The sequence below is a fragment of the Archocentrus centrarchus genome, chromosome 17 (genome assembly GCF_007364275.1).
Source record: "Archocentrus centrarchus isolate MPI-CPG fArcCen1 chromosome 17, fArcCen1, whole genome shotgun sequence".
NCBI lineage: Eukaryota > Metazoa > Chordata > Actinopteri > Cichliformes > Cichlidae > Archocentrus > Archocentrus centrarchus.
In genome coordinates, this window is record NC_044362.1 from 22796804 (window position 1) to 22912378 (window position 115575).

At 39.5% G+C, this 115575-nt stretch overlaps 6 protein-coding genes across 10 annotated transcripts in view; 4 read left to right on the forward strand and 2 right to left on the reverse strand.

The window, feature by feature from the left end:
* The window catches only part of adcyap1b (adenylate cyclase activating polypeptide 1b), a 3405-nt gene extending 1282 nt beyond the window's left edge, over positions 1-2123 (reverse strand). Inside the window, exons 1-3 of one of the 2 annotated variants that reach the window (XM_030752764.1) lie at positions 1839-2123; positions 1302-1406; positions 211-345 (exon numbers count right to left, since the gene is read on the reverse strand). In XM_030752764.1, coding sequence (XP_030608624.1) covers positions 211-345; positions 1302-1405 — 239 coding nt within the window. In that variant the 5' untranslated portion in view covers position 1406; positions 1839-2123. The remainder of the gene's footprint in view (positions 1-210; positions 346-1301; positions 1407-1838) is intronic. The other variant, XM_030752763.1, reaches the window with a different exon arrangement.
* A 4688-nt stretch (positions 2124-6811) lies between these two features.
* Positions 6812-43615, forward strand: yes1 (YES proto-oncogene 1, Src family tyrosine kinase). The gene is given in 13 exon segments (XM_030751107.1): positions 6812-7177; positions 19901-20191; positions 21192-21291; positions 23828-23926; positions 26865-26902; positions 26905-26967; positions 28443-28592; positions 29877-30032; positions 32177-32356; positions 35306-35382; positions 36285-36438; positions 37091-37222; positions 41617-43615. Coding segments are annotated over 12 exon segments (1641 nt in total). The 5' UTR covers positions 6812-7177; positions 19901-19908; the 3' UTR covers positions 41826-43615.
* Positions 43616-43688: 73 nt separating this feature from the next.
* On the reverse strand, positions 43689-50391 carry clul1 (clusterin-like 1 (retinal)). 3 transcript variants are annotated; one of them, XM_030751111.1, is made up of 9 exons: positions 50274-50391; positions 47401-47536; positions 47001-47149; positions 46744-46914; positions 45425-45860; positions 44981-45103; positions 44679-44893; positions 44109-44287; positions 43689-43911 (listed from the first exon to the last, which is right to left on the reverse strand). In XM_030751111.1, exons 2-9 carry the CDS (start codon positions 47501-47503, stop codon positions 43896-43898), a joined length of 1392 nt encoding a protein of 463 aa, XP_030606971.1. In that variant the 5' UTR covers positions 47504-47536; positions 50274-50391; the 3' UTR covers positions 43689-43895. The 3 variants fall into 3 exon arrangements, with proteins under 3 accessions (XP_030606971.1, XP_030606970.1, XP_030606972.1); XM_030751110.1 differs by having other exon boundaries at positions 46989-47149; XM_030751112.1 differs by lacking the exon at positions 43689-43911 and having other exon boundaries at positions 44105-44287.
* A 5124-nt stretch (positions 50392-55515) lies between these two features.
* Positions 55516-83771, forward strand: colec12 (collectin sub-family member 12). 2 transcript variants are annotated; one of them, XM_030751103.1, is made up of 10 exons: positions 55516-55978; positions 58727-58777; positions 75076-75198; positions 79301-79387; positions 79469-80512; positions 80945-81505; positions 81656-81798; positions 81926-82035; positions 82120-82262; positions 82810-83771. In XM_030751103.1, the coding sequence occupies exons 1-10, from the start codon at positions 55972-55974 to the stop codon at positions 82827-82829; spliced, it is 2289 nt and encodes a 762-aa protein (XP_030606963.1). In that variant the 5' UTR covers positions 55516-55971; the 3' UTR covers positions 82830-83771. The 2 variants fall into 2 exon arrangements, with proteins under 2 accessions (XP_030606963.1, XP_030606964.1); XM_030751104.1 differs by lacking the exons at positions 55516-55978; positions 58727-58777; positions 75076-75198 and adding an exon at positions 76783-76801.
* Positions 83772-85242: 1471 nt separating this feature from the next.
* stam (signal transducing adaptor molecule (SH3 domain and ITAM motif) 1) lies at positions 85243-95374 on the forward strand. The gene is made up of 14 exons (XM_030751108.1): positions 85243-85590; positions 87837-87921; positions 88100-88175; positions 88372-88467; positions 88593-88739; positions 89106-89196; positions 89479-89674; positions 90014-90108; positions 91303-91391; positions 91596-91683; positions 91804-91858; positions 92025-92178; positions 92292-92413; positions 93112-95374. The coding sequence occupies exons 1-14, from the start codon at positions 85551-85553 to the stop codon at positions 93341-93343; spliced, it is 1566 nt and encodes a 521-aa protein (XP_030606968.1). The 5' UTR covers positions 85243-85550; the 3' UTR covers positions 93344-95374.
* A 4048-nt stretch (positions 95375-99422) lies between these two features.
* On the forward strand, positions 99423-103383 carry tmem236 (transmembrane protein 236). Its single transcript, XM_030751113.1, has 4 exons — positions 99423-99778; positions 100372-100444; positions 101538-101661; positions 102564-103383. The coding sequence occupies exons 1-4, from the start codon at positions 99525-99527 to the stop codon at positions 103190-103192; spliced, it is 1080 nt and encodes a 359-aa protein (XP_030606973.1). The 5' UTR covers positions 99423-99524; the 3' UTR covers positions 103193-103383.
* Positions 103384-115575: the final 12192 nt, after the last annotated feature.

Below are 115575 nucleotides of genomic sequence, written 5' to 3' on the forward strand. Positions count from 1 at the left end.
AACCGTTTCTTTTCTTTTCTTTTTTTTAATCTTGATCATCAACAGCAGGGAATTAACATTTTAGGCTACTCGGTATGAAAATAACACAGGACAAATAACATGAGAAACTCTGGGGAAAATAAAGCAAGCAAACATTATAGCAAACAGCAACAAAGTCATTAAATTGGAATCCAGTCCAAGGCTTTGGCTGTGATACGAAGGCGCATTTACCTCTTCTCTTGTGGGTAGTATAGAGTGTACGCGTCGTCGTTTAAAGATGGTGGGCTTCGTATAGCAATCTGATCGCTATCAAAACCCATGTCGGATAACGAATTCCCATCCTCATCGAAGGCATCGTTTTCAAGTCTGCAAAAGCAAGAACATTCATCACAATTTTGATCAATGCACATGTGGGACGCAAGAGTGAAAGGATGCCAAATGTCTGCATCTACCTTTAAAAACAGTGGGAGGCTAAATGCAACGGAAAAGCATGAAAACGAAAAGAAAAAACGGAGCCTTTTATGAGTAAAAAAATAGATAAATAAAACCAGAAAACGAGTAATTTAAATTTTGTGGAAAAGTATGACTTAAATCTATTAAATACGCGCTGCTTTCTTTCTTTAAATAATTTTTCTTTCTGTAAAATCTGGGGTTTTTTTCTAATTCCAACTTGATGCTGCCAGCTCCAGACTTATTAATTATTTAAAACTCGAAACAATGGGTGTGAAAATGATCACATTTAGTGTAGGTGTGGAGCCAAAAAAAATTTTTTTAGAGAATTCAGAAAATACCAGTAAAATAAATTAATAAATAATTGAATCAACGAGAGCCACGCCCAAATGATGGATATGTTTTTCCTGAAGAAAAAAAAAAAAAAAGAAGACTAAATCTTAAATGGATAAAGCTCTCCTATTCGTTTCGCCTCGCCTCTCCTGGTGACGCCAGTCCACCGTCATCCCGAGGGCTATCCATTGCATCGACTGCATTCTCATTTTTAATAAGGGGAGTTCCATGAACCGTCCCACTGGACAGATACTCCTGTGCAATTTCAATACTCATTCCACACTAGACTTGCATTCGATTGTTTAAATGTCTGCATTTCCTTCTATTATTATGCTTAACTCTAAGATTTTAAAACTGCGCTCAGAGTTTGCGCGCCATGACGCACATTTATTGGAAATAAAGTGCACAAATTTAAATCTCTTTTGGATAAATCGCAACAAATAATAGCAGCATAAAGCGGAAATTTGGTGCTGAGAAGCATTTTAAATGAAAGCTGAACAGAAAAGACAACAATAGCTAGCGATAAACCAAAAACCTACCTAATCTTAGGGTAACTTAGTCCGATAGGTGTGCAGAAGACGCTGTAGTGCATAAAGATCCCGTAGATGAGCAAGATTAAAGTCGCTTTACTCGAACTGGCCATGCTGTTAGAAGATGAAAAACAGACACATTAAACAGAGCAGTAACTTGACAATAATACAAGTTTTTTTCTTTTTTCTTTTTCTGTTCTATCAAAATCACAAGGTGGTGCTACTTTATCACTACAAACTAAAAAGATGGATCGAATATAAACTTGTTTGAATGAACAGGATTAAAATAGCGTCCACTGGCTTTTACCAAAAACAAAAAAGGGGGGATGGGGGGTATTTTCTGTTTCATTCACCTCATCTTGTAAAAGTTTAACTGCGGTATAGACACAAATCCTCTCTGTTCAGCGCCAAAGTAGCTAAAAAATTTTTTAAAAAGATGCAGAGCTCCACTCAGTTCAAAAAAAGAGAACGATTTCCATTACTTTATCTTGCTCTGGAGCATGAATTTCTCCGAGTTGTAAGACAGTCCGCAGAAAAAGCACATACCTATAGCAGGAAAGCAGAGAGAATGCTGTGTTGTAGGTTGTGATCCGGGCGCGGCTGAGGCAGTGCGTGTGTGTGTGTGAGTGTGTGTGTGTGAGTGAGTGAGTGAGTGAGAAAGAAAGAGAGACGGTATCTTTCTCACGGCACTTCTTTCCTGGCTGAAGCGCCTCCGTCGTCTCCTTATGTTCCCCTCAGCGCAGCCTATCTTACTTTTATGCACAATTAATAGGACTCAACCAGTCGCCAAGGCAAACAAAAAACTCGGTGGGAAAGTGCGCTGTCTGTTCGTCTACATATCGTTGCTCTAAACTTTTGTCCTGTGCTGTGATTGCCTTGGATTTTTATCCATGTATCGCAAGCCTTGCCCCCCTCCTCCTCCTCGTCCTCCCCCTCCTCCCTCCAATAAGTCACATTAAGGATGCTATAGACGTCATCAAGTCTTCCTCCCGGAATATAATAGTACAGTTCCTTCCTCATCGATGCATCCGTCAGACTCACCCCCACCTCCCTCCGAAGATGGAAGTTTACTTTCAAACTTTCTTCTTTTTTTTAAAAAAAAGAGAGTGAGAAAGAGAGAGACAGAGAGAGAGAGACGCTTGTGAATGCATACATGAAATCACGAAGTTTTGATGTGACGGCCGGTACAAACCAGTTCGTCCACGCCATAGCCAAGATTGCACGATTTTTTTTTTTTTTAAATCTCACGTCACCAATAGGTTAATTACGCTTCAGTGATTAAGCCTGATCTGGGAAGTGGTGATGGTGGTTTCATATGACTTGATGGTTTTGATGGAAGGTGATCAGGCTTCCGATGACCAAGTTCAAGGCCCCTGGGGAGTTAGGAGCTGTCCAGTACTGAAATGACTCGTCTCAAATTGCGGCTTTCAGACTTTACATTCACTTTTTGTTCTAATCATTTACAATAATTGCTCACTGGATATCAAGGGGTGGCTTTAATGGCCGTGCAATAAGAACGCTAAGGTCTAAACCTAACCTCTGGATTGTTGAAATAAACGAGGCACATAATCTGATTTGAACAAGGGCTGGTGACGCAGGATGCTGGTTCACTCTACGTGGCCTAATAAACGATTCCTATTTTTCCAGCATTGTTCTCAAATGATCTATATTATTAGAATGTGCTGACTGATATGTTTAAAAAAAAACGTGAAAAACCTTGTAACAGTAGCCTGTTATGTGTAGGGTTAGGGTATGTATATAACTTCTTGTGTAAATAACTAAGAAAAAGTCGGGTCAAATTATTTCCACCCATAGGGGAGTGATGACGCCTAATTTTGAGCTCACGGGGAGTAAGTTGAACCTTTCTATAGCTGCAGCTTCTCAGCAATATGCGCTTCATTATTTGCTAATGCCGCAGTCAGATGATTAGAGTAAACTTGGCATTCATTTTACTGCATACATGAGACTTTTCATTTTAGGGAGTGGACGCCTGTCTAGCAAACTAAATATTTTTCGCGAGGACTCGTAATATTCACCGAATGGGGGTCAGGAGCTGATTTCGGTTTAACTCTGTACTCCCCCACCCGAAATAGATCTATAGCTCACCAACCAACTGAAGAGTTTGCCAAAGAGGAGAGACAAAGACATTCACGTCAGTGTTTTGTTTACTCTGACGCAATATGACGAAGAGAGCCAGTCACTGCAGGAGGGGGGCTATCCAGAACTTCTTCTTGATTCATATGAAGAGCACAACTTAAAGCACATATGTTTCAACTGGAGCAGACTTCTAATATTAAGCCGAGTACAGCAGGTAGAGATGTAGTTCGATAGCCTGAGCAAACGGCGCCATCAAGAGGACAGAGGAGAAATACGCCGAGCCAGTATGCCGAAGTTTAGTCATCATCAGCAAGGCACGGGGGGGGGGGGGGGGGGGGGGGTGACTGGAGTAAATTCTCACACAAATAATTAATCTTCATACGGTGTTAGTTAGTGAAAGAGCTCAACTGAAAGCACCATTTAGAGTTCATGTGATTTCATGTGATAACATCATAACTGTGATGACAGTTTTGCATGTTAAAATGCAGACAAATGACACAGCGACTCCTGCGTGAAACAGTTGGGCTTAAATCTCATTGGACCCAGTGAAGGTGTCATTATGAAGGTTCATAAAGGTCATTTTCCCTACATGGTTGACCCATTAATTCAAGTATCTGCAGGCTCTTGCAGCCTCTTTTTCAAAAATATAATCTGTAAGTCATAATCAGCTGCTAAACATCTCCCATCAGAACAAGAAACAAAGACGACCATGGAAAAAGACTACATACTTATTCAGCGGATTTTCTGCAGGTGATTCTGTCTGAGTTGCCATGTATGAAAGATCTAAAGTGCCCAAATTACAAAAAAGATCAAGAAAAAAAGGAATACATTATACAGGCTTGAGACAGATTTCCTTTCAGTCCATGTTTACGTATGATGATGATAATGACATGAGAAATATTTTTATCCTTTCATTACAGCAGTTGAAATGATGATTTAATCATTTAATCATCATCATAATATCATCCCAATTGCAAAAACGTGGGATTCTGTGAAAATTTTAAATAAAAACAGAATTCACTGATTTGCAAAACTCATATTTTATTCACAACAGAACATAGAAAAAAGAACAAATGTTGAAACTGAGACACTGTAGTCTTTCATTAAAAAAATAGCTAATTTTGAATTTGATTGCAACACAGCTCAAAAAAGTTGTAACAAGGCCAAGTTTACCACTGTGTAGTATCCTGTCTTCTTTTAACAACATAGGACATACAGGATTCTAGATGCTTAGCAGTTAACATGTTCTATTGTGAATAAAATGTGTGTTTATGAGATTTGTAAATCATTGCATTCTGTTTTTATTTACATTTTACACAGCATCCCAACTTTTTTGGAATTGGGGTTGTGATACTACTACTGTTGCTGCTACTACTACTACTACTGCTACTGATACTACTACTAATAATCATAATAAAATAAGAAGAAGAAGAAGAAAGATTTCATATCATTCCTTGTGGCAGCAGAGCTGACTCAGTCTGTTAGAGAAGGTGCTCCACTGCCTGTCCAGTAAATGGTGTAGGGTGATCAGGATTATCTTTGATGGATAACAGTTTGTTGTTCAGTGACCTCCTCTCCACCACAGCTTCAAACGTCCTAATCAGTTCATTCAGTCTGTTGCTGCCACCAACTCAGATGCTGCTCCCCCATAGAAGAAGAAGGTTTTCTTAAGGACATTTTCAATCTCTATAAAGCTTGCAAGTTCTTGCAACCAACGTGTGGGTCTATTGTGGAGGGCTGCACCAATAAGCTTATAAAGAGATAAAATTGATACTAAACTGAACTCAGTACTGCACAGTAGACTCAGTAGTCCCAGTTTCTCATGTGGCCCCTTGGGAAAATTAATTGCACACTGCTGCCCTGAATGGATCTGAAATAATTTATCCAAAGTCTTTGAACAACAGTAGCCTGTATTTCCACCCCAATAACTGGCTCACATGATGCTTGAGCATGGATGTTCATTGTAGATATAACAGAAAAATAAAATCTTATGTAACTTCGGAGGGTAGCCTATAATGAAATGTCATATAATTAAATCTGACCGATTTTGATTGAGTAAAAGAAACATGGTAATGAACTAGCGAGTGAATCTTGAGTTTTGGGTAGCCCTTGGAAGTACCTAGATATCTAACAATGGAAAATATAGCGCTGCATTACTGCAAATGCTCTTTAATATAGTGACCATGCGCATTTAAGGATTCCTTGCTCATATACGTGTGAAGTGTGCAGAGGGACCACTTTTTAGATGAAAGCCTCTGGAGGAAACTTGCTGTGGCGCCTGCGCAATGTGTACTTAGAGTCAGTAGGGGTCAGCAAATCACTTCAGAATTGATTCAGAATCTCACACTCTTTTGGAATCGTTGTGTCTGAAGTCAGTTTTTGGTTAAGGTGTTAAAGATGGAAGCCCAACCTCTGCCTACCCCCCCCTCCTTTTTTTTTTTTTTTTTTTAAGAAATAAAAGCCTAGCGCCTCCATTTCAGTTTGGGAATATTATGGGACCAATAAATATTTTAAAAAGTGTTTTATACACCATGTTTTTCCAGTCTGTGCTGCAGACAGCCTCGGCTGTATTCGTGTAAAGACACCTTTTTTAAGTGTTTGTAAAACCCAGAGGGCGCTAAATGCCTGCGTAATATGAATAAGGTTCAAAGGTTAAACGGCACCATGGGACGGCGCTTTATTTTTATAGCCAAACTCTACATGTTTTTAAAAAAATAAAAAAGCGTTGGAGTGGATGACTGGAAACGCTTTAGCTGTTCGGGCAGATGGTGGGCTTTCTCCTTAGTCTGAACCAAGGATGTCGGCCATATTGGGCACACGGGAAAACCGTTCAATAGGACACGATGACTCCTTCACGTGCTATCGGAGATAATAGAACCTGCCTGAATGAATCGATATAGGCTGGATAAAAGAAGAATATTTACATTTCCTAAAACACCCAGCTACTCAAGATATTATGTTTGACTTGTAAAAATGCTATTTTTGGACTAAAACTTTAAATTACTCAAAACAAAAAGGTGGCGGCCCATTTTTTTTTTTTTTTTATCCTGCTGCATTACAAAATATCCTCTCCAGTTATCCTCAGTGTGGCTACTTGTTGCGCTCCTGTGAGTTATGCCATTGCAAGTTAAAAAATCTTTGGGTTTTGTACAGTTCGGCAAAAAGAAGGAGCAAATTGGTGATACATTTTAAAAAAAACACAGGCCTAACATGCAAAAAAATAATGAGAAGATTAATAATAACAAAATAAGCATCTTCAAACCTAATGTATAGAACAGCAGCAAACACTAAAGACTTGCTATTATTTATAGTAATATTCTATGTCGTACTGGCTCTCAAACTGGAGGTCTGGGTTGAGCAGCGTTTGAAGTTAGGATTTGCCGATGTTCGAGTCTAATCTGAGTTCCTGAAGGCATCATGATTCCTTCTTTGGCCTCGTCTATGCCTCGGTCCTAGTCCGGCTATTGTGTGTCTTTCGGGGCAACCCTGACCTATTAGCAGGCGGTAATTTCTGATATTTTAAACTGTTTTGCTTAGCGGCTCCACCGCCATATCAAGCAGTCTTTGTCAGCTGGCGGCGTGTCCTCGCTTTAAAGGGGTAAAAAGGATCCCAGTGAAGGACTCTGTGCTGGTGAAGTAGTTAATCGGTATGGGACAGACGGAAGACTGAGATTCCACGTTTGTGTCGCCCGTTTCCACTTAAGGTTGTCGACGTGAAATTGAAAACGCTGGGGGGGAAGCTTGCAGGACGCATGTAGCCGACGCACCACACTGCTACTGCTTTTGAGGTAAGAAACGCTCGCCAACAAGCCACATTTTATGTTATAAGTAGACTGAGCAGGGCCTTGTTGTGTTTGTGACACTTGGAGAAAGTTGGGAACGGACCAGAGGAGTTTCTTCGCTGTGTTACATCGTAGTAAAGGCTTTTTCATTATTAGCCTTCAGTTAAAACCCGAATTTAAGGATTAGTTAACTGTATTGGGAAAAACAGCTGTTTGGAAAGGCTCCAAAACCATCCTGGGACAAGGCTAGAGCAGCATTGTATTCATGATAAAAATTAATATTTAAAAGACATTCATTTAAAACACTTTAAAATCTATAAAGCTGTGTTTCAATTTTATATTTTGGTTCCTTTCATATAAGTTTTATCACCTATCCTTTTCTCTGCCTCACCCACTCTCCCTCTCCACACACACATCAGTTGCTTTAGGCCTCAGTTGTGATAGGCCTTTAATGCAAGGCACTCATTAGATTTTTCTAAATGACAGCATGTAATTATTTTTCCCCCTTCAATTCTGCTCTTGCATGCTTTTATTGTGATAGTGCATCTCTACTCCTCAGATTTATTCACTTGTGTGTAAGAAATGCAGGCATGCTGCTGTGTTAGATTGTGTACCTATCCTAACTTACTGCCCCTGACTCTGCATGTGTCTGTTGGTGTGCTTAATTACCCTGGTGCCACCGTAATCCGTCTGTTAGTACAGCTCCAGTTGGCTGGACAGTTGTGTCTCCTACACACACACACACACACACACACACACAAATATATATCTATATACACACACAGCTGGAATGGAGAGGACAGTTGGTAGAGGAGTGAAGAGCGCTAACAGGTGGTGCTGGCTGGGGTCCAGTAGCTTGAATTTTAACTGGATTGAAGGATCCCTGCATACTCTTTGAGTGTCCTCATGGCACGAATGAGACTCCACACCGTCATTAGAGTTTGCTGATTAGAAGCCTCCAGTTTTTTTTTGTTTTGTTTTGTTTTGGGTTTTTTTGTGCCACTAGTGGAAGGGCGAAAGCCGTAAGGCTACTCCACACATGTTGGCAATCTAAACAAATGTTTGTATTTTTGGGGGGGGGGGGGGTCACCGTGGGCACTGGGAACAAGAAGAGCTCTTCTTTTTAATAGCTTGAAGATAGCTCTTTCTCTTTCCCAGCCTCACTCTAGCCTTTGACGGGCCCAGCAGGTGGCCTTGCTGGCATGAATGGATTCGGAAGGAAGTTCATCTCTCAGCCCCCCCAACAGTCCCCTCCTCTCGGTGTGATTGGCAGAGATGGCAGGCTGCCCTGAAGATAAGACTGAGCTGTGCCTCAGAGAGTGTGCCAGGGCAATTACTGCGTTATGCTTTAGTAATGATTTTTCAGGCCCCAGTATCTTCTCATCGTTCAGTGATTGTGGCGAGTGTTAAAACCCAAGGAGATTAACTTTCAGTCTTATGCAATGGTTTTATCTTTATTAGAATGGGTGGTTTGATTGTAGAAGTAATGTGCTGCTGTTTACTTGTTGCATATTGCACATGCTCAGTAGTAACCTGACAGGCCTCTTTTATAGTGCTGAAAAGATCAATGGAAAACAAATTAGCAAGGGCGTAGTGATTGATAAACTAAGGACAGGAATGTATAAAGCAAGAAAACCAAGTGTTTTAAACCTTTCGTGTGTGTGTGTGGGGGGGGGGGGGGGGGGGGGGGGGGGAGTGTCTCTTATTTACACCTGTAAATCAAAAACCTTTTGATTTTTGTTTTCTGTGTCCAGAAAATTAAAAAAAAAGGTCATGTTTAAGAATTTCCATGTATTTGTATTATAGGGCCGATACACTACCTGGATCAAATTGTCATTAAGAAAAGGATATTTTCATCTACTTTTGGATATAGACCTGTTTCTCTCTGTAACTTTACCTACTCTAATAATCTGACCCTCCATGCTAACTAGTTGTAAAAACTATTGTGAGACTCAAATCTTCCATCTCATCTTAATAAACAGTAATACCTTTGTATTAAAAAGAAAAACAGGAGTCCTTCCTGAGTTATAGTCGATTTGTTTTTTTAATCGAGATCTCCATTAGCATCAGTCCAACATCCACAACACATAAATATAAAACAAGCAGGTTCTTCTTATGCAGATAACAATGAGTTTCATAGAGAGAACATAAAGACTACCTTATAACAGGACATTAAAAAAAAAACCCCAAAACAATAATCAAGAAGAGTAATTCACATTTGCATTAGACATTGATACAGTAAATAACCATTCTAATTAACATCACTGCATGCCCCATTTACATTCTTATACTTTAGTTTCAGTGTCAGGGTTATAAGTTTGCACTCATATTCAAAGCACATTTACATCCTGTCTCCAGCCGCTGTCTTCATTGTCCAAACAACAATTGCAGTTCTATTGATTTTGATAATACTGCTATAACAAATAAACTGTTCTTTAGTACTTTAGTAATATAACCTGCCAACAGGTTTCCTCTATCATATCTGCAAATGACTGTTTTATGACTGTATTTGATTTAACTTTTGGCAATATAAACCTATTTTCTGTTGCAAATTGTATTTGATAAGTATGTTGACTTTGATATAATACATTCAGCATTCTTGTCATGAGTATATTTTTGATTAAAGTTAATAGAGTATAGGCTTATCTCTAACAGTTAGCCAGCCCAGATTACCATGCAGATCATTTACATTAGTTATGTAGGAGCATTGCAATACACTGCGTCCAGCTTTATTTTGAGCTACTTGTAACTTCTTTATTTCCTTTGTTGAAGCACTGGACAAGATCACACTGCAATAATCAAGCTTTGGCAGAACTAATGGATTTAGAACCTGTTTTATAACCTCTGATGTTATTGATTTTTAAACCTCTCCTAACTGCTGATAAGCCTCCACCAATTTTACTTACAATATTAGCAATATGTTTAGACCATGTTTAATTTCTACTGTTATATCTAATACCTAGTTTTACCAAGTATACCTAGTTTTGTTCCCTGCACTTGTTCAAGAGGAATATTATTAACACTCAGTCTGAGTAGTTGTTCTGTTTTTGGACCATTTCTTTTCTGTATCACCATATACTTTGTTTTGGTAACATTTAACACCGGTTTATCTGTCACCCACTTCTAGCCCCTTCAACTCTTCATTAAGTGTTTAATTTAACTTATCAATTGAGGTTTACATATGTAAACTATTGACTCATCAGCATACATAGCAATGTGAGCCTTTTTTAATACAGGAAGATCATTAAAAAGAAATTGAAAATAATAATGGTCCCAAACAGCTACCTTGAGGTACTCCACACTTTACATGTCTTATCTTTGACAGACGGCCATTAAAATAAACAGTCTGGCTATGATTTGTCAGATAGCGTTCTAACAATTTCAGTGATGTCCCAGAGAAAACATAATTTGCCATTTTATTTAGTAGCAGTGATTTGTGGTTGCAAATTTCCAAACTATGGCAACAAACCTATGTGCTGCAGTTTACAGTTTGCACACTATCTTTGTGAGGACAGGCTTACGGATGAAACTACTCCTGTTTGTACACAGCACCTTACAGACTTTCACATTTGCATGAGTGTTCTAATCGGGATAACTCCTGCCAGTCAAGGAAAAGAATTTCAACACCAAAGCCTATTGTCTTGAAGAAAATGTTGTTCATAGAGCAGAGAGCCAGGTGGAAGTTATGTCATAACTGAAATTAGTTTTCTCACCTGGAAGCAGTACATGTGCTACCATGGCAAGATAATGTCAAGATTGATCCCGACATTTAAAACTACCATCTGAGCCTTTCAGTGGCAAAAAAAGCATTTTTAGTCTGACATGGACAGTTGTCCATTGGGATTACATTGGAGTCATTTCACAGTTGCCTATTATAGCATTCTCAGTCAATACCAATGCAAACTCTTTTTATTCCCATTCAAACCCAAGCACACTGGAACAAGTTAGAAGAAATCAAGTTTATCAGATGTTGACAAGCCCATAAGCTACCAGAGTACTTTGTCTTTATTAAGACTTTATTAAACTTTATTAAGACTTTCACTGATAACCTTCTGCACTTGAGCATTTTAATTATTTTGGCCAACAGACACATTTTGCTAAAATAAGACAATACCCTCGCTATTTGATAACTCTTCAAAATAAAGTCTTACACTGAAAAATACATCCTCTGTTGAGCTACGGTATTTGGTATACACCCAGCAAGCCCAGTTTGCGTCACAGAAATGTCCCAAGTGACTGCAAAGTTTGCAGAAGGCAGTAGTGTAAGGGTCAAAGTCTTTTCCAATGTTGCATCATTTTGCAGAACATATTGCATAAATATCACATTTATACAGAGCTGTACTCAACCATTTTTTAAGAGCAGACACACTGGAATTTGTATAATTTTTAAAAATAACCTCAAATAATTGGACACAGCTTGTTCATTAAGATTGGGTTTGGTTTTCTTTTCATTTGACTGATCTGAGATTTAACATAATATTTTCTCTTCTGTTTTTGCTTACTTAGTCTGCTTACAATTTTTGCTTGATATCTGCGCCAGTTTCTCCACATTTTCTACTGAGAGGGATGCTAGTTCTTCTTGCAGTACCTTAAAGCTCTTTGAAATTGTTATACTGACTGGATAACTATGTGGTAGTCCGCTGACTCACATCACTATACAAAGTGAAAGGCTAACAGTTTGGAAAGGTAACATGTAGTGCTGTTTTTTTCTTTTTAATGTTGTTGTATTCCAGTCACAGCAAAAAGGCTTACTGCCTGTAGTGCAGCTGCATTGTTGTATTTGCCCCTGTGGGAAGCAGCAGCCCATGTCTCCTTAATCTGCATCAGCATCATTGGTAGTCTGGCACGTAGGCTCGCATGTCACATGTCCTTGGATAGAGTCTAGTGCTTGCATTTTTTGAGAACATACCATAGCTTGGGAGTAAAGTTATTCATGAATATGTGTGAGAGTATATGGATGAATATGTTTTCTTGTATTATTCCATGCAGTGGTTGTTTTATTTCGGTAAATGGCCTGTCTGATCTGAAGGAAGATCAATAAAGTTTAGTGAATGTGAAGGTTTATGTAAATATAAAAAATTTCACGCAGTTTAATGGTATTGCCCTAAATATGAGTACGAATGAGTATCGCCACTCAGACTACTATACTGCATAAGTGCTGGTGTACGAATAGATGATGTCAAAACTAGAAGCAAAGAAAATCTTTCTTTTTTTTTTTTTTTCCAAAGTTTTCTCCACAAATGTGGGAGTGGCGCAGTGGGTAGGTGCTGGCTGGTTGCCGGTTTGAGCCCCTGTCTCTGCGCTGCGTTGTGTCCTTGGGCAAGACACTTAAACCACATTGCCTAACGGTAGCACCGGTCTCTGGCTGCATGGCCGCAGATGCTCGTCTCTGGATGAGTGATCTGGAACGATCATTTCGTTGTGTGCCTTGTGCACACAATGACAATGAGTTGAATCGAACAAAGTCTAATCTTTTTTTTTTGGATATCTCTGAGCGTCCGTACTGTCACTGAAGTGGTGGGTAAACAACAATTGAAAGGTGCACAACCAGTGAGAACACCACCAAAGCATGGCTTGCACCAGAGGATGTGCCGCCACTTTTGGCATGTGCCGTTGTTTGTGAGAGCCACAGCAGCGGGTTATTTTCAGACAAATGACAGGTGAGACCACCACAGCTATCTGACATAACCAGCACTGACACCTGTCAAAATATTAAGTGTCTGGATGGACTCTATAGAAGAAGCTACTTTCCAAGGTTCTAGCCAGTGGTTAATCACCTGGCGCTGTGCCATGCTGAGGTCGTCTTGCACCGGGCTGAGAATTTCACCAGTTCGCTCTCAGAAATCTTCACTACCGCTTATCTATCGCTGCAGTTAGCAAGCGGGCGTGCCGTCACTGATACCAGACTGATCTGTTTTGTCTCACTAGATCGCTGCACTATAGTAATATTTCACCACAATTTGCAATTTACCACCGGCATGCACTGCTTCCATCTTGATTGTGAAGTCAGGGTTGGTAGGGTTTCTCTGACTTTCCAAGTTGGAAATAGAACTTAAGGGATTGTTCTAGTTGAAAGTTCCAGTATGGAACTCAGGATTTCTGACTTCCCACTAGATACTGTTAGCTTCTGTGTTAGCCCTCTTGCTAGCTGCTGCTATTGTGTGGCAAAGTAAAGGCAGCACAACATAGAATTGAATGACTAGATCGGCCTGTAAAGCTGCACAATGTGGCTGATATCTAATCTAAGTTTTGGAGTCAGGATCAGACTGATAACTGATCTGCATGTCAAGTCAGTGCCTCCCTAGTTTTGACAAAATGTCATTGTCAAGTTAAATCCATATATATCTCTAAATTTATACATTTCTGAGAAACTATGCAAATAAAAGTTTCTTTATGAGTTGAGAAAATACTGCCATTTCCTAACCAAAATAAACCTATTACTGCTCACTCCAAAAAGTGAGTGATTTAACCATGTATGGGTTCCACAGGATAATAGCAAAGTGGTAACATGCGATCGACATTATGCATCCTAAATCAGATCATGACCCACATCGGTATATGAGCTTGAGGCACCATTTACTGTGCCCCTTTGGAGCCACTAGAAGAATGGCAGATTTCTTTCAGCTAATCTCATTGTGCATATAACAGCCTCATTTAGGAAGCCATCTGAGAGAGGATACAATAATCTGCCTATAATTCGATTTGCTGTGAAGGCGATTTAAGCTGTCATTACTTTTGGTAGATTTGTCACACTAGAGAAAACACTGGTGGTAATATTTGTCTTTCCTACAATTGTTGTTACACCCCCCCCCCCCCCCCCCCCCCCCACACACACACACACAAAACTGCAATTGATGTGTAGTACAGTAAGGCTGCTGTAATGATACCATTTTCTATTCATGACAGCTACTTGTAAATGTGTCTATGAAGCCATCTGTTTGTTTTGAATATTTAATTGGACCACTTTGATTGATGGCTGGGTTTTGAGCTCCACTGTAAGAATAACTCTGCACCCTGATAAGCATTTGTGCTGCCTGATGTTGTATGCATGTGTATAGGATCGTAAAGTTGGGGGGTGGGGAGTTGTGAGTGTGATGTGCTATGTGGGGGAGCACCACAAGATCCTTTCCCTTTGTCCATAACAAAAGGTGGATAGGGCAGACAAAAGAGAAAGCCAGAGGGAGAGGTGAGGATTTCTTCCTTTCTCAGAGCATTTTCCAGTTTTGGGTCTTAAAAAAATGGGGGGGGGGGGGGGGGGGGGGGGACTTGCTGTGTTTCCCCTCCCAAAAGAACTTAACCAGAACAGAAATAACTGAGATTGTTTTAAAAAAAAGATGATTTTGGGGCATATTATGGTATGAACAATAGAAAAATAGCCCCAGCTCTTAAGCAGTAATCTTCCATGTGTTTTTAAGTTGTTCCTGAAGTTTATTATTTGATAAATTACTTCTGTGTTATTTCTAGATTTTGCTTCAGGCCGCTTCTTCAGATCCAAAGCTGCTGAGCCTGTTTGACATGCCAGATCATGTGGGCTTGTTCAGGCTTGTGATCTATTCATGACTGTCTTAGAAAACAAATCATATGAAAACATAATGGTATAAATAATAAAGGTTGTTCAGAAGAAAAAGTCATACTTCTGTCTAGATGATTTAACTAATCCAAATTAAGGCAAACTGAGTCGGGCTTCATCTTTCCAATTATTGATCCTAGCTTCATCTTAAAGCACATATTCCACCTACATTCAGTTTCATCTTGATTAGTGGCTGGTTGTTGTATTGTTTTTGGCCTGGCTATAGTTCAGACCTGTCACCCATTTAAAATATTTAGAATGTTATGAAATGAAAGGGGGCTCTGAACTGTAAATGTTCACCTCTGCTTACTTTTCCCAAAACGTTGGTGGCATCAAAATAATTTGTTCTGTAAAATTTTCCAAAATATCCACTAGGGTTTTCTTAAACCCTAATTGGTATCTTCAGATTGCTTGTTTTGTAAACCAACAATAGAGAACTCACAAGATAAGAGCAGCTGGAACTGAGAACTGTAACTCTTAAACATTTAATCAGCCCCCATTACAGGTGCAATTTTTTGTGATTATTTTCTGTCGGATCCTCTAATTGTTAGCTTACTATCAACACAGTAGTTATTGTGCATTTGCATTATGCATGGAAATATGAAAACATATGCTTCACATAAGTATACATAAGTATACTATTATCCTAGTAACTTAGTAAGCAAATTCTAGAGTTTCATTAACCTGAAGAATATCATTTTATACCACAGCATATTTAGTTTTCCAAAACAGTTTTCTGTTGCATTTCATAATAACTGACTATAACCAATTACCAGAAGTAGTGCTGCCATGCCCACACAGCTCACATGCTGTTGTCACCAGCTGATTATCTTGTCTGTGCAAACAGACTTCTCTTAGCTACACCTCCTTCTTGGCAGGATATCTGAATTCTGAACAGCAGACTAGTTAGCTGACTTGTGATTTGGTCTAATGCATTTTATTATAATGGTCATATTTACCTCCATCAAGCAGATTATGCGTTTGGTTTCTTACTGCCATTGTTTGTATTGCCAACATATGGGTGCAAAGGGAATGATATATGGGGATTCTAAATGTTGCTTTACTTTGGACCTCTGACCTCTTCTCCAAGGTCAAATAAGGTCAAACATTCGTAAAATGTGTTTTATCTTTAAACCTATGCTTAAAATTCTACTGCCTTTGTTTGTATTGGCGACATTTAGGAAATGATACTGGTGTATGGGGATTCTTAAATATCACATTATAGTTTGCATCTAAATATCATGTCATGTTTGAACTCTGACCTCACTTTTACATTTCACATCTGCCTTTCTTTCAAGCTGTCTCCAAAATGCATTATCATTAAAAACTTATTCATGTCCAGTCATTTACAAATCAATACCCATTATCCATTACCTACTCCTACATGTTTGTCTAATCAAAGTAAATATCCGCCATGCTACCCTTAATTTTTACTGCACTACAGACTGCTCAAAGTACGTTTAAAAAGAACAATGAAAACAAAATGAATATATGCAAAATACAGTACTATTATCTTAAAGGTAAAGACGTCCCAGAGAGTGAACTGCCCTGGTGGAGGTTTGTGCTCTTGTTGTGCTTTTTGTTGTTCTTCTATTGTTATTGCTTGAGGCACATAAATGGTATTTAACTGTAAAGGATAATCATAAATGTTAAACTAGCGATTGGCTGTCGGATTACCCAGAGAATAAAAATACATCAGCGACTGACGTTAAGACTTTTCATTGTCACTTTAGAGATCACTTTGCTGTTCAGTACTTTCTGCTTTTTTAATTTCAGTGTCATTTACAATAATCTCCCTCTGTCCTCATCTTTAATTTTGGTTTCAGGCTCAGTATTGGCTTTCAGTCAGTGCTGTTTATTTGCTCTGAGAAAGTCAATGCACCGTCCATTTCATATAAATGGATTGATATGATTGTTGACACTCGGGGGGAGTGTTGTAACACAGCAATTCGCAGTCTGAGGCCATGCTTGGTATAAAGGCTATATTATTTTATTTTGGTTCCAGTTTGATGAAACAAATTGAGCATCTGCTGTCTTTGGCTTATTTTGGTGTTGTTTGTTGGTGCTGTTGACCTTTAGCTGGATTTTAAGTAGAAAAGCTCAAAGGGTTAACAGCACTCATGCTGTAGGTCTCTACAGTGTAGGTTTTGATTTTGTTGTTGATGTCATCGCTGCCTTGCTGCTTGCGTGTTGTGATTGTGATCAGACTTTTTTTGTGCTCCTTTGGTGCTATTCCCAACAGTCGGCATGTTTTCAGTCTTTTATTTACTTTTGTGATGCAGAGCTGCAGTGCACTACACACAGAGGGAGAAATGTGCGGTCGCTGTGTTAGGGCTCATTTATTCACAGAGAACAACAGACGGGCCGAACAGGGGATTTGCGGTGCAGTTTCTTTGTTGGCTGTTTTGTTACTTAATGGGAGGTGACTACTGAACAGTGTTTCTTTAGCTTCAAGGCCACTTAACCTTGGAGCCAAAGCACAGAGCTGCCAAAGCTGCAGCCTAACCTCTTAGCATAGAAGAATAAATTCACCTTTATGCCAAACAGGTCAGCCACTCACATATTAAGTGCTATAATCCTAAGCCATCTTCATAACAAAGATACTGGTTCAAAATAGAACATGAAAAAGAGGATTTTTTTTAAACTATGTACTTATATAACCCTTAATTAGTCTTAAATTGTGTGGTTTTTTTTTCCACTCACATAGATGCTGAAATTTAACCAGGGTTTTGAGAGGCTGCAATTTTCAAATTACACGATTCACACTTTTAATTATAGCTTGCACAGCTAATGCCTTAACAAGCTGAAAAAAAGTTCATTTAAAATTTAGTCAACCAGTTGTGTTCCTCGGAAATTTAGTCAACTGTAGCTAATTAACTGAAACGCTGCAAGCTTGCAAAAGTTTCTTTAGTCAGAAGTACCACTTTGCTCCATTTTAATGACTGAAGAATTCTTTGTGAAGTTGCGTGAAAGAACAATCTGCACACAGTTATCAGATTTCAAGTCTTTTCAAAGCGTGTCATGTGGTCGGAAATACAAAGATAGCTTTGCAATAGAAAATAGTTGGAAATCTTCACATCTAAGACTAATTTTTGCTTCAGAAATGGAATAAACAACGAATCCGTTATCTTAATGTTATGTGTGATAATCAAACTATTAAAATATTTACAACCCGTGTAGCTGTAGGCCACACACTGATGAAAAAGTTCACCCATGTGATTTAAGCCAACCAAAAACATACATAAGATACAAAAACATTGAACCTTAATTCAACATTTGAACACACAGAGTTATTTATTTTTCTTTAACTCGTTATTCAAACGTCAAAAGTAAAATTAGTGACTAAAAATAGGGATTCTTTGATTCATCTTTTTCCGTTTCCCACCCAATACCAGTACACTGACGTTTGGGCATCTGCTGTTACAATACTGGTTTCAAAGTGATGAACTCTATTCCTCACTGTAGGGAAGTGACTGTGAGTCATTCTTTTATGGTGTACACTGAACCAACATCCTTCTAGCTTCTCCCATATATAAAGTCTCTCTGACCGAGCATAATGAGAGCAAGAGAGACAGAGAGAGCTGATCTTTTCAGTTATGCCAACTCACTTTGACCACAGTTTACAGCTAAATAAAAAAGATACATGCAGTGGAATACCTCCTAACTGCTGCTGTTTTTCTGTTTGTGGTATATTCCTAACCAAAATATTAATTTTATTAGAATGTATTTCCAATTTAATTCAAAACACAAATTTTTTTTTTCCACATGAAAGGTTAACTTCAGCAAGTGGATAATTTAAGTTCATTGGTAGATAGAGTGAAGCTTAAACGAGATCTCTTCTTTTTAGGCTGATGTGCACACCTCAGTTATTCTGTTACAAATAGCAGTGTGACTCGTCACTGACAGGCACTTGAAACTATATTGTAACATTTTAACAAATGCCAGGATATGAGTCAGTGAAACTGGAGCAGTCTTGGAGTTGAACGTCCATCTGCTGTGCAGTGTCAGCTTGTTTTGCTCTGTCAACACACACACGATGGGAACACACACAAATAAGTTGACACAGAAGCCAAAGGTGAGGAAAAATGAGTAAACAGAGCGGGCAGTGTAGGAGATGTCAGCTCGTGACAATACACACAAATGCGCACACTTGTGCATCTGTTTGTGACCGCACACTCTGTTAACTTAAGCCCCGATCATACGCCGTGCAGACTGCCAACATGCATTTCGTTCATTTTGTGTTAGCATCCAGTTTACTTTCCTGGTGCAGGTGTAGTTGGTATGCTCGCACCGAGTACAGTCATTGCAATTTTAAATTTTGGAGATATGTTTTTACTGATTCTGAAGTCATGAGCCAAAATATTACTTTTTGTGTCTCCCATAATGTGACTCCATAAACAGATATAGGTCCCCACAGCTTGAGTAATCCCTTGGCCACACACACACACACACACACACACACACACACACACACACACACACACACACACACACACACACACACACACACACACACTCCCTCTCTGTGTCTAATGTATTAGTAAGCCTGGGAGGGAAGGGCACCAGCTCTGCCAAAGGGCTTTTTCTCTCTTTCAAATCTGTGTCAGTATAGTGTGAACACAGGGGAGAGTTGCCAATAGGCTGTTACCGTTTCTTGCTGCGCTGCCTTGAGAGGTTTTGCCGGGACTTGTAAAGTCATGTGAGGTCACTCATTGTTTTCTGTGTACTAGAATCAGGCCTCTAAAAAAACCCTCCAAAATGCTTCAGGCTAATATGAACAACATAGCAGTTTCTGTTTATTTGTGTCATTCAAGTTAACGTTGAGCCCTCGTGAAAGCTTATTAACAAGTCAACATTTGTGTTTAGAATAAATTTATATCCAGTTCTTGTATCCAACTAGATAAGATGGCCTCCTATGTCTCAGATATTTCTAGCAGATTTTTTACTGTCATTCTTTTTGCCTCATTTGGACACATTATTGGAAATGATGTAATTTTCATTTTATAACTCCTAGTTAAACAGCACTGTATTTGCAGTTTGCAGTTGCTCTACATAGGTGACAAAAACATCTTTCAACCAAAGCATCTTGCTTGGGCTAATGTCTCCATAATCCTGTGATTTCACTGTGTAATCTTCCTCTTCCCTCCTCTTCTTCGCAGGCTTGACGATGGGTTGTGTCAGGAGTAAAGAGGACAAGGGCCCGGCTCTGAAATACCGACCAGAAAACTCAAATGCTGCTCCGGCCAGCTCACTCCTGGGCCACTATGGGCCTGAACCCACCCTGATGGGTCATTCACCTGCTATGAATTCTCACAACAACAGCTATAACAGTCACGCTGCTAACCTCACACCCTTTGGTGGGACGTCTTCAGTCATGACGCCCTTTGGTGGAGCCTCCTCCTCCTTTACTTCAGTGGCCGTGAGCAGCCCTTTTCCCAGTGTCATCTCAGGTAGGTTTGTGATCATTAGGAAGCTATAAATGTGCTTGATTTATTTGCAAAGCCAAATGTCCATTTTTCAGATTTTCATTCTTTTGTATGATGCAAAAAATGTCATAGAAGTTTAGAATAAACTCAGCTGAATATTTGTTATGCAGAGGGCATTATAAGCAGCAGATGTTATGCAAATGAGACATTTGAAACAAAACATCAAGGCTGAACAGAAACCTAAAATAGGTCTGCATTATGGGAAGCAATGCAGCTGGCATGGCCTCTCCTGAGCCAAAGAAAAACAATAACATGGACTAGATTGAGTAGCTTCAGTCAATGCAAATTGCATATTGATAGTTTTTATTTCCAACACTAGTTTGACTCACAATGACTATATAATTAATGATGTGTCAGTAATGAAAATGACTCTTGGTCAACTTATAGGTAAATTATGCAGGAAATCTACCCAACAAAGCATAATGTTTCCTCCTAAAGCATGCACACATCCCACAGTCCCTCTCAGGTGCTTTCAGGGAAGGTAATCTGGCCTGAGGGGCTGCTGTGGGTCTGCTCCTGCTCATTTAATTTTCTCCCCAAGATAAACATATCAGAGTCCAGTTGTCTCTCTGCTCTCTGTCACTTATCAATTCGATTTAATATGGATAAAAATTAAATGACCTCAGTTTGATTTGAAGTGATACCACTGAGTTTGAGAACCCTAGTAAGGAGTATTCTGCTTCCATGATAAATAAATCAGAGCTGAGAGAGCCATTTGTATATTTAGTCCAACCTCTGGGGGTATAGGAAGTGGAATATTTCTAAGGAAAATTAATTATTAAACACCTGTGTTCTGTGATATTTGTACCTTTTATATTGATCTGTAAATTAAGACGGTAACAAAAAATTTTAAAAATAAGCATGTTGTTGTTTTCAGGTGCATGGTGATTTTATTTGTTTGACTTGATTAAAGAAATCAGCCAGTGTAAACGCACACCTAGTGTTTGATTTGTCTTGCTTTTAGGTGGCGTAACATTTTTTGTAGCATTGTATGACTACGAAGCGAGGACAGCAGATGATCTGTCTTTCAAAAAAGGGGATCGCTTTCAGATTATCAACAACACGTGAGTACATTTGCGCTTTACACTGACAAACTGCTAGGCGGATTTGTGTGTGTGTGTGTGTTTAATCCTTCAATGTATTCAGGTCTGATATTAAGGCTGAGATCTGTCTGGGTTAATGGGTCCTTCTAATGGGCCATCTGTTTACTGTCCATTGCTTTTCTCTTGCCAAAGAAAAACATGCAGTTAAATTTATTATATTGTCAAAAAAAATTCTGATGATATACCTGAAGGTCAAGTTCATTAGAATATTGAAGAACAATTAACTTTATTAAACCATTGCTCTTTTCCTTATATTAAATGAACATTCCTGTTTGTATGTTTTGTTTTTTATTAGTAAACTTTAGTTGTTGCAGGAATTAATTGTTTAGTCTTCATAATCCTTAATTGTGATCAACTTAAACTTATTTATTTTGTAGATTAACCAAAGTCTTTGTTTCCATAATTACATTTTAGTCATATTTATCATAATACCATGGAGGGATATAAATTTTCACTTGCTACCTGCTGCAGCAGCTTTACCTTTTCCCCCACATGTGCTCAGGTGTGAAAATAGGCAGAGCGCCAAGTGCTTTGTTCTTCTCATTTATCATGCACCACATCCCATCCTACCACTGTCTGTATTCATATTGCTTTTGCAGTGATGAAAATGCCATCTGCTTTTAGAGAAGAGGTGGGAAGAGCACAGACTGGCTAAAGGTTTTCAGACAGAATCTCTCTACATATCAGTTCCTCCACTCTTAATTTAAGCTCCATGTTAAACATCCCAATAATTGTGGTTTCATAGTTTAGCGTAATTCGTAGTTTAGCCTTCTGGAAAACTTAAGACTTTTCTCCTACTGGTTTTAGTGATTTTTAAACAATAGAAGCTGTGGAAATAGACCATTTTTATACCAGTGACTCTCCTCAAAAAGCAGTTCATTCAGACCACTTTAGTTAGGACTCACATGCTACTTTCCCACTGCCAAGGAGCCGGTTTGCGTGCCAGTGCTCGTGCTGTTCCCAATAAACCGGCAAAATGCTTAAGAACGAGCCCACGTTCCCACTGCGTTTCTGTGAACTGCTCCTTTACGTTATGAGTGTGGGCGGGTCCTCGTCTGGCCACGCAAGCCGAAGTGCACAAACGTGGGAGAACACGCTCCCCTTTCTTGTGCTGCAAATATGTTTTACGCTCCAAACCAAACTGCTGTAGCATCTGTGTGCAGCACAGAGGGAAACACTGACAGCGATTAGAGCAAGACAAGTACGCACTTTGTGTCCTTTTATCTGTGATATGAACTGATACAAAGCAGCAGGTTCAGCGTTAGAGCCCAACCTAATTCAGAGCCGTGAAAATCGCACATGTAATATGTAGAACATGTAATATGTAGAACATGTAATATGGTAGAAAACTTGATGTTGAGATGGCAGAGTCACGCCCTTCTGCCGCTTTCATCATGCATTCTTGGTTCGAGACCAGATAGTTTGCGGGGCCGCAGTTGAACCCGTTTTTCGTCCGAGTTTCGACCAAGTGCTTCCGCAGTGGAAAACCCGCCTAACGGTTCAAATAAAGAGGCTACACAGGCCTAGAAACTGGTTCTAAACCCTCCGGTTGGCCACTAGGGAAACTTGTTAGGTGGTCATGAAACTTGAAAAAGTGCCACCCAAAGTAAAATGATGACCGTGTGCCTTTTAAGTAAAATGTATTCCTTACTGCTGCAACCAACACATTTAATAAGGGGCAACTTTTACTTTGAAGGCAATAGCCTCCGTTTCTTGCTTGTGTCGCACGTTTCACAGTTTCACCACCACTTGACGAGTAGCTTTGAGTGTTTGTCGGTGTCTTCCATGAATACTACTACCAACTTACCGCCAGCAACCACCAGTAACCAGGTCAGGAATACACTTTTCAACCAGTGGCTGCCAGATAGTTGCTGATTGGTCTCTAGGCCTGTATGACTGGGGCCTTACACACTGCATTAAAAGGATGACCTGGGTTGGGGGTGGGTTGCAAATGTGGTTGCATCAGTAACAGTAGGAAGTACTGGGCTATTTAAATAGTGTTTCCTGATGTGGGCTGACATTGAGATTAGCTCTTATCATCTGATTGTAGGTTGAACTTGACTTTCTGTTTTTTAGCTAAAGGCTTAATTTGTGGCCCTGTTATCACGTTACAAATCTTTATCAGTTGTTTGCAGTTCAACCAAAGATTTTTCATTCTAAACTTTTCAGTTTGATTTATTTTAAATATTTTTTCATCATCAATAGAAATTAGATTATTGAGACTTTTACACAAGTGTTTTATATAAGTGTTATTTAGGTTCACCTGATTAAATGGAGTTCAGTGTCTGAACTCCACCCACAGTTTGATGACTTAGACTGCTGACGTAGTTGGATGATGCATAATCCTACATTGTCGCGCTCTTGTTTTTTGTTTGTTTTTTTCCTTCTTTGTATACTTTCATACTAACCATCTTCCTTTTGGAGTAGGAGTAGTTTTCAGTCATAATTTTGTGTTTGTATTATGTGTTTCTGATTTCTAATTTACTTCTCTTTTCAGGGAAGGCGATTGGTGGGAGGCTCGCTCCATCAACACTGGACAGAAAGGTTATATCCCCAGTAACTATGTGGCTCCAGCAGACTCCATACAGGCTGAAGAGTAAGGATTCACATTATTACTTTTCTGAGCATAGCGTCTTTCCTTGTCTCCGTCAGCCACCAACCTTTATATCCTCTTCCACTTCTATTTTTTTTTTCTTCCTCTTGTTATTTTCCTGTTCCTCACCCACCTCAGTTTTCCTCTGATTAAGACAAAATTATGCTGTTGGGTGGACACGCAATGTGACAAACCCATCATGTACACATGGCAGAGAATCTAAACAATGGAGCCATGTTTTGTTGCAGAGAGCCAGTAGCATTCTCTTTGCTTTTCTTCTTGTGTGACAAAAACGTTCAGGGACTTTTACAGAGTTGTGGCCTAGTTTCACTTTTGGCTGATGGCCATTTTTTTTTTTTTTTTATTGATGCTTGATGTTTAAGCTACTCATTTAAAGAAGAAACAAAAAACAACACTGGGTAAACCTAACTAACTTTGCCTTTAACCTAAAAAATAAGTTACTGTGACTGAGTTTGCAGGATTTAAGTCTGTGAAGGGAAACGGTTCATCTTGTTTCTGTGACTGAACTTATTAGGATTTCCTTAGTAGGCTTTTCAAAGAAGAAAATTTAAAAACAAATCATTTACAGCTGGAAGATGATGGTATATTTATCCATGGTGTTGAAAGCTGGATGGAGCTTTTACATACAGTCATATGAAAATGAGTTTACACAGGAAAAAATAATGTACACTTACAGCTTCCTCAATTAAGAAGGTTAAATAACAGCCAGGTGCTGCTAATAAAATGCACCTGATTGAATGATCATCAGCAAGTGGAAGCACCTCTATAAAAACAGGTTTTGGCAGTTTGCTGGTCTGGAGCATTCGGGTGTGTGTTAACATAATATCAAGGAAAAAAAGACATCAGTGCAGTGAACTTAGAGAAGCAGTTGTTGCTGCCTATCAATCTGGGAAGGGTTATAAGCACATCACTCTTCAGTTAAAAAGAATATTTGAAAGTGGAAAACACTCAAGAAATCTGCTAATCTTCCCAGGAGTGGATGTCCCTGCAAATTCCCCCTGTGTAATGCTCAGAGAAAAAAACATCTCAGACTCTTCAGGCTTCAGTTAGCATGTTAAAAGTTGAAGTTCAATTAAAAAAAAGACTGAACAAGTACGACTTGTTTGGAAGGGGTGCCAGAAGAAAGCCTGTTCTTTCTAAAAAGAACATAGCAGCATTTCTTTTGAACAAATCAAAAGACTCAGAACAGTGTCCTTTGCATAGACCAAATTGAGATATGTGGCTATTATGCACAACTCCACGTCTGGTGAAAACAAAGCACAGCATATCAGCAAAAACACCTCATACCATCTGTGATGATTTGAGCTTGTTTTGCCGTTACAGGACCTGAGGGGTTTACTACAAAGCAAGATTAACTTCCCTTTGCACTAAATTCCAAGCATCCTTCAGCATCAACTTCTTGTCTTATTTGCAAAAGTGTTGCTTTTTACTATTATATTTTTTAATGGTCTTTTTAGATTTTTACCACCATTTTATCATCATCATCTGATAACCTCTCTGACTGGAGTAGGGGTCATTTTGTAGGGAAGAAGACTCACATGACATGTGAAACGCACCTTTTTTGTGAGCATGCACAGAGCCTGAAAATTGAAATTGGGTCATGCAACAGAACAATGATCCTAAGCACAGCAGAAAATCTACACCAGTCACTGAAATAGAAAAGAATCAAGGTGTTGCAATGGCCAGGTCAAAGTCCAGACCTCAGCTTAACTGAAATGCTGTAGTGGGACCCTAAGGTGCCGTTTACACGAAGCCATTTTCACTGGAAACGGTGTCGTTTTGATGCGTTTCAGCCTTTCGTTTACACCATGGCGTTTCAGAAACGATCCGCGTTTACACGAGGACATGTGAAACGATGAAAACGATGTAGTTCCCATGCCAGGCCACAAGTTGGCGTTGGTTTTCTCTTTGCAGTTTGTTTACGCAAGACGCGCATGCGTGGAGTGACACAGTAGGTAGTGCGGCAAATTGTTCATTACTTAAAAAACGGCCAATGTGAGAGGTTTTGTGTGGACCGATGATGAGGTTGGATCGCTGCTGCACACAACGCTGAATTACAAAACGGTAAAAACACAGGAAGAGCATAAGAAGCACTCGTGAATCCGCGAGTACTGTTTATCAGTTTGCGCGTGCGCGAAAACTGGCCGTCGCAACCATAGTGCGCATGTGCGAGTCGAGCGTTTTCAAATCACCCCGGTTTCAAGTGTTTACACGAAACGCAAGCCGGTGCGTTTCTGAAACGCTCCACTCTGGACCCCGTTTCTGAAACACATCGTTTTCACTCTGTTGTCGTGTAAACAGAAGGGCGAAACGCATCAAAACGACACCGTTGTCGTGTAAACGCAAGGCCGAAACGCATCAAAACGACACCGTTTCAAAATGAAAACGGTCTCGTGTAAACGGCACCTAAGAGAGCTGTGCATAAACAAGTGGCTGCAAATGAATGAACTAAAGCAATGCTGTGAAGAAGAGGAGGCTATAATTGAGAGAGTCATACAGAAAACAATTCCTTGAAGTTATTCCTGTTAAAGGCAGTTCTATAACCCACTGAACTGTGGGATGTGCTTAGTTTTTCACAGGACTACAAAATTCTGTGAATGTTTTTTTCTTTCTTTCTTTTCCACACGACTGTATATTGGAACATGCGAAATACAGAATGCCTGAAGCAGAGTTAATATCAAGTGATTATTATTTTACTTATTTGCCTCTGTCTCATTTTCAGTGCAATAACATTAAATCCACATATAAATACCTGTCGACAGATTTACTGATATCAAATTTGTTTAATTTCCAAGAGATTTAACTTGCCACTGTCATATCACTAAAAGCATATTCCTCCTATATGAAGGAGAAAATCTTAATATACAGTAGATCACAGTGAGCCCTCCTCCTTACTATTTAACTTACTTTCTTTTGACAGATGGTACTTTGGTAAAATGGGCCGCAAAGATGCTGAACGTCATTATTGGTTCCAGGAAACCAGCGGGGCACTTTCTTGGTACGAGAGAGTGAGACAACAAAAGGTAGGATGATTATTCGGGGGTAATCTATATTTATTAGGGGTGTGCGATATTGACAAAAAATAATATATCAATATTTTCTGTAATTTTCTCTAATGATAATAAACGATATTTTGCATTATTTATAAATGTGTTCATACAAGAAGTGCAAGCTGGTAAAATATAAGACTTAAATCAGAGTTTTTAGCCCTACTAACCGCTCAATCTATTTGCTGGAATTTTTCACGTGGGTGGGGTGTCAGCTTCACGGAGCTCTTCAAGCTTATTATCCATAGACATATATTATCCGAGGCTCCAAAACAGGTGAGCTCCGAGAACGTCGCTGGGTTATGACGCAGTGATTGCAACATACCTGCTTTAACTAAAGGATATTAACATAAATCCTTTAATTATTTTCCTCTTTATTCCGCTAGTCGTGGTTTGTTTTGGACGGCGGTTTCCCGTAACTTTTCATATTCCTCTTACTCGCTGATGATGGAGCAGGTTAGTTGTCGAGCTATCCGTTTTCTTACAAAGTCTGCAAACTGCAAACCACCTCCTCGCCTAGGAATTAAGGCGGTAAACTGCGAGGCTGGCGATGTCTGAATTTCCTCCCCTAGCGCAGTGTTCACTCGTGTGTTGTTCAGGCAGCTATGCTAGCGCGCAATACGAGCGCTCTCAATGCGCACGCGCAGCAGCCTATACTAAAGCATAAAGTAGTGAACGCGTGGAGCCGAGGCGTTTTTTTGTTTTTTTCCTAATTAGCAAACTCAGTAATGTCAGCTCGCACATCATCAATTACGATATTATAGTAGACGATATATATCGCACACCCCATATATATATATATATATATATATATATATATATATATATATATATATATATATATATATATATATATAATGATATGCAATTTTTAAAAGCTGTTTTCATGTTTGTAAGGGCTGCAGATGTGTACATACAGCATGACACCACCCTCTGATTTTAAAACCTGCACTAACACTAAAAAACACAGTTTAAAAGTCCTGTTCAGTGACTGGAATGAGCCTAGCATTTTTAAATATCGGATGCTATTGACATCCTTTTGAAGCCTGCCTCAAGTGGCCATTTGATGAATTGCAATTTTTGTCATTTCTGTGTTTTATTTTGGAACAAAATATTTGTCTTTGGGTGCTATTGTAGGTTAAGAGTTCACCTGGGTTTTGAGACATGCAAGCAGTGTGGCCATATGACTGGCTGTAATGCTCTGTCCACCAGTATCTCAACCATTTGTTATTTACCGTAAAATTTAGTCATAGGCTCCAGAAGATGAATCTTATAGGTTTTGATGTTCTCTTGAATTTTTCTCTAGTATCATCATGAGGTTTTTGGGCTCATCTGAGAATGTGACTGTAGATTTTATTTGTTGTCAGTTTATTTGTTCTCATGTTAATCAGTATATTGGACAGTTTATTTTTCTGAGAAATGCATCAAGTTCATTTCTGTGGATTTTAAAGGTGCCTATTCCCTGTCCATCCGGGACTGGGATGACGTAAAGGGAGACAACGTCAAACACTACAAGATCCGCAAATTGGACAGCGGTGGTTATTACATCACAACAAGAGCCCAGTTTGAGTCACTACAGAAGCTGGTGAAACACTACACAGGTATGCAGCTCATCCACTGCACACTCATGTCTTATTTTCATGTAGGTAGCATTTAAACAAATTGTTGTTTACAACTGGACAGATCATCTGGCTGGGAAAAGTCTTTTTTTCCTCCTTCTTTCAGATGCATATTTTATGAAATTTGGTGGTACAATTTGGACAGATGTGATGTAAAAGTCACTTGGACTGTAGAGACTTATTATTTTGAAAGGTTTTAGCATTGCAGGTTGTCCCTGCCTCCTTCACATAGCGTGTAGGCCAGCAGATTCAGTGCTCGCAGTGGGAAATGTATTATTCAGCTGCAGATATGTGTTGAATATGTATGTGTGTTACAGAGGCTTCTTTGCTATGGTGATTCTGAACCAGTTGCGAGCAGTGCTTTCACTGACATGGTCACAGCTCAGTAATGACAAGGTTCCAAAGAAAAAGTGTAACCAACTGGGACTTAAGCCAGAAGATGCCATGAATACAATGTTTCATTTAAAAAAAAAAAAGTTTTTCAACCGAAATCCACACAGTATTGATAAATAGGGAGTCATTCTAAAGATCTCCTGTGGTCTTTTAAAAGAAAGCATCTGCAACACATGGTGTGTAAACATGTGCAGTACACACTGTTTTTGAGAAGTGTGCAAAATACTGTTAAATTTGTAAAGATCTATAAAAGAAAGGATGTTTGTTATTTCTGGTCTTGTTTACATGCTTTTCCACATAACTGATAGAAATCACTTGCTGCTGCTGGTGGGTGGGTGGGTGTTTTTGTTTTCCTTTTTTGTTTTCCCTGTTTTAGTAACTGCTAGGCTCAAAGCTCCGCAGTCCTTCATATCCCTCTAAGTGTAGCCTTTGATCTCCAGACAGAAAATCAGTAACAAGTGAGAAAATCTTCACTGCATCTTAACTATTCAGTGGTTCCACTCTTTCCTGTCTTTTCCCCTTTTTTAGGCACAGAATTCAAACAGGGCATAATATAGTGAGTGTTGCTGCACTAAAAATAAAACATGGGTCATTTTATCATGGTGAAAGCACCTGAAAATCAGATTGTCTCTGGAGGGCACTTTGGAAATAAATCGTTACTCTTAGTATCAGGTATCTGTGTGTGTGTGTGTGTGTGTGTGTGTGTGTGTGTGTGTGTGTGTGTGTGTGTGTGTGTGTGTGTGTGTGTGTGTGTGTGTGTGTGCATGCACGCACGTGTGTGTGTGTGGGGTGTTCCTACCTGCTGACCACTCCAGATCAAAGCTCATTCATTTTCTTTTCTCCCTCTGTTTTTATGTATTTCTTCCTATGTAGAACATGCCGATGGTCTGTGCTACAGGCTGACAACTGTGTGTCCCACAGTAAAGCCACAAACTCAGGGACTAGCCAAGGATGCCTGGGAAATCCCACGAGAGTCACTCCGGCTGGAGGTCAAACTGGGGCAGGGCTGCTTTGGAGAAGTTTGGATGGGTAAGAAGCAACTAGTGCCATACTCAAGCACACAGTATGAATGATACTGTTTATTGAATCGACCCTGCAGGCACAGAACCCACTGCTTCCATGCCATTTTGGGTCAGCAGCGACATTATAATAAAAAGACGTGTCACTCTTTAAGATGGTGGAAGGAGGACAACTTCCAAGGGAAAAAGCTTTTGAAACCCTTATTTTGGGGCAAAGTCATCAAACCTTTTGATTAATGACGTGTTTTGATGTTTTTTGGGGGTTTTTTTTAAATCAGATTTGACTGATTCTATTTCATCATTTGAATTAAAGTCAGTTTAGATAATGTTTAACCCCAAATGCCCAAAAATAAGTGCCTAGAGGCATTTCAAGACACTGCTGGGTGGCAGTGCTTGCTTCTAGAAGGACTATAGTAAACAGTAAAACTACTAGCAGTAGAACAGAAGTACCCTGACTGTGAAGTGGAGCTAGATCATTTTCTTGCCCAGGAGCAGCAACTTTTTGTTTTTGTGTGTACACAAAGTAAATACACAAGATGCTGTCTCGTGTCTGTCTGGATCCATTTCTGCTCTACCAGAGCAAGATAACATTTGGAGCTATAAAACAGATGCTGCTTTTTACTTTAGAGAAAGTTAAAAACTAGCGTGAGCGATTCAACTTTTGTTCAAACCAGATTAAAACAAAGAGGATTTTTTTTTCATGCAAAAGTACTCCTGACAGTTCCTACATAAATAGATTTGTAGTTGAATAGTTGCTAGAACTATGTCAGAAATATTTTCGGGCATAGTTCTAGCAGGAACTGGTGTTCCTGCTAGAAATAGGAACTTTGCTTAGAACGCTGTTTCCAAAGAATTGTTGTTACAGGAGGAGGTGGTGCAGCACAGTTGTAAACATGACCCTGATGAGCTGCTGTGTTTCAAAAACTTGTTTAAAATTTGGATATGTTGTCTGTTTTCCTTTCAATTGAATGTAGGGTTTGAATGATTTGCACATCACTGCATTCTGTTTTCTTTCCATTAATATTAATGAAATTATTAACAGGGTTGTAGATGGCATCTGTTGAGGGATACACTGGGATTGGCCCACGGCTTCCAACAACTGTGCATCCAAGCAGTAATTCCGATGTTAACATCTTGTAGACACAAATCCCCCCTGTAGTACTGGCGTTTGACACAAACACTTATGAATTTGTAAAGAATATAAACAACTTTGTGGACACAAACTTACAGCCATTAGGGCTTACAAACATAAAGTAAATGCCCACTGTGCAAAATTTATGTGTGTAAATTTAATGAGAAAAAGAATTATACTGGTTTATATTAGTATTTCAAGTTGAGTGGGACTAACGTCAGAAGATGGCTTGTCTTGCTGCCCAACCAGCACACAGCACACTGATGTCAGTTCTGATTACTGACTGCTGTAGGTTTTCATCCACACACACAGAGCTCAGTAATCACAGGTCACTTCCTACGCTTCTTTTCATTGGCCCGCATATGAGACGGGGGGGCCTCTAAGCAAACACGACTCTCTTTCATCGCTGAGTCTTTAATTAAGCCTGCCCTGCAGCAAGCCTCGACCTGCAAGCTTCCACTGAGCAATCCCAGGAATCCCTGTCTGTCTCTCAGTGCTCCGTCTCGTGATGTTTTTCTGCTCAGCTGCAACGTTTTACTGGAAACTTGTTTCTGCTCATGCATTTTATTTTTTAGATGTTCTTTAAGCACTCATCACCTCACGTTATTACTTATAGATACTGCAATTGTCCTACTATGCCCTTCAGCTTGTGTGCATGCGTGCAGTTTGTTTGCTATGATTCATTCGTGAAGATCAGCCCTCTGACGGAAGCAGTAGATCTCCTGCCTCAGCTCATTGTATATAAGCAGAGCATGAGTAAGTGGCTCTCAACCAGGAAGTGGTTGAGATTATTTGAGCTGCCATGTTCTCTCCATACATGGGAATACAGCCAGAAATTTTCAAGACAGCTGATTTTCAGATTGACTTTTTAATTACTTAAAAAGGTTTGAAAAATGTGGCTTTTAGTTTTTAATAAACTGGAAGTGTCTTGTATTTTCTCTGTAGTACCTTTTTAAGCTGCAAAATGACCTTCTGAAAATGTAAATGAATGATCATTTGTTTCTTGTTTCATCTATATTCAGGCACATGGAACGGTACAACCAAGGTGGCAATCAAGACCCTGAAGCCGGGCACCATGTCTCCAGAGGCTTTCCTGCAAGAGGCTCAGATTATGAAGAAGCTGAGACATGACAAACTGGTACCTCTCTATGCTGTGGTGTCTGAGGAGCCCATATACATTGTTACCGAGTTTATGGGCAAAGGTAAGAACTGTTCAAATTCCCAAACCAGAACTTATAAAGATAAACGCAAAGGAAATTCAATTAAATTTATTTGTATAGCCCAATATCACATGTGGAGGTTCGCAGGGCTTCACAGGCATAAAAACATATGAAAGCATAAAAAGGGGGAAATTAAAAAAAAGGTTGTTTATGTATTAAAAAAGATATTTAAACAAACAACTTATCAGAAGTCCATACATAAACACATGAAAAAGTATAAATAGTCCATCCAGCCATCCATCCTATATTTAAAAACAAAACCCATAAAACACATAGAAATATGAAAAAAAAAACAAACTTGGAAGGAGAAGGTCATTATGATACTGATGAAGAAAACTACACTTTGTATCTGCTAGATTAATGAATGGGGCTGAACTCACTAGTAGGTACAGCTGTACAGTAGTATTATTAGTATTAAGTGGAAACACTAGTTAAATCCCAGATTAAAAAGGTATGTTTTTATAAGTTTCTTGAAATTATTGGTACAGGTTGCTTCCTTAATATTTTGATGTAGTCTGTTCCAGAGTTTGGGGACATAAACTGCTAAAGCTGCATCCCCATTTTTTTCCTCTGTGAGGAGTATTGAGTAGCTAATTTGGCAAGGGACGATCTGAGATGGTGAGTTGGGATGCAAAGTGTAAATGTCAGACAGGTGAGATGGTCCAAGACCATTTAAGATTTTATAAATTAGTATTTTAAAATCAATTTTGTAGGATACTGGAAGTCAGTTTAGTTTGCTAAGACTGAGCTGGTTTACTTGCTGTTACTGGTTTCCATTAATAACCTTGCATCAGAATTCTCAATAAGCTGCAGCTTATTGATGTTTTAGAAAGTCCAACAAAAAGGGAATTGCAGTAATTCAGTCTGTTGGAAATAATGCATGAACATTTATTTATTTTTAGGGCCAATTCAAAGAATTTCCTTTTTGTCTTCATTAAATTTTAAAAGTTTGCAGTCATCCATGTGTTAAACACAGTCCTAAAGAATTCAGTACATCATTTCAGAAACACAGAAACACATAGCTGTGTATCATCTGCATGGATATGCTAACAAATGTTAAGCTGTCTGACGTTTCCAAGTGGCAGCATGCTTACGGACAAAAATAACAGACCGAGACAACTGCCCTGTGGAACACCACAGGAAAAGTCATGAATGTTTGATACCTGATCTCCACAGGTGATTAAAAATTTCCTATCAGTAATATATGATCTAAACCATTAAAGAACATTATCAAACAATTATGATGTGACTGAAATGCAGACTTTCAGCTTTAATTCAGAGGTCTTTTTTTCCCATTAAATGCATTAACTGTTTAGGAATTACAGCCATTTTTGTACATATTCTCCCATTTTTCAGAGGCTCAAAAGTAATTGGACAGACAAACATCATTTTAAATATAAGGATTGTTTTTAATATTTGAATGGCAATCTTTTGCAGTCAGTTACTGCCTGCAGTCTAGAACCCATGGGCATATCATCAAGTCCCTGATTTCCTCCCTTGAGATTAATTTTTTTTTTTACTGCAGCCCCTTTCATTTGCTGCTTGTTTCTCTTCCTTGAAAAACTCTTGGGTTGCTTTTGCAGTATTTTTGGGTGATTATCCATTTGCACTGTAAAGCACTATCCAGTCACTTTTGAAACATTTAGCTGAATCAGAATAGAGATCAAAGCCCTGTATCCTGCTACTTCTATCAGCAGTTGCATCATCAGTAAAGACTAGTGACCTGGTTCAACTGGCAGCGATAGACACCCATAGACACCATTTGCAGTGACATTTCTTTGGGGCTTGTATTTAAGATTACACTGAAAAACAAAATAGAACCACTTTGAATCAACTTCATATATTACGCCTGCTTCATTTGTCATGTAATAACAGCAGAGCAAGCCGCACCTGGTTATGAAACTGTTCATCAGTCAGTCCAATTACTTTTCCAATAATTTCTGAAAACGAAGACTGTGTATAAAAAATGGCTGTAATTCCTAAACAGTTAGTGCACAGATTTTGCCCTTCAAGCATCTATTGATTGATTGATTGATTGATTGATTGATTGATTGTACGCTACCACAGTGGATTTGAAAATCAGAGGCAAAGCTACAAAAATTGTGTCCAACAAATTATGGCCCTAGCTGTATGTTCATGACGAGTTTGTTTGAATGACTACAACTTTGTGATAATTAAATTTTTTTTTTTCCAAAGGCAACCCCTACTCCCAAGAGTGAGGCAGGAAGTCCAGATATCTTGGAAAAGAAAATATTGATAGACAAACTTGGAAGATTTTCTTTTTCAAGGAATAAATGCAGAAATCTTAAAAATTGAAGTCCACTTATAATGATCATAATAAGTGTCTGTTTTTCCATAAGTGTTTCTGTGAAAGATCTTCAGTTACCCTTTAACCTCAGAATACTAAATGCAAATGTTTTCAGAGCTCATATAATGTTATTCTTTACCTCAAAGCTCTTTTCAGAGCTGTTCCAATCAATAGCCACTGATGTCATTCTGATTGATTTGTTTAGCAGATCATATGTATGTAAAACAAGAGCAGCAATGTTTTTTTTTCCTTTCTTTTCTAAAATCTCAACTTGTTAACTAGTACAGAAGTTTAATCACCATTGCCAAATATTTATAGTAACATAATAAATATCTAATTTCTTAATCTGAGCACACTAAACACACAAAACCCTTCCAGTCAATAACTTGCTCATCCCTGCACCACAGTATCCCCAGCAGTGCAGCAGCCTTGAAAAACACATCACAGTTCATTTGAAGACGTCATGTGCAGGTTTTAACAGTCATGGTGCCTCCTGGTTATTTCTGCTTTGTGATACTGAACTGTTGTGTCAGCGGCTGCTGCATTTATTTTTGTGTTGTCTTCATACACAGTGCAGACAGATGTATTGATTCTCTTGACAGCAGTCTTCTAAACTCTGGCAGGTAGTTTACTGGACTTTCTGAAGGAGGGAGATGGGAAGTATCTGAAGCTTCCCCAGCTAGTGGACATGGCTTCACAGGTAGGATGAAAACTCACTGTTTAAATGCCAACACAGGTGCAGCAGCTCCCTGTGTCTGTTCCCTGCCCAGCTGCTCTTTTTAATTCTGACTGAGGGGAGAGATTATCATACATCAGCAATGCAGCAAAGAAAGCTCCGTGTGGGCATGGTTCCAAATGTGTGTGTAGGTGTGTATGAGTCAAATATTCACGCCCTGCGAATAAGGGTTTCAGTTTGTTCTCCATCTGGTTGGAATAATTTATTTAATATCTACCTTTCCCCTCTCTGCCTCATTCTCTGTCACAATGTGCGTCTCCTCTCTGCCCCCACCCCCCCACCCCCCACCCACACACACACACACACAAATACACACCACCACCCCCTACCACCCCCCACACAGCTCTACACCACTGTGTGTGCCTCCCCTCATTCTCCACCACTTAAACGCTGCTCACCAGAGGCCATTTAAGCTTGCTGGTTCAGTCACCTGCTGCGATCTGCTCTTAATTTGCCTCTTCACACATACGGGCTCCCCTCTCCACTCATCAGAGTAGTAATTTTTTTTTTTGGTGGCGGCGGGGGGGGGGGGGGGGTAGACTGAAACAGGCTGAAACCCAGAGAGGCCACAGAAGGAGTTGAGAGCAAGTGTGAGAAGGTCTTGAATGGCTGTGTTTAAGATGTTTGTGCAGATGTCGTTACTGTTATTGTCACAGATGCAGAGTTTCTTGTTCAGATTTTTATTTCTGTGTTATAGGTTGCTTTAAAATCTGGTCCATACCTACATTTGGTTATTTTACCTAAAACTGAATGGCATCATTTGTGATAAGTTTTTCTTTTTTCTTTTTTTTTTATGATTGCACTTTTACTTCCTGACACTGTTTGAAAAATGCCATTATGCTCTGTCCAATCCAATCCCATCCCAGATTGCAGACGGCATGGCCTTCATTGAGAGGATGAACTACATCCACAGGGACCTGAGAGCTGCCAACATCCTGGTGGCAGATAACCTGGTCTGCAAGATCGCCGACTTTGGCCTGGCTCGTCTCATCGAGGACAACGAGTACACTGCCAGACAAGGTGTGTGACAGGAAGTGGATGCAGTTGGACACACTTGTCTGCACTGACTATAAATAGAGAACATGTTTATTCTGAGCTCTTAATGCCCATCCTGAACCATCAGTTTAGTTATGACTGCATGTTACTGGATTTAGAGCTTAAAAGAGAGAGAGAGTTGTTACAGCTTCTTACTTATCAAAATTTCTTCTAGTAGTGGATTGATGGTTGGGCAAGAAAGCAACCTGAAGGTGTTATTGTATATTTGGGAGTTTTTAAAAAATATTTAATGGAAATTTATGAAACATATAAACAATATAATAACCATTAATAAAAATGCTATTTGCAGCCCCACTACCACAATTTAGACCTTTTTTAGGGACTAAAAATTTATGAACAGTTACTTTGTTTAATTTGGCCACAAATACTCATATTTAGAGCTGAAAGGATGGTTCAGCAATCAGTTATTAAAATTAAACTTTTCTAATCAGTTGACTGATTTGGCATCCTGATGTGCAGATATGCTGCTTTTTCACAGTTTCTAACATTTTAAAAGTTTAAACCATTAATTTATGAACTGAGGAAATTGTCAGCAGATTGATCACTGATTAAAAATAGTCATTTTTACCTTTTTTTATGATTGACTGTTCTCGCTCTTTCCTTTTCTTATTCCCAGGTGCTAAATTCCCCATCAAGTGGACAGCACCTGAAGCTGCCTTATATGGACGCTTTACTATTAAATCAGACGTCTGGTCGTTTGGTATCCTGCTGACTGAACTTGTGACCAAGGGCAGAGTACCATACCCAGGTAAGTGCAGCACATGCAGATATATATAATGTACTTCTTTACATGTTTTATTCATTTTAATTTTATTGTAAATCTTTTCTCCCTAAGTTCTTTGCTTTAAAGCTGAATTGAGTGCTCATAATGGTTTCCCCAGGAAATCAGAAACCAGTTTTGTGTCGTGAGTGCTCCAACACGCTGTTCTCATCCTCAGTCAGCTAGAGCTTTTTTTTTTTACCCTGCTAATCAGTAATAGAAATACGTGTGTGTGTGTGTGTGTGTGTGTGTGTGTGTGTGTGTGTGTGTGTGTGTGTGTGTGTGTGATGTGAGTCAGCTCAGGTGTTTAGTGACTTGTCAGTCATGGGGAAAGTACCCTTTCATTTTTGATCCAACTTCTTATCACAGTCTCCCACCTCCTTTCTGCCCCCTGCTGTGGGAGATCAGGACTGCAATGCGTGTGCTGTTAAGTGTGCTTAACCGACACTGATCACAGAGCATGCCATATGGAAGACTTAGCCATCTCTTGTAGAGGTCCATCTGGCTCCAGTGGCCTTCTTGGGTTCAGTGCAAATTATTCCTCTAATTATTTCACCCCATATCTGCAGATTCAAGATGCTGAAGCCACTTGTTTGGCTTCTTTTTAAAACTGTAATGTGTCTGTAATGTGTGTGTGTATGGTTTTACTGTTCTTACTTGAATCCCTTGCTTGACAGTGCAGGTGTTTGGAGGCAGGTATGCCAAGTGTCTGCATTGTAATGTATCATTCCTTTTCTATTTTAGCTCGATGGTGTGTGTATATATAGATTTCTATAAACATACCTGTGATAGACATGTTATTATAGCTGAGGTTTTCACATGCAAGATATAAAAATCATGCTACTACATCAGCATCTGACATATTGCTGTCACCACATCCTGGTCTCAGCAGTTGCTCGGGGCTTTTCCTCTCCTCTCCAACTGTGAGATAATCTGATCCCCACTCTCCCACAGAGAGATGGAGGGGGGAGGACGTGGTTATGCTGTGACCATGCCACTGACTCTGTGTCATAACCTCTTTTAGCTGCAGTTGAGCTCCCCATGGAGCTGTTTCTGTGCTGTGTCACAGAGTTCATGATCTCTGTCTTCCTGTGTTGGGAAGGAATCCACGACACTGGTGCTCTATTAGGGACGTGGAGATAGAGCCGTTCATTTAAGAAGAAGAAGAAGAAGAAGAAACAGCCTTTATTGTCCCACAGATTGGAAATTTGGGTGTAACAGCAGCCGCAGTTATTATAAATATAAGTAAAAATATAATAATTCACACTATTAAGAAAAGAATATAAATATATATAAAATCAACAAACAAGATTAACCTTAATACTACTAATAATAACACTATATACAATGTACATGATGTGCCTGTGTGTTGAACCTTAACAGGCCGGACTATTTACAGTATATTATATATTATCCTACATTGTGTAGGTTATTGTGGTTTTTGTTGGGAGCAGTGATGATTATAAAGTCTTACAGCTGCTGGGAGGAAGGATCTACGATAACGCTCCTTTGTGCATTTAGGATGCAGCAGTCTGTCACTGAAGGAGCTCTCCAGCTCAGCAACAGTTTCATGCATGGGATGGGAGACCTTGTCCATCAGTGATGTTATTTTGGTCAGAGTCCTTCTGTCTCCCACCACCTGCATTTAGCCGATTTTTTTGTTTTTTTTTTTTTTTTTGGGTTCAAATTTTGAGTAAGAAACTGGATTAGTGTAGCCAGACATCCCTGTGAGAACACTGGAATACCTGTATTGATCCCAGTTTATTTCTGCTAACAGTGTTGTCTCCCTGTATGTGTTTTAAAATTGACTCAGTCTAACAGGAAATAATGAGTGAACTTCCAACTAGGTCGCTGAGGTTTGTAAGATCTTTTTTCCTAACCACAGTGGCCTGCGTGGGCATATAATCCTGCTGTCAGCTGCATGATGGCAGCGTTTTCTACAGTCTCAGGCTGCACACTGAGTTATTTCCTAATCAAAAGTTGTACCAGTTTTCTTGACCAGAAAACTTTGGAAGAGTCCCTCTGTTTTCTCATATCTTAAATAATCTACACTCACCCACAGAGAGGAGTAGTTAGATTGATGTGAAAGTCAGCATCTATTGGTTGATTTTTTTTTTTTTTTTTTTTTTTTTTTGGAGGAGTCATTATTCATTTATATTGCTTTTATTAAATTTCAATAGCTAAAGCTCCTTTTTTGTGTTATTATTATCACACACTTTGCTGCATCTCAGTGGATTTTAAAATTAGTTTTCACTGCTGGTCTAATGTAATCTGTTGGTTATTAAACCACAATAAGAGCAAATAAAAAAAAAAAAAAAATCTCATCTTAGTTAGATTACTTGGTTGAAAGCATCACAAAGTAGCTGGTCTAGCTATTGTACAGTACTGTGGAAAAGTCTTGGACCAGGCCTCATTTCTTTATATTTTGCTAGGAAAATGGGTGCAGCATTTCATTGAAATGAGTGTGCAAACATTCATGGAAATACAGTATATAAGACAAAATATTCGTGTAATTTCTTTAAGTAGTCTTCAGAAATTGTTCTCCAGGCTTCTTGGAGGACATTCAAAGCTCTTCTTTGGATGTTGGCTGCTTTTTGCTCCATTCTCTGTCAAGATGATCCCACACTGCTTCAATAACGTTGAGGTCCGACCTCTGTGGAGGCCAATCCATGACTGAATATACATTGTGTGTTTTTCTATCCAGGTCTGTTTTTACTGCACTGGCAGTGTGTTTGGGATCATTGTCATGCTGAAAAATGAAGCTGCTGCCTATCAGATGCTTTCCAGTATTGGAAAACCACGACAGAGCCTCCACTGTGTTTTACAGATGGCTGTAGACACTCAGCGTTTGCCTCTCTTCTGACCTCTTCCGCACATATTGATGATGATTTGAACCAAAAATTTTAATTGGGTTCATTACTCCATAAGACCTGTTGCCACTGATTTTTTTTTTTTTTCTCCAGTGCATTTCTTGCGTAATCTGGAATATCTCAGCCTTTGCTCGATGTTTCCCTTCCTTAAGAATGGCTTCTTTAAGGTCACCCTTTCAATGAGACATTCCTAATGAGACTTCAGTGAATGGTAGATGGATTAAATGAGTGGGGCATATACATGTGTCAGGTCTTTGCTGGATTTTCCCCCCTATTTTTTAAGAACATGACTTTCAGATACTGTCCATCTGCTTTAGATGTTCAGTTTTCTCAGGTATGTTTAAGGACACACATGCTGAGATATGCCAAGTTTTCAGCTAATAACTCTTTGGGAGTCACTTTGTTGGTGCAAAAATACTATTTTATGCCTGTCAAACTGTTATTTGTTTATTTATTTTGCTTGTTTGGTTTGTTTTGTTTTGTTTTGTTTTTTGTAGATTCAGCTAAAGAAATGGGGACAAATGATGCGTTTTTATGGCAGTCTGCTTATAATAAATATCCTCCATCCATCCATCCATCCATTCGCTTCCGCTTATCCTGTTCAGGGTCGCGGGGGGGCTGGAGCCTATCCCAGCTGTCATAGGGCGAGAGGCAGGGTACACCCTGAACAGGTCGCCAGCCTGTCACAGGGCCAACACAGAAAGACGAACAACCTTTCACACTCACATTCATACTCTCATTCACACCTATGGGCAATTTAGAGTAGCCAATTAACCTAACCCCAGTAAGTGCATGTCTTTGGGAGGTGGGAGGAAACCGGAGTACCCGGAGGAAACCCACGCAAGCACGGGGAGAACATGCAAACTCCACACAGAGAGAGGGAGAGGCCTGGGCCAAGGTGGAATCGAACCCAGGGGACTGGAGAGAAAATGGGTAAAAGAGCAGCCAATGTCCAAAGAAAAACGTTGAAAAACCTTCAGAAAGCCTGAAGAACTATTGCTCAAGACCACTTAAAAAGATAGTCTGACTCCTTGGAAGCAAGAGATAAAGAAATGAAGGATGACTCATTGCACAGTAATACCTCAAATACACACACCTGTACTTGAAATTATTACAGACAGGTAATAGACAGATTAAAATAGACAGAATAAAATAATTACCTTTCGATATCCTTAGTTGTCACATGTTTGGGATCATTTAAATGTGGACATACTAAAATAAAAATAAATTAAAGAACATGAGCTTTAGAGTTATGAAATGAAACCACACATGTATGGAAGTTTGTTCCCATCCTTGAGAGTGAATAGCTTTGCTCGGCACATGGAGTAGATGGTGCAATCCCTCCCTTTTTGTGTGTCTGCAGTGTGAATTTTTCTCACCATAAGGTCATTGCCCTACTTGGGTGAAATAAATGAATTGATGTATGAGGGAACTTTGTAATGCATTTTGGATAACCCCACTATATAGTGGCTGTCCATTTATATTACATTTCTCTGTATTTCTTTTTCCAAGGCATGGTGAATCGAGAGGTACTTGAGCAGGTAGAGCGAGGTTACCGCATGCCCTGCCCACAGGGTTGCCCCGAGTCACTCCACGAGATGATGAAACAGTGCTGGAAGAAGGAGCCGGATGAAAGGCCGACCTTCGAGTATATCCAGTCCTTTTTAGAAGACTACTTCACAGCTACAGAGCCACAGTACCAGCCAGGAGACAACCTCTAGTTGGGGGGGGATTTGGGGGAGAACTCTGGCATATCGGGGTACATCAGTGGAGATCAACACTCGGGAATACAAATAAGTTCAATAAGGCTGCAAATGCTTTGCTGAAGCTGCAGAAAAATAATTTTTTACAAAGTTTTCTATAGGAAACTGGCATACCTGACGCTGGCTTTTGGAAGTGGAGGTCTGTCCCTTGTGTACCTGGGGACCAAATATGTGGGGAACTGTCTAAGCGTGCAGATCAGTGCCGGCAGGTTAAGCTCTGAGAACTTGAATCACAATAATGCATATAGGCTGGCCACAACACTGTGATCCAAATTTTTTAAATTAATGGTTACTTGCATATGCATTTTTTTTTTTTAATAAACTTTTTTAATGAGAAGTTCCCCCCCCCTCCTCCACCCCCCCCCCTTTTTTTTTTATTTTTCAACAAAAGTCTTTGATATTGGAGTGAGATCTTTTATATGTATATGAGTTTGGTATGAAAATGTAGGTTGATAATAACAGACAGGTGACAAATTAAAGGAGGAGGAAAAAATACTGCATTTGAGAGTCGACATTTGCAGTGATTAAGTGGGCACAAAAAAGGCCAAGGATATTTTTTTCCCTTTAATTTATCAGCCATATGTATGTGTTCAGTGACCAATAACTGTGTGAAATGTTAAGTATGTGCTCTGACTGTAAAGCTTCGGCGTATTATGAGGTGGAGTAAATGAAAAAAGGTGGTACTGTACGAATGCAAGAATGTACTACGAGATCAGCGCAGATGTACATACAGTATGTATAAAAATGTATTTGAGCAGGTGTGATGAGGTGGATGATTTGGGAGTAAGAAGTGTTTTGTATGATTCTTTTTTAACACAGTCGCTTGAATCAGAACTTTTCTTTTTCTTTTCTCTCCCTCCCCCCATTTAATCGGGGACTTGAAATCATAAAGAGGTATTTTGATAATTTACGAGTGCAAACAGTTTTTCCTGATTAACATTTTATAACAAAGATTAGACATTTCAGCTGTGAAATTTGATTAAGTTTGAGTTCATTTTTGTATCAGATTTGCTTCTTGTCTATTTTCCTCTGATTGCTATAAAAGATCCTCACAGATTTCTCTTCATGTTGCACACATCTGGTTCAGGGGTCAACACACATGGGACTGTGCGTGAATCTACACTGTCCTTATTTCTGTTTTTGCTTGAGAGAAGTTTTATCCAAAGAGACAACCTCAATCAAGTATTCTCATAGTTTTTAAATGCAGCTTTGCAAAACCGTGTGGTGGTGTTTAATGAAGCACCTCAAATGGTATTTGCATGTGAACAGGTACCCCACTGCGATTTTCATGTTTCATTTCCCAGTGGTACAGATATATCACTTCACGTGTGAGTTAACTAGAACCAGACAGACAAAGCAAACACCTTGCACACGCTGTGTTCCAGACAGGGCTTTAGTGCTTTTACAGATCAAAATCTAATAAATTCTTAGAAGGGCTTCCACTCTCTGTCCAGCTGTGTGTGTGTGCCTGTGTGCGTGCGTGTGTGTGTGTGTGTGTGTGTGTGTGTGTGTGAGAGAGAGAGAGATGGGAAATTTGGGGCAATTCAGTATGAAAGCTATAAAGATGTGAACTTTTTTCTTTTTTTGTTGGTAATTTTTCTGTTCACTAAAAGAACGTGATTGTTCTTGGAAAACAAACAAAAAAAAACATGGGGACTTGAACTAGTTGGGACATGAATAATGAAATTAATGAGATAAGTTACTAATATGATTTTTGTACAGGGGAAAAACTAAATAAAAGGTTTACTCAAAGGTTACCTTTTACTTTTTTGTGTTCTTGACAAGTGATCCTCACGAAGAGTCTGACACAAGACACCAAGATGTTTTCTTATGCTCTGTAATTATTATTTTTTATTTATTCACACCATTTGACCGCAGGCGAGAAGCACGTTTTCTTCTTCACTTTTAATGAATACAAGGATTGCTGACTGTTCTATTGTAGATTTCAATAAGATGATGCCTACGATACAAACACAGTCGAGCTGTGTTTGCAGAGGAAGTGCTGAAGAAGTAGAAGACACCGCAGTATTATTCATCTTCAAACCTGCAAAGAAGGAGAACATGCATTATCTCTGTAAATAATCTCCAAAATCATAGTAAAATTGATGAATTGCGTATTTCGCAAAGATTCAAGCACACATTTGCTCTAGTCCCTCTCTCTAATGACAAAGTGTGCCAATGTGTGCTCTGAAGGACAAATACTAAAAGTGGTTCAAGGGGTTTAATTATTCTGGCTCTCACCTGACCATCTCTTTGTACTTCTCCAGAGCCTCCTGGGCCACATACTGGATGAAGGCAGGATCCTGCAGCTCCAGCTCACTGGGAACAGTGAGGATAAGTGGAGGAGAGTTTAGGATGTTTACCTCCACCTTGGTCTCATGAGCAGCCTCGTTCTGTTCGCCATGGCTCTCTGGTGCCACCTGGAGAGTGGAAGAAGTGATTTAACATCAAGCACTGCCATGCAGTGGCATATATAATAAAGCCTAATCTACTTTTAAGATTAGGCTTAAAACTTTTCTTTTTGATGAAGCTTAGGGCTGGATCAGGTGACTGAGCCATCGCTTAATTAAGCTGCTGGGGACTTCCCATGATGCACTGAGCATTTCTTCTTCACTTCAACTCTTTCCAGTTTGTGTGTTTATACACGACTACTGTATTTAATCTTTAGTAATTATTCAACTTTACTATAGTTTGCCTTTTGTCGCTCTATGCTCGCTTCTCTTTTTCCTCACCTTCAATGGTTTAACTCTCCACATTAATTTTATTGCATCTGTTTCCCTCTTTATAACCCTTTCCCTCATTCCTCCTCACCTTAGTGATGCGGAAAATGTTTTGTGGAGTGCTGCTGTTGCTCACAGCCTCAGCCACCCAACTGAATTCAGCTGCCATGTTGCTGAGCCAGTTGACTGTTTCATCAGTGTGGTGCTGGACTATAGACAAGATCTCATCATACTGCTCTTTGGAGATATCCACTAGCTGGGAAACTTCATCCAGCTCCACATGCAGCTCTCGAACACTGGGACACTCTGGAGCCAAGAAGAAGAAGATGAGATTTTTATGTTTCAAAACATCAGCTCAAAGAAGTGTCACACCTGAGGGTGGTGGTTGCTCACCTGTGAGCAGAGCTCCTTGGCAGGCTTCACACTGGTTCTGTAGCTGCCAGCATTCTGATGTCTGTCTGCGAAGGGATCTGCACAACTTCCTGTTCTGCAGGAAGCGAGGAAGACTTTGTCTCTCTGCAACAGAAAAATCTCTGGTTAGGTTTTTTTTTTTTCCTTCATTTACTGACATGGTATTTAGTTGTTTGTTCTTATATCTAAATAAACAAATATCTACAATGTACTGACTTTACAAATATGAAAATATATTAAGAAATTTTTTGCATTAAAATTAAAATGACTTCAACCCAGTAGCTCCCAACCATGTGAAACTGGGACCAAGGAATCTGCAACCAATCCAGTACCTAAATTCATATATGCAACCAGAGAAATCTGCACCTGTAGTCTTTATATCATATTTTTAACCACACTGCCACAAGCTGCTCAGCTTAGTACTACCTTTCTTCTTCTCCTCCTCCATTGTCTTGTGGATATCATCAAGCACCTGGGTGACCACAGCTCCAAACTCCTCCACCACACTCTTGCCAAAGTCAAAGAAGGATTCCAGTACTTCTTCTAGTCCCACACCCTGCAAGAAGCCTGAATCCTGGGCAGGGTCATAGGGATCAGAGGTGGTTGCTTCTGTCAGGACACCAGTGTCGTTCAGGAAGGCTCTTTGAAGGGCTTTGTCCAGCCTGTTGCTCAGCTTAGACACCAGGGTGACGCTACGGTTCACCAGCGTGCCCACTTTATTGATCAGTCGGTTGAAGGAATCCTCAATTTGGGTAACCTCTGAGTCTGTGTTGTTGTCCTGGTTTACCAGGATGTCCCCTGCTTCCAAACTGGGTTCACGGGGGCCAAAGCGCCTGGAAACTCTTTTAAAAAAGTTTTCCACCTACAAAATCGAAATGATGGAAGTAAATTTTACTGCATTTTATTGTTGGCTACAGTTGTGATTTATAGGATAAGGGTCACTGGATGATTCAAATAAAACATCCTTTTTAGTCTAACTAAAGCAGGATGTTTCAGTTCATTGGGTATCAAGTACCCTTGTTAATATATGGAGGACCAAAACTGCTGAAATGACAAATGCATAAATAAATAATACCAATGTATAAATGATTTTTTTATAGTATTGGCAGGAGTCCTGTACCTATAGATGTAACAGGTTACAAGCTGTGTCATATGTACCACCAGCTATAGGATGAGACATCTGTCACCTTGTATACATCATTGATATTTATGTTTTTGTCTCAGTGTGTTTTTTTTTTTTTTTTAATTAAGGAAATGTAAAAAAGAACACAGAAATAATGTGGGGAAATAACTGGGGAGAAATGCAAAGGGAAATCAATTTAAAAAGTAAATTTATAAATTAAAAAAATAAAATTGGGAAATAATTAATTGAGGGAATTAATTCAAGAGAAAAAATATGTGGTCATTAATCCAAATGGTAATAACAATGTAACTAAGAAAATATTCAAAATTATTAATTACTAATGCCTAAGATTTTTTTTAATGTTATTTTTCTTGTTTAATGGTTCATTGTTTTTTAATTCATGTCTTTATTTGTACACTTTTTTAAATTTAATATTTTTATTTGTATCTATTTAATTTTAGCCCTCCATATTGTGGCACTGACACTGCTAAAGCATCCAGGTGATTTGAGTTAACATTAATTAATGTGAGGTAGTGAAAGTACAACAGTCAAACCTTTTAATTTTGTAACATTTTATTTCTAGCACCATTATTTGAAGGTCGGGTCATGAAAGTGTGAATACCTTAGTATGGAAAGTAGAAAAGCCCCTGCGGCAGGTGGAGGTATAGAAGGTTTTACAAGCATCCTCCAGACAAGGTCTGCACTCCTCCCACTCAGACTGCAGCGACTCCTTGCATTGCTCCTCTGCCTCTTGCAGCTTCTCAGTCACCTCCTTGGCTAGTTCAGCTGCCCCCTGGTGGCGGAAACATGAATCTTTACTATATTTACATCATTTACATGAATCTTTCTGTTTTGTAGGAAAGATACCATGGGTCTTGCCTTCTTCTTGTCGCTACTGTGTCTCAGAGAACTCATCAGGTGTTTGTGCTTCTCATCATTCCTCCACATCACTTCCTTCATCTGCTTCACCCCGTACAGAGCTCTCCTCACCTCCTCATCCACAATTTTCTCACCATCCAGTGACAACTCTGAGAAAGAGAAGAGGAGAGAAATCTGGGTAAGACCTAGCCTAAATACATTATTAAACTTTAAAAGTCTAAAAGTGTGAACAGTAAGCAAATCTCCCAAAATAATCTATTCTTTCAAAGTTAGCTGCAACAATCTCTTAACAAAAGACTTAATGAAATAAATTTGTGTAAAAGTCTGTTGTATCTATAAAAACTGCAAATGTAGGGCACTACAGTCACCACTTGGAAGAGTTTCTGCTCTACTAACTCACGCTTTAAGGCGTCCTCTGAGATGTCTTTGGCATGGTCTGCCGGAGCAGAGTTGAGGACACCCAGTGTCACCAACAGAAGTGTTAAACCCAGCAGGAGCTTCATTCTGGAGCTCAGTCACTGTGACTAATGAAGAGTCTGAAAGGATATACCAAGAGTGGTGCAGGGGTTATGAATGAAACTGACTGACACAGCCTCACATTTAGATTTAACCACAAGTAGGTCTAACCTTTACACAAACACTTTTCAAAAGCCCAAATTAATGATTGTTATTCAATTTTTTTTTTTTTACAAAGTTGAGTAAGCAAATATATTTTTAAAAAGTCTATAACCCAAAATGTTATGTTTATTAATATATAGCCCAGTCACCTGTGAATCTTTAGTTGTGAGATGTAATATGCAAGTATCTGCTGATGTAAATGTAACATATGAATAGAATAGAATGCCTTTATTTGTCATTATATAGAATGTACAATGAGGTTGGAGAGACACAATTTCTAAAATATAAAATACAACTTCTAAAAATATACAGAAAATAAAATAGAATGTATAAAAATATTTAGACTGCAAAAAATAAAATAAGTATATACATATAATAATGAAGATGGTGAGTATTGCCCTGGTGAATGAATGTTGGATATTGCACATTATAAGAGTGATAGATATTGTTCAGTATGAAGAATATAATATTGCACAGAGATGTGGGTATTGCACAGTTAGAGTGGGTGAGTGTGTGAGTTCAGGGTGGTGATTGCTCTGGCGAAGAAACTGTTCTTGAGTCTGTTTGTTCTGGCTTTGATGCACCTGTAGCGCCTGCCAGAGGGCAGCAGGTCAAACAGGTCAAAGTCAGGGTGTGAGCTGCTCTGGATGATGTTTTTGTCTCTGCTGATGCAGCGGGAGGTGTAGATGTCCATCAGGGAGGGGAGAGGGCAGCCAACGATTCTTTGTGCTGTCTTGACTACCCTCTGAAGCCTCCCCCTGTCGGCCTCAGTGCAGCTGCCGTACATACTGTGATACAGTACGTCAGCAGGCTCTCAATGGATGAGCAGTAGAAAGTCAGCAGCAGGTTTGAGACCAAGTTGTCCTCAGGAAGTGAAGTTGCTGCTGAGCCTTCTTGATAACAGCTCAGGGATGAATAGACTTTAGGTCTCAAGACTGGAGCAATGATGTCCCATACAGAGTTATTGTAGTTTTGTATTTTCTAATTAGTTTTTGATTTTTGCTTTGCTTTGACTTTTTTTTTTATTCTATTTAAATTCAGTTTCTTTCCAGATTGGGTTTGCTTGTTTCAGTTTAGTTTTTATTTGAAAATGTTTCATTTTAGTTGAGTTTTATTATTTTTGGTGTTAGTTTTAGTCTTTGTAAGTATTATTGTATTTAGGTCATATGCTGAAGGCAAGATTTAGGAAAATCAGCAGAGGTATTAAAAAGTGCATAACTTTTTGAAATCAGTTGACTCACAATCTTGTAGACATTCAAAGTCTCAATAAACATGTCCATCAAACCCTCATCAGGCACGCTGTGATAATACATTTTTTAGGCTATTTCTTTTGTATTTTTATTTTATTTTAGTTAGTTTGCCATTGTTCACATGATCATTTCACTTAGTTTATTTTTTTAAGCCTAGTTCTTATTATTATTTTAGTTAAATTTAGGAGTTTCTGCTCAAATCTAATAATGACTCATTCATGCATACATACACAAATCCATCTTCATGTTCAGAAAAAAATGGGTGCTATCTAGTCTGATCCACAAAGTTGACAGGATTTAAGTCTGAGCATGAATTATCATCAACATGGTCATAGGAAGTCTGCCACTTGGTGGTGCTACACATCTGCTGGGAGCTACAAAATCCTCTCTCCCTCATTCCTGGACATCAGACATATGGGAGGTTTCTTAGTTGATTTTAGTTTGTTAACCTACTGGAAGACTTCTTTTATTTAATGATTACATTCCACCAATAATGTCCTGTGCAGCACAGTGATCAATATTCTGCACTGCATTAAAAACAGCTGTAACTTATACTGTTTAGACTAAAGGTGTAGTCTACTATAATATGTATATACACACACTCCATGACTAGGCATTGTCCTTTATCGTTTGTATCCTTTTATTCATTTGGCTGGCTGAGTTGTGTTTTTGCTTTAAGCCACACCAGTGTAAGGTCAGCAGCAGGGGGTGATCACCAAGCAAAATGCATCACAGGGTCAAATTCACCTCAAAACTCTTACAAACTGTGTTTCCATCTGGGACATCTGCTGTACCAGGAGGTAACAAAAATGTACAAAAAAAGGAAACCTTGGAAAAAAAAATGCTGTAATCATTTTGTGTTTATTTGCCAGTTTGGTAACAGTTAAATCATCATCCTGACTTTTCTAGAGTCTTGCACCCCAATTTTAAGCCATGTGAGTTACACAATTCAGCATTCAACAGGGATTTACAGTAAATAGGGATGTACTTTTTTCATTTTGGATTGAAACTGCCGATAAAGGCTTCTCTATTATATTTTAGAGTCTCAATTTTTTTTCTTTAAATATGTTTAAAATAATATAACTGTAGCCCTAACATGTACTGCTGACATGTCCATGGTGTGCCTCACCTCTTGCCCTGTAAGAGCTGGGATAGGGTCCAGCAGCCCTGACCTTTATAAATGCTTAAAAAAAAAATGGATGATACAACTGTAGCTGAGCTATCACACCTCAGAAAATCTAGGATATCATTTTCAAAAGACAAACTAGCGAAAAAAAAACAATGTTTGAAATATTAACATAACATTAAGAAATATAATAGCTTACTGAAGCTTAATATAAAATGCAAACCAGACTAATTAAACAACAAACATAACAACAGAGCGATTACAAGTCACACAACTCACCAGCAGAAGACCGAAGGTGCTCCTCTGCCAGCAGAAATAAACAAAGTGGTTGGCATGGGCAGGAGTCAACAGGTTATCTTGACCTGACCAGATCTATTTGTAGTCTTTCCACTTCAGCTTTATCCTATTACTGTCTTTGCTTGAGGTTGATGCGCGTTAATCCAGCACCCGTCACGCTGACAGAGAGGCTTGTTTTCTACAATAGATTGCTGAGTCATATCAACCATACAGTTGACTTGCAGGAACATTAATTTATTTGATGTAACAGGGTTTCAGCACGTGTCAAACAAGACTAATCCATCAGAGGCCAAAAGTCTTGTATGTGTACATAAGATCAATAATCATTAGATCAAGAGACAGAAAGGTTCAGATGAAGTTTACTCTGTGGTTGCCTTTTATGTGAGGTGCAGATAAGTTGCTCCTGAAGCACAGGTAAAAAAAATACACACAAATCTTTACTTTGAAGTGATACTTCAGTCTGTTATATATCATGTGAACAGATGTCAATCCAGCCTGTTTGTTAGTAAAGGGGAACAGTCCTCTCTACAGAACACTGTTTCCATGAAACGTTTTCACTCCTGGTGAAATGTGAGGGACTCTTTCACTGCTGCCCCCATCGCTCTCAAAAATGTGCCCTCTTTGCATGGTGTGACCCAGATAATAGAGTCCTTACGGATAATAATCGAAAACAGCCAGCGCTTCAGCCTCACTGACACCTTCAGCACCTGGTTCCTATAACACTGCAGGGAGAAATTGTTCTTCCCATGTCTTCAATGGCTGATCAAGACATAAAACAGTTCAATGTAAAAAATGGCTCTTGGTTGTTTAAGATTACAAGCATGCAAGTACTCATCAAGGAATATACATAAAATATACATAAAGAGAATTTAAAATCAAAAAGAAAAAAAAATCAACAGCCATAGGTGAGATGTTTTCATTTGTAAATTGCATCATGGGTGTTGCCTTTTAGCAAGTTACAGGATTAACTAACAGCAGACTGAAGACTACATGAGTGACTGTGTGTAACTGTGTGTGGACAAAATAATTAATTTGTTAATTATTTAATGGCACTCATCGGACATTTTATTAGGTGCAAACTGTTTAACTGTTTGTTAATGCAAATATCTAATTGGTCAAGCACATGGCAGAAACACAATGCATTTAGGCATGTAGACATGGTCATAGTGACTTGCTGAAGTTCAAACTGAGCATCAGAATTGGGAAGAAAGTAATGTATGTGTCTTTCAGTGTAGCCTCCTTGCTGGTGCCAGACAGGCTGGTCTGAGTACTTCAGAAACTGCTGATATGCTGGGATTTCCTCACACAGCCATCTCTAGGGTTTACAGAGAATGGTCCAAAATATGACACCCAGCAGTTCTCTGCGTGAAAATGCCTTGTTGATGGCAGAGATCAAAGGAGAATGGCCAGACTGCTTTGAGCTGATAGGAAGGCAACAAAATCTCAAATTCAATTCAGTTCACTTTTATTTATATAGCGCCAAATCACAGCAACAGTCACCTCAAGGTGTTTTATATTGTAAGGTAAAGACTGTACAATAATAGTAAGAAAACCTTAACAATAAGATGAAACCCCACCCCCCCACCCCCCATGAGCAAGCACTTGGCAACAGTGGGAAGGAAAAACTCCCTCTTAACAGGAAGAAACCTCCGGCAGAACCAGGCTCAGGGAGGGGCGACCATCTGTCACAATTGGTTGCGGGTAAGGGGAGGGAGACAGGACAAAAGACACGCTGTGGAAAAGAGCCAGAGATTAATAATTCATGATTAAATGCAGAGTGGTGTACAAATACATAAAAAGTGAAAATGGGTGAGTGAAAAAGAAGCATTCTGTGCATCATGGGAACCCCAGAGCAGCTTAAGTAAGCCTACTAGCACAACTAAGGAAGGGTTCAGGGTTACCTGATCCAGTAACTGTGTAAGTAAAGTTTTAATTCTAATCTTAAAAATAGAGAGGGTGTCTGTCTCCTGAATCCAAACTGGGAACTGATTCCACAGAAGATTTGCCTGAAAACTGAAGGCTCTGCCTCCCATTCTATTCTTAAATACCCTAGGAACCACAGTCAGCACTCTGAGAGTGATGTCCTCTATTGGGGTGATATGGTACTATGAGGTCTTTAAGATGAGATGGGGCCTGATTATTCAAGACCTTGTATATGAGGAGAAGGATTTTAAATTCAGTTCTGCAGATGATCAGTTAGCTGTTTTACAACTACTCTTTCAAGATTAATAGACATGTTGATCGTTTGGAGGAATTAATAATTGAAGTTAATTCAGAAAGATCTATTGGAGAGAAACAGTCTAAATAAATGTCAGTAGTACTGAAAGTAGCTGTACATAATGATACATCTGTGAGATGGTTATCAATCACTTTGTCTCTAATGGTTAAAATTTAATGTGTGAAGAAATTCATGAAGTCGTTAGTAGTTAAGTTTGAAGGAATACTTTGTTAGCCTGGTTACAGCGCTGAAAAGAAACCTGGTGTTGTTCTTAGGACTTTTTAACAGAGCAACAAACTCTTTTTCCAGACTAAATTAAAGTCTTCTAAATTAGTGAGACATCATTTCCTCTCCAGTTTATGGGTTATCTGGTTTAAGGCAGATGTCTGTGAGTTATACAAGGGAGTCAAGCACTTCTGAATTGAGGCTTTCTTTTTCAGAGGAGCTACAGCATTCAGAGTCGTACATTGTGAGGATGTATCCCTATTAACAAGATAACTGACCTCTGTGGGAGTGTAGGTAGCTGCTCTGCACTGTGTTGGCACATGCCATTGAATAACATAATAATAATAATTATGTCCTTAGACTTAGTCACAGCACTTTCAGAAAGACTTCTACTTTAATAATAAAATACTGAAAAAATGTTGCCTGTCTGGTGAGTCTCGATTTCTGCTGCAGCATTCAGCTGGTAGGGTCAGAATTTGGTGTTAACAACATGAAAGCATGGATCCATCCTGCCTTATATCACTGGGTCAGGCTGCTGCTGGTGGTGTAATGGAGATATTATCTCTGCACACTTTAGGACCTCTTTGTACCAATTGTTTAAACACCACAGCAAACCTGAGTATTGTCTGCTACAATATTCAGGTATGCTGTGGTGTACCCATCTTATGATGCCTACTTCCAGCAGGATAATGCACTGTGCCACAAAGCTCAGATCATCTCAAACTGGTTTCTTGAACATGACAATGAGTTCACTGTACTCAGATGGCCTCCACAGTCACCAGATCTCAATCCAATAGAGCATCTTTGGGATGTGGTGGAATAAATCTGTAGCATCTGTGTGATGCTACCATGTCAACATGCACCAAATTCTCTGAGGAATGTTTCCAGAACCTTGTTGAATCTATGCCATGAATAATGAAGGCAGTTGAAGGTAAAGAGGAGTCCACAACAGTGTGCCAAAAAGTGATCATCTGCCAAAAAAAAAAAAAAGATTGCCAGTATTTAAACTGTAAATGACTTGTTGACATGTCTTTCATGAATGATATGAAGCCATTTTGAGCCAGAAAGAGCACAACGAGATAGAACCTGCAATTCCTTTAAAAAGCATCACTGAGATTACAAATCTCTTTGTCATCAGAGAAGTGGTGAAGAGGGCAGCCGAAATTGCAACAAATATAACATAACAGCTCTGTAAAGATATTTTAACTGTCAAAATGTGGTAAATTCTCTCTGCGTCTTGACAATTCTCAAACTTCTCCTTCCTCCCAGGTTAAGAGCTTTGGTGTTGTTTTTCAATAGCACCTTCAATTTTGAAACACATACAACTAACAGTATTGCTATTCTTGTACATGCTCTGGTTACATCCCGTAGTGATTATTGAAACTCTATTCTCTCTGGCTTACCACACAAACTTTTTCATAGACTTCAGCTGGTCCAAAATGCAGCTGCTCGTGTCATTACCAGAACCCCTTCCACAGAACATATTGCTCCTGTCCTTCAAGAGCTTCACTGGCTTCCTGTAAAATGCCACATTAAGATTCTGCTTCTTTCAAGTCTCTCCACAATCTCGCACCTCCATATCTCTCTGATCTTCTGCACATTGCCACTCCTTCCTGTACTCAGAGACCCTCCTCCTCTGTTAGTCTCGTTATACCATCTGCTCGCCTCACCACCATGGGCGTTAGAGCTTTCATCTGAGTGGGCCCTCATCTTTGGAGTGCTCTACTGCACCAGATTTGCACCATTAATTCTCTCCCTATCGTTAAAGCCAGTCTTAAAACACATCTTTTTAATTTTGCCTATTCTGTTTGATTTTGATTTTATGGTGTCTTGACTTTTAATTCAATGGTGTCTTCCAACTTTTATTTTATCCAGACTGTGACTTTGTAATTTAATTGCTTGCAAGGTGTCCTTGGGTGTCTTGAATGGCGCCTATAAAGAAAAATGTATTATTATTTTTATTATTACTAAAAAGGACTGGACTGATAAGAATGTAGAACACAGAATGATACAAAGATGCAGAGTCATAACAATACTTGCAAAACAGGCATAACCCCTTCATAAATTCTGTTGATTACAGTCTTTTTACCAAAATAAACAGGGCTATTAGATATTAAAAAACAAATACAAACATTGGGAGTCACTTTTGATACGACACCTGTACTAGCAAGGTGTACCTAATAAAATATCCGTGAGTGTATTTATGTATTTGCTAAATTTGTTCCTTTTTCATTTTATTCGAGAAGTAACACATCACTTCTCGAATAAACTAATTTACTCTTGGATACCAAACGAGAATAAATTGAAGAGTGAACATGTTGTACTCACATCCTTAAATGAATACAGCGCTCTCCATATCTCACTGGTATTAACTTTGCTATACTTTCCTCTAAGTGACCAAAAGTGTGACTGCTGCAGTTTCTCAACTTGTTTAATTGCACATATGCGAACTAAATTTTTGAACTCTTTTTTTTTAATGAAATCAAAATAAAACTATAATATGGAAAATCTGAAAATAATTTAGAAGCCCTCCATTTTGTACATTTTTTTTTGCCACACTGAGTTCTTCTTCAGTCACTCGCAGCTTTTCAGAAAAAAAAAAGTTAATCCCTAACGGAGACAAGAAAATTTGAAATGGCTATAATTCAGAATCATTTCCCCATATCCACACTGAGGAAATCACAGTCAATCCCACAATGGCAGCTGTGCGCAAAGGTGTAAACACATAATACGCACCCTGAACGACCACGGCTGCAGACGTTTCGCACAGATGTGAGGAACACGTGGTTTCTCCAAGCAGCAACTTCCTCTCACGTATGGATTCCTTCACTTTTGAGTTTCTCCTGTTACTGCTGCGGGTGCCACTGCAGCGCTCAGCTGAAGTCGGATACACCCTCAATTCAGCATCCCTTCAAACTACCATATACATATATTCTTTTTGCTGCGTGCTTTTTAACTTCTTCCTCCACTCCCTACTTTTAGCAAAGTGCACTCCTTTTTTGATGCAGCACTCAAGTTACCTGCGCTGAAGGAGGTCCAGCTTAAAGAGCTGCGGATGGAACTTTGGAATCTTATTATTATAATTTTTAATAGCTCATCACACGCTAAGGATACTGGGAAATCCACAGATTCAAGGTGCCGTGGCGCTTAACGGGAGGTTTCGGGCAAATGCCACTGCGATGCTGTGGACTTGACTTCAAATAGCAGATTCACAACGGTAGAGTCCTGTAAACCACAATGAAAGGTAGGCTCAGTGTGAGGGGAAAAAGTTTTGAAATGATAGAAAATATCTGAATGGAATAATTTGATATACTTTCTGTTCATCTCACATTCCTCTCCCTCTTTCTTTGTCACACTTTTCCTGCGCTCTCTCCCTCAGTCTGGGACATGAGGAATGCGTAGGCTACAACTGGCGTCTAACATCTGGAATCAATTAAGTCACTCTGTTTGGGATTGTTTTGCATCTGTCCACTGCTGCACATCAAACACTAAGCCATGTTAAGAGAACTATTCAAAACATACTGAAAATGTGTCGATTTATCCAGAAGGTGGCTTAGTTTTGTTTTGTTTTTTTTGAGTTTTTCATTATTTTCTGCTGATTTCTTTTCATTTATATGCTGCGCTTGTTTGGGCTTGTAAAATCAAAAGAAGATATTGAGCCGCACTTTACTGGCGTACATGAAAAATTTTGCTCTGGTGGGTAATACACGCGCGCACACGCGCCAACTGTCCTGCACTTTAAATCAATCACTTGTTGCCCTTCAATATACAAGAAAAAAAGAGTAGGATCGTGGTGGTCAGTGTGTGACAGTTCATACTTTATAAACCAAGGTTTAGATGAAGATGCCCCAGATGTGATTCTCATGTGTTGCCCTGGTGTTTCGGACTAAATTAAGATCAGTCTTTAAGATCCATACTTGATAGGTCAAGCAAGCTGTTCCCTTCTTACAAAGAAGAAACACTGCATGGCTGCTTCCCTCTTGTGGTCTCTCTTAGAGATCTTCGAATAATGAGCACAGTTTTGATCAGCTCTGCCGACAGGATTTCACATTGTTTCCGTCCAACAGAATGATGGTCATCACCCTTATACTTTCCATTTGCTTCCATTCAGGAGCACTGTATATAAAAATCTTATATGTTATTAGTTATGTAATTTTTTTTTTTTACAAATTAAAAAACAAAACAAAACAAACAAACAAAAATGTTAGTTCTTTAGAGACATTGCACATAATAGACAACGAGAGATCTTATACAACCAGAGATTTTAAAGGAATAAATATCATAGTATATATTCACACTGTAAATGAATATGTATTGTCACTGCTTCCATTAAATTTTAATATAAATGTAAAGGGAAGTCTTGATACAGAAGATGATGGCATGCAAATATATATATATATATTATAGAAGGCAAACACTAACAGGCTCTGAACTGCTGCAGGATGCGAGTATTAAGACGCCTGACTGATATATCGGAGGGGGCCGATATTAACAATCTGTTACTATAAGAAGAGATGGAAGAAACACCCATGTTATTAGTGTTGATGTTGTATAGTTTGTCCACCAGAGGGCACTCTGCAACTTCCCTCTTGGCAACACGCTTTTGTAACACCACAAACACAACAATCAAAAGATCCAAGCAGAGTCAGGCAGAGTGGGAGCAAGTAATCTGCAATTTATTGTGACTATAAAACAATATTCTTTTTAAACTGCATTGTTGTATACAGTTTAAAAGACTCAAGTACTTTCACATAAAAAATGTTAGAGAACCCTGATAATGTTTCATGTGTTTGAAAGAAAAAAATATTGGCGAATATATCAGTTTTTTAATAACCAAATATCAGCATCGGTCTTAAAAATCCTGTATTGGTCGGGTTTTGCATGCAGGAACAGCTTTATATCAGAGTGAAGCAGGACTTAGCCTTCCAGAATGGACAAAATCATAGTCACTAAAATGCAGTATTATGTAACTATTAGGCTCACAAGTATCTACTGCTGGGATGTTGAGCAATCCTTCTTAAGCATCCTGGCCTCATACAGGAGTACACATCCCCAAATCCAAATAACACTCACTTTGACTTGCATATCTTTTTTTCAGATCAGCCCTTTGGGTAAAATTCCATTTCTCCAAAATGACTTTTCAGTGGCTCGGGACAGTAATATAACTATTATAATGGGATGCTTTCATGTTGCTTGGAAACATAAACAGGAAAGAGGTCATTGGGGGTATTAGGGAAACACAAATTCCTCTTGTAAGATTGGTTTTGTATGTTTTAAAACAGTTTAGACTGTTTTGGTCACCTCCTAACTCCATCTGCTCTCTATCCATGGGGTCTGCTAAAAGGTCACAGTGATTTATTTGAGTACTGGATCTTGGAGAGAGGCAACATCGCATCAGACATTTTGCAGCTAAAGAAACCCTGACTGACATTCATTCCTCTAGTCTTCAGACATCTATCATCCCTTTTGAGGTTATATAGATGAAAAATAGTTTTTCTTTTTTTTCTCCTAAGATCATCAGGACATGTTGTGTTTTGTTATTTTCACAGGTTAAAGTCCATCAGAGCACATTCCCACAGACGGAAGAACGATCTCACAGTTATTTCGAGATAGTCTCACTTAAATAGGTTGGATACATTGTTAAGATGTTAAGGACAGCATGGTAAATGGATTCAGTGGGCAATAAATTTAGACTTCAGTTTTTTTATAATTTCAGTACAACAAGCTGTGAGATGGACATAGTTTTTAATATTGCATCCTGTACATAGGAGTAATTGGATTAAAATATCTTGGAAAAGTGCGTTCTTGACTAAACTGTAATTTGTACAGAAAACACAAACTAATCTTACTTGTTTAGGCTTTCAGTAGCGTTTCACTGTCTTCACCAACAGATACAGTTTACTGTATTTTCAGCTGGATTTCGTCTGGTATTGCTTTTTGGTTTCTTTCTGTTTAGTTTCCTTTTAATTTTATTTTTGTGTTCTCCCTCCAGACGACTTTGCTGATGAGGAGGAGGTGCAGTCCTTTGGTTATAAGAGGTTTGGTAAGTATAACATGACTTGACTTTCTGCTGTGGCCACCTTCTCTGGTTCATATTTCTTATGATACATCAGTGATTTTATAAGTTGTTTTTTTTGTCTTGGCTGTATGCCATCTACAGTAATCCCCGAGGTTAAATGTAGGCTGCACCTCATTTTCCAGAAAGGCACTTATTTTTGGCTGCAGTGTTCATTTTTATTTCTTGTTATAATGGTAAAGGATTACATTGGAGAGAGAAACCACAGCATCCTGGGTGTTCCTGACCAGTTGATAACTTTGCAATGTTTTCAGCATCAGTGTACTTTAGTGAAACCCAGAGCTATATAAAAACAGTCCAGGTGTCCTTTTTCTTTGTATGTATTTTATCTTTTCCAGACAGGATCACTGTCTTACCCACTCATCACGCAATAACTATGATATCCCCAGAACAGATGTTGGTAATACGTGTGAAGCATATTAAAAAATGTTACATTAGCATGTTCACTGAGTTCAAGTGGATGTTATTATATAAGTGACAGCCATTTACACCAAGCCAGATTTTGTAAAATTATACAAAACACACTTTTGAAAATTATGAGTAATCTTAAGGCACTATATCAGACTTTCTTTAGAGAGGAGGTAGGTACAGAGGAGGCCCAGAATACTTCACCCAAGATGCACCCAGGAGGTATCCTAGTCAGATGCCCAAACCACCTCAATTGGCTCCGGTGTGGAGGAGCACCGGCTCTCCTCCTCGCCCTCCTCGCCCTATCTCTTAGGGAGAGGCCAGCCACCCTTCGAAAGAAGCTCATTTCCACCACTTGTATCTGTGATCTCATTCGTTTGGTCACTACCCAGAGCTCATCACCATAGGTGAGGGTGGGGACATAGATTGACTGGTAAATTGACAGCTTCGCTTTTATGCTCAGCTCTCTCTTCACCACAGCAGACCGGTGCCGTGTCTGCATCACTGCAGATGTAGCCCCAATCCAGGGTCATTCCATCTCAAATCCACAAATTTTCTGCTCAACCATCTCCAATTTAAAAAAAAATGGTCCAAAGTATGAACACATATATAATGAGTGCTACACACTCACCTGTTCATGTGAATGGGTGAGTGTGTCCAGACCTTTGACTGGTACCATATGTACTTATCCAACTCTTACAAGAAGAGGACAGTTTGCATTTCTTTGCTTCCAAACCAAACATCATTCTTGTTTTGAATGTGCTTTTGTGTCACTCAGACAATAGTTACATAGCACATTATTTATTTAGACCATCTGAACTTTCTACTCTGTAAACAGCTGTGCAGGATCACATAAGCGATAACAAACACTCTACCAAAATTTTTCATTATGAAGTAGCCCCTAGACTTGAAATCTATCAAACAGTCCATAGAAACTAGTCAGATAATAACATTGCCATCTGTTATATGCTCCTTGGCATAGATTCCATATGAGAAACACAATCCCTCCCTCCCCAACAATATTATTTTTGAGACCTGTCTTACATGTTGCTCCCAAACTTTCAAAAGATTTTCATTTGGCATATCATTTTCATATTTTTTTTTATAGTAAAACTAATCATTAAAGTCCTCAGTCTTATAGGGAAGCATCTGCACTTGTTGTTTCTCCAGTCAAGACATAGTTTGATGTTTCAACATAAACACTTGTGCACTGAGATTTACAAGAGCAGACCAATATCACGCTCATGTCTTTGTGTAAAATATGGAGCTGGAGCCAATTAGCCTAGCTTAGCACGAAGACTGGAAGCTGAGAAAAACATGTGGCCTGTGCAGTTTATACATCCACCCTGTATTTCAGTGGAATGTGTCCAACACTGTACCTACACTTGTGCTTTAGCAGAGGGTGGTGACTCATTTTGACATTTACTTTTCACAAGAGGTCTGTTTTCCCACTGAGAGTATGTCCAAACCTGAGAAGCTGCTGAGCTGCTTCCTGTGTCCGTACTGGAGGTTTATTCATTGCCAACCTGTACTCTGAAAAAGAGAGTGAAACAGAGGTGTAGTATGGGTTTCAGTTGTGGTCTGTGCTGTGTCAGCAATGTGCCAAGGAGAGGGGGTAGGGTGGGGGTGGGGGTGAAAAAATCTATTTAAACTGCTCTTTTTTGTAGCATCTCTCAGTGCCCAGTGGTTGTAGTTGCATTTTTTATTTTTGTCTAATTCAAGAGGAAAACGTTGCCTACAGATTTTTTTTTTTCTAATGAGTCACATTCATTGCCTGACTTATTTTGGGAAGCAAATGGTTTTAATTTACGGTGACTTTATTACAAGAAAAGAATGCTTTCTAAATGCCTCCTTATTACTTAAACCCCCCAGGACATGCATGCATGCAGTTTATGTTGTGTTGTCCCAATGAAAGAATATTTGCTTGTGTTTTCAATAAAGACCAAGAGCCTTGGGAGGAAAGAGAGTGAAAACAATTACCCAAAAAGCAAACAAAAAAAAAACCAGGGTAACAAATAGACAAACAAAAAGAAAAACTTTTGTTTTGTCGTTTTTTTTTGTTTTTTTTTTAATCTTATTTCTGACCTGAAAAATCTGTAAGAATAATCTCTGACTAATCACAAGATGATGGGTCAATCCTGGATGGACCAATGATAGTCTGGCAGGAATGGACACAGCTGATATGGTCCATGTGGGGGCCGGTGTAAACCATCCACAGGGATTTCTCCTCAGGACATGAAAGAGGGACAGGCACAAGGTAGTTGCAGGTCAGCTGAACAGACCCTTAAGCTCAGGAGATTAAATTCAACCAAGTGCTGGAATAATTTCTCAGAAATTTTAATGCATATTGATATGATAGCATCACACAGTTGCTGCACAGTTGTCTGTTGCACATCCATGATTCAAATCTACAGTTCCACCACATCACAAAGGTGCTCTACTGGATTGAGATCCAGTGACTGGAGGCCATTTGAGGATAGTGAACTCATTGTTATCTTCAAGAAGGCAGTTTGAGATGATTTGAGCTTTGGGAGATGATGTGTTATCCTGCTGAAAGCACCCATGAGAAGATGGGTGTACTGTGGTCATAAGGGGATGGACATACTCAGGTAGGTTGAGGGCAAAGTGCGCCAAAAAATATCCCAGACAGCATTACACTCTGTGTGTGTGTGTGTGTGTGTGTGTGTGTGTGTGTGTGTGTGTGTGTGTGTGTGTGTGTGTGTGTGTGTGTGTGTGTGTGTGTGTGTGTTACCACTTACTGTAAACCAGACATTAAAAGCAGATTTGTTTGCCGTACATCTGCCAACGTTGGCCAGTGATTCTCATATTGTTGCAGTACTGGCAGGCAATGCAGTATTTCTTCACACATTTGTCTTGATCGACTGGCATCAAAAATATATTTTATAAAGAACTTAGTTTTTTTCTGGGATGTGTGTGAGTTTAGCTGGTTATTATGTGCCTCAGAGGGTTGCTTTTCACGTACATGTAGGATTCACAGAGGAATAGTATATGTAAGTTGATGCCAAAATATTTGGCCCATTCTATATAAAGGTAAACCTCCACCCTGGGCCTCTTGAGTGTTTAAGTAGTAGTAGTAGCTTCAGTTTACCATAAACCGTTTCATCCTTGGGGTTTGAATCCAAATTTGTGAAAAGGAAGGGCAGGTGTGAAAGCTAAAGTGGTGGATGAGATGAGTGCATCTGACTTTCATGCAGTAGCAGAGTTAGTCATTTCTTGCAGACCAACAGATAATGATTTTTTTTTTTTAGCCCTGCCATAATTTCAGCTGTCTATCCTGAACCGCTAGTCTAACCAAACCTTAACCGTATCTTAATCATTCCTTTGTTTCTGTCCCCAGATGAACCCTCCAGCAGAGCATGATTCAGAATGCACATATAACTAAATATAAGAGGTTGAGAGAAATTTAGAGGTACATTTGCCAGAAGCAGTAGTGGGGCCCTGCTCAACATTTTTACACAGATAGTAGGAGTGCAAACTTAGTATAACCTGCTTTGTATCAGATATAGGTCTCAGCCATGCACAGCTGGATGTTATGTAGTGCATATGAGTTTAGAGTGATTTCTACTTCTGTCTTTACTCCAACAAGGCAACATTTATTTTCGATTTTGGAGATCACAACATGTTTCAGCTGCCTCATCTTTCATCTTATACACAGTAATAGCACACATCATTCAGTATAGACATTGTCACATAGATATTAACTCAATAATACAATAACTCAAAATGTCAGTGAAAAAGGATCTCCAATTTAACACATAATATTTCTAAAGTTGCAGCAGAGCTTCTGTCAGTAAGTAGTTTTATATATAGCCATAGTTGTTTTGACTGAAATTGGCCTAACCACCTCATCCCTCATCCACAAGGGATGTGTTGGTCAATTTTAACAAGATGTTATTATGTCTGATAGGGTGTCTTCTCTCACATAATGGATGTTTGTCAAGCTCTACATTCACAGCAGCTTTTGGCTCCAGAATAACACAGACAATATTGGAAGTGTCTGACTCCACTTTCTGCTGACAGTCTCAGACAGGCTGGGTGAAGAATTTCTGCATATGTCTCAGCATCAGTTTTACACTTAATGGAAGTCTTCTGGCCTCAGGGATGGCCAACATAAATTTTGCTGTTTCCTCTCTTTGAAAAACTGCAGAAAGCTTTCCTGAAACTGTATATTTGTCTTTGTGTTGCTGTGAATCACAACGCTGCTCGCTGGTTGACTCTCAGACCTGGCTTAGGTGCTTTTGTTGCTCTGGCTGTGTTTACACTGGCCCCAAACCAGCACAGAGCTCAGTATTTTTTTTTCTTGTTTATGCTTTAATAAGTTTGTGGGCTTAAAAATGTCTACATTTTATCCAAAACAGCTCTCATGTGTTTTAAATGACTATGTCAAGTATGTGCTTGTGTATTCACATCTGTGCATCTGCTACAAAGGAAAATATCAAAACTACTCAGTCAGCCTGAGCGTGCTTACAGCGTCATTATGCAGGACTGACTACACATAGTTCAGAACAATAGGTAAGTGTTAGTTCGCCCACATTCCTGTAAATCACATCAAGTTATGGTCAGTAGATTGTTTTGATTTTCATTTAGCCAAGATTGGAGACACTAACTCACTGAATTAATTGCCTTTCTGGGGCTTAAAGTCTAAAAGAAACTTTCTAAACATAAGCAGAAGAGGATGGATGGATGGATGGATGGATGGATGGATGGATAAAACTGGGCCTCCTCATTCACCTAAATTCAGTGTATCTCGTAGAAGAAACATGTAAGTAATATAAGTAAAAATAAGGTGTTTGTTCACCTGATTTAGTCTTTTGCTCCTTTCATTGTACCTGAATGATGGATGTGAATAAGACTTGTAGCAAAGTCCTGACAGTTGTGAGATCCCTCTCTAGCTCCCCTACAGAGTGTCCAGAGACACTGTGGAAAAACAAAAGGGTTAACATATCTCTTGTCATTTCCCTGAAGCCTTCATTACTCATTATGTTTATTGGACACATATCTTTGGCTAAATGCTTTGGCTATTTCAGTGTCTTTGTGAGCTGGATAGATATGCCAGCGTGCTGTACAGACTCGCTTTGATGGATGTTTGAATTGATGCTGGATGATTCGTGTTAGCAGCCATTGCACTGTTTTTCTTGGCCTTTGTTCCACTGCAGTTAGTGGTGTGATTTCAGGCAGTTGTATTATTTAGTCATGCTGCTTTGTAGTGCAGACACCACTTTACAGTACTCTTTGCATATCTTTCCCTAACTCTCTTCCAAACAGCAGACTATGATCTTCTAGGAGCAATCTCTTTGCCTTCAGGTGTACCAGACATTTGATTTTTGTTTTGACAGTCTATTATCTGTTGTCTTTTTTTCATTTAGACTACATCTAAGAAACTTGGAAAGTGTGCAGTGCATGGAACCACTGTGATTGGCGCATGCAGGTGCATGGTCAGGCAGTGATTGAGGGAGTGCTTGATTTGCTTTTGCTTTGTGTTCTAGCATGCATTTTTAAAATCAGTCGATCAGGTTCATTGAATTGTGGGAAGCCAAAATCATGATTGAGATTAAAATTTGATTAACTGTGCAGCCCTGTGTCAAACTTTGTGCCGAGGTTCTTTTAATTTTTTTTATTTGATGCATCTGACATTAAAAAAAATAAATAAATAAAAGCTGCTAATGTACTTCTGAAACCTGTGGACCAGACTAATAGGCGTACTGTTTCTGGAAAGGAATGTTACTGCAATGAATTTAGATCTTAATCATTCTTCATTAATTAATGGTGCTATTTTACATCAGTGACAAAAACACAAAATACCAGCTGATGTGCTTGGTTGCATTTTCAAACTGACTAATCAGCCATCAAAGAGCCCATGACACATGTGAATGACTGAGAGGTCTGTATTCTGTGCCTTTGTGGCTACATATCAAAATCTCATTAGATACAATAAAAACTGTCTGCATGATAGGACTAGTGAGAAGTGTTGGCATCCTCCAATAAAAAGTTAGTTTAATAATATATTACATAACTCCTCTACCACTTTGATAAAACTGCAGTGGTCTAAACAGGTAGTCAGATACCATCTTCACTGTGGTCAGCGTCTTTCCCCACGAGTAAAGCCAGACTTGGCTGGACAGCTGGCTCGGTCCACGCTTTGTGGTTTCATTGGCTCTGCTTGGTGATGAAGCTTGAAAGAAAGTGCTTTGTGGTGATGGGATTGAGTGCAGCACCACCTCAGAGAGACATAGGCTTATGAACCTCAGGCTGGCCGATGATTGTAGCTGATTCAGTAAGTGCTTCCACGCTGGGCCACCCAGCCGGCGTGACCACACAAAAATCCAGCCGCACAGATGTTGTGTGGAGTTAATACCAGTACTCAACTCAATATCCGAGCAGCGGGTTTGGACTAAAATGGGAGCGTAATGAAAGATTCTTAACCTTCGTGACAAAATATGTCTTAGTTTATTTGAGGTCATGTTTTTGTGGTGAATTTGAGATTTGTAACTGAACTCGGTGAATGTCTTCCAAGCCACACATAGTTCTCCATGAGGCTTCACTGTGGGAGTCATTATAAAAACTATTTTCCCGGAATAACATGGTTACAATTAAAGAAATGTTTGATATTGATCAAACTTATGTAATCTGCATTTTACAAATAGAGCACAGACTGCTTTTCTCTTACCAGAGAAAATTGTGCAGTTCTTAGAAATAAGGAGATCAAAGATATGGCACAATGCTTCATGGAGGTTTCAATCCAAAATTTAAAGAAAAGGTTCTTGCTTTACTAGAGTCTAGTGAAGCACTTTGAAGGGTGGGGTGGGGGGGGGGCTCGCCGGAGAGGCCAATTCTTGTTTCTTGCAATAACAATGTTTCATGTATTGGCAGAATATATCAAGTACTGACACCACAGAATACACTGGAACAAAAAATTAGCTAACAAGCATCTCTCAAATTGCACGTAGTTATTTTGTTGGTTGTTTTGTTGGTATTGTAACCCATATTGGTACAAATCAGTGTTCTGATTCACAAAGTAGTTAAAAAAAAAAGTAAGAATCTTTTTCTGCAAACATAGCAGTGCACCAGCACAGGGGGCAGGGGGACATGCATTATGCATTTTAACAAGTCATAAGTGAGAGCCTAAAGAACTGATACCATGTGCCAAGAGTGACATGTTCAAAATGAAGATCAGTGACCGACCACCTCTTTCCCGTGTGTCTGACTTTCCCATGGCCCTGTTTTACTTGACATTAGCTCATTCCAACATGCCGACAATGGAACATGATCAGGAGGGGGCAGGGGGTCTCTTGTTCTGCTCTCAGGCCAACAAAGTTTGTTTATGGGTTCTGTGTGGTTCTTTTTTTTTTGTTTGTTTGTTTTTTTAAATTCATGCATGTCTGTTTTACCAGCTGGCTGGGGCCTTCCTGTGTGGGGTTTGCATGTTCTCCATGTCTGTGTGGTTCTCTCCAGGTACTCTGGCTATCTCCCACAGTCCAAAGACATGCACGTTAGGTTAGTTGGTGATTTAATTTGGCTGTAGGTGTGAATGTGAGCATGAGTGGTTGTCTGTGTCTATGTTAGAACCTGTGATAGATTGGTGACTTGTCTGGCCCAGGCTCCAGCCCAGCCACAACCCTGAATAGCATAGGTGGAAGAAAATGGATGGGTGAATACACTGTTTCAGAAAAAACTGTGTAATGCAAAGTTTTCACCCCTTGAAAACTTTGTATTATTCATTAGCAGATATTCATTAGCAGATAGTTCATGTAAGTAACAACAGCCTAGTATTTAACATGCCTCTTGCTAGATCTTTAGTCACAAGTTCATTTTAGCTGTTGTAAGAGATATTTGTATTAATTTGTCTAATAATAATAATTTATCTGGATGAATAAACAACTCCATGTTGTATATTCATAACATATTTATTTTGAGTGTTCCTTCTGCACAAGAAAACAAGTGTGTGCAAGGTAGTGGACCTACCTTGCACACTATATTTTAAAACGCAGCCAACAGTTGTCATTTGGCAGCAGATGTGACTGGAAGATATATCTCCTCAGTCTCATCATAAACTGTACGATGAGATGGATTTAAATGGAAACTGCTGACTAGAACACAAAGACTTTCTTGGTATTCAGTTCTGCGACACAGAGTATCCCCAATACAGTGGCCCAGCTTTGTTTATGAGGCACACATGGATGCTTAAATGTATGTCTCTAAGGAATTGCAATATATGACCCATTTGTCATAGTCTGTCTTCCTTTAACAGTGTACAGATGAGATGACAAAACTGGGGTTAATCAACTCCATCTTGGATCTGTGTCTGTCTTTAATAGGCCAGCTAACAGGTCAACGTGTCAAGCACGAATAAAGTCTCAAAAAGTTAGTAATAATATGGATGAATGATAGTGGTGGTGGTTATTATTGTTTTTTATTTATGTTTTTTTTTTTTTGGTCAAATGAAATGCCCCAGATTACACATGCTGAAAACGTGAAAGTAACATGAATTAGATCAGCTGGCAGTCTCTTTGTGATGTAATACTTGGATTTTATTTTCTTTGCAATAAATCTCACCAGCTAAAACTAAAACTGGAAAGAGAAGGCCCCTATTGTGTAAGACTTGAAGGTTGAAGGCATTCTGAAGAGGATGTGTTCGAGACACTCGACCATATCGTATATCCGAGCACAGTGTTTGTGTTATGGTCGCCGGCCAAAACCTCCCGAGTACCACGCTCAGCTTTTTCAGCTTAAGGCAATGTGTGTGTATGTGTGTGTAACATGGGCATGTCATCCTATTCAGACATGGAGTTATCCATATATTATTTTCTTTCCAACGACATACAGTTCTCTCAAACTGTAAACATCTGAGCTCCTTACACATCAAGTAAAGGAAGTGAATACCACTGGGAAGGTTTCTTATAAAAACACCCAAACTAGCCTACTGCAACAAAGGTAAAATTTTAGCCACTTGCTTGGCACGAAGGGATGATGTATCAAATGTTTGCATGCATCCTTTGATTTGGCTCCACTGTAACGAGGTCCAGATGTGTTAGAGGACCCGAGGGCCATAAACCTGTTAGCAGGTTTATGACACTTTAAAGTAAAAAAAACAAACAAAAAAACATAGAGCCCTGGCATGCTAAGCTAGCTCAGCAATTCAAAGAACCTAATGCCTTAGTAATTTGTCTCAGTGGTAGCTTCCCCTGTTGAACAGTGCTTACTTGTTAACATTCCTGTTGGCGACATTTAGCTGCAGCAGCCAGAGGGGGACATCGGGACCTCAGTGCACCTTGCAAAACTTGTTCAGAGTTTAACATGGTCTTAACAGTGGACTCAGAACCACGCCTCATTTTTTCGAACTCAAGTTGCACTTGGCGAGATAGAAGTGTAGTTTGCTTTGATGTATTCAGTCTACCGCTTTGCCCTGTGCTGAAATAGCTCAGCATTTATTGGATGGATTGCTGCATCCTTGTTGGTCCACTGTGTTACATTTGTTTGGTAAACTGCTTGTTTTTTGTGTATCTACTTGGTTTGTTGAAGCAATCTCTAAACCAGATTGTAAAAAGCCAGGTCCAAGAATGATTATGGAAATAAATAACAAACTGGAACTGGAACCACAAATACTGTAACTGAAGTTATGACAATTTATAAATCCACAGTTTACAGTTGTAGATGAATAGATATACAGTTACCATTTAAAAGAGAAATATTTGCATTCCCTGAGGAAATATGAACAAGAATACAGTATTGACAGCATTAGAGTTCCTGTGGTAGCCATCCAGCTACTATGTATGACATAGTATTAACATCCTGCACAAACTCTTCACACAAAAAGACTCTAGCCTGTACAGGCTTTCTTTGTGTTGCTATTGAAATTTCCACTGCTAGGCAGGAGGGAGACAGGGCTTGCAAGTAAGTCTAATTTCAGATACAAGGAACCAGGAAATTTTTTCTTTGACTGGCTCAGAGTCCAGATGAAATACAGCTGTTTCATGGATGCCACACTGGAATGCCTCATCTTTCAATGCCTATTTTCTCCCTGTCAAATAATCCCCTGCCTCTCTCTTTTTTCCACTTTCATGACACCAATAAAGTATTTGACAAAGACAAAACTGATCCACAACTGAGCATAACTCCTCTTAATTATCACTGAAAACATCAAAATCACTTACAGGTCAAGTTAATCAACATCATTGATCTTGTCATTACAATGCTATGACAGTGATCTGCTAGGAAACCTTGGATCCTGGCATTCATGTGGGTGCTACTTCGATTAAGCCCCCAACCACCCTCATGGCAATGGGACTCCCAAATGACGGCAGTATCCCCCAGCAGGGGGCACCTCCAACCAAAGAAAATAAAAATAAAAAATAAATACTAAAACAGCTCACAACATTGACCTGGCCTCCATACTTTCCAGATCCTAGATCCCAGATCTCCAGGTGGGAAAAGGATAAACCAGAAAAAGCTCTACTCATAGAGACCCTACAAAGTACAGGATGTACAGGATCTACTGCCAATGCCCCGGTGTACCAAAGGAATTAATCTGATGGGTCAGAGCTATTTTGACATTCTATACAAGCAGGGCTGAAAAAACAGAATGGAAGTGTAAAAAAAAGCAGTCTATCCAATGGGCATTTGAGGCTAAAGTTGTCCTTCGCAGAGAAAATTCTGTGGGGAAGTGTAGAGCTTAGCAATGTTTATGCTACCAGTTACAATTCTAACATGCTGATGTTTAATGGGGTGCTGTTAACTGTGTGCACAGCATGTTATCATTTAAACATTAACAGTAAACTCTGAGTGTACCCCCCTGGTCAGTGGGAATGTCATTAGTTTTGTATCCAGTCAGTCATAATGCGAAGTTCAGGTAAAAAAAACTATTAAAAATCACCTAACCAAAGGTCATGGCAATCCATTCAGTAGTGTCAGGGAACGCAAACCACAAATGTGAACCGTAGACTTTTACGGGAAGAGTCATTCATCCTCTGGACACAGTGAATCCCTGCAGCACATTCCCTGGTAATTCATCCATCTTGACCTAGAGACAGAAGCAGTGTCATCCCTGCAAGAGCTAGCATTTGTTCTCAAGATTACAATAAGCAGTGTTCAATGTTTCTGGAAATATATTTCTTTTTGTCTTCATTCAAAAGCCCAAATGATAAAAAAAAAAACAGGCTCAAACTGCAGGCACACGGTTATCATTTGACAGCAATAAAATGTCAGATGCAGTATCCTCTACCATACCGCTGCTCTTTCTTGCCTTCTCTGACATTTATTTGCCTCGTGGGGATTATGTGGCTCAAGTCCAGCCTGCTGATTGGGAACTTTCTGGCTGCTGTCCTGCTTCTCAACTCTCAACAGACCTCAACAGTCCTCTGCGATCTGCACCAGGCTTTTGGTTTAACAGTGTGTTTTAATTCAGCCCATGACGTGTACATATCTTCATATTTATGTTTCAAATCACAATGGTATTATGTATATAAAACACAATACACGAGGTACAGTGCAGAAAAAGTACATACAGAGAAATTTGTGTCTTTTATGCTGCAACAGACTGGCGACGTGTCCAGGTTTACCCCGCATCTCACCTTATGGCATCTGGCTAGGCTCCAGCCCCCCACCTCCCACCCCACCCCCTGTGACCTTGAATTAGATAAGCAGAAGAAAGTGGATGGATGGCTTCTTTTGATTTTCTCATATCAGACTCAAGCACTCAGATTTTCATGTCTTTTGGATCAGTGGCCGGTGGTCTCAGGGTCTCGTTTCTGCTTTGCCAGTAAAAAAAGACTCCATGTGACGTATTTGATTATCACTTTGCTGTACTGTACGTTGATTATCATCATTAAAATGGACAGTGCAAGGTTATTGCTGGAGAGTGACTGTTCTTTAACTTGTTTACCTTTACATATTTGAACGTCACCTGTGTGACAAAACAATCAAAAGTGTCTGATGAATGGTTACAGAAACCATGTAGGTTTATTTTCTCTCTGGGTTCGCTGTAAACGAATGCTTTAGATACCTTGGAAGTGTTACTGTGGACCACATCACACAAAATTGTTGTTTATGCAAAATCATTTAGAGGTTAGCAAAAAGAAAGAAAAAAAAAACTGCAATGACAAGCAGAGGGAAAATGTTACAGCCCTGGAACGAGTCATCAGCTGCTCTGCCCAGAAAGAATTTCCATGTTAGTTCAGTGGAAGCGTCACTGTGGGGAGAACATGGTAGTTACGGTTTTAACCCAGGTTATACACAGTATGTGCTGAATTGTAGTCATGCTAACTATAGGAACTAAAAAGTCTGCACAAAGACTAAATTTAGGCATCTGTTGCAACAATTAAAACACTCTTTTGTACCTTTGGTTAAAATTTTGAAGCCACAGAAATTTTTTTTTATTATTCTGTGGAAGAAACCTGAAGGGGAAAAAGGTTTTTGCTGCAAAAGCTTATTTGAAAGTCATTACCACACTTGCCTTGCTTTTGACCCAGAACCTGCAGACATTCCGCTGCTTGTTTACATGGTGTGATGTTGTACTTTAAACAGCATGTATTCAGGGCCAGTGGGGGGGTTCTCTGACGGAGCTCTCCACACTCACTCCCATCATGAGGCTGTCGGTACGCATAAGGACAACAGTGGCCGGCATATCCGTGTCTAGCTCCACAGTGGGGCCCCTTAGAGTTTGTCAGACATAATGTTTGCACAGATGTCTGGGTCCAAAGCAGAAAGGCCAAACCCTCAGTACCCCTTTGGTGGTCCTGGCCCACCCCTGACTTTGAAAGATAGAACCTCCTTTGGCTACAGATTCTCTCCCATCATGGTTGACATGACTTAACGGGACAGATCGAGGCCTCTGATGCTGTTTGAAGGAGAAAGTCATGTGACAATGTCAGCCCAGCTGTGCAGTGTTTCCACCAGTGGAAACAGCTGACATACCCATAATGCCAACGGGCACATTTTGACCAGAGGACTGACCCAGAAGCATTACCAACATAGTACACTTGTAGTCATAGGACTCTAGTTAAGCTTGTAAAAAACTAAGTGCCCCCCATGATGCACTAGCTTGTAAAATGACCTTTGGCAACAATAACTTGAAGTAATCATTTCTGTATGACTTTATCAGTCTCTTATATTGCTGTGAAGGAATTCTGGCCCACTCTTCTTTACAGTGTTGCTTCAGTTCATTGAGGTTTGCAGGCATTTGTTTATGCACAGCTCTCTTAAGGTCCCGCCACAGCATTTCAGTCAGGTTGAGGTCTGGACTTTGACAGGACTATTTCAGAACCTTGTGCTTGGGATTTTTGTCCTGTTGCATAACCCAGTTTCGGCCAACCTTTAGCTGTCGGGCAGATGGCCTCACATGTGACTCTAGAATACTTACTAATATGACTCATATGAAGAACTGTAACACTGTAATACTGCTAACATAGGAAAAGTACACCAACGTGTACACAACTGAGGATTAAATCTGCAATACCGCACTGTAAACAAATCTGGAAAACAGGCATACTTGTTCTTTTTTTAAACAGCTTATACTATACTTTGCATTTCCCAAATAAATATTTAAAATTGTCAGCCTCTCCAATCCGCTGATCAAATGTTCCACGCTCTTATTTTAAATCCAGAGGCGATGATGCTTTTGAGGTTGTAGTGCCTAAACTTTGGAACAGCCTTCCTCAGCCTGTCAGGCTGGTTGAATCTGTGGTTTATTTCAAACGACTGCTGTAAGCTCATTTTTATAGGTTAGCTTTGCCTTAATCTTTCTCCCATTATTTTTTGGCTGTAGTTCACGTCTAATGTGCGTATGAAAGTGTGTATGTTGCAATGAATGTGAGACCATATGTTTGACTGTGTACCTGTATGCTGGAGCATGTATACTTATCTTTAATGTGTGGTTTTAGTCAAACTGTTTTATAACTGTGTGTTTTAAAAAGTGCTATACAAATAACATTATTATTATTATTAGAATGCTTTGATATACAGAGGAGTTCATGGTTGACTCAATGACAGCAAGTAGCCCAGGTCCTGTGGCTGCAAAGCAAGCCCACATCATCATCCCTTCACCACTCTGTTTGACAGTTGGTATGAGGTGTTTGTGCCGATATTCTGTGTTTGTTTTTCACCAAACATGGCAAAGTGTTTGGACTTTATGTCCGAACACTTTGGTCTCTTCGGTCTAAAGGACATTGTTCCAGAAGTCTTGCGGTTTTTTTCAGATGCAAGTTTGCAAACCTAAGCCGTGCTGCCATGTTCTTTTTAGAGAGAAGAGGTTTTCTCCTGCCAACCCTTCCAAACAAATTGTGCTTGTTCAGTCTTCCTCTAATTGCGCTGTCATGAACTTTAACATGCGAACCGAGACCTGCAGAGTCTGAGATGTAGCTTTTAGTTTTTCGCCATTTCTCTGAGTATCACACAGTCTGACCTTAGGGGGGATTTACTGGGATGTCCACTCCTGGGAAGATTGTGGCATTGTGTTAACACACACACCTGAATGCATCAGACCAGCAAACTGCCAAAACATCTGCTTTTAATGATGTGGTCACACTTGCTGATAATGAAGTATATCTGATTAGCACCATCTGGCTGCTACTTAGTCTCTTAATTCTTACGGAAGCAGTAATGGTATTCTCAGATTTTCACAGGACTACTGAAAACGCTAAAAACGGGCTTTTTCACATGACTGTAATGTTTCAATCTTAGATTCAAAGGAAAAGCAAAAACAATAATTTTATTAACTTGAAGAAGCTTTATATATGTGATCCTGACTCAGAAGCTCAATTTGAATGCCAGCATTTTCTAAACAATATCATTATTGCTGGATTCTCTATACCAATACGGTCATTTTTTCATCGCTCTTTAGTGCAGGACACCTTTTAAAGACATCTTAAATATTGCTGTATTACAAATTATTATGATAATTATGTTGTATTGTATTAAAGAAACACAAGCAGTCAGGCCATTAGGCAGGTTGTAAATAAACTGTGATGTTAGCTACAGTATACCTGAAGTTTGAACCGTAAGGCCTTTATCCACACTGCTGCTGTGATGGAAAATTTTAAGATCCTGTGCTTTTCTGTGTTAAGCTGACCTGGCTGAATGGAAGGCTCCATAGCATCATATTTTGTCTCCATATACTCTTTTTAATACAAGATATACTCAACTGTTATCTTTTACAAGTTATCTTATACTCAACTGTTCAAGTTATCTTTTACATGGAATGTTCTGACTGTATTCTGTGGCCATGGCGGGTAGATACCAGGTTTCTATAAATGACTGTCTGCTTGTTATTATTCTCAGTCAAATGTCCTGCAGACTGCCAAACTTACTTTGTCAGTTCTAATAAAGTCAAACAACTATCCTGCCTACAGTGTTTGGCATTATATCACTTGGTGTTTGTGATTTTTAAGAAGCAGAGGTAAACATCTGTGACATGAATGACCAAAACTCTTAATGTCCCAATGTTTTAGGTTGGATGCCGGTGACACAGAAGGGGAATAGTAGTGTTTTGTTTTGGTTCCTCAGTCATATGGATAACACATGTGCAGTGTTTTCAAAGTTTCAGAGTGAGTCTTCTTGCCAGTTAATGACGCCAAATGTTTCCAATTGATGCTTGACTGGAGAAAAGCACAGCATGTGCCACCACAGACACGCAGGTCTAAACTTAGTTATGACGTAAAAAAGAAAGAATCCGTGTGGTTTCGCTTTTTATATGAAAACATTTGTTTTTTTTATTATCTTCCTTCTTTAGCTGTATGAGTTTCTGCTGCTATTGTAACTCCTACCTGGGCCATTCTCCTTGCTTAAAGCCAATCTACTGCATACTGTTCACTGGTTTGTGACACAGACCCTGTTGTGTGTTACAGGAATTCAGGAGGGTACAGAGTGCACCAAGTGTAAAAATGACTGGGCATTGAGGGCGGCGATTGCACTCCTCTATGTGCTCTGTGCCCTGCTCGCTATAGCGGTGGCTGTCCTTGGATACAAAGGTAAGTGGTAACTTCAAGTTAAAGTTAAAATGCTTGCATGAACAACACCGTAGTTATTAGATGGACTGCAAGTCTTGGCATCCATAACAGCTCACCTGACAGCCTTGAAATCACTACCAAAACTGGTCACAGTGCAGCAGCAGATGGTGATATTATTTTTTCCAGGTCCAGGTTAGACCTTTTCTTACGAGCCCAGAGATATTAATATGCAAGAAAATGAATATGCTTTAAAAGAAAATACAAAATTTGATGTAAATATTTGATTATGAAATTGTGTTCTTCACTTCCCATCCCTGAACTAGCATTATTGAATATCCTTGCCATTCCTTAATTCTACATGTGAATTAAGCTCCTATCTCATGTGTCGCATGATGACATTACTTGTACTATCAAAGGGCATTTCAATAAGACATGATTGAGTGTGTAAGAGAGAATGGCAGGTAAACAGTGAGATTTAAAGTATGCAGAGTGGAGACTGATTGGTTTGAAGAACGTGGGCACAAAGATGATTAGACTAGTGTAATGACGTCAGCTTTGAGTTTGACGGCAGAGGAAAGCAAAAGTGATGAGGAGAATAAACTAGCAGCCAAATACCCAGGAAAGCAGACAGAGGAGTGAATAGTGTATAGATCTTCCTTATTGAAGTTACGCATAAGCTGCATAACAATTGCCCCTCTTTGCCTTTGATGTATAAATCTGTATTGTGCTCCTATTGGTGTATTTGCTGGCTGAGTATGATAAGATTCATAGAAAGTGAGAGCTCAAGAGCACGAGTCTAATTCTGTATAATTTTCTCTCTCTTCCTGCAAGCTGGATTCTTTATTTCTTTTTGTTCTAGCTAGTAGAAGGAAAACAGTGGTGTGGTGTTTAGCATTGTTGCTTCACAGCAAGAAGGTTCTAGGTTTGAATCCACCTTGGCCCGGACCTTTCTGTGTGGAGTTTTCACATTCTGCTGTGTTTGCGTTGGTTTTCTCCGGGTACTTTGGTTTCCTCCCACAGTCCAAAGATATGCACTTACTGAGATTAGGTTAATTGGTCATTCTAAATTGCCCATAGGTGTGAGTGTGAATGGTTAGCCCTGCGACAGGCTGGTGACCTGTCCAGGGTTTACCCCACCCCTCACCCTATGACAGCTGGGATAGGCTACACGCCCCCCGTGACCCTGAAAAGGATAAGCAGAAGAAAATGGATGGATGGATAGAAAGTCCACGAAGGATGATAAGCCCATCTTTAGGAAAAACAAAAGTATGATGTCTGATGTTGGTATAATTACTGGTGTTTTTTTGTTGTTGATTTTTCCTTTGTTTTCTCCTTCCCTACCGTCCAACTTCCATGATCCCCCAGGCTCTCTGCCTTTGTCTTTATCTCTGATGCCTGATAAATTTCAGATGGTTGTATCGCGAACAGTAAAGTCATAGACTTTGAGTGGGGAGTGGTGGCCTAGGGGAGAAGAAGAGGGTTCATCACTGAGAGGACCCTGGTTCAAATCCTCGGGCTGGCATCACTGTGGGTCCCTGAGCAAGCCCACCCCCCCAGGTTGCTCCCCAGGCGCCGCTTGGCTGCCCCCTGCTCCGTGCTGTGCTGTGTGTACTACATACTCCATGTGTGTGATGGGTTAAATGCAGAGAATGAATCTCACTGCGTGTATATGTATGTGACAAATAAAGCTCTTTCTTCTTCTTCTTCTTCTTAAGATTAACCACTCTGTTGACAGAAACCATTGTTTAATGTCCACCGTGTTTGACATCTTTAGCCACAGCTCGGAATGGGAAACAGACTGTGTGACATTGTCCTTACGGCAAGCATTTTGCTGTTTCTCCCTGTTTGAACTGGGGAAACTACATTAAACAGAAACAGAAAGGAATTCCAATCATTTCAGGCGCCATCAGTATGGAATGCATTTTGTGCCTTACACATCTGTGGTCCAAAGCACTCATAGAAAACATGCCAAAATATCCTTGAGTGAAATATTGCTGTAGTCTTACCTGCTCCACAGGCAACACACAGGACATTTGCCTAATGGGGAAAGACTTAATTCAAACTACTCCACAAGTTAAGTTTAGATTTAAATCAGAATTAAGTACTGTCAGGTTTATTTTAGGTTTCCAGCTTTAGGTCTGTGTTAGTCAAGCCCAAGTAAGTTTGATGGCTTGGCTCTAATGTCTACCAGGTGACCATGCAGCAACTATCCCAGCTTAACAGCCCAAAGCAGATTTTGTGGCATGGTTGCAATTTGTTGTCTCATGAACCACAGGCTGACTCACAAATTGCTGCAAGTGTCCAAAATACTTTGAGTTTGCAAGAAACCAACATGAACTGAATTCTACTTTTTTTTTTCCTACGCACTTCATAGCGGATATTCTTCAAATGAATGCTTTCATTTCTGTTAAAGCTTTGTTTATTGAATGCTGCTCCTGCAGCATTCATCAGCGTTAATCTCAGTTTGGGTAACTGCCTACATTTTTGTTCATAACTTGTCACAAGAGGCAGCCACTAAGACTTAAGTTAACAACCTTATGTAACTCATAATGCTTTTCCAATACAGGAATGTGAGATGAATGGAAAGATTAAAGGGTGAAAGCAGGTATGTTCAAGATTAGTGGGAAGTTTTGCAGGTGTTTCTATTTTATTCTACATTTGTCACTTTTATCAAATGAGATGAAGTGTTTCTGTGATTCTCCCAAAAGAAAAGCACATGATTATTTTAGAGAAAATAAGGCAGATTTAAAGGAGATTCAAGCTTCATACGCCAGTTCTCATTAGTTACCCAACAGCTCTTTGAAATAATTTTTGTTTGTCCCAAGTACATGTTTTTGTCACTCCTGGAATGATAACAGTGAACGCTTCGGGTGTTTTCCAGTTCAGTTTTTAGACGCCCCCACACTGAGAGAAAAACAAACCATGGAAGAGAGGAGACTCTTCCAGCAGATGTAAGGAGAAAGAGAGCAGAGCCAGCGTCAGAGTGCGCTGGTGTGGTATTGATTATGTGTTCGGCACTGTTTACTCTAATGAAGTGGAATTTGTGAATGTCCACTGAGGATGGAGATTTGTATCAATCAACGGATACACAGTTGCCTGGATCCAAAAATGTTAGGAAAGTTTTTCACTCCATTCAACACCATGTGCCCATCATTGATGTTCTTACTGTCCAGTTATTCATTGCAGAGGTATGAATGCAACAGTGCCCTCTGCTGTTAAGAAACCCCTCTGCAGAATAAGTTTATGTACAGCTATTTAGAGCAGAAGTGGGAAGCTACAAAGTACAAATAGTTTGTTAGTACTTAAGTAGCATTTTCAGGTGTCTGTACTTTACTTGAGTATTTATTTTTCTGACAACTTTAAAATTTTTTCTCCCTACATTTAAAAACAAATATCTGTACTTTTTACTCCTTACATTTTCAAAATAGGCTCATTACTTTAGGTTTAATGCAAGGGAGGGAAGTTTTTATTTCTCATCACTGTGTGCCTTCAAACATCAAACCAATTTGAGCCTAAATGGAGGGAAAAATAGCACATGTGGAATGGAAATTAGCCAAGATAACTCGTGAAATACTGGGTTACATCTTGTTGAATTCAGTGGTCTAAATCCACAAAGAGCAGTAAACCTCAGAGCAGCAACAGCTGATCACAGCCTACACACAAAGAAAATTTACTGGAGTTCACAACAGAAATTATTGGGATTCTTTTCCTTCATGCTGAGCCACTACAACCAATCTTGGGGTTCCCCCGCCTGCCACATCCCACTTTAACCCGTAACTGTACTAACTTTTCTGTTTAAGTGTGGAACCAAAGTCCGAAGTTTATATTCCCATGAATTAATATTATTTCATTATTATTAATATAGAACAGTGTTCAGTTAGCTTTGCACAAAAATAGCTGGTAGAAATGTACTTCAGTGAACTACTTTTTTGCTTTCTTACTTTGAGTACATTCAAGAGCCTGTACTTTCTCACTTTACTTGAGTAAAGAAGTTCAATCAGTACTTCAACCTTTACCAAAGTATTTTTTAACACAGGTGTCTGTAATTCTACTTGAGTAAAAAATGTACACGTTTGCCACCTCCAATTGACAATAAAGAAAAATCTCTTTCCTTTTTTCTTAGTGGTTGAGAAAATGGACAATGTGACAGTGGGCATGCAGAATTATGGAGGCAAGATCAATGCTGTTGAGACAGACTTAAAGAAACTTGGTAAGTCTCAGTAACACAAGACAATATCATACTTTATTTATATGCTTTTTTTACAGATATTTTTGTGTGTCCATTTTTCAGATGATCAGGCTGGAGCGTTGTCAATTAATGCCACCAGTGAAATTAAGACTTTTAAGTCAGATCTGGAAGCACTACAGAATCAGCTTCAGCACATTGACCACAGGGCAAGGAGTAACAGTGACAGGCTGCAGGAACTTCAGAAAACAGGACATGGCACGGAAAATGAACATGTCTCACTGCAGAGTTTTATGGAAAACAATGCTGCTTTACTCCGTGGGATCAAACAGACCTTGACCTCCTACAGTGGAATGATCGACGGCCTTGAGGCAGACACCGCACGGCTCCAGTCTGAGATGCAGAGCCAGGTCAAAGTACAGAGCCAGACAGAGATTGCTGTCAGTGCACTGAACATCACGCAGGCCCAGCAGCGCAATCTGCTCAGCACACTGCAGAAGACAATTGAAGATGCAGGGCAGGAAGTTCAGAAACTGAAAAATGACTATCAGATTCTCCAGCAAACAGCCAGACAAACACGGGCTGACACAGAATGGCTAAAAGAAAAGGTTCAGAACCTTCAAGTTTTGGCAGCCAACAACTCAGCCTTGACCAGGTCCAATGAAGAGGCACTGAATGACTTGGGAGCTCAGCTCAGCAATTTAGCCAGCCAAATTCAGAACACCTCAACTCTCACTGAGGGGCATGACCAGAGCTTGCGTGAGATGATGGACCACCAGAGAGACCATGATAATGTCACCTCATTTAAGTTTGACGAAATGGAAGCACGATTAGACAGACATGAGAGTGAAATGGACCGTGTGACTGGAAACGTTAGCTTTGCCGCACAGATTCTTGGTGTCATCAGCTCTGAGCTGAATGGCCTGAGGTCCTGTGCTGAGACCGTAATGCGACACTCAGACCTTTTACTGGGACTCAATGGAAGTGTGACACAGGCCAGTGCAGACAATAGAGAGCTACGCACCCAGCAGGATGAGCTAGTAGCCAGGTTGGACAGAGAGGTCAACAACTTGGCTATGGTGATGGAGGAGATGAAGCTAGTGGACAGCAAGCACACACAGCTCATCACCAACTTTACCATTCTACAAGGTAAGAAATCCTTGGTGTGCATCTTTTATTCTGATAGATGACATGTAAATAAGGCATCTTTTCCCATTATTAGTGAAATTATGAGTTGATTTAATTACTGTAGGTACTGTATTGAACTAGTACAGTTTACCAAACTATAGTGCATTTACAAATTTCTTAAACTTGCATTCAGTGTCTTTGAGTAAGTCATGATATCTACCAGATTCTGGCCTTCAGAAGAACCATATCTATGAATTATTAGTGACTTCTGATAATGAAGAGGATCTTACGTCTTCTGGTGTGTAGTGCACAGTTAAAAAAAAAAAAAAAAAAAAAAAGTAAAATTAAAAGAAACACAAGAGTACACGAATCCAATGGTAATGTTTTGTCTGACAGTGCAACAGTTATACCATCTTTTGACTGTTACACTCCACTTATCTGCTCTTATTTCAGGCCTACCAGGTCCAAGAGGCCCCAGAGGTGACAGAGGTCTTCAAGGGCCAATGGGCCAAACAGGACAAAAAGGTGATAAAGGAGACAAAGGACTGCCAGGATTGATGGGACCTAAAGGAGAGCAAGGTGCAGCTGGACCACTAGGTGCTGCAGGTCCAAAAGGTTCACTTGGGCTGCGAGGTCTTCCAGGAGCTAAAGGATCAAGAGGGTCTGGTGGTCGACCTGGAATCCCTGGTGAGAAAGGTGACCCTGGGGTTGCAGGGCCTCCCGGTAGGGATGGATCTCCTGGAATGCCAGGACCACCAGGGCCACAAGGGCCCAGAGGAGCAGCGGGACCTGCAGGTTTAGAGGGACCTCGTGGGCCTATCGGACCCATTGGCCCTTCTGGTCCTCCAGGTCTTCCAGGGTTGCCTGCACCTCCCATATTTGTAAAGCCACCTCAGCCCACTCAGCTCCATCAGGTCCCTCAGCCCACCAAACCTTCTCAACCTTCTAAACTAGCAGAGGAACCACAAGGCTCTGTGTCTGTCCAGCCCCCTGTCGCCACAAGCCCAAAGCCTGGTGAGTGAAATGACTAGATAAAGCTAGAAAAGTGCTAGTTGCACTTTAGAAGTACATTTTTGTAAATGCTCATACCTTGCACGATCTAAACAGCATCTCCAGTGATTTTGTTTGCTTACATAATATGTATATGGTAATTTATTCTTCCAGGTTGTCCACATGAGTTCCGAAAGTTTGGAGACAGCTGCTATTACTTGTCTCGCGGTTCACAGAGGCTCAATTTTGATGAGGCCAAGCAATTTTGTGCCAACCTTTCAGCTCATATGCTCATTATCAATAACAATGAGGAACAGGTGAATTAAATTAGGCCCAGATATATCTGCTGTTGGTAATTTTAAACAATTATACAATTTAAACTATCATAAAATGTTATTATGAACTAATTTTCTCATTAAATCTTCTTTTCTGTTCTACCTGTAGCAATTTGTCAGGAATGCCATCACAGGAAAGGGATATTTCTGGCTGGGACTTAGCGATAGAGAGGAGGAAAGTGTTTGGAAGTGGGTGGATGGAACCACACCTGTTTTCATGTAAGCTATAAATCTATGAATATATTTGAATTGTACGGGACATGCTTTATGAGTGTAACCAACTGTCTTTGTGGCTGCTTTTAGGAATTGGAAGCCTGGCCAGCCTGATAACTGGAAGCATGGTCACGAAGACGGCGAGGATTGTGCTGGCCTTATCCATAATGCCAACTGGAATGATTTTTACTGCACTGACCGCATCGGTTTCATCTGTGAACGCGCCTTTGACTGTGAGTACCTTCTTCACATAAAACTTTAATTAATTTTGAAATTGCCAATTTGTTTGTATTTGAAAAGTTACATTTTTTTAGTATTGCTGGTAACAAATCTCACATAAAGACCAAATCTGGCATCTGACTGAAGTTTATTCAGTTCACTCCAAATATACATTTTTAGAATGTGCCGCAAATCTATAAAAAGTTAAAACTGCTGGGTATAAATGTTACTCAAACAGGGATAATAAATATAGCTATAACCAATGTCACAGTGGATTCTATCACATCATGTATAACAGTAAATATGCCCCCTGTGATGCTGAATTGAACAAGCAGTTAATAAAATGAATGAGTGGCATTAAAAATGGTGTTTCATCACAGTGAAACACCATATGTATTAATGTCTGCTAGTACAGCTGTTCTTTTCATGCAATGACACGTCAAAATGTCAATATGAGAGCTGTAACTTTTGTTGTAACTATAAATGCAACATCTTGTAAGCACACACAGAGATGTAGACACAAAACTGGTTTTATGTGTTATATTTTTATTCTCTTCACAGTGAAGATGCCAGTCTTATAGCATCTAAGAAGTAGTAATCTGTCTGTGGGGGAAAGGTGAAGAGGATGAAGTTGAAGTTGATGTCATGATAATGAGGGACATAAGGAGCTCCACGTGACTCTGATCAAACCAGCCCAGTGGAGCATCACTGACACTTTGACTGTTGTTTGTCTTTAAAGGCACTTTACAACATAGTACAGTGCAAAAAGCAGAGCAAACACAGAGCCATTCCACTGTTATAATGATTTAGAATTTGTACTGAAAAAACATGAGAGTGTCTGCGTTTATTTAGGCTATACATTTGGTGCAGCCACTGTTGTACATGTGTATCTGTATATAATATTTTACAAAAGACAAATAGTTGGTTGGATTTCATATTGTTTAATATCTTGACTTTTTCTCTCAATCTTTAAATGTTAAAAAAAAATTGTCAGAGGATTATTTTATTAAAGTAGAAATCTTTTGTATTCCGGAAAATACTTCACAGAATCATAGTTGTGTTTAGAAGCAAGTTCCCACAAACATTATTATCATCATTACCCAGCAAACAACTGTAACCTAAGCTAACAAATAGAAACAAAAGTAGAGCAAATTTTCTCAGTGCCTCTTCTTTGGGGGAATAGATTGCTCAGTGGGAGCACTGTTGCTGTGTTATGAAGCACAGTATTTCTTGGACTTTAGGCTGCCAGTATTATTTTAATCTGAGATATACATTAACAGTATGTACATAGTTTGCAATGTATCCATTATCAGATGATTTATTCATTATGCCAAATGCAATATGTGAAACATTACATGTTTATGATTTGCATAATCACTTGTTATTGTTGATCTTTGCCAATGCTTATGGACTGTATAGCAGTGTGTAATCTGGTTTAAATCTGATTTGTGCCTTCGTTAAATCACCGAGTTCCTATGGATCAGGCCAGGATGCTTAACACAATAAAATGGGAAAGAATTTTGTGTGGAGTCAATGATTTTTGTTTTGATATTTAAGTAAATGCATGTAGCGTGGTTAGCATGACTGTTTGCCTGTAAAGACTAAAGACAAATAGAAACTTAAATTTTACTCAAATTTCTGCTATTTATTTATTATTTACACATATTGTCTTCACTAAAGCCAGTGAATAACAGAATAGCATCAGCGTTTGGAGAAAAGGTAACAAAATATTACAGAAGCATCTCAGTGGCAGCTAAGCTTACATGTGTCAGACACTCCAGACACACAGTATGCTCACTGATGCTGCCTAAACCTCATAATGAAATAACTCAAGCATAATAAATATTTTTACCTCTGCCAAGGAGGTCGTGTTTTTGGTATTGTGTGCATGTGTGTCGTTCTGTCTGTAAACACAATAAAGGTTTTGAATGAATTCTGATAAAATTTTGTTAGGGGTGCAGACTGGGGTCATGTTAGCAAGCCATTAAAATTTGGCTTACATCCACCAAGGTCTTCAAGGTCAACTTAATTCATTATTTGTTGAAAATTGACAAAAAGCCTTGGAAACTATGATTTTTACAAGTGTGATGTGTATTGCCAACATAAAGATTTAAAATATGTCACATTTGACCTCTGACATCACTTTTACATTTCATGGAGGTTTGTGCTCTCAGAGTGCTTTATGTTTTTAATATATCTTAAGTAAACAAATACAACAGTAAGTACAACATGTAGGTTGATTTTGTCAAAAACCATGTCCAAATTATGTATTTATATGACATAATATTCAGTCTTTGGATTTAAATTATTACTACTAACATAGGCAATAATGCTTAATTCACAACATTTTGTTCTAAATCAATTATTCAGAAAAATATACTAATCAAGAATTTTTTCTTTCCTTCAGTACATTATCCACATTTTGTGTGTGTGTGTGTATGTGTGTGTGTCAATATCAATGCCAATTTTATTCATATTGCATATTTCTTTACACATGAACTCAATGTGCTTCCCATAAAAGATAAAAAACAAAAAAATAAAAAAAATAAAAGTGTCTTAAGGCAATAAAAACAACAGAACAAAACTTTGCAAAGAAATTAGATACAAATTAACATTCCCACAGAGTTATTAACTGTAAGCTTGTGAGAATAAAAAGGTTATTAGTCTGGTTTTTTTTTTTTGTTATGTAAACACAGTTGTAATTGACCTCAGGTCAGGCTCACAAATATTTCTGTCTCTCTTTTCAATTCTAAAAGGTTTCGAGACATCCAGCAGTTAATGTCATCAGCGCAGCTTATTAATTCATATAATTACATATTAGTTAATTTACTTTAAATCATTGTAAATTGCTAAAAGTGGTCCATTTATTGATTTAGTTACGCCACACAAATTAGTGGAACTACACGCGCAGCTACACCCGCGTGGTCAGTCCGTCACGTGATTACCGTCACCTGACGATGACATGTTATTTTTTTTTAAGCCAAGGACAATTTGCGGCTTATGATTCATTCTCTCTAGTGTCCAGGCAGCACATAGGCGTGAGCAGCTGTCTGACAGGGAGCGTTAAACTGTAGTCGCTGATAGCCGTTTATTAAACATCGTATGGTCTCTGTCAATTACCCAGAATGCCCTGCTTGTTGCCGTCTGACGAAGGAGTGACTGTGTAGAAAAGAATCAGCTAGCTGCCTTTGACACCTATCAGGCTGTCGTTACTATGCATTTGTATTGTATGAAATAAGAAAAAAAGAGGGAAAGAAAATATCTGGGGAAACCGAAATCTGTTGTTGTTGACACACCGAGCGATGCCTCTCTTCACAACCAACCCCTTTGACCAAGATGTTGGTGAGTAATCACAGCTGGAGGCTGTTATTAGCAGGCTTGCTAAGGTAGCTGTGTGCAGACAGCTTTGTTTGTGTTCTCCAGCTGTGTGGGCAGCCTTTCAGTTAGCCTCTAGATTTATATTATTGTTATGTGAGTGCTTTTTGGGTATATACTGTAGGCTGTATTAACTGACAGTCTGCAGCCCATGATATTATTCTGAATGCCTGTGTGGCTTGTGTTTGTAGAGCACAGTTGGCTAGCTTGCTTCCCTGTCTTATTTTGGGTATTTAGCTAGCAAGCAGCAACTAACGGTTTAGCGATAGCATCCCAAGTTTAGCCTTGAAAACGTGCAATGTTATGTTATGTTACGTGTAATGTTATTTTCAAGATTTATTACAGACATCGTTTTGTCAGGTTAACTATTAATAAAGGTGGAGACACAGACTTGTCATCGGCTTACCGAATTAAGTTAGCAAGCCATACGTTTCTGCATCCAATCTTCTGTTAGCTAACCACAATGATGTGCTTGACCTCTCACAGTGAGTGGAAGAGAAAGAGGATGCGGACTGTGCGAAACCGCAGTATTGCTGTGTTTCCAGTTCTCTCTTTGATCTTTGTCGAGTGGTTAACCACTTCATTTACATGTAGATGGTGCAGAGATGGGAAAAATACACAAACAGTTGACTGCACAGCCTCATACACAGTCAGAAGCCTTCAGGAAATGCTGATTTGGTAAAACATGCTCTGTCATGTTATTCCAGCCTTTAAGTGATCATGCTCTTTTGTTTCTTGCTTTATTGTGTCACTTCTGCTGTTGTGGACATCCACTGCTTCACTATGCTTTTGTATTTAAAAAAAAAAAATCTTATTTTGATATTTTGCAACTTAATTTTTTAATAGCAGAAGTTTACCCAAAGTGCTTTAAAGGCACACTCATTTATAATCCAGGTCTCCAATTACAAACACGAAACTCACATAAACGCACAATGGAGCAAAATTAATAATTGAAAAAAAAAATAAAAACATAATGTGGCACGTCAGACAATGACCACAAAGGCCCTGTCACATTTAATTTTTAGTCAAGAACTGTGACTGAGAGAAGTTGTAGAATTCAAACATCCGTTATATATTGTGGAGTTAAACTTGACAGGTAGCCGGTGCAGTTGAGCTAAAGCAGGAGTGATGTGCTGCCTTATCTTTGAACCAGTTAAGAGTCGATGAGCTACATTTTGAACCATCTACAAATGAGAGAGAGTGGAACTGGGTAATCCTAAGGGAAATACTGTAGTGCAGGTGAGAGGTGGTAAAGGCTTGGATAACAAAACTGGATTTACCAGTGGCTCTCAGTTGGTAAGAGCTGCCCTTCACAACATTCCTAATTGGACTGTTGAAAGTCAATTAAATAGTCATAAAAACACCAAAAAAATTTTAACTATGGTTTGGACATGGCTGGATAAAGTACCTCAGTGAGGATGTTTGTGCAGCTTTGGGGGTGCAAATAAAAGAACTTCAGTTTTTACTGTCATTTAGTTGAAGAATTTTTTTTTTTTCATCTGTGATTTCAGATCATTCAAACAAACAGGTTCTTCATGGAGTCACTGTCAAGTGGCTGCCCTAATGTGTCAGCTTAGTATGACATCTTATTCCCATTCCTGTATTTCTACTTGGAATGCACTAAAATATCTCTGCAATAGATTAGCGACCTGTCCAGGGTGTACCCCACCTCTCACCCTGTGATAGCTGGAGTGAACTCCAGCCCAAGCGCAACCCTGAATTGGATAAGCAGATGAGGGAGATGGATGCTGTCGTTGTTAAACATTGGTATCTGCTCTAAACTGCACAAGCGGTACATCCTTTAGTAAAACCTAAAGCTGCTTCCAGGACAAGAGGAGTCAAACACACCAAGCCTAGATGCTACACTTACTAGTTAAACATTTTAAAATTATGTTATTTGGCAGCAGGATATCTCAAAGTGGCAAAGAGAACCCACTGCTGAATGAAAGGCATTAATCCTTAGATTAACTTGAGGTTAAATCTGCAGTAGTCTTTATGAGGGTGTCTGTATCAAATATGATTGTGAAAAGGGGATTCTCACAGGCAGTTTGCAACAGTGTTTTTTTTTTTTCCTGTTTCAAGTAGCTTTATTACTGCTCTGTAGGATTCCCACATCTCTTCTATCCTGTCTCTAAATACAATCATGACAGTTTTTTTTTTTTTTTTCAATGAAGATTTCTTCTCATGTTGTTTGGCGTTCTTCTTTTCTGCAGAGAAAGCAACCAGTGAGATGAACACTGCTGAGGACTGGGGCCTCATTCTGGACATATGTGACAAGATAGGGCAGTCACGCACTGGGTTAGTTAACTTTTCACACCCTAAGGCTTACAAACACATTTCTTTTTTTTCTTTTTTTTTTGCTAGAACATAATTTAGTGATTTGCAGTTGAATTCAGGGAAGTCCAAAGAAGTATATAAGAAGAGCTTCTTATAGCTTAACCTTCTCAAACCTTTGAGTTCTGCTATTCTGTTGCAGGCCCAAAGAATGTCTCCGCTCTATAATGAGAAGAGTGAACCACAAGGACCCTCATGTAGCCATGCAGGCGCTGACTGTAAGCAGACTGTAAACAAACAGCCATGTTTGGTTATAAGTTTGATAACTCACTTCCTGAAAGACACTAAGCTATGAGCTTGTAAAGTGACCTAATTTACTCTTTTATAAGTGATAAATTAACGTGTGCTACAAGTATGTCAACTGTTACTTACGTAATGAGCCTCGTGAATATGCTGTACACTTTGTCCTCACAGCTTCTCGGTGCTTGTGTCTCAAACTGTGGGAAAATATTCCACTTGGAAGTGTGCTCCAGAGAGTTTGCCAGTGAAGTCAGTAATGTTTTAAACAAGGTGTGTGGTCATTTTCACTTTTTTTGTGTGTGTTATCCAGATAAGCCATATTAATTATGTGTGATTACTTCATAAAGCTTCATGCTTGATCCATGTTCACATAAAATGCTTTGTGTGTTCTCCAGGGCCACCCCAAAGTCTGTGAGAAGCTGAAGGCCCTGATGGTGGAGTGGGCGGAAGACTTCCGCAATGATCCGCAGCTCAGTCTGATCTCTGCAATGATCAAGAATTTACGGGAGCAGGGCGTCACATTCCCAGCTGTGGGCTCCCAGGTGGGTACAGGAAATATAATAGATTACACCTTTGTTTGTTTGTGGTTGTTGTGTTTTTTTAGCTTTAATGTAAAATATAAATGTTTACTTTGTTTTGGACATCAAAATGAATAGTGGTTAAGACCAAAAGGGCACTTCTGGTTCATTGTATTTATAATGCCGGCATCTGTCATATGACTGTGTATTAAAAAAATCAATAAAAGCAGAAATTATTTAACAGAAAATATTTTAGTTAAATGGTGAACTTGAGGTTGTTTTGTTCAAAAACCCCTCTTTTTTTTTTTCTTTTTTTTTTTTTAATTCTTTTTTTTAAGTCATGAGTCTGAGTCATTATTTGAGTGCAGCACATGATTATTGTTTTCACAGGCTGCTGAGCAAGCAAAAGCAAGCCCAGCACTAGTGGCAAAGGATCCCTCCACCTCAACAAACAAAAAAGAAGAGGAAGATTTGGCCAAAGGTAAAGAGGCCTCTAGCAAATAATCAGAGAGCTGGACCACTTTTTTGCATAGGACTCTTGTATACGTTTTTCAGTATTCAGACACATGTAGAAATACATTAGAATCTTTGTCAATAAAGGCTGCTCATTAAACACATTTTAATTGTTTATTGGCCTTGCAAAACTCACCTTGTTATTCTGGATTAATGAATTGCAGATGTTCCACAAGGTGTAAGGCATTTTCAAGGTGAAACGCACAGCCACTCTCTCTTGTGGTTATCTTTTTGCCTCCCTTGTATGCAGCTATCGAGTTGTCACTGAAGGAGCAGCGTCAGCAGCCGCAGACTTCAATGTCAAGTCTTTACCCAAACACCTCCAGCCTGCTCTCCTCACACAAGTCTGATGGCAGAAAAGTCCGTGCCATCTATGATTTTGAGGCTGCAGAGGATAATGAGCTCACCTTTAAGTCAGGAGAAATCATCACTATCCTGGATGATAGGTAAACTTTTACACACATTTAACCAAGTGCACACAGCAAACTGGGACCTTTCTTTTTAAATAATTGTGAGTAGGTTTACAGGGCCTATGTTGCATTCTGATTCAGGTGGCTGTTCTCTTTGAAGCCTTTTGAAATGCTTTTTAGAATAATGCTGAATCAAAAGAAAATGCATTGTAAATATGATGGCTTAACCAGTCTGTAAAATTTGTATCTTTAAAAAGACTTCAGAAATGTGTTCATGTTTTTAAAGAAGTTTGGAAATGACCTAGTAAAACAATGAAATGCCAATGAAGTGATTAAAGTTCCTTAAAGCTTTAATTTCAATTTTCTTTCTCCTAGTGACCCCAACTGGTGGAAAGGGGAAACATACCAGGGGGTGGGACTGTTTCCCTCCAACTTTGTCACTGCTGATCTCACTGCAGAGCCTGAGATGAGTGAGTACAAGCGCATTAACGCAATTACTTTCTTCACTTGAGTCATCGCTGATTCTTTGGGAGTCCATTTAGTCCATTAGCAACATTGCTTTATAGATCCTGGACTGTGCGATACAAAGAGCATAGTGCAACAACAGAGTCAAAATAGGCAATGAAAAATAACACAGCCTGTATTTCTGGGAAGTCGTTCATAAGTGTGGGATAGCATTGGGATACATTTCCTCCTGCTGATACCCTTTTCTTTTGTACCAGATCTGTTTCTGGTGTAATAACTGAACCATTTAAAATGCAAACATTGATATTTGTATCATGGTATCTTGCTGGATGCTCTATTCTGTCTCTGTCATTGCTTCCACAGAAATGTGTAGTCTAAAAGGGTGGGAAAAAAAATCACATTTGAACTTTAATTGTAAAGCTTTTTTTTTTTTTTTAAATTTATTTAAATATTTTAAGGTGTTAGTATACTTGTCTGTACACATACACAGTTCAGCATTTTGATGTTGTTCTGACCAATAAATTATCAAAACCCCACAAAAAAGGGGGTTACGAGCTTTGCTTTGTTGGGAGTTTTCTAGGTTCTTCATCACATCCAGTTTTTGTTGTGTAAGAGCACCTTTATTATTATTACTTGCTAATTGTACAGCTTTGTCATATTCTTGATTCTGTGGCTTTTATTCTCCTTAAACATGCATGCTGGGTATGTACATCCAGCTGTTTGAAATAAAGGCGACTGGACTTCTTTTTGTTTCTTGAAGACGTTTCACGTCTCATCTGAAAGGCTTCTTCAGTTCTCAATCAAGTGTCTTCAAGAAACAAAAAGAAGTCCAGTCACTTTTTTTTTTTTTTTTTTTTTCTTTTTCAAGCTCCAGAGACTACTATGACCTGAATGACTGAGAACCTACACAGACATACATCCAGCTGTTGTGCTTTTTCCCCTCCAGTTGTGTCAAACTCATCCACTTCTACTGTTTTCATGCCGCTTGTTACTATTTCTTGTTATTCTAGTTGGCAAGAACAATAACTTTTTATCAGCTTATAACTTCTATTTTCTGCTCCAGTGTTGCATGCTTCTGTCAGACCATTATTATTGATTATCAAGTCAGTTTATCCTTGTATCTTGTCTGCATTACTGACCACTGAGACTGTTGTGTTGTTTTTGTGCTGCTGTGTCCACCGCTACTTGGGAATCCATAGTGAAGACTGAGAAGAAGACAGTACAGTTCAGTGAGGACATTCAGGTAGAGACCATAGAGCCCGAACAGGAGCCAGTATACATAGATGAGGTGAGTTCTCTGCTGTGTGTGCTTGCTTACGCGAATGATTCAACCTCGTTAAGATCACAAGTTGTTTCAGCAAATAAAGAAAATTCTTCCAGTATAACATTTTAAAAATTATTACTTGACTATAAAACAGTGACTAAATTTATTCCTCTTGGATTATGTTAAAAATGATCTCGCATATACCTGATCCTTATCAAATATCTCCAGGACAAAATGGACCAGCTACTGCAAATGATTCAAAGTGCAGATCCAACAGACAACCAGTCTGACAGCGTTGAATTACTACAGCTTGAAGGTAAACTGATTTTTAATATGAATATATGTAAGGGACAGGAAAATATGTATAACGGTACAATTTGGAAGAGGCGGATTTCTGCTGGCTAAAGAAACTAACAGATTTTTTTCTTTCTATCAGGTGCCTGCAATCAAATGGGGCCCCTCATCGACCAGAAGTTGGAGGATATTGACAGGTACATTGTGCTGATATGGCATGTTTTGCTTATAGAAACTTAGAACATTGTCAGCTGAAGAAAAGTGAAGAACGTAACGATGCAGAAGGTCTCTGAAAAGATTGAGTTTATTGTTGGTTAACGCTGATTTAAGGGAGTCTAACTTGTTGATCGGTTGTATCGTCAGGAAGCACTCAGAGCTGTCGGAGCTGAACGTGAAGGTGATGGAGGCGCTGTCTTTATATGCCAAGCTGATGAATGAAGATCCAGTCTATGCCATGTATGCCAAGCTGCAGAGCCAACAGTATTATATGCAGCAGCCTGCCAGCGCAGCACAGCAGGTAAAGCCAGTGTGTCATGGATATGAACAAGATTAACAACTATAGTCATTCTTTTAAGGACTTAAAAGGTGATGAAATATCAACACTTAATGTGTTCATGTTTGTTACCACAGGTCTACCCTGGCCAGCCTGCATCAGGTTCGTATGCCATGAGCAGCGCTGGGGTGCAAGGCTATACTGTTCCTATGGAGCAGCTTCCTCCCGGAACTCCCATTCCTGGTCAGCCAGCTCCCAGGTGAGTTTCAGGCTGCCCGGGGTCGTGGTGTACTAAGCATATTACAGGTACCAATATTATCAGTTTTTGTATCTGCTCTGTTTTATTTGGGATGAAGAATGTCAGCCATGCTTAATACATTAACACCTCATTTGCTCTTAATTTATATTTATATACGGTAAATTCTCCACAACAGTTCTGTTCTTAAACAGAAATCTGTGTCACTTTGTACAGATGTTTGAAGCGTTAACTCTTGATGGTTGGTGGATTTTTATTTTTTTTTTCCCCTGCACAGTTTAAACATTGATGACTTTTACTGAAAGTTGCAATTTATTGCTTTGAAACTGAAAACAATATTTGTGTTTAAAAAAAATAAATTTAGAGATGATTTGTGAACAGGACTCTACTCACTTCTTGTGATGGAATCAGGGCTGTGAAATCTAAATTTGGCTCAAATGACAGTGTGAGTTGAATTATAGGTTAATTCATACAGTTTCATTGGTGTTTGCCGTGCAGTTGTTTGCTAATTGGTGATATTCCAATGTTGAGTACCCAAAGGTAAACAGGTAGCACTTACTCAAAACTTCAAGAAAAAGCTGACAAATGTCAATCTTGCCAGTTTATTCTGATCATGCTTACATTACTTACGTGTGAGACACAATGGAGGTCATGCCATTTATATAAATGTATTTATATTTTTTTTCCTTATTCTTTTACAGTGACATTCATATGTACATGGGCCAGCCGCCAGTGTACACTGCAGCTCCAGGCAGCATGGCTCCAGCAGATGTTCAGTCCTACCAGAATCCAGCCAGCAACCCTGGCCCAGCACCATGCACGACTCCTGCAGGCATGACACAGACACCAAACTACAGCACTGCCTCTGGCGCAAGCATAGCACCTTCCTCAGATATCCCACAGGCCCCTTTCTCAGAGAAAGCCTTGTTATAGGGCCTTGAGAGCTCACTGATGTCCTCACAGGCGCGCGCACACACACACACACACACACACACACACACACACACACACACACACACACACACACAAAAACACCAGACCTGATCAAATAGTTATAGTGGAAAATTAGTTTTTGTCATAAGGCACCAGCTGAATGGGGGGAAAAAAGGCAAACAGAGTAGACTAACATTGACATTTTGTGTTATGTTTAGCAGATATACAACCAAAGCTGCAGTGCAGAACTTTTATCTCTTCCTTCTGGCAGTCAGAGTAATGCCACAAAAATATTATTTGATTTTTACCGGAAACTATTAACCTGTTATTTGATGATTACTCCTGATCCATGCTGCTCTCAAGTGACTGCATATAGTTTTGGCAGACTTTTGACTTGCTAATTTTACATGGTGGAGTTTACACTGGATTTTTTTTTTTTTTTTTGAAGGAGTTGGACAGTGTTCATTGTTGTCGACTTCCCATGTTTCTCTTGTTTGTACAGTAGCATCGAATGCTACACACACACTACCAATCTGATGTGAAGTAGATATGACACTTTATTCTTCTGTTTTTGTTGTTTTAATTTTGTTGGTTATTCAATTTTTGGCTTGCAAACAGTTTTTAGGTGCATTACCATCACCTTCTGGTGGTAATAACACTACATCCTACCAGGTGCTAGTAAAATAAGGGAGCAATGTATTTTAAAACAAATATAGCTGGCTAAACTTTGATTTTTTTTTTTTTTTTTTAAACAATTATTCAGACAGTCAAAAATGGCCTAAAGGACCACCTCTTTGTTATTTAGACTGTAGTCCCTCATCTGACTGCTTTCCTTTTTTATATGTTGAGCATTAGAAATTTTTCAGTCCTTGTCAGATTTCTCTGCCATGCTCCTAGTTGATGTAGCCAACTCAGTCTCAGTCTCCACCCCAATTCGGCTCTGGCAGTTTCACCACGCACATTGGATTTAAAAGTTCAGTAAACTGCAAAATTTAGAGATTTAAACAGGTGCTAATAGCCTCGAATATAGCAGACACTCATTCTTGTGCAAAAGCCCTGCACTCCAGCTTTAAATACACAGTTACGCTTCTCTTAGCCAGTGAAGTCACAATCATAAGGTTTTTATTTTAAGAGCTCACGCTATGTGACACACAGCCACAGAATGGACACTGTTCTGTTTATTATTGATTTTTTTCACACATTTTTATGATTGTCCTCACTGTTTATAGCTGATGTGAAGGTATGGAGCAGCTTTCAGTTTCACTTGTTCAGAATTTGGCCATCTTTCAAGCTCAGTCACTTCTAAACTAGATTTGATGGCAAAATGTACATCATCACATTGATTGCTTCCTTTTTGTTGCAAGACTTCACAACAGTTATGGCACAGAAAACCTCCTAGGAAAATATGCATAATTTGGCACTAAAGAAATTCTTTTAGTTAAATTTTGGATAAATTTGTATGCAGAGTTGTTTGTTCTAGTCATTAAATATTAGATTCTCTGTTCTGGTATTAATGGAATATCTTGAAGTTTGTAGACATTTGGATCGACCGTCTACTGACTTCAGTTTTTAGGTAATATTAGCATTGTATCAACAGTTGTATCTGTAGTATGTAATTATCACCAAATTTAATATTTCTTACTCAGCAACTTAAAAATAATGATGATAAATATCAGTTTGCCACGTCCAGCTAGCCATGTAATAAATATGCAATTACTATTTGATCAAGTGTGAAATATACACACACCTTCACACCGTCCTCAGTACAAACACTGAGGCTACACACACGATGCACACTACAGGCTGGCATACAGCTATGAATGCACATACAGACACAGCTGCACTACTTGGTTCACGCATACTGTAGTAGTGCGTTATAATTTACCTTCATTCACACACTAACAGAGAAAATAACAATATCCCACAGCTGTCTCATTCACTTAAACCAACTGTAGTTCTAGTCATGTCTCAAAGAGGGGTGTCAATATTCTTTTCATTTTTTTTTTTTTTAATAAAAGGACTTTTAGCTCTGCTGAAAGCATCAGGCTGTTCTTACATTCTGTATATGTTGTCAACTTTTAGAAGTACTGAAAACTGAAGCCACTTTGTTTTTGGAGAGAAGAAACTAGAGGAACTGAAGCATGCACATGACTCTTGTATATACTGTACTGATCTAGTAGTGAAGCCACATGATGACCTCATGGGTGGGCCGTATGCTAGCACAGCTCCAGGTGTTTCTCTCAGCCTTAAAGGTGAACTCTGCAGTCAGGATTTTCCAGATGTCTTAACGGTGCTGAGCCAAAGAGAACAAAGTGGTTGCAGGGAAAAAAAAAAAATCTTAATGCCTGAAAACAAAAAGGTGTTTTTCTTTATTTCTGTCTCTGCCCCCTCACTCCCCAGAAATGACTGATTCCTTACTTCATGCTGCAGAGTTTTCCTTTTAAACCCAACAACTTTTTTGTTGGATGTAAGCTTTGTTCTGTGTCCATCAGAGCTGTGCTAACAAACTCGCACCACAGACTTGGCTACAAAGGGGGAAAACTCCGAGCCCCAGTATCTCCCCACTGTCTTTAAATCATCTCTTTAGTCAGTGTTGGAAAAATAAATACTACATTTTTTTTTTTGTTTTTTTTGTTTTTTTTGTAGTGCATTTTAATTTATGTTTTGATTGTTAAGATATTTTGAATGGAGAAGCAGTGCAGGATGTATGTATTCAGAGAATAGATCAGGATATGTAATATTCTGTCTAACTTAGTTGTATATTTAATTGCTGACATGAGAACATGGACATTTCTCTCTGTGTTTGATACATGCTTGATGTACTGTAGGGTCACACGATAATGTAAAAACTGACTGAACCCCGCCATGCATTTCAAACCTGTCTGTCAACACTAAAACAAGTTCTACCTGAAGGTGTTTCTGATTCTGAACATTCAGAGTCAGGATTTGTAAACGGCTCTTTACCAAAGTCTCCCTAAGCTAAACAGTTAGTGACATGTAAAGCATTCAAGATCAAATGTACAGGTCTACTTCTCATACTCTGCCGTATTTACCATATTCTTAATATTTATCTAATTTATATTGCTTCTACTTGGATAAAGCCTTTGGGAAAGAGTTCATGTTTACAAAAACTGACTGGACTGTGAAAAGGAAACTAATTTATCTGTTGTATTTAATATCGATGGTGTTACATGAAGGAATTATTAGGAATCGTCCACTTTCCAGTCAAATTCGTGTGTTGATCTAACACGCTGTCATTTTAATTTTTCTCGAGGTACTTTCTTTCAAATGTCCTACTTCTCAACACCGTTGCAAGATTATAAAATGACTCGCATCTTAAGCTTTGTACCTCCAGAACCTGATTTGAGTGCGAGATAGATGAGGAATATTGTTTTTTCTTTGTTTTGTTTTGTTTGCCTTCGACTAAAATCAGGAGCGAAATGGAAAGTTACTCTTTCTTCAAAGAGGGTTGAAAAATATCAAAGTAGCAGCTGTTCTGGGACCATAGAAGCCAGTTTATCATCATGCATCATCCAAATGTTGCATCATCTTGTTGAACCCACAGGGTTGGACTGTCACCTGATGTAATTTTTCTTCATTGTACAGGACTGAGATGCTGCCAGTTTTTTTTTTTTTTTTTTTTTTTTTAAGTTTTAAGCCAACATTATTGTAAAGGTTCTGTCTAAAGTTGTACCCTGCTGTTTGTATGTGTTCTTTTAACCATACTTATTAATTGGTATTCACAATAAAACCAGGCCAAATGTACAGAATATTAATGGCTTCACTCGGCTTGATTCTCATGCTTCTTAGTGCATTAAATCGGATTAAATCACAAACTTTATACTCAGATATTGTAGCTTGTGTTTATATAGTTTTACACTACTGAAAACTATCACAGTATAACACATAGTGTAAGTAAGTTGAACTTCAGGGAGAAGTTAGGAAGCATAAACCATTATGAATCCATTTCACCTGCTTTGATCAACCTGTCACAACAGGTGACAGGTTGATCAAAGCCACATGCGCTCGGTTGACCCCCCCAGACTTATTCGTCCTGACTGATTTTTCTCTAGCTTTGCTTTTTGCTGGTGTCATTTGTCACTACTGGAATCATGAGACTACTTGCAGCTCATTCAGGATGGCAGTTCCATACGCGCCTTTGTAAGGTTTGCTGTCTCCCAGCACAGTCTCAAGAGTGTGGAGGAGATACCAGGAGATGGGCCTGCTACTCCAAAGAAAGCTTGACAGGGACACAAAAGAGTGTCAACCCAGAAGGACCGGTATCCACTCTTGCGAGAGGAGGAGGAGCACTGCCAGAGCCCAACAGAATGCTCTCCAACAGGCTACTCATGTACATGTCTGACTGAACTGTCAGCCTACCATCTTGCAGCTTGACTGGTATTCATCATTGGCATCCTGCTGTCTTCACATATGAGAGCTGATTCACACCGAGCGCATGTGGCAGATGTGGGAAAAGTCTGGAGACACCATTGTATACCATAAGCGGCCTGTAACGTCATTTAAAGTTGAGTAATATGGTTTATGTTTCCTAACCATGCAGATTGATATCCCTGAAGCTAAACTGATTTGGTGATATACTGTGATGATTGGTGGTTTCCTTAATTTTGTGAGAGATATATGTTTAGCTGTTTATGAAACTTGTGAGACCAAGTTTTCCTTATGCAGAAATAACCTTCTGGGTGATGTAAATGCGAAGTATAAAGTATGGACTCAAGCACCCAGGCTAAGCCACTCCCAAAAATCCTTCATATTCACCTGTGACTGGCATTTGAGAAAGTTTTTTTTTTTTTTTTTTTTTTTTTTTTTTTTTTTTTTAAACTTATTAAGAAAACTTTATTTTCTCAGCCCTTAACTATGAGTGAGAAATTCAGAAAACTGGTTGTTTGAGGTGCCATGTTTCTATACTGCTGTTGCCTCAAAGCAAGAATGTCCTGGGTTTAAATCCACCATCTGGCCAGTGCCTTTTTGTGTGGAGTTTGCATGTTCTCCCCATGTCTGCACTGGTTCTTTCTGGGCACTCCAGGTTCCTCCCACAGTCTAATTACCTGCAGTTAGTGGCATTAGGTTGTTTCTAGATTGTCCATAGGTGTGAATGTGAGTGTGTGTCTCTGTTGGTTCTGCGACAGGTTGGCAACCTGTCCAGGGTGTACCCCACTTCTCACCCTATGGTAGCTCGGATAGACTTCAGCCCCCTTAATTTTCTTCTGCTCATCCAATTCAGAAAATAGAGGGATAAATGGTTTAAAGTGGGCATGGCTTGAACAATACAATGAATTATTTGTGTCTGATCAAATATTTTCCTTTCAATGACCTTAAAAACTTCTGAAATTTCATGCAATATTTGTGATTTCCTCATTGGAAATCCAGAATCTAGGAATTTGTAATAATATATTCTCCCAGTCAAAAAGAAATGAATAAAACCAAGTATAATCTCAGAATGACGGATGATTTCCATCTTCACTGGTTTAATGTCAATAAAATATATGGTGGTGAGCCTTTATTTATAATCAAGAATGTATTTCATAATTTTAAATCCACTTACTTTAAAAGTATTTCATATTAAAGAACATCATTTACAGTTTAAAAAACAAACTAGAAAATTGTTCTTTTTCTTACCACTAGATGGAGATCTGTGTGTGTCTGTGCAAAGCTGCATGAATGCTCTTAGTCTTTCAGTATGTCACTATGATTTTAAAAGCTGTCCTGAATTATTAAAAATTGTTTAAGTATTTTTATCCTTAGTGTATTTTTATCTCAAATGTATACCAATACAAAGTTGCATCTGTAAGATGTAAGAGGTGTATATTTTTGTTTCAGCAAAAACAAAAATATATACCTCAAAAAAACACAGATATAAATCAAACAGGTTTTACCAGCCTTCAGTGTAAGAAGCCACTGGCTTTTTTAGAACACTTGCACAGTTATGGCTAAGTGTAATCTTCCCCGTTGAAATTATGGGATGGGAGAGCTCTTCTTTGTCAGCCCATAAAAAAGACAGGCATGACCACCTCATTACCTCAGCCATAAAAGAATACAGCCTCCAGTGCAGTGTAAGCAATGCCTGTGTGCAGAGTCCAACGTCTCCACTGGCTCATCTTTAGGAGAAGATTGTTAAAGTCTTTAGCTCCAAGTTCAGCTCAGAAACAGGTACTTCGGGATCATGCCCTCGGGGAAGAAAGTCAAGCTCATCCTATATGAGGTGCTGCAGTTTGCAGCTCTTATTATACCCGTCTTTGTAATTATGGAGAGATTTGCCAGCCTTATACATGATGTGAAAGGACGGGATCGAACGGCTTACTGGCTCGTTGTTGCGGCTTCTATTGCCTATGTGACCTCTGTGACTTTGCTGGTGTGGGCTCCAGTCAGATATCTGACCATTAAGCAGCGGGGGTTCATCAGAGAGGTCACACAGTGGTGAGTTAAGGCTGTGATATGATAAGCATATCAAATGTTTTGTGTGTATAATTATAAACTGAGACTGTGCAGCATTTAAAAAAACAATATGAGTTACATCTTACATGTGGAAAGTTGAGCTTACTGAGTGACATTCAAGTTTTTTCTGTGATTTGCCGGTACAGCACTATATGGTCTGGTATCACAGATTATCATTTGTTTTTATTTGTTGTAACTGAAATTATGGATTAATTTATTTTAATTTCACAACTCTCCTGTACTCAGTGCTACCCCTTGTAGCTTGTGTAAGTAGTGTTCATGTCTTACAGATGAGGTCTTGCCTTTTTCTAAAAAAGTGAATATAGACTAAGTACACACAGATAATAACTGTAACTGAGTGCAGCTGCAGTGTTGTGGAGTAGAATTGTTAAATAAAACTGAAAGGCTCACTTTTCTCAAAAATGTACTTCTAAACTTTCTGAAAGACAAATTAAAAATCATAAACTCAGGAAAGAATACACGCTTTTTAAAAAAAAAAAAAAAGAACAATTACTCTTAATTACGGGATGATCGTTATGAAAATGTGAGCTAAAATAACAGATTGTGTTTTTCAGGAGACCAACAGCGCTGGCCTATCTCATCCTGTGCACATTACCGTGCTTTGCTATTCTAATAGCCAGCTCCAAGGTAATGCCATCAAGACTGATTGATCTTGTCACTAAGGAGCACTTGGTGATGTTTTGTTCTGTCATTCTCTGACGGGGGTCCTTGAAGAGGCATGCAGCATTTGTCATAAACAGCCTATTAGAAGCAACAGCTCATTGCGTGACTACACTACAGTTATTCACTGACATGATACGTTGCAGCACAGAGAAAGAAAAGCATCCCTTGTCACTGACTGGCCAGGCTCTCTTGAGGTTTCCTTATTCACTGTGCACTGGACATTATTTTACAGGTGAAGCTACTGGTTTCCCAAAATAGGGATCAAGCTCCTCACAACATAAATGCAAGGGTTGTGATTATGAAAAATCTGCACCAAAAGACAGAAAACTAAGTTATGATACACCTGTCTGCTTTGGGAGCGTTTCAGTGTAATGAATTGATCTTTTATTTATTTATTTTTGCTTCAGACCCAAACAGCTGATAGATGGCTGACAAGAAGTGAAAATGACACACTGATTCTTCGTGGGGTCACAATGCAATATATTTTATATGCATTGCATTTTTTTTGTTATTATTATTATTAAAAATGTTAACCTGAAAAGCAGAAAAGTCTTTTTATCTGAGGAAAATGCAGTGCAGGCACATGATGTTTCATACTGTGAAAATATTTCTGAGAAGGACTTTGGCAGTGAAAACAGGTCCCTTGTCACAAGACTGCTGTCCTTCTGAGCTATTCAGTAACCCACAGTGAAAACAGCGGTTTGGCCATTAACCTAACGTCTGATGCCATCCTCCACCCTAAAAAGAAAAGAATTTTTATTCCTATATTACACTGTGTCATTAACCATTCCAACAAGAATAAAAGCACAAAGTAAGCACAAAGACGTGTCTGATATTAATTCATCCAATATTTCTTATTTTAGGGGTGTTAAGCAGTAAATCTGTAATGATAGGGGAGTAAAATCTAATGGGTTCATAAAACTTGGAATGCAGGAGCTTTTCTATCTCAGTCAAGACAAATGTTGTTACAAAGACTTCCAGTTTTGTTTGCCATTTCTTAGCGTCAGGTCATTTTGTTCAACCTATTAGTGGTTTTTCTAATATTGTCAAACTGTAGGTGCAGGTGGACAGTGGACAGTTACTGGACAGTTTCACTGAGTTGCCTGTTTCCTTGGTGCTTTTCTTCCTCATCTGGTTGGATATCATAGAGAGGATCCGACCCTGCAAACTGATGGGAAAATGTAAGGCTTGAATTCTTCAAAGTCGTTTACTGTTGTTGTGTCATATTCCATCTTCTGTGGGACTGATCATGTAACTGAAGCCACAGACCCTTTGTTCTAATTTGAAACACTTAATTTTTATGGGTCTGTTATTTCATTAATACAGCACAACCTGGAAGCTAGTTTAGGCAAGCATACCTACCTTCACTCACGTCATGTTCCAAACACTTCCCAATTTAGCTGTTTATTTAAGCTGCAACATTCCCCATCTATCCCTAATACATGCCAGTGCTGCTGCTTTTCTGCATCACTTCCTGCAGCTTCAATCCCGCCACCATCTCAGTATCCACCTCTAGACAGATAAATAAACCAGACATTTAAAGTATGAGTTGTCTGACTGAACCTCCACACTTAAAAGTTTCCTGGAAAAAAAAAAACCTACCAGCCACACCATTAAAACTACTAACAGGTGACCTGAAGAACTGTGATCATTATTCTGCTGGGAAAGCTTTGGTCATAGATTTCTTGAGGATACTGACAAATACCACCTGCCTAAACAGCTGGAGAACACAAGAAAAGAGCACAAAACATTGACCGAGATAACAAAATCTTTAAATCCCAGTTCAGTCGAGCATGTGCTGGATGTGCTGTAACCAGCCTGAAACATGTTAGCCACGCCCAGAAGAAAATGTTGCACAGATAACCAAGAAAATATTCAGATAAGAATACTATAAAATACACAGTCCATCTATCTCATAATTATCCTTCCCTTTGCTCTTGCTTCCTTGAAAATGAATGTTTTTATTATTATTATTATTATAGGAAAAAGGCAAAAGATAATGGCCAATTCTCTTTTATTGGCTAGTCTTTAGGATAACTATAACTCTACCATATACAGAAACATCTGGTGTTGTCACTTACAGCAGACAGCTTAGATCCAGACCTTGTTGCATCAGGCCCCGTCCTCACCCACATGGAACATGTGACCACTGTATCAGGCCAGCCGCACCCTGAAGAAGGCCAGAACGGTTTGACCCATGACCAACCAGAGGTCCGAAAAGGCACGACCTCAGGCAGTTGGCAGGATGTTGCCAACTCACAGCCCAGCACACGAGCTTCCAGCACTATGTACTTGTACTCCTCATTCTCACGTCCCCGGTCATACTCGGGTCGCCTGAGCTTCCTGTGGAAAAGGGATGGAAGGTCAGAAATATTTGTGGATAGTTTCCTCTTCTGGTTTGACACTGTGGAGATGGTGAGAGTGGCAGGAGTGCCATCAGTCTTCTACTCAGCCTGGGTGTTCCCCGTGTACATCCTCGCCTTCCTGTCTACTCTCCGTATGATCATCACACCTCACAACCCCTTGTTGTCTTCTGCTGGATTTGCTCTGCAGGACTTACCTTTCTTTATCATTCGGGTTGCTCTGATTGCTGTGTTTGGCTTTGTAACACCTGTCTTGTACCCGCTGAAAAATGCCCTGGTAAGCCTGGCTTTTATCTATTTCACATTTCTGACCAAGCTGAAATGTTTTAGACATCAGAGCATGTTTTGAGGAGGAGTGGCACATTCTGTTGTTGATGAAAGAGCCACTTGGACTGGGAGTAGTTCAACAGTTGGTGTTCATGTGTGGAGAGCAGCACCAAAGCAACCAGATGCTGGTACTGATGATGATGGACAGCATGTTTGAATTTCACTGGCGAATCAAATCAAACTGTAAACATTATTCTGAATTTTGTTTCAAAACAGGTGGAAGTATAAAGTAAGCCAACTCTTATCTGAATCCAAATATATTTATTGATGAAAGTGTTCATGTGCTTAGTTTTGCTTTTTTATCTGTAAATTTGTTTACATGCCACAAAGAGTAAAGAAAAACATATTTTAAATAAAACCTTGAATAAAAGTCTTTTCTGACACTGGTGTAAACTCTGTAAAAACTTTGAAGCTAATCAGATTTTTAATTTTTTGCAGTATAGCGTCACTATCTTGGTTCAGTGAAGTTGAACTGCTGCTGAAAATTCAGCATCAACTGAATTTTCAGTGAGTGGCTGTTTTTTTGCCAAAGCTAAAAAGACAAACACTTCCTTTAGGAGTTGGCAGAAAAGAAAAAGGGGACATCTGATGAGGTGTCGACATTTAACACGAGATCCAGAAAGTTGTTAAAATGATTTATTTGTTACAGGAGACAAAGGTTAGGTGGAAACATGGATAGATGGATAAAGGTTTGCTATGTTTTCCTGATTTTTTTTTTTTTATTGATATATCAGCGTACATACAGTTAGCAAACAAAGAGAGGGTTTTTGTGGCTTTGCCTCTGTACACCACCACAGTGGATTTTAAATCAAAAATCAAGATGTGATTGAAGTGCAGGCTTTCAGCTTTATTTCAAGGTGTTTTACAGAAATTTTGAATGAACTGTTTCGAAATTGTGACAATTTTTATGCACAGTTCCCCATTTTCAGAGGCTCTGTTTTAATTAAACAATTGAGTGACAAGCAATTTCATGGTTAGATGAGGCCTGTTTTCTTGTTGTGTCATGACAAATGAAGCAGAGATCAATCTGAAGTGGATTCAAAGTGTAATTTTAAATGTGAGGCTCAAAGAGATGTCAGTGCATGTGAGGGAGGCCATCATCAGGCTGAGAAACCAAATAAATCTATCAGAGAGATGGCGAAAACTTCAGGAGTGGCCAGCTCAACCATTTGGTTCATTCTTAAACCTCAGAAGACAAATGATGTCACGATGACAGTATCGCCTCCTTTTTTTAAACAAACAAACAAACTGTGTGGAGTTTGCGTGTTCTCCCCATGTCTGCGTGGGTTCTCTCGCGATACTCCGGCTTCCTCCCACAGTCCAAAGACATGCATGGTTACATTAACTGGTGATTCTAAATTAACCCTCGGTGTGAACATGAGTATGACTGTTTTAGCCCTGTGACAGATCCTGTCCAAGGTGCACCCCACCTCTCACCCCGTTACAACTGGGATAGGCTGGGATGTTGAGCAGGTTATTCAGCACAGAGATACAGTAGGTGTGGTGATTTCAGATAAAATATCCTGCTGTGTTTGCACAAATGGAGTGATTTATTTCACAATCTTAATCAGGGCCCTATGATTAGTGCCACAGAGCACCACAATTAGACAATGTAATTAGTACCACGGGGTACTACTTATATGACATAATTGTGAAAGCTCATATACAGATAGTTAACATGTTAAAGGCAAGAAGTAAAGCAGTCCTTGGGCTACCACAAGCCGTCAAAAACTGAGCTGGTGAAAATAATCACCATTCTTCCAAAAGATATGCTATTCTCCAAAATCTACCCGTGTTTGTGTTTGTTTGATTGAGTTGGGGTCTAATGGAGATCACAGCATATGATTATCATTTTCATGCTTCACAGAATCTTTGATGACTCCTCGTGGCCTATAGCTATTATTCCCATCTGGAAGAACTATCCACACAGACCACAAAGATGAACTTTTCATGAAATACAATGACCTTCCCAGAAGCAAAGCATGCCAGAAAAACATCATTATGAAACAAAGTCCTTCCTGAAGAACGTCTTGCCACTTGGCAGCCATCTTGATACAGTATGCCTCAGGGTAATTATTTGCAGTTATTTGAAGCCTAAACCAAAACAACTTTAGTTTCAGTGGTAACTGGGACATAAAAAGTGCATGCAAAGCATCACCAGTCAAATCTGATAAAGAAAGAAAAACTTTAAAACTTTGCTGGTTTTGGTCCAAAACAAATCATTTCATTTTACGATTCTTTCACTGTCTCTGTAATTTCCCACATTATTACCTTATTCATTTAGATTTTTTTTTAATTTGTGATAGTTAAGTTCAATGTCCTCAGACCTATATTTGCACAATTAAATGTTTCAGATCATCAAACAAAGATAAGCTTGTGTAAATACAAAAATGCAGTTTTTAAAATGATGATTTAATTTATTAAGGGTAAAAAAAGTTATCCAAACCTGCCTGGCCCTGTGTGAAAAAGGGCCAGGTACCTAATAACTGGTTGTTTCATTCTTGGCAGCAAGAACTGCAATCCAGCGTTTGAGATAACTAGCAATGAATCTTTCACAAGAATTTTGGCCCACTCTTCTTTGCAGAATTGCTTTGATTCATCACGCTGGAGGGTCTTTCGAGCATGAACGGCCTGTTTGCCAAAAAATCTCAATCAGATTAAATCCGGACTTTGACTCGGCCTCTCAAAAAACCTTCACTTTGAAGAAAATGAGTGGATGATTTGTTCAATTATCTCATTTAAGTGTGACAAATATGCAAAAAAACTAAGAAATTAATAGGGAGTAAATACGTTTTTTGCGGCACTAATACAGACATCACAGTGAACAGAAAAACATGCAATTTTCATCATACAGCGGCAATAAAGTCGTGGATCTTTATGTGCTGCATCTTCTGTCCTTGGAAATTAGCATCTTCCCCTCACTGTTGGTCTATTACACCAGCACCATGGTGGTTTAAGTGAGTATAACTCACTGGATTGTAACCTTGACATATGCATGTGTGTGTTTTCCTACAGGGACACAGCAGAGAGTTGTTGGTGTTTACTGTAATCGGCAGTCCTCCACCAGGACAAGCCTGGCAGAATTCTACCCATGGCCCATTTGGTTTTTGTTCCTCTGATGCGTGAGCACAAATTATTTAAGGGAATTTCAAAATCCAGGGAAAAAATGGAATAAATTAAAGAATTTTAAAAACCAAACATGCAGCTGGATTGCTGCTGATGAATCCAATGGATCTCAGTTATAAATCTATTGCCACATTTAGAGAAAATATTTGTTAAAGGTATTATAATGATATGCAGGCGACAGGGCACTAGACAAGCAGCTGTGATTCACAGTGAGGGACCAGAGCCGTCCTGCTTTCATTTAGTGGTATGGAAACTAAAATTATCTTCCCTTCATTTCCCCACAGCCACGATCATCCTACTCTTTAATGATTCATATTATAATCTGCAAGAAGGCATTAGTGCAGCTCGAGTTATTATGGCTATGTTGCAGTGCGTCATGTTGTCAGGATGGAGAGCCCTTTTTTCCCCCCTTGTGACACTGGTTAAATGTTCCAAATGATCAAAGGAAAAACACAACAGCCTGACAATGAGAGACTAACATTCACTGGAGGGAGAGTTCTCTGAGGCAGGCTCGCATTTATTTATCTGCCATCAAATCAACCCTTCAAGCCTGCTGAGCAAAGCTTTGCATTAATTCAGCTATATTTAAAATTCACATTCAGCACACTGAAAATAGCTTTTGTTACGTAGTTTTGTCTGGCTTTAAAGTCGAATTTCCTTATAACAGGCGAAGATAATCTGCTATACACAGAGCTTCATGGTCAAGGTAGTGTGGATGGAAAAGATTTTTTTATATATACTGCCTCTATGAAGGTGAATTTTTGGGTTGTGTAAAGAACTATTTCAACAACTATTGGCTGATATTTAATTTAATTTAATGCAAATACAATTAGATATTGAATCACAGTGACTTTGGTCTCAACCTTTCTTCTAAAAGAAGCGGAAGACTATTCCATAGGCTCCAATACTAAAGTGTCTGTGGGCAGCACAGTAAGACGGTCCTGGGTTGACATGGATGTTAGGTTAATCTGTGAGCCTAAATTGTCCCCATGTGTGAATGTGAGTGTGAATGGTTGTCCAGCTCTCTGTGTGAGCCGTGTGATAGCAGGATTCCCACTGGCCTGTGAAATCTAGCTTTCTTAAAAGTAATTTCCATTTCTTAAATTTGTACTTTAAAAATTTAAACTTGGTTTAATTGGCTATACTTTAGCAATGACTTCAAGAAAAATGTCTCTTGCCAGATAAATTCAAGAAAAGTTAAAAGTTTTAATATTAAAGCCAGCTTCTAATTTCTTGTTGGGTTATAAGCCAGACTCACCGGGTTCAGATGTTGTAGACTTCAGAGCACCTGCATGCTATACACCTCCCTCCACTGGTCTGCACCCTGTTACCTGCTTCCAACCAGAGAGACTTCAACCATTCACAGAAAATAAACAAAGATAAACAAATATAATCTGTTTTATGCATTTTAATCTAGAAGTTTTGACATTTTAAGGAAACATAAAAAAGTTGAAAAATAAAATCTTTGGACTTTAGCCTGGTTTTCACATGCTGCAGCACAAATAAGATGTCTCATACAGACATTCCCTGTCATGAGTGTTAGGTTATCTGATGATTGTTGGCTTAGTTTAATAAAACATTATGAAACTTGCGTTAAATTCCAGTTATCTGCAGTATTTAACTGAATTTTAGCTTGTTAGCAATTAGCAGTCAGAGCTTTGTAGGCCTCAAGGAAAACAGGCAGCTAACACTATTATTTATTTATATCAGTTCTTGTCAAACTGCCTGAGGTTAAAAACTGTCTGTATCAAAGCCAAACTGATCAAACTCTGCTTGAATCACATATTAAACTTAAATCACTGGTATTTAAAATGGATTAAAAAAATACTCCTGGTTTGTCTGGTAATGGTAGATATGAGTTGACAAAAAAATTAACAGCTCTTTCTGAACAAAATTTTCCCAAAAAAATGATCCTGAGTTTTCTGAGGTACATCATTTTTTATTTAAAAAAATGTCTTGACATCTACCACAGAAAGGCAACTCACTTTCATCAGTAGATCATAGCATGAAATATTTAAGTCTTAAAGTTATTTTTCCATATGGGTGGTACTACCAGGACTGAGTTTTATTCAGTGAGTTGCGCAAAAGTTGCCTCAGACATTTGTAGTTCCCTGAAGATGAATTCTGACTAATGTCTCTTACTTTTTTTTTTTTAGAGCCACCACAAGGTGAAATCATAGCTACTGGACAGACATGTTCTCATATCTATCCCATATTCTTATTAAAATATACTGTAATAATCTTAAAAAGAACAAAACAAAACTTACTGGCCACCCAGGATCTTTTCACATGCTGATGTTATTTGAGCAGCTGTTGACTCTTGTCTAAAGAGAGATAAAAGTCAAAATATAGTTTCTTAAAGAAATGGGTGGAAATAATATGGATGGCTGTAGATTTTCTTCTCCTGTTTCCAGAGGTTTTTAAACTTAACTGGAGAGGAAACAGCCTTCTTTTTTTTTTTTTTTTTTTGTTGTCACGGACAGAAGCAGATTAATTTCTTAAGCTCACTCTCAAGGTAACAAGAAAAAACCACAACCGAGCACAACATCAGAGGGAAAATGACACAAAAGGAAGCAATGGCAAAGAGAGAGGGAGGAATAGAGAAGACTGTGGAAAGAGAAGAGGATAATGAGATAGAGGGAAGAAAAAACAGAGGACAGATAGAGAGATGGCAGGGGAGGAGGAAAGTTGGGGGTGCTGTTTAAGGAGGGGTGAGGCTTTGTAAATCTGAGAGGCTGGAAGCGCATTTGAATTCAGCCTGTGTGTCTCCTGCGCTAGTCGAATGTTACCTGCTCTAGCATGGCAACAGAGAGAGGGAGAGCGGTGAGCTTCAGCTGCAGCCTCCACACACACACACGTGCATGCACAACCACAACAGGAGTGCAAAGAGTGACTCAGGTAAGCAGGAACGCCCCTGATAAGAGACGACCCTCGAGAGAGGGAAGCAGCGTGTGCAGTGAGAGGGAGAGATACTGAAGGAGGAGCTATAGAGCTGGCATTTTTGAGGAGGGAGAAAAGAGGAATCATGCTGAAGCTGAAAATCTTTGAATCTGGACTCCCAGGGTGGGCTTACACTGAGGGATAGACAGGAAAACAAGAAAGGATGGATGTGGAGTGATGCAAGTGCTCTTGTTGGACAATTCTGTGAGGCTACAAAGCACTGAGGGACAAAGAAGAAAATGACATTTAGTTTCTATAGCAAGACCATTCGGAGGGCTTAAGCCGGTAGGAGGCTGAAAAGGAGGTTTTTTGACAGGGTGAGCTGAGAGGGGTGAGGTTTGGTATGGGGAGGGTAAATTCACACAAAATGGGAAAAGAACCACCGATCCTTCTTAACATGAGGTGAGTGCACGCATGCACATTAACACAAGCACACATAGAAACCTCACATGCACTGCACATCAGACTGAGTCTTCAGGACAGTTGTAGGATTCATAATAGTTTGGATCCTAGCTCACCGCAAAGCGCATGACTTTGAAAATGCTTTGAGACGTCTGCCATTGGGATCACCTGGACTTATCTGAGGACTGAACTTATGAAAGGAGTCAGCCACTAAACTCCCAGGTGACTCTCTCCTGCGACAACCTGTGGACGCAGAAGACTGGATTCTTTTTCTTTTGCAGCGTCCAGAAAACCTCCCTGATGAGCTTGCAATCAGGTGGATCACCTGTGTCATGAAGATCCTGTCCTGAAACGACCGATCCCTGAGGCTTTATCAGCCTGTGCCCTCTTCTCCCCCCAACTAGATGTCTTGATGTATTGCTGTGGGCTGGGACACTGGCGGCGAGTGCAGTCCACCTATGTAAGTGACCATTATAACATCAATTAAAGCATCCATCCCATCTTTTTGACCTCATAGTAACAGTGGAGTTGTTTTGTGGTGGGGCATGTGGATATAAACTGTACAGTGCCATCAGCAAATAATTCTGTGCCTGCAAACACACAAGCCAGTGCTTACTTTTACAAAAAATGCTGATGATGCATTCACATTTATATCCAGGGTCATTCATTTGCAACATGCAAACATGCTAAAATAACAGCCTATGAGCAGCTGCAAGTGTGACTCTTGCAACCTGTTATTTGCTGCTAATGACTTATTAAAACAGTACCAAAAGATGCAAAATCAGATGATGAATTGTTTTCTTTTTTTCCCACCTAGAGGCAACAGTTTGGTCACCAAGCAAGTGAAGTGAACAATGTATGAAAAATGAATTTATGCATACCAAAAATAAGCTGATTTTAAACATGAAAGTTGCTGTTTTCCTCACATCATATGTCCTGGTTGAGGCTTCTGAAGGAGAAAAGAAGTGGAGGAGGAAAGAGAGGTGCTGTTATCTCATTACAAGTCAAGCTTACTGTCCTCTCAATGACAGAGATGAGCAAGGAGGACAGTCTCCTTCCTCTACAGTTTTCTCATCCACCTGTTTTCTTTCTTTTGCTTTTGTCAGTCCTCTAACTCTCTCTTTACTTCCTTGTATTCTCCTCTCTCTTTCCTTCCAGTCTCTGTGTATCCTCTATGTAGTTGTGTTGTAGCTGATGGAGCGAGAGTTGTGCATTGTGCGATGGCGCTGACTGCAGAGCATCCTAACCACATTCCTACATGAAATAGGCTTACTGTCAGCCCTCAGCACTCAATAGGCTGTCAGCGCAGAGCCTCACAGATTACCACGTACTGTACTGCTGCATGTAATGTGTGCCCACCTCAGCAATGAGCCAGGAAAGGAGCTTATAGAATCAAAAGCATGGATGGCTAAAAGCAGCGACACATCAAGAAGTGGAACCTAGTATCCACATTCAGTGTAGTTTCATTGATGTATGTGTGTGTGTGTGTGTGTGTGTGCGCGCGTGTGTGCAGGCTTAGTTTAGCACCTAGTGTTAAATAAGTACATGCAAATATAAAGAATTTTCTTTGTCATGAAACATTCGTGATGCAGTTGATGTCATAAAAGGTTCGCAATCTAAAAAACTTGAAAGACACTTTTTTTGGTGACATTTCTAATTTAACACACAATACACATTCTGACCCAAAGATTTTATATATCAAGAATGGTCATCAAATCAATGTAATGCTTTATTTAAACAAAAACAAAGACAGGATATAAGGTGCTGAAACACAGAAAATGTGCTGTTTTTTTTAAATATATATGGTAATTTAAATTGATGATGGCAACAACTAAAAAAATATATATAGTTCAAACAAGAGCAACAAAGGCTGAAAAGTTGTGTGATGCAGTGAAAGTGCTTTATGGAACAGCTCACAAACGCAAGATGAAACAAAAAAATCCATCCATCCGTTTTCTTCCGCTCATCCAGGGCCGGGTCGCGGGGGCAGCAGCCTAAGCAGAGAAGCCCAGACCTCTCTCTGCCCAGCCACCTCCTCCAGCTCATCTGGGGGGACACCGCGGCATTCCCAGGTCAGTCGAGAGATATAATCTCTCCAGTGCATCCTGGGTGTACCCCGGGCCTCCTCTGGTAGGACATGCCCAGAACACCTCACCCAAGATGCGCCCAGGAGGCATCCTAGTCAAATGCCCGAACCACCTCACCTGGTTCCTTTTGATGTGGAAGAGTAGCGGCTCTAATCTGAGCCCCACCAGAAGGACTGCACTCCTCACCCTATCTCCAAGGCAGAGGTCAGCCACCATTTGGAGGAAGTTCATTTCTGCCACTTGTATCTGCAATCTTGTTCTTTCAGTCACTACCCAAAGCATGTGACCATAGGTGAGGGTAGGGACGTAGATTGACCAGTAAATCAAGAGCTTTGCGGTCACTTGTGAGCAAGACCCCAAGATATATAAACTCCTTCACCTGGGGCAGCAACTTGTCCCTGAGCCAGAGTGGGCACTCCACTCTTTTCCAGCTGAGGACCATGGCTTCAGACTAGGAGGGTAATTCTCATGCCAGCCACTTCACACTAGGCTGCAAACCATTCTGCTGCGAGGTGGAGGCCACCACCTCATGAAGCGAACAGGATTGCATCATCTGCAAAGAGCAGAGATGAGATACTGAAGCCACAAGGCAGAAGCCAAGTCCACAAAACATGTAGACTTGAGCAAACTTACACGCACACTCAAATATCCTTGAGAGGATAAATAATTGGTCCAGTGTTCTGCAACCACGATGAAAATCACATTGAATTGGTTGAATTGAGGTTCAACCAATTCACGGACCATCCTTTCCAGCACCCTGGCATAGACCTTACCGGGGAAGCTGAGTGTTATCCCCCGATAGTTGCAGCACACCCTCTGGTCCCCCTTCTTAAAGATGGGGACCACCACCCTAATCTGTCCAGTGGCACCGCCCCAGATCTCCACACAATGTTGCAGAGGCGTGTTAACCAAGGCAGCCCTACACCATCCAGAGCCTTCAGGAGCTCAGGGAGAATCTTGTCCCTCCAGGGGCCCTGCCACCAAGGAGTTGTTTAACCACCTCAGTGAACTCACCCCAATGATGGGCGAGTCATCCCCCTCCTCCCCAGATGCTGCTTCCACTACAGAAGGCATGTCAATGGGATTAAGGAGGTCCTCGAAGTATTCCTTCCTGACTATAGCCTCAGTTGAAGTCAGCAGTGCCCCACCTGCACTATAGACCATCTGAGTGGAGCACCACTTTCCTCTCCTGAGTTGCCTGACAGTTTGCCAGAATTGCTTCAAGGCCGTCCAAAAGTTTTCTTTTTCCATGACCTCAGTGAACTCCTCCCACACCTGAGTTTTTGCTTTGGCCATTGTGTTTTGCTTGGCCTGCCAGTACCCATCAGCTGCCTCCAGAGTCCCACAAGCTAACCAAGCCCGATAAGACTCCTTCTTCAGCTTGATGGCTCCCTTCACCTCTGCTGGCCACAGCACTGAGCAGCAGCCTCAAGAATGGAGGTGCGGAACGTAGTCCATTCAGATTCAATGTCCTCAGCCTCCCCCGGAATGCTGTCAAAGTTCTACCAAAGGTGGGAGTTGAAGAGCTCGCAGACCTCTGCCAGGTGTTTGTTATGGACAAACCATGGTTTACACAGATTCCAATAACAAAACACGACTCTGGTTCAGATCAGGCATGCTGTTCTTCCTAATCATGCCTCTCCAGGTCTCACTGACATTGCCCAGGTGCGCATTGAAGTCTCCCAGTAGGATGATGGAGTCACTGGATGGCACACCCTCGAGCACCCCTCCCAGGCTCTTTTTCCACCCACTGGGTGATGGTGCCAGTGCTGGTGCCAGTATTTGAACCGTTCAGTCGCGTCGCCAGATCTCAGTCTTAAGGGAGGCTTATAAAATCCAACAGGGGGGCACCACTATTATTAGCATGATTAGTGATCTGGCTTGGGTGGGCGGGCCAGGGCGGGCCCAAGCGTATCAGTGGGCGGGCACGGCCCCCTAGGGCCCGCCCATAGCGACGGGTGTGGAACCGTTCAGCAGTTTTTCCACCATGAACGCACTCGGTGCTCGGCTAAAAAATGGGTTCAACTCGGGCCCTTCAAGCTAGCTGGTCTTGAACAAAGAATGCATGACACAAGCGGCAGAAGGGCATGACTCTGCGATCTTGACATAAAGTTTTCTACCGCTATTTCACTGCATGGTGTGTATTACATGAGAAAAGTGATGCAATTTTCATGGCTGTGAATTAGGTTGGGCCCTATGGCTGAACTTGCTGCTTTGTATCAGTTCATATCACAGATAAAAGGACGCAAAGTGCGTACTTGTTGTCTTGCTCGTAATCGCTGTCCACGTTTGTGCCCATCGGCTTCCATGTCCAGACGAGGACCCGCCCACATTCATACGTAAAGGATCAGTTCACAAAGTGCAGTGGAAACACAGGTCTGTTCTTAAGCACTTCACCGGTTTATTGGAATCGGCATCAGCACTGGCACGAGCACCAGCACCTCAGCAGTGGAAACATAGTACCAGTGACACCAAGAAGGTCTCTGAACTGTCATTTGGCACTGAAGTGCAAACAAAAGTCAGGACTTGTACCTTGGCCTGAAGGCACAGGGAAGCAACCCTCTCATCCACTGGTGAAAACTCCAAGGTACAGGTAGCAAGCCGAGGAGCTAGCCCCTAACCCCAGCCCGCCACCTCTCCCCAAGGGGAACTCCAGACTGGAACAGAGTCCAGCCCCTCTCCAGGAGGGGAGGCCGTTGCAGAGTTCACCTCAACGCATGGACTGGTTGCAGAGCCCAGGCCATGCACTGAGGTGAGCCCGACTATATCTAGCCAGTATCTCTCAACCTCATGCACTAGCTCAGGCTCCTTCCCCACCAAAGAGGTGACATTCCGTGTCTTGACAGCCAGCCTCGATAGCTGGGGATTCGTCCCCCAGGGCCTCCGCCTTTGGCTGCCACCACATATTGCACACGACCCCTATGAACACAAAAATTCTAAATTTAAAAAGCATACAATCAAGTTTCAGAAACACTTCAGCTCATTTAAGATGGATTGAAGTGAACTGGAAAATTGTACTGTGGTTTAACCCATCAGCAAAAGTGTGTTGGAACAAATGAAGTGGACTAAACTCTCTGGGCCAATGAACACTGTGTATCTGCTGTCATCCACAAATCCATGTTTCAGGGAGGGCCTTCCTTAATTCCAACTCTACCTCTGCTGAGCAAATTCCATGAGAATTTTATAGTTAGACTAACTTAGTAACTTTACTGCAACCAATATGATTTATGTGGTCCCCTAAAAGCTTAATTAGGGGAAAAGTTTTATTTTTTTAATAAATGATCAATTTATTTAAATTGAAGCTATCCTATTTTGTTTATTTCCATTCTACTCAGAAATGTCTGTGCAAATTGTTACCTTATTTTTTTTTATTATTAGTAATTTGTTTCATTTTAGTCACAGTAAATTACACATCAATTTCAGTTTTATAATCACGTTCACATTCACTTGTGTCCAAAAAAATTAACAGTTTACACCATGTGAAAAGTTACTTGTCTCTCCTCATTCTTTGCTTCATTTTTCTTTCTGTCTCGGCTTCAAATACATTTTAAAAGGAAATGGCTCATTTGGCAATTTTAAATACTTATTTTTGCTATGTTCCTCCAGGTGGGGCTTTTGCTGGCATAGAACAAAGCAGGATTAGTTTAAGTGGTCACTTGGCTCAGAGAAGGAGCTTTTGGACATCTTTAGATATCAAGAAATTTTCTCCTTATTGGCTGCCATTTAAATGCTGACAGACAGCTTAGCCAACAGGTGAAGGGCAAAAAAACACTTATTTCCATTACATGGAGATAAAACCTTAAAAACAGAAAAGAAGTTTCAGTAATATTTTTTTTAAAAAGTATGTAAC

Coding starts and splice junctions, on each gene's coding strand:
- colec12 (XM_030751103.1), top strand. Junction 81,506..81,655: donor CGCCACAAGCCCAAAGCCTG/GTGAGTGAAATG, acceptor TTATTCTTCCAG/GTTGTCCACATGAGTTCCGA. Junction 82,036..82,119: donor GGAACCACACCTGTTTTCAT/GTAAGCTATAAA, acceptor GGCTGCTTTTAG/GAATTGGAAGCCTGGCCAGC.
- tmem236 (XM_030751113.1), top strand. CDS start 99,525: ATGCCCTCGGGGAAGAAAGTCAAGCTCATCCTATATGAGGTGCTGCAG. Junction 100,445..101,537: donor TTCTAATAGCCAGCTCCAAG/GTAATGCCATCA, acceptor GTCAAACTGTAG/GTGCAGGTGGACAGTGGACA. Junction 101,662..102,563: donor CTGCAAACTGATGGGAAAAT/GTAAGGCTTGAA, acceptor TGTCACTTACAG/CAGACAGCTTAGATCCAGAC.
- stam (XM_030751108.1), top strand. CDS start 85,551: ATGCCTCTCTTCACAACCAACCCCTTTGACCAAGATGTTG. Junction 85,591..87,836: donor CCCCTTTGACCAAGATGTTG/GTGAGTAATCAC, acceptor TCTTTTCTGCAG/AGAAAGCAACCAGTGAGATG. Junction 92,414..93,111: donor CCTGGTCAGCCAGCTCCCAG/GTGAGTTTCAGG, acceptor ATTCTTTTACAG/TGACATTCATATGTACATGG.
- clul1 (XM_030751110.1), bottom strand. CDS start 47,503: ATGAAGCTCCTGCTGGGTTTAACACTTCTGTTGGTGACACTGGGTGTC. Junction 46,915..46,988: donor AGAAGAAGGCAAGACCCATG/GTATCTTTCCTA, acceptor TTCCGCCACCAG/GGGGCAGCTGAACTAGCCAA. Junction 44,288..44,678: donor ACATTTTCCGCATCACTAAG/GTGAGGAGGAAT, acceptor TCCACTCTCCAG/GTGGCACCAGAGAGCCATGG.